This window comes from Ostrea edulis, chromosome 10 (genome assembly GCF_947568905.1).
Source record: "Ostrea edulis chromosome 10, xbOstEdul1.1, whole genome shotgun sequence".
Classification (NCBI taxonomy): domain Eukaryota; kingdom Metazoa; phylum Mollusca; class Bivalvia; order Ostreida; family Ostreidae; genus Ostrea; species Ostrea edulis.
Window position 1 is genome coordinate 2871423 of NC_079173.1, and position 118989 is coordinate 2990411.

Genomic DNA, 118989 nt, shown 5'->3' on the forward strand with positions numbered 1-118989 from the left:
ATGGCACGAGCTTTGCTTACATAAGAATTGTGACCTCTGTATCTCCTATGTAAAATGTGCATCGACAACTAACATTCAATTTTTTGCTGACCATTAGAAATACATTAGTTAAGCATTCTAAACACTAAAAATTGAAAAATAAAATTTGAGAAATGTTTCAGCTCCAATCGTGTCCATTCTTCTTTAAGTTTGGCAACTAAGTTGCTGGCAGTAATGATTGAGTGAATAGTATTAGAGTTATTTCTCTTTGAATACATGTCTGCGCACAACATAGCACTTATAACTTTGCTGATTTATCTAATTTAATCATTAAACCTTAACATCAATAGCTTTAATTACTGCATAGAATTACAAATGAGACTTTCGGCCTAAATCAATATAGGAATTATGTGTGACGTCATTTGGCCTCTATCTGGGGAAAGTCTTTCATTTCAACGCGAAGTCAATTGATCAGTTAGGCTTATTCTTTTCAAAGAAGCATTGATTCTGATATTAAATGTACAATTATTTAACATCGAGTGCGTAAACAGAGATTCCGAGGGGTTTTTGTAAGTGCATTGATTGATTGATTGTTTTTCAGCCACATTCAACAATTTTTCAGTTATCTGGTGGCGCCGTTTTTATTGGTGGAAAAGAGAACCCAGATACAATGTACCTGGGACGAGACCACCGACCTTCCGAAAGTAACCTAGGAAACTTTCTCATTTACTGGCGCGAGCGGAATTATACGCTTGGCATTACTTTTGTTTTCCTAACCTACGTCTATAAGGACTTGACTCTCCTATACGACAGGCAACATTTGTTACATCGGAGACACATGTGAACGTTGGGAGAGGTAATGCGGAGATAGAACCAGTAAAGTTTGCAAGATATCATAAGCATAAAATCAGATGGGGGTGGGGGTGGGGGTGAATGAATCACAAGAAGTTCTCTCTTACTGAATAGAAATTCTGTCAATAATTTTATATGATTTTTTCTATTAGATATACGTTATAGAAATTCCGCCAGTAATTCAAGGTGACTGGCTGTTTTTGTCATTATGTTCTTTCATTACCCTCTATGAAGAAATTGACGTTTAAATGTCGAAATCTCGAGGACGTTGGACATCATGTTGTCATGGATGTTGTTAGATATTCATACGCGTTTGTGTTTTGAATAACTATGTCACGTGGTTAGAACTATTTTCCATAAGATATCTGTATATTACATGCGTAGACATGAGATAAAATGCTTTACTTCCTTTCTTATGGGCTTTCCTGCCTAAACGGAACAGGCTGCTAACCGGAACAGTCTGCTAAACTGAACAGTCTTCTAACCTGAACAGTCTGCTAAACGGAACAGTCTGCTAAACGGAACTGGAAAGCCACACGAATAGTGTGTAATGCTTGGGTTTTTTTTCATTGTATACTTCTTTTGTTTTCTTTTTCTTTCCCCAAAACTTGATCAGGCGACACCAATAAAATTGCTTGTTCTTCGGACAAATGACCCTAAAACATTGGGGCGAGCGAGCGATTTACTATTCATAATGTTATATTTATATTACAAATCGCATTTTCCTCTATGAACCAACCAATTTCAGCGCGCGACACAATCCGTTCATATTGACTATGAACGGATTATGAACTAGCTTAAAGCACGCGACTGAGGGAGCGTAATGATTTGGAAAAGAAAATAGAAAATCTGTTACAAAGATCTCGCAAGTCACATCTTTGGATTAAGATTGTAAACTTACGTGGATTATCATCCCAATCTTGCAGTCTCCTACCTCCAAAATACAGTGCACCTTGCAATTTTGATAAAAGGCAGAGTGAGACGAAATGTGACGTCATGTCTATGTGTTGACGTACGTCACAATAACTACTGTGACAGAGGCTATAGGAGTTTGTTTTATGCAACAAAATAGAAGCAATGTAAACAAACGGTGTTTTAGTAAATGAATATAAATATAAGAAATGAACATCACTTTTGAGCTGTTCATAGTCAATATGAACGGATGTGGATTTGAGGCAAATTCTCTGTGAATCGCTAACGCGATTCACAGAATTTACCTCAAATCCAAATCCGTTCATACTGACCATGAACAGCTCAAAAGTGATGTTCATTTCTTAATTATCTATATTACAAATCGCATTTTCCTCTATGAACCAACCAATTTCAGCACGCGACACAATCTGTTCATATTAACTATGAACGGATTATGAACTAGTTTAAAGCACGCGACTGAGAGAACGTAATGATTAGAAAAAATACAACATGTGTTACAAAGATCTCGCAAAGTTAAGATTGTGAACTTGCGTGGATTATCATCCCAATCTTGTGGTCTCCTAGATCCAAAATACAGTGCAATGTTGATAAAAGGCAGGTTAAGACGAAGTGTGACGTCATGTCTATGTTTTGACGTACGTCACAATACGACTGTGACATAGGTGGATCTTAGGAGTTCGTTTTATGCAACAAAATATTTCTCGACTTATACAAGAAATATAAACAAATGGTGATTTAGTAAATGAATATAAATATACAAAATGAAACAGCACTTTTGAGTGATTCACAGAATTTGCCTCAATTCATCATAACTACAACGCTTATATGAGGACATAACTGTCATTGCGATTTGTAAAGATATCAAATACAAAAACAAAAACAATATAAATATTAGCAGATAAAGAAATTCAGTATTTGTAACAAGTGACGATTGGTAATTCATTATTTTTAGTATACAAGTATGTACGAGGAAGAACTGTATCTGTTTAATGCAAGGTGAAGATAACGAACAGTGATCAATCTCATAACTCCTATAAAGGTGAAGATAACGAACGGTGATCAATCTCATAACTCCTATAAAGGTGAAGATAACGAACAGTGATCAATCTCATAACTCCTATAAAGGTGAAGATAACGAACAGTGATCAATCTCATAACTCCTATAAAGGTGAAGATAACGAACAGTGATCAATCTCATAACTCCTATAAAGGTGAAGATAACGAACAGTGATCAATCTCATAACTCCTATAAAGATGAAGATAACGAACAGTGATCAATCTCATAACTCCAACCAGCAATACAAAATAGATAGTTGGGCACACACAGACCCCTGGACACACCAGAGGTGGGATCAGGTGCCTAGGAGGAGTAAATATATATCAATATAATTGGTGAAGCTTCTTGGCTTCGAATGAATCGTTGGTAAAGAACAACACACACACATGTGATTTTGACTGCGGATAACTCCGTTTACCTGATCAGGATATGGGGCTCACGGCGGGTGTGACCGGTCAACAGGGGATGCTTACTCCTCCTAGGGATCCCACCTCTGGTGTGTCCAGGGGTCCGTGTTTGCCCAACTATCTAATTTGTATTGCTTTTAGGAGTTATGAGATTGATCACTGTTCGTTATCTTCACCTTGCATGTAGGAAGGTAGACACTCAACAGGACCACACATAAATGTTTAACGCGCGTTGGTTCTCAAATGACACAAGAGACGGGTGTGGTGATTGGTTGATTGATTGTATCTTGTTAACGTCCCTCTCGAAAAAATTTCACTCATATGAAGATGAAAGGTGAAGATAGCGAACAGTGATCAATCTCATACCTCCTATAAGAAATACAAAAAAGATGTCACTATTGCTGGTGAATGGCTGCAAAATTTAGGTCTATGCTCGGCGCTTATGGCATTTCTGAAGGGAGAGATCTTAATCGTACCACACCTGCCAGAAGAGAGGCTGACCGAAAGGAATATATGAGAGAAGTTCCGAACGACATACTTCGTGAAGACGTCAGTCAGATAGCTACAGAACTGTAGTTCTCTCAGAAAAATATTGAGACGGAACAGAGAGCTACATATACATCCACAGGGGGATACCAGGCTTCAACAACTCCGATCCGAAAAACTGATGAAACATGGCTTCAATAGAATGAAACCTAGGAAATTCGACAATCTAGTGTTTCAAAAGGACGTGGAACAGTACCATTAAAAAAAGGCAAAAATTTCAAAATCTGTCGTTAAGTACATATCATGTATAGCTTGTTTAGAGCCTTTTAATCACTGTTGACACTATGAACAAAAATTCGACTTTGAAACTTCCACAAAGAATAATGAAGGTTAATATAAGAAAACATCCATCAATACAATGTAGGGGAGGTTGGTATAAGGAAACATTCATCAATACAATGTAGGGGAGGTTGGTATAAGGAAACATTCATCAATACAATGTAGGGGAGGTTGGTATAAGGAAACATTCATCAATACAATGTAGGGGAGGTTGGTATAAGGAAACATCCATCAATACAAGGTAGGGGAGGTTGGTATAAGGAAATGTTTGTTGTCCTAATGAAGGAAAGATAAACACAAGGAAATGGTTGCCATGTCAATGGAGTGAATATAATCACAAAGATATAAATATGGCGAGCGAAGCTCGCTCAAATTATTATGCAATTGAGTCACGTGATTTTCTTTTCATCAGTTGAGAAATGCAAACTCCCCGTCGAGGCCTCATTACGTCACCTACGAATAGACCTTTCCTATGTGACGCAATACAATATACAGATTTGTATATTGTGAGTCCGCAATTATCACACAGGCAAATAACACTAAAGAAGTAGTTCGTAGTTAAAAGTTTGAAGATATTGACATTAAGAGCATTAATATAAAAGTATGGATTTTATTTTAAACATAAAATGATCAAAAGATAATTAAAAAGTAGGGAGACTATGTTCAAATTATTGCGTACAGTAATGAACTTAATGTTTACGTTCTTGTTTTGAAAGTTGTTTACGTTTGATGTTATGTTTTTCGACATTCTTCAGTGTCATCACACAGTATACGCGGCCTAACAAATCGCTATCCCATAATACCTAACTGAAAGCGTTTGTTTTGTAAGTAAACGAACTCTGGTGGAAGTTTGCTGAAATGATATGGACTACCCATAATGCTTTCGAAAAAATACCGCCATCACTGCGGTATACTTCATTGACAGTCCGGTAGAAAAAACAAATATTGTGCAAAATACCACATCCGATTTTTAATTCCAGACAAGCCTTCCCATACCTTCATAAGTTTTGTTGTGGATAATTGCTTGATTTGAAAGAAAAACAATCGCAGCTAATGATGACGTCACAATGCACTGTTTACATCAACCGCGTTAAACTTACCGCGTTAAATGAATTCCTCAACTTGCGTTGTAAGCATCCTCACCAGTCAAGGATTTGTTATTACGTACCCTCTGTATATGTGTCTTTGTAGGGGGGTACGCAATCACAAAACCTTGACTTGTGAGGGTGTGTTGTAAGATGTGATACGTCTTCGCTCGTATCATGTGCGGTCACACCGTAAACATATTATTACTATCAATTGAAGATGAACCAAAGCAATGGTTATCGTCATGGTACAGAGGAACGGTTATCGTCATAATACAGAGGAACAGTTATCAACATAATACAGAGGAATGGTTATAATCATAATACCGAGTAATGGTTATCATCCTAATACAGAGTAATGGTTATCATTATAATATAGAGTAATGGTTATCATTATAATACAGAGTAATGGTTATCATCATAATACAGTGGAACGGTTATCATTATAATACAGAGTAATGGTTATCATTATAATACAGAGTAATGGTTATCATCATAATACAGAGTAATGGTTATCATCATAATACAGAGTAATGGTTATCATTATAATACAGAGTAATGGTTATCATTATAATACAGAGTAATGGTTATCATTATAATACAGAGTAATGGTTATCATTATAATACAGAGTAATGGTTATCATTATAATACAGAGTAATGGTTATCATCATAATACAGAGTAATGGTTATCATTATAATACAGAGTAATGGTTATCATTATAATACAGTGTAATGGTTATCATTATAATACAGAGTAATGGTTATCATCATAATACAGAGTAATGGTTATCATTATAATACAGAGGAACGGTTATCATCATAATACAAAAGGATGGTTATCACCACAGAGGAGGGATTTTTTTTATTTGATGCCCCCTTATATTGAACTGCCACCAGTAACACAATCGCTGGTTACATGATATAATATTTATTAAAATCCCTAAGTGTTTGAATGTGTTATGTATGAACATTGTTAATTTGTTTAATGAATATCTTGTTGATGATTAATGATCATTGTATAGTCAGTTTTTAAATTGAGGTAAGCTACTGGCAAACAAGTTGATGGTACAGGGATTTCAACAGTCTCAATTGAAGTCAGCATTTCACAAATTCTGTGGTCGTTATAACGATCTAGTTCGTCAATACAATCTCGCATTGGGTCAAATGCTGTCTGACGTGTTTCATACCGATTGTTTAACCGTTCTTGGCACACTGATTTTGACTGCGGATAACTCTGTTTACCTGATCAGGATAGAGGGCTTACAGCGGGTGTGACCGGTCAACAGGGGATGCTTACTCCTTCTAGGCAACTGACCCCACCTCTGGTGTGTCCAAGGGTCCGTGTTTGCCCAACTATCTATTTTGTATTGTTTGTAGGAGTTATGAGATTCATCAATGTTCGTTATCTTCACCTTGCATAGAGAACAGTGCGTTAACATGATCAGTCATCTAGTGTAGATTGACTTTATAGAGAACAGTGCGTTAACATGATCACTCATCTAGTGTACATTGAGTTTATAGAGAACTGTGCGTTAACATGATCACTCATCTAGTGTACATTGAGTTTATAGAGAACAGTGCGTTAACATGATCACTCATCTAGTGTAGATTGAGTTTATAGAGAACAGTGCGTTAACATGATCACTCATCTAGTGTACATTGAGTTTATAGAGAACAGTGCGTTAACATGATCACTCATTTAGTGTACATTGAGTTTATAGAGAACTGTGCGTTAACATGATCACTCATCTAGTGTACATTGAGTTTATAGAGAACTGTGCGTTAACATGATCACTCATCTAGTGTAGATTGACTTTATAGAGAACTGTGCGTTAACATGATCACTCATCTAGTGTAGATTGACTTTATAGAGAACAGTGCGTTAACATGATCAGTCATTTAGTGTAGATTGACTTTATAGAGAACAGTGCGTTAACATGATCACTCATCTAGTGTAGAATGACTTTATAGAGAACAGTGCGTTAAAATGATCACTCATGTAGTCTGGATCTTTATAGAGAACAATGCGTTAACATGATCACTCATCTAGTGTAGATTGACTTTATAGAGAACAGTGCGTTAACATGATCACTCATGTAGTGTAGATTGACTTTATAGAGAAGAGTGCGTTAACATGATCACTCATCTAGTATAGATTGAGTTTATAGAGAACAGTGCGTTATCATGATCACTCATCTAGTGTAGAATGACTTTATAGAGAACAGTGCGTTAACATGATCAGTCATTTAGTGTAGATTGACTTTATAGAGAAGAGTGCGTTAACATGATCACTCATCTAGTGTAGATTGAGTTTATAGAGAACAGTGCGTTAACATGATCACTCATCTAATGTAGAATGACTTTATAGAGAACAGTGCGTTAACATGATCACTCATCTAGTGTAGAATGACTTGATAGAGAACAGTGCGTTATCATGATCACTCATCTAGTGTAGAATGAGTTTATAGAGAACAGTGCGTTAACATGATCACTCATCTAGTGTAGATTGACTTCATTCATAGCTTTCCTAGCCTACCAATACAACCACATGTCTCTACAGAAACCCCTTAGTTACATGATTAAAAATCTATACATAATCAATTATTGTTCTCTCGAAGAAAATACATTGAAAAATCCTTCTAAACTACATATTTCAATATTCCATGTCGATATTCAGACATTCACGAACAAGTCATATTTGATCAAAATACGTCGCTAATGGTTAGAGAAGTACTTTAAATTGGGCTCCAATTGTCATTCTAGTTTTCATTCACCACCTATTTCAAGAGAAGAAATTTCTCGCTTTCTCTTCTTGGTAGTCTGGATATCGGACTGGTATCTGTCTGCATGCCCGTCCATCTATTTACCTATCTATTTAACTCCTTAAATTTATTTAGTATTAGTCCATTACCATCTGCTTGTTCTGCGTATGATCAGTTTTTAAATCGAGACAGGCTTCTGACAAACAAGTCGATGTTACAGGAGTTTCAACAGTCTCGTTTTAAGTCAGCATTTCGCAAAATCTATGGTTGTTATAATGATCCAATTTGCCAATACAACCAATCATTGCGTCAAATGTTGTGTGACGTTGTCTGATTGTTAGGTCATTCTTGGCACACTGATTTTGACTACGTATTACTCCGTTTACCTCATCAAGACATAGGGCTCACGACCGGTGTGACTGGTCGACATCATATGCTACTCCTCCTAGGCATCTGATCCCACCTCTGGTGTGTCCAGGGGTCCATGTTTGCCCAGCTCTCTATTTTGTATTGCTTATAGGGGTTAATGAGATTGATTATCATGAGGAATGGTCTTGCATAGTGTTGAAAAGTCATAGGTTTTAATGTTATTGATTTGGGAAAAATTCTACGATTTCAAGTTTACTAAACGTTCTTTAGAATTTTTATAATCCACATTGATTAACACCACTTCTGGCATATGTAGTCGCACAGTAAGTTTGAAGTTTCTCCTTCACAGCTGTTAATATTTTCGTGAGGAGCAAAGATAGGGGCTTTTCAACTAAATTTCAACTATTCTGGCCCAGTGATTCTTGAGAAGAAGACCCCACCCTAGTTCTGTCTTACCTTGATTAAATCCTCTTTAAAGGGAGCGTGACAAGTGATTTGAACAAACCTGAATTTCCTTTACCCAAGGCTGATTTGTGCCAAGTGTGTTTGAAATTGGCCCTGTGGTTCTTGGAAGATTTTTTAAGAGATGTCATATTTATTTTAATAATTAATTATCTCCATTTTATAAAAAAATGGCGTGACACTTTATTTACACAAAGTTGAATCCCCTGTACCCAAGCATGTTTTGTGGCAAGTTTGGATGAAATTAGCCCTGTTGTTCTGGAGAAGAAGTCGAAAACGTTAAAAGGACGGACGAACACCGGAAAAAAGTGATCATAAAACCATAGCTAAGGTGAGCTAAGACAACTATGCTCATTTTGCCCGAAAATTTGCATGCAAATTCAGTATTGGGCAATAATGCAAACTTATCATTGAAAACCCAACTTTTAAAAGGTCCATTTAATATTCTAAGAAAAATAACTTCTAATATGTTCTTTTGAGCTCTTCAATTCTATATAATGAATTATTCCGTGTATTAAGTGCAAAAAGGTCGTTATTCGATATCTATACCGTTCGAAAATATTAGTACGACATAGTTAATTGATGAAATGATTGATTTCTGTTGCTTATGTTGTATTAACACCACAGACAAATCGAGTTTATATGAATAATTCGTTAGTAAAATGTGCAAAAATGTTAAGTTTAGCATACTGTAACTCAAAAACAAGCATTTTTATCCAAATTCATTTCTTTTTGCTTTCATAATTCTCTACAAATGTAGAAATAAAACAATGAACATTAACAATGCTACAAAATTCAGATACACGCCTCTTTAATAGTGTTCTAAGAATGAGACACAAATCACGACAACACCTGTATGTGTAGAGTAAATGCCGGTAATTTCGGACTGTTTGTTTCAATATCTAAAAAACTTATTTTTGTACGTCATAGTATATCATAAAACATTTCTAAAGGTTTAATAAGTTTTATTTACTTGCAAATACATTTTTTTTCTATCACTGCGATAGGTATTCAAACCAAGGCTCGAAGCTTTTGAAGGAAAAGACCGAGGTGTCCCTTACGTGAAATAACTATTTATAGGTATTAGAATGTGTCCTTTTCGGGACTTCTCTGTATTCTTCGTAAACAAATGAACGAAATAAAGAAAGTAATGCACCTGATAGAGGGACATCTACATATTTAATCGATGCTTAGAAATAGTTCGTCCGAATTTCCCGGACGTCCGAAATTACCGACATTTACCCTTTACATATGTCTGTGAATTCACAACCACACGTGCTGTAACAGCATTCACTTCCGGAAAGAAAGTTCACTTCATGTCCAAAGAAACTCACAGTCTCCTGTGGAGAATTACCGTGACAGAGGAGCGAGAGTTAAATGGCGGTGTTTAAAACGTCGAGTGTACAAAGACTTATAATGATCTTCTCTATATACAGGCATTGTATGATTCCCCAGAAATAACCCATTCGTATTAATGAAAGTGGTTGTACTGAAATGGCAAGAGTTTTTAGGTAGATGATTTAAACTGATTATTTACAAAATATTTACATACTTCACATGCAATATACCGACTGTACAGTCACAATGTCACCTAGTATATTAAAACAGGAAATGTTTTCAAATGTAGAATAACAAAATGAATAAAATGCAGACTGGGAAACACTATATATGGCTAACATTTAATCCTACTCTCACGTTAGTAGATTTTTATACACTTAATTCTAATCTCACTCTCACGTTCCCGTACACGGAGGTCCGTATGTGCCGTTCCAATAGAGAACACTTTGTCGGTAGAGACGTCTCAATTGATCATAAATATCCTGGAATGGGTGTATATAGTGAGGAGATAATTACTGTTTTTAGAATTTTAGATTTTAGAATATGGACCACGTGCCGAGATCAAGTAACGCGACTGCATTGATTTCCAACAATAGCATCCACATGACCAAAAAAATGACGATTACAAAATTTAAAGCTGTATGGTCCGAATTACAATATTTTTTTTTTCCATGTCGTAAAAACGATATTAAATCATCGCACGTATGTAGTTATGAGACTGTACGACATATCATAAATTATTTCACCTGTTTTAACCCAAATAATTTGATTTTAAATCGATGTTTACAAACACTCTGCCATTTCAAGTGACAGTTACATAACCAGTTCAAACTTTCAGATCATCGCTGGTTTTATCTGTGTAAAGCTGTGTATTTTGCTATAACAGTGCCGTAACATAAGTTTAATAGAAATAAAAATATCAAATACCTCTTCGTAATTTGTTGTTTTACGCTCTTTCAGCCTTAAAACTAGACAGTTGCGTATGAGTTAATACCTCATGTTGGGATTCCCCTGACGCGCGTGGGTCTATTTATAGACGTCTATTATGGGATGATTTATATATGTAGCCACTATATTTACTTTCTAAATAATATTCTCACTGTTTTCTTTTACATGCAGATGTTTTCAAGCATGTAATGAAGGGAAAGTTAATAACTTTATAAAGTAATTAATCTGCTTTAAAGTAATTATGTACAAAAATTATAGTATTACATGAACATCAGGTCTTACACCTTTAAAGACTGTCCATGCTACCACACCGTGCTTTATAATAAGTATAATAATAAGGTGTATAAAGTGTGTCGTTTTGAGAAAGAATGAACACACTGAAATATTCCTGATGATCTTCTCTTTAACTTAGAACTGGACTTTACAATCGCCATTTCGAGTCCTCTCTTGTTTTCTCTGAATTTCAGTAATGTTCACTTTGAAATGTTCAGAGATGTAAATTGAAACCATTTCATCCCTAAACAGGTTCTTCTTCTGGAAGTTAAATAAAAAAAGCTTGATGATTTGTTTGCTATATATCCTTGAAAATTATCTCAAAATTTTTGGTTAGTCATGAAAAGGTGAAGATACCGAACAGTGATCAATTTCATAAATCTTATGAAAAATACAAAATAGAGAGTTGGCAAACACGGACCCTTGAACACACCAGAGGCAGGAGCAGGTGCTTAGGAGGAGTAAGCACCCCCTTTTCCCCAGTCTGTTCTTCTCTAATTCATTTTATTTGTTAATTAGTTCATCTCTTCGGGTTGAACAGGTCGTGATAGATCTGTGATAAAGCTTTCGCTTCGAAACCGGAAGTTCGTAATTAGTTGGAGCCCTACTCGTGTCCTGGCCGCGTCAAACCTAAGACCTTAACACAGGTAGTGATTACTTGCTCTCTGCACGCTCGGCATTCACGGAACGTTAGATGTGTGTCGTGGCAGGTGTTGGTAGGTTATTTGAAGAACCCTCACTGCTACGACGGTCAGCGCTAAATTGAAGGTACAACTGGTGACGTCTCAATACAAGTGAAAAATTATCAACGAGACGTACAACAATTAACCAACCAGAAATAAAAGGAGATGGAAATTTAATAATCAGAAAAATATTCCTGAAGAACAGTCGAATTTTACAAAATTATGTTCAGATAAAGTGTCAAGATGTTTGATACTTATCGTAATGTTGCAATTTTTAAAACTTTAGGGTCGTGTTGTTATACTTAAAACTTTAGGGTCGTGTTGTTATACTTAAAACTTTAGTGTCGTATTGTTATATTTAAAATTTTAGGGTCGTATTGTTATATTTAAAACTTTAGGGGCGTGCTGTTATACTTAAAACTTTAGGGTCGTGTTGTTATATTTAAAACTTTAGGGGCATGTTGTATACTTAAAACTTTAGAGTCGTGCTGTTATACTTAAAACTTTAGGGTCGTATTTGTATACTAAAAACATTACTTTGTTTAAAGTGTTTGTGGGGTGTTGTTATACTTGCATAAAGTGTTTACAATGCTCTAATGAATTAAAAAGAGAGAAAACAAATTTTCCTCTTCATTTCCTGTTCCTATTAAATCCGACTTTACTAACAATAAAGCACATTCCATCTATTTCCTCGTTGTTCGATATACTCCAATATTTACAATAACTAACCCATTTGTAATAAGAATGGTAGAGAAAGGAAAATGGACAAGAAAGAGAGACAACATGTTTAGACTGGTGTTGGTGGTGTTTTCTCTTGTCTTCACGGGTGGACGGATGTGAGGCAATAGGTAGGACATATATATTATAAAAACCGATCTTTTGTTTTAGTAAATATACGTGTACAATAGGTAGGACATATATATTATAAAAACCGATCTTTTGTTTTAGTAAATATACGTGTACAATAGGTAGGACATATATATTATAAAAACCGATCTTTTGTTTTAGTAAATATACGTGTACAATAGGTAGGACATATATATTATAAAAACCGATCTTTTGTTTTAGTAAATATACGTGTACAATAGGTAGGACATATATATTATAAAAACCGATCTTTTGTTTTAGTAAATATACGTGTACAATAGGTAGGACATATATATTATAAAAACCGATCTTTTGTTTTAGTAAATATACGTGTACAATAGGTAGGACATATATATTATAAAAACCGATCTTTTGTTTTAGTAAATATACGTGTACAATAGGTAGGACATATATATTATAAAAACCGATCTTTTGTTTTAGTAAATATACGTGTACAATAGGTAGGACATATATATTATAAAAACCGATCTTTTGTTTTAGTAAATATACGTGTACAATAGGTAGGACATATATATTATAAAAACCGATCTTTTGTTTTAGTAAATATACGTGTACAATAGGTAGGACATATATATTATAAAAACCGATCTTTTGTTTTAGTAAATATACGTGTACAATAGGTAGGACATATATATTATAAAAACCGATCTTTTGTTTTAGTAAATATACGTGTACAATAGGTAGGACATATATATTATAAAAACCGATCTTTTGTTTTAGTAAATATACGTGTACAATAGGTAGGACATATATATTATAAAAACCGATCTTTTGTTTTAGTAAATATACGTGTACAATAGGTAGGACATATATATTATAAAAACCGATCTTTTGTTTTAGTAAATATACGTGTACAATAGGTAGGACATATATATTATAAAAACCGATCTTTTGTTTTAGTAAATATACGTGTACAATAGGTAGGACATATATATTATAAAAACCGATCTTTTGTTTTAGTAAATATACGTGTACAATAGGTAGGAGATATATATTACAGAAACCAATCTTTTGTTTCAGTAAATATACCTGTACAATAGGTAGGACATACATATTATAGAAACCAAGCTTTTATTTTAGCAAATATACCTGTACTTCAAATGGATGCATCATCTCAATACCTATTTCCTCTAAGTATTGGTAAAGATACTAAAAAACAAAACTCGCACACACACACCTTGCATGATCCCATGAAGGTACTCAAAAACAACACACCTGACTTGTATGACCCGATAAATTTATTTTTTTTTTAAAACCAACAACATATCTTAATCTGTATGATCCGATACAGATACTAAAAAATAACACATCTAACTTGTATGATCCGCTGTAGACAATTATATTTTTATATTTACATTTCCATTCGTTTTGCCTTCGACGCAATGTAGTACTAGTCAAATTGTGCTGCACTTGTAAACAAAACATTGGGGTGCACTTCTTTACATGTAAGATTCGCTTACAAAAGTCTACATACACCTTTTCAACATCGTTACTTGGGTTAAAACTCCACATTTCACTACCATAATTCAAAACACTTGAAACATAAGTATCAAATACATGAAGATTAGTTACAATATTACGTGACAGATTATCACAAATTCGGTAAATACATGTTCTACCCTGATCAGCGATAATACACCGAGATTCTATAAATTTACCATTAAAATTTAAAGTAAGACCAAGATAATTAAAGGTGTCAACAACTTCTATTTCGACAGAAATGAAAGTGGAATGTAAATAGAAGGAATATTTTTCATTTTTGAAATACATGAGGGTATGAAGTGCGACGCTGCACATCAGCATGTTTCGTGAATATACATGAGGGTATGAACTGCGACGCTTCACGGTTGGATATTTTTCACGCAGCGCTAAATCTATACGCTTCATTAAAGGACACATTTCATGTTTTCAAAGTACACAACATTACATGCATTTTGTCTTCTTTATGCTTATAGTAATTAATTCTAATAGTTCGTTTGCCGAAATTTTGCGATAATTAACCACATTTAAGCCCCGATTTCAAAAAGTCAAGTTAATTAGGTAGGTAGTCACGTGGAACAGTGACGTCACATGAGCCCTTCGGATTGTGAAAGTACTGCGAGATATTATTAAAAACTCAACTTTTAGGGGCCTAATTTATTTACCATGGGCAACATTTAAATCGATGTTGACAAATTGTCCGAGTTTTATATGTGTTCGCCACCAGTGCACACATATAACGATGTAAATATCCAAATATAGCGAGTAAAGCGTGTATGAAATCAGCAATATTGTGAGTAAATAATGTTTATATGGGTCGCTGTCTACAAACTGTTTGGGGATGTTATTCCTTTACACATCTGTAATTGGCGCTGTTTTTCTAAAATAAACAGTGCAATCATTATTTATTTTTGGATTAGACAAATTATAATACGTTAAATTGTTGACAAGTAGGCCCTATGCCAAGCTATTGTCACGCGTGCATTTCGGAAAGAAAGAAAAAGACAACACATACAAATCAATAAAAATATTCAAATTTAAAGTGGTAATCACATTATTTTATTTTGATAAAGCAATCTTATTACTATTTTTGAATTGTGATCTGCACGTCTTTAGGAAGTACGAAGTGGGAGCACGGCGTTATATCCTACTGACGCACTCAAGATGCTACGAGTTCAATAAGGAAATAATTTTATAATTCAATTTAAAGTTAGGAAATACAATATTCTACTATTTGTATAATTAAAAGTTCAATTATTTTGTATCTTTAATTTTTTGTTTTTGTTGTAAATCTACCAGTTGGTAGAAGTTACATTGTATCGACGATATATGTTGTTACAAGGTGAAGGTCAGTTGATCTGAGCGTGTATTGAATTTGAAGAGCAAATCAGAATGTATGCTATAGGCCTACCAGTGCTTATAGCTTCGATATATCCATTTTCTCGCAGTTTATCAGGGTCTCTGTCCAAGCGGTGTTTGAAAAGGTGACTGGGTGTGTTTTTTACGGTAAAGTTCTTGCTCTAACAAAAAAAAAAATTATCCACGTCTTTTTTCTCGTACCTTCCTTCGAAAAATTGAAAAATACTCAGTCTAAATCCTTTCTACCGACAACTAGTACACCCGAGCACGGCACAAAACATCTTAATGCATTATTATTTACAAGCCGTTAACGTGATAATTGGTTTTTATGTCGATTAAATCTAATCTGTTTATGAAATGGCTAATAGATGTTTTCAAACCCGAGGGCGCATATGACGTCACACATAATGGCGCGTAAACTAGCGAAAGAAAATATGCATATCGCAAGATTTGAATTTCATCGCTTTCAAACTCGAAAACTACGCAAAATATTTCATTTAAAACACATTTAAAGTAGTTTTAGGCATAAAAAGAGTTAATTTTGCTGAAAAAAAATGAAAAAGTTTAGAAACATGCGTTGTGTCCTTTAAGTATGCCACCGAGAGACGCCACGGTTCATTTACCCTCGTGTATCGCTATAAATGAAATGCATTACATAAGTATATTTAATATGAATTTATCAATATGCAGCAGATTATTAAGATTTCTAATGTATTAGTCATTTTGTAGATGCTGTACAGGATTTCATTTTAATTCAACCGGGCACTGTGTAGGTAAGTCATTCGGGGGAAATGACAACTTGGTATAAATTGATTGACTGTATATTGTTTAATGTCCCTCTAAAGAAGTTTTCACTCATATGGAGACGTCACCACTGCCAGTGAAGGGTTGCAAAATTTAGGCCTATGCTCGGCGCTTATGACCTTTGAGCAGGGAGATATCTTTATCGTGCCACACCTTCTGTGACACGGGACATTGGTCGCATCTGAAGGCCCGCTCAATGTAGTCGCCTCTTACGACAAGCAAGGGGTACTGAGGACCTATTCTGACCAGGACCCCCACGGAAATAAAACTTGGTCCAGATTACACCATCCCTATAAACTGCGTAGTTGATTATTTGATTATAATCCATTACGATGATTTACTATCAAATTCATTCCTTAAAATTTCATCACTTGACAAATACGATTTCAGTTTATTTTTTGGATGAATGTTTGGATAAATTGATGATATCACACGGTAGCCAGTTCTATTATAAATTACAAAATAAGTTGCTCCGCCAATAAAATTGTGTGTTACATACAAAATGAAATTGTAATAAAGTAGACTAAATTTTGCAGGAATGTTTTCCTTTATACAAATATAAGTAAAGGTAAGATAAAGTCTATTCCATATGTAAAGCAAATCAAATATTTTCATCGGTGATCAATTTTGCAAACGAAGTATAATTGTATATTTTCTCTGTCTGTCCCCTATAAAAAGTACAAGAGATTTCGTGGACAAAGTGGGGATTATAAGCAGTAAACATCTCCTGTTGATTGGTTACACCCACCGCGAGCCTTATGCATCTTGATCAGGCAAATGGAGCAATCTGTAGTCAAAATCTGTATAAAGAACGGCATAACAATTGGTATAAAACACGTCAAATGCCATTAGAAATATTAAAATTATAACGAGCACAGAGGTTACGAGATGCTGACTTTAATGGAGATTGTTGAAGTCCCTGTACATGTAGCATCAACTTATATGGGGTTGAAGTTTCGTTAACATCTATGTTCAGTAAAACATTTGAATATGAAATAGATGTGAAAGACTCTGTCCTATTTCCACTTCGTGTTCATACATGTCACATGATCTAAAACGTGTATGCATAAACAGGAGCACCATGTCTTGTTTTTCTGCTAGAGAATACCAGACGTATATCAGTTCTGTATCCTGTTGTTAGAAGGGATCCGCTTATTTGAAGTATGCGTGTTCTGCACATGTGTATATACCTATTTCTGTAAATATCCACATCTATATCTAAATATCCACATCTATATCCAAATATCCACATCTATATCCAAATATCCACATCTATATCTAAATATCCACATCTATATCCAAATATCCACATCTATATCCAAATATCCACATCTATATCCAAATACACACATTTATATATAAATATCCACATCTATATCTAAATATCCACATCATCTATATCTAAATATCCACATCTATATCTAAATATCCACATCTATATCCAAATATCCACATCTATATCCAAATATCCACATCTATATCGAAATATCCACATCTATATCCAAATATCTACATTTATATCCAAATATCCACGTCTATATCTAAATATCCACATCTATATCCAAATATCCACATCTATATTCAAATATCCACATCTATATCCAAATATCCACATCATCTATATCTAAATATCCACATCTATATCTAAATATCCACATCTATATCCAAATATCCACATCTATATCCAAAGTAAAATCATCTCATGTATCTCCAGCATATCTACAATGAATCCTCAGGTGAAAAAAAAACTATCACAAACTTTTGTAAATAAAAAAAAAAACACCCAGTAAAACCTGTAATCTTGCAGTGTGTCCTCACGGGTCTTTTGGAAAGAATTGTATTGGTTCCTGTCCTCCTGGTTTCTATAGAGAACTGTGTAGCTTCAAATGCCAGTGCAACATGGACAACTGCAACTCAACGTTTGGCTGCATGTCAACTTCGAATTCTTCAAACACATCTGAAAGTGAGTTTTGGCTGAGATTCACAGTAATTTATAACGGGAACTTGAATTGTGGGAACTATCTAAAATAGTCTTCGCATTCTAAGACAAATTTCTATTTCTTATTTCAGACTTGAATTATCTGAACCCCATAACTTTAACGGTCGCCATTCCAACAACCCTGGGACTTCTGTGTTTGTTTTGTCTCATCTTTACGCTACTGTAAGTACAGATTATAATCACTACGTTTAACGTAAAATGATTAAAAAAACCATCATGGTGGTTCCGTGCTAACATATTTGCTTTACATTGGTCAGTAGGGTGATCGACCAAACGCGACTGAATTGAACTTATGAAATCATAAGCTAATCTTCATTCCCATCAAGGGCCTCCGTGGCCGAGTGGTTAGAGCATCGCGCTCAAAATCACACGGCCTCTCACCTCTGTCGGCGCGGGTTCGAATCTCGCTGTTAAGTGAGAAAGTTTCCCAGTTACTTTCGGGAGGTCGGTGGTCTCTTCCCAGGTACATTGTATCTATGTACATTGTATCTGGGTTTCTCTTCCACCTATAAAAAAAATTGAAACTCGTTGACCATTCGGAAGAGACGTTAGAAATCAAGGGTAGGGTAGACATTTACACATGAAAGAAATTCTGACTGCTGGATTTGTAGGGCATGCTGTAATTAATTGGACCCTTATTTGATTAAAAACAAACGTAAAAAAGTGAAGATCAATTCCGTACCCCTATAAGAAATAATGCCGTGGCGATCCGGGTTGGAGAAGGTCCTCTGTACCCCTTGCTTGTCGTAAAAGGCGACTAAATGGGGCGGTCCTTCGGATGAGACTGCATAATACGAGGCCCCGTGTCACAGCAGGTGTGGCACGATAAATATTCTTCCCTGCTCAAACGCCGTTAGCGCCGAGCATAGGCCTAAAGTTTGCAGCCCTTCACCGGCAATGGGGACGTCTCCATATGAGTGAAAAATTCTTGAGAGGGACGTTAAACAACAAACCAACCATCCTATAAGAAATACAAAATAGAAAGTTGGGCAAAAACGGACCCCTGGATATACCATTAGTGAGATCAGTGGCCCTATTGACACAATATCTTACGACTAAGATAAAAAATTACGAACACTGTAATTTTCTTATTTCTTGTAGATTTTCTTAAACGATATGTAAAGTACATCCATGATTTATAAAACTTTATAATCATCAGTATGTATTCCATATCTATAAGCTTGTGGTCGGTATTTGATTATTAGACAGAATTATTTTTGTAGCTTAGTCGTAAGATATTTTGTGAATAAGGGCCCATTAGGTGCCTAGGAGGAGTAAGCATCTTCTGTTGACCGGTTATACCCGCTGTAAGCTTAATATCTTGATCAGGTAAACAGAGTAATCCGTAGTTCCAATCAGTAAGAACGGCCTTTCAGTTCGTATGAAACACGTACGTTTTATTCATTGCAACCTGTTGGCATTGAGAAGACTTGAAAATAATCCCAAATTGATCTCACATTTATACGTCACATTTATATGTACACCATTCATGATCTTTACCAGCATCGGAGCGAAGACCTAAATTTGGATAGATTTGAATAATCTTTACAAAATGAATAATCTGAGATAATCTGGCTTGCAATTGAGGAAAAAAGAGAAAATGTGAAACGTCCACAACGATGACGATAGCAGACTACAGATAATTAAATGTAGCTAACATAACATAGACCGTGTAGCAATTACTGTTGATGAGGGTCAGTTTCATATTTTTTTATGAAAAATAACATTTTAATGTAATTCTAATTTTTTATGATACTGATTTCCAGCTAACAACTACGACGCTATTGAATATATGTGTATTCAGATATTTCTTTGTACAAATGTAGCACACTGTTTGGTTCAAACAGACGATGTATGTGTGTTTCCAGTATTGCAATATAGATCTCTGTGTGTTGCCAGTAGTGTAATATAGGTTTGTGTGTGTTTCTGGCAGTGTAATATAGCTTTATGTGCGTTTCCGGCAGTATAATATAGATTTATGTGCGTTTCCGGTAGTGAAATATAGGTTTATGTGTGTTTGTGGCAGTGTAATATAGCTTTATGTGCGTTTCCGGTAGTGCAATATAGATTTATGTGTGTTTCCGGTAGTGTAATATAGATTTATGTGTGTTTCCGGTAGTACAATATAGATTTATGTGTGTTTCCGGTAATGTAATATAGATTTATGTGTGTTTCCGGCAGTGTAATATAGATTTATGTTTTCTTTTCCGGCAGTGTAATATAGATTTATGTGTGTTTCCGGTAATGTAATATAGATTTATGTGTGTTTCCGGCAGTGTAATATAGATGTATGTGTGTTTCTGGGAGTGTAATATAGATTGATGTGTTTTTCTGGTAGTGTAATATAGATTTATGTGCGTTTCCGGTAGTGAAATATAGGTTTATGTGTGTTTCTGGCAGTGGAATATAACTTTTTGTGCGATTCCGGTAGTACAATATAGATTTATGTGTGTTTCCGGTAATGTAATATAGATTTATGTGTGTTTCCGGCAGTGTAATATAGATGTATGTGTGTTTCTGGCAGTGTAATATAGATTGATGTGTTTTTCAGGTAGTGTAATATAGATTTATGTGCGTTTCCGGTAGTGGAATATAGGTTTATGTGTGTTTCTGGCAGTGGAATATAACTTTTTGTGCGATTCCGGTAGTGCAATATACATTTATGTGCGTTTCCGGTAGTGTAATATAGATTTATGTGCGTTTCCGGTAGTGTAATATAGGTTTAAGTTTGTTTTCGGTAATGTAATATAGATTTATATGTGTTTCCGGCAGTGTAATATAGATTTATGTGTGTTTCCGTTAGTGTAATATAGATGTATGTGTGTTTCCGGCAGTGTAATATAGATTTATGTGTTTTTTCGGTAGTGTAATATAGATGTATGCGTGTTTCTGGCAGTGTAATATAGATTTATGTGCGTTTTCGGTAGTGTAATATAGATGTATGTGTGTTTCTGGCAGTGTAATATAACTTTTTGTGCGATTCCGGTAGTACAATATAGATTTATGTGTGTTTCCGGTAATGTAATATAGATTTATGTGTGTTTCCGGCAGTGTAATATATATTTATGTGTGTTTCCGGCAGTGTAATATAGATGTATGTGTGTTTCTGGCAGTGTAATATAGATTGATGTGTTTTTCTGGTAGTGTAATATAGATTTATGTGCGTTTCCGGTAGTGAAATATAGGTTTATGTGCGTTTCTGGCAGTGGAATATAACTTTTTGTGCGATTCCGGTAGTGCAATATACATTTATGTGCGTTTCTGGTAGTGTAATATAGATTTATGTGCGTTTCCGGTAGTGTAATATAGATTTATGTGTGTTTCCGGCAGTGTAATATAGATTTATGTGTGTTTCCGGCAGTGTAATATAGATGTATGTGTGTTTCTGGCAGTGTAATATAGATTGATGTGTTTTTCTGGTAGTGTAATATAGATTTATGTGCGTTTCCGGTAGTGAAATATAGGTTTATGTGTGTTTCTGGCAGTGGAATATAACTTTTTGTGCGATTCCGGTAGTGCAATATACATTTATGTGCGTTTCTGGTAGTGTAATATAGATTTATGTGCGTTTTTGGTAGTGTAATATAGGTTTAAGTTTGTTTTCGGTAATGTAATATAGATTTATATGTGTTTCCGGCAGTATAATATAGATTTATGTGTGTTTCCGTTAGTGTAATATAGATGTATGTGTGTTTCCGGCAGTGTAATATAGATTTATGTGCGTTTTCGGTAGTGTAATATAGATGTATGTGTGTTTCTGGCAGTGTAATATAGATTGGTGTGTTTTTCAGGTAGTGTAATATAGATTGGTGTGTTTTTCAGGTAGTGTAATATAGATTTATGTGCGTTTCCGGTAGTAAAATATAGGTTTATGTGTGTTTCTGGCAGTGGAATATAACTTTTTGTGCGATTCCGGTAGTGCAATATACATTTATGTGCGTTTCCGGTAGTGTAATATAGATTTATGTGCGTTTCCGGTAGTGTAATATAGATTTATGTGTGTTTCCGGCAGTGTAATATAAATTTATGTGTGTTTCCGGCAGTGTAATATAGATGTGTGTGTGTTTCTGGCAGTGTAATATAGATTGATGTGTTTTTCTGGTAGTGTAATATAGATTTATGTGCGTTTCCGGTAGTGAAATATAGGTTTATGTGTGTTTCTGGCAGTGGAATATAACTTTTTGTGCGATTCCGGTAGTGCAATATACATTTATGTGCGTTTCCGGTAGTGTAATATAGATTTATGTGCGTTTCCGGTAGTGTAATATAGGTTGAAGTTTGTTTTCGGTAATGTAATATAGATTTATATGTGTTTCCGGCAGTGTAATATAGATTTATATGTGTTTCCGTTAGTGTAATATATATGTATGTGTGTTTCCGGCAGTGTAATATAGATTTATGTGCGTTTTCGGTAGTGTAATATAGATGTATATGTGTTTCTGGCAGTGTAATATAGATTGATGTGTTTTTCTGGTAGTGTAATATAGATTTATGTGCGTTTCCGGTAGTGAAATATAGGTTTATGTGTGTTTCTGGCAGTGGAATATAACTTTTTGTGCGATTCCGGTAGTGCAATATAGATTTATGTGCGATTCCGGTAATGCAATATACATTTATGTGCGTTTCCGGTAGTATAATATAGATGTATGTGTGTTTCTGGTAGTGTAATATAGATGTATGTGTGTTTCCGGTAGTGCAATATAGATTTATGTGTTTTTCTGGTAATGTGATATAGATTTATATGTGTTTCCGGCAGTGTAATATAGATTTATGTGTGTTTCCGTTAGTGTAATATAGATGTATGTGTGTTTCCGGCAGTGTAATATAGATTTATGTGCGTTTTCGGTAGTGTAATATAGATGTATACGTGTTTCTGGCAGTGTAATATAGATTGATGTGCGTTTCCGGTAATGTAATATAGGTTTGTGTGTGTTTCTGGCAGTGTACTATAGCTTTATGTTTTCTTTTCCGGCAGTGTAATATAGATTTATGTGTGTTTCCGGCAGTGTAATATAGATGTGTGTGTGTTTCTGGCAGGGTAATATAGATTTATGTGCGTTTTCGGTAGTGTAAAATAGATTTATGTGCGTTTCCGGTAGTGTAATATAGGTTTGTGTGTGTTTCTGGCAGTGTAATATAGATTTATGTGCGTTTCCAGTAGTGCAATATACATTTATGTGCGTTTCCGGTAGTGAAATGTAGGTTTATGTGTGTTTCTGGCAGTGTAATATAACTTTTTGTGCGTTTCCGTTAGTGCAATATAGATTTATGTGCGTTTCCGGTAGTGTAATATAGGTTTATTTCTGTTTTCGGTAGTATAATATAGATGTATGTGTGTTTCTGTTAGTGTAATATAGATGTATGTGTGTTTCCGGTAGTGTAATATAGATTTATGTGTGTTTCCGGTAGTGCAATATAGATTTATGTGTGTTTCCGGTAGTGTAATATAGATGTATGTGTGTTACCGGTAGTGTAATATAGATGGATCTGTGTGTCCGGTAGTGTAATATAGATGTATGTGTGTTTCTGGTAGTGTAATATTCAAGATGAAGATAACGAACAGTGATCAATCTCATAACTCCTACAAGCAATACAAAATAGAGAGTTGGGCAAACATGGACCCCTGGATATAAGTTTATGTGTGTTTCCGGTAGTGTAATGAAAGGTGAAAATAACGAATAGTGATCAATCTCATAACTCCGATAAGCAATGCAAAATAGATAGTTCGGCAAACACGGACCCCTGGACGCACCAGAGGTGGGATCAGGTGACTAGGAGGAGTAATCTAAACCTAATATATGTTTATATGTGTTTCTAGTAGTTTGATATAGATTTTTGTGTGTTTCAGGTAGTGTAATATATATTTATATGTGTCTCCGATAGTGTAATATAGGTTTGTGTGTGTTTCCAATAGTGTAATAAAGATTTATATGTGTCTCCAATAGTGTAATAAAGATGAGAAAGAACACACAAGAGATCCCAGACGCCAGTGCGCAGACATACGTGCTTGACGTCACAATGCCACATCAAGCTAACTCTTGTTACGATAACCTTGAACCTATAGAGGACCTCCCGCCTCCTCCCTACAACAAGGACTACACAGATGATTCCTTGGCAATTAACTTCTACGACACGTGTTAGTGTTGTGTATGATGCAGTGGACTATGTATTGATATTATGTATACATATAGACATGTAATATATATACTGTATATATATATTATTTCTATAATTTTGAAAAAATAATTCTATTTTCACCCAGACTCGATCTTGGTACAAATTCTGTACACCCTAGTCTATAAACACGCTTACCACGAAACAAACTCTGTACACCCTAGTCTGTAGTCACGCTTACAATGAAACAAACTCTGTACACCATAGTATGTAGTCACGCTTAACACGAAACAAACTCTGTACACCCTAGTCTGTAGACACGCTTACAATGAAACAAACTGTACACCCTAGTCTGTAGACACACTTAACACGAAACAAACTCTGTACACCCTAGTCTGTAGACACGCTTACCATGAAACAAACTCTGTACACCCTAGTCTGTAGACACGCTTATAATGAAACAAACTCTGTACACCATAGTCTGTAAACACGCTTATAATGAAACAAACTCTGTACACCATAGTCTGTAGTCACGCTTACAACGAAACCATTTTTCTCAATTCAGTACATCAGTCTATTATTCATATTTGTCGTGTTTCGTAATGTGTGCGATATTTGGATATTTGTTTATGTAATATATGTCTCCTGATAAAGACACAGGTTGCGTCGAAAATTTGAGGGTTAAATAACCAACAGTGTCGTGGCCTTTACAGTTAAAACCCTGGTTTTTTACATGATCCAGCGTAGGATTGATTACTTCAGTTCAGTCTTGACGCTCGATAAGAACAGACTTTTCTATTGCCACATATTACACTCGATAATTTTTATATATAGACGTTTTGTAGTTTAGTTATGTTAGTTTCCTTTTCTAGTTTAGTTTTCTTTTCTATGGTGGAAGGGGACTGTTCTTTTGGTTCTGAAACATGTGAGTAGGGGGTATATATCAAAGTCAGATTATGACAGACTAATGAAAAATCATATTTCCTTTTTATTTCAATACTTGTATTTCATATTGGTGTTGTTAATAAATTATGACCCTAAATTAAATGTAATCTATACATACTGGTGCTGGTGTACAAAACATGCTCTGAGCAGAAGCCCCTTTTCTGCTTTGATTTTCTCTCATTTGGGCTAATCTACACCACCCCCACACCATCACAGTACCAAGCGTGGGGATTTAGACACTATACATAATCAAGAACCCTGTCTGCCCTTCTTAAAAATCTACCTTTCATATGGGGCCATCCGCCTTCCCTTTCAGCTACAGACTTTTTGCTGGACCATGCATGTTTTCACCGGAATTTCTTCAGCAACTGACCACGTGTCTTAGTTTCGTATTTGCAGCCATCTGTATGCTAGGAATCATGGTGACACCTACATGTTGTATATCAACATTTTTATTAAGCACTCAGCTACATTTGACATGTAACCTAATATTATTGTATACATTTTTACACATGTAATATCACTTTAAATATGGGGTATTTCCATTTTTTGAAAACGTCGACCGGGTTTATAGTGCGAAACTATAAATGTTCCATTGTCCAGAGGAAGTGAGAGATCGTCCCGATAATTAGACAATTCACTGTTGTTCGTGTCGTTGGTCATTTTTAGTGCTATTTATACATATATGAAGAGGATATCACAATGAGGATAGAGTGCTATTCTAAATGGGAGGCGAATGGATTGTATTTGCCGTAGTGGCGCGTCCTTCATAAGATATGTTGTATATATACCGGTATATATATAGTATTACGTAGTGGCACGTCCTTCATAAGATATGTTTTATATATACCTGTATACATATAGTATTACGTAGTGGCGCGTCCTTCATAAGATATGTTTTATATATACCTGTATATATATAGTATTACGTAATGGCGCGTCCTTCATAAGATATGTTTTATATATACCTGTATATATATAGTATTACGTAGTGGCGCGCCCTTCATAAGATATGTTTTCTATATACCTGTATATATATAGTATTACGTAATGGCGCGTCCTTCATAAGATATGTTTTATATATACCTGTATATATATAGTATTACGTAGTGGCGCGTCCTTCATAAGATATGTTTTATATATACCTGTATATATATATTGTATTACGTAGTGGCGCGTCCTTCATAAGATATGTTTTATATATACCTGTATATATATAGTATTACGTAATGGCGCGTCCTTCATAAGATATGTTTTATATATACCTGTATATATATAGTATTACGTAATGGCGCGTCCTTCATAAGATATGTTTTATATATACCTGTATACATATAGTATTACGTAATGGCGCGTACTTCATAAAATATGTTGTATATACCTGTATATATAAAGTATTACGTAGTGGCGCATCCTTCATAAGATATATGAATGAATGAATGAACCACAAATGAACCCATAATTTTATGCCAGTAGAATTTAATTACAGCTCACCTCCACCCAGGACGAAACAGTGACTTTCACCCAGATCACAGCAGTCTCCGTATTTCATATTATATCGAACTTTTCGCCGAAAATTGCAGGTGATGCAGCTGGTAAAAAGAAAACCAAGATGGCGGCGTGCTAGACCTTGTGAATACGTCGTTTGTAGGAGACAATTGTGTTAAGTATATATAATTAAAACGTTGAGTACCTGTGGTAACAATCACTCAAATGACTTTTATTTCATTACCAGCACTGTAACTTGTTTATTTCCTTTACGCGAATATCGAGTCATCAAAAGTTCAAGGAAAGGTTCGAACACTAAGCTTTTTCTAATGATACTTCGTATCTTTTAGCTATTATAATCAATGAAGTATTTATTTCAACCTAACCTGCTTATATTTATACGAGGAATTATAATTTTTGGTGCGAGGATACACAAAGAGGTATCCACTTTTATGATAAATTGCTAAATAGATAAATAAAAAGAGTCTCTCCACAGTGTCTTATATTAATCAGTTGTCAGACTTTTAACAATTATCATGTACATAATTCATATTCAAATTGTTAATATATTTACTCAATGCATGTGTTTTTACCTCAACTCTCGGGTGGGCCCAGCCACCCCCCCCCCCCCTCCTTCTCAACATAAGTGCCCCCAAATATAATATTGGATTGAAACTGTGCATATTCGAATTTATGTTTCTTCTCATCTGCGTACAAATATCGGTTATGCTTTTAAACGTGTACAACTTCAGGTAGAGAGGTAGGTAAGTTGGTAGGTAGGGTACTTTTGAAATAAGACAATAATAGCTCAAAAAGTTCTTTGTACCAACCACATCTTTTACATCAGTAAAGTATTTGAATGTTTCATCCTGCAAAACTAAGTCATTCAAGGTCTTAATGCCTCTGTCAACCCAATTTGTATTAAAATTCCATTATTTAACATCAACAAAGTTTCTTATATCTAAATTCAAATAATCTGTAACAGAAAGAGAGCTTTTTTTAACTCTTGATAGAGCTTTAAACACATCTTTCCAAAACACATTGTCAATATGATTTACAAATTCATTAAGTTTTTCTTTCGATAGGTGAAAAATGAAATCCACATTTCTAAGATTTAAAATACTATGCAACATATGTTGCCACATACCCTCATTATCAGCAAGGTACCTTTTGACCCATTTCAGCTTAATATAAGATATATAAAATGCCAGATGTACCATATTTAGTCCCCCTTCATCATAATTACCAAAATTGTATATCTTTTCAACTTTTCTACCTTGTATCCCCAAATGAGTTTAAAAAATATTTTATTCAACTCTTACAGTACTTGTTTAGGTGGGTCAGGCAATGCTGAAAATAAGTGTATGCGCTTTGTTAGTGCTAAAGTTTTGATAATTGTGATTTTACCTATTGGAGTTAAATCCCGTTTAGTCCACAAAGCTAGCAATTGTTAATGGCATTGGTTTTAGATTGATAATTATATAAAGTCATGTCTTCCAGATGTTTTGTAAATACTATTTCGAGGAGCTTAAAATTGCTATTTCCCCATTTTATTTTCAGATCATTACACAAAGTTTCCGCCGAACCTGATTTGCTCTCCAACCAAATTGCTTGTGATTTTAAAATATTTAAACGTAGTCCGAAATCATTCTAAACATATATCAATAACTCTCATAGATTCTCTACGTGATTTTTCACTGCCATCTAACGTTAAAAAAGAGTCGTCCGCATACTGGCCTAATTTATTTTCTTTTCCAGCCACAGTTACACCCTTAATATTTCGATTTTCTTTAAGTGCTTTTGCCAACAATTCTACTGTAATAATAAAGATATATGGTGCCAATGGATCTCCTTGTCTACAGACTAGTTCAAGACTGAAGAATTTATACAAGTTTCCATTGTTAATTATACAACTGGTACTAGAAGTGTATAGAGTAAGAAATAATTTTACAATAGATTCCCCAAAATTGAAGGACCTGAGTGCCTTTACAATAAAATCCCATTCCAATGAATCTAACTCTTTTTCAAAATCTAATAATAACAACCCTAGCTGATTTTCCTTTTCAGATAGTCAATCAAATCCTACAAAAAAGAGTGCTTTCACCAATAAACCGTCCCTTTATAAAACCCTTCTGAGAGTCACCTATGATACTTGTTAGTACTTTCTTTAAACGACTTGCTATGGCACTATAAAACCAATTTTGTAATCAACATTAATAATGATATTGGTCGCCAATTTTTTTTTATATAGCGTCTATCTTTTTCTTCTTTGGGAATGCAAGTCATTACACCTCTGGATTGAAATTAAAAGACAAATTGCTGATTTTAAAAACAATGCAAAGTACATCATGAATTGTTGAGTCCAAATCAGTGTATTATACAGAAAATGAACTCTAGTTCTTATGTTAAATTTAAAGAAGTTCATTGCCCCGCAACTCAAAAGAGAGAAGTGGGAAGCTTATCTCAGTGAAACTATTTCAGAAAAATGTTGAGAATTTCATTACATGAATGCATCATTATGCACAAAAGAAACAAAATTAATTTATTTTCAACACCGTATTCTTATGTGTTATATACACTGTAACTACAAATTCTTTCCTTTGCAAACTTAAACTTGTAGATAATGACTTGTGTTCATTTTGCAAAAGTGAAAGAGAAACAATCACTCATATTTTTTTTATGACTGGGTGTATGGTACAATGCATTTGTCAAACGTTATAAAAGCACAAAAAGAAGTGTATTACTAGGCAATATTGATGAAAGTTGTTTGGAAAATGTTCTTCTTTTGTTAGCAAAAAAGCACATTTATTACTCCAGATCACGGGACTCAAAACCCAAATTGTCAGATGCAATTAATTTGTTTAAATACTATAGAAATTTAGAAAAATATTGTCAAAATGTGTTTCATAGCAAATCCAAAATTCTTGGTAAATGGGTATTGTATGATAATATAATGGACAAGTAGTTTGTTGAAAATCATAATACATTTATATGAAAAATAAAATAATTACCTTTATCTTTGAATGTGTATATATGTATGTTTATGTGTGTATATATATTTATGTGTGTGTATGTATATATTATACATGTATATATCATATATACAATTCACTGTTATTGTTGATACAGAAGGTGCACAGAGCAATTGCAAGTGTGAATGAGCGAGTGTAGATTACAGTTTGAATGTTTGTATGTATAAATGTGTTGAAAATACAAAAATAATTTTATTTTTAAAAAGTAGGTAGGTAGATAGGTATAGGTAGGTAGGTAGAGAGGTAGATAGGTAAGTAATTCCCTGCCCGATAAACTAAAATTTATTTCATAGTTTTCATAGGAGGGGATGAAAGCGGGGGTGTCCCTCTAGAGCGAGACTTCAAGAGGGTGTTATGGCTCTAGAGTGAGTCTTCCCCCTGGGGGTAAGGTTTATTCTATAGCACGTCTGCTGGGGGAGGCTCACTCTAGAGCCAGACTTCCGCAAGGGGAAGGCTCACTCTAGAGCCAGACTTCCGCGGGGGGAAGTCTCACTATGGGGGGAAGTCTGGCTCTATAACACCGGGCGTTTGACATAGGAACAATCAACATGTGTTGGGGTTGACGCGGGGCTGGGATCGAGAATCGCACCACGGCCTCCCGATTTCGATACAAGCGCCCTAACTAATAGGCTTCCGCAAGTAAACATTTAGTACAGATTTCAACACCAGCAGCACAAAACAAACGGTTTCATATAGTATTTGCATGAAGCCGATCTTTTGACATTTGATCATATCTGATGAATGACGGATGTAGCACATTATCTGTCCTACTCAGCCATGGGAACAATTTGCAAAGATTTCTGACCAGATTGACCATACATGTTTTGCTGCATCATGTACGTGGTAAAACATGCAGAATGGAGGACCCTTTCGGTGTGTTGGGAACGTATACTGGACACATGAGGAAGTGCAGCCTCTTTCAGCAATAATTGGACTGCCTGTCCAAAATGTAACATTGTGTTTCTGTATTATAGGTAATTAGTGGGCCGGTAAAGACACAGGTAAATAGTAGCGCCGGTAAGACACATGTAAATAGTAGCGCCGGTAAGACAGGTAAATAATGGTGCCGGTAAGATACAGGTAAATAGTGGCGCCGGTAAGAGACAGGTACATAGTGACGCCGGTAAGACACAGGTAAAAAATGGCGCCGATAAGACACAGGTAAATAGTGGCGCCGGTAAGACACATGTACATAGTGTCGCCACTAAGACACAGGTAAAAATGGCGCCGATAAGACACAGGTAAATAGTGACGCCGGTAAGACACAGGTACATAGTGTCGCCAGTAAGACACAGGTAAAAATGGCGCCGATAAGACACGGGTAAATAGTGACGCCGGTAAGACACAGGTAAATAGGGCGCCGGTAGGTGCCAGGTAAAATAGGGGCACCGGTAGGGGACGGGTAAATAGGAGCGCGCCGGTAAGATTTGTAATGCTGAGTACTTTCAGAATGTTTGGCACAAACGTTTGTTAGGTCAGAATATTTGCTGGACTGTATATAATACTTAAAATGGTTAAACATTACAATAAACTGTAGTTTCAGCAAACGATACATAAGTGTTTTGAGGGGTTTAAGTCGTTGCTTACATGGCTCCATCGCATTTGCTGTTACATTTAAGTACCTAACGGAAATTCGGTTAATTTCCACTAAACGAAACTCGCGTACCATTTATCCAACCGTGTTCTCGAGGACAGAATGATATAGGTTACTCGAAGAATCGTTTTAACAACACTTATATCGATGACTTTCGTCGGCTCGGATTTTAGGGTGAAGGGATCATTGATGAGGGGGGAGACCCACGCGCCCGTGTGAAAGACCTAAGTACCCTTTCACACATAACTACTGCCGTCATGGAGGATTAAACTCCAGGAACACGAGGAATATGTACTGATCCCAGGTATCAAAGCTTACAGCAACATAGTCCGAAATATCTGACGTTTTCCTGACTTTTTTTATGATTTTGATATTTACCGTGCCAGGAAAACGTAAGAACCGGCACCATTAAATAAATTAGAAATTTCGCCTCTTCTAGCTGGAGGTGGCATTCTCGGACCGATTTTAAATACTTGCGAGCCGAATTCAATATTAAACTCACAACTTATCAATAAAACGATGCTTCTTGTACTTACTAATATCGATTGAAAGAAAATATCACTCCAGAATTCGATAACAGAGGCACATAATTGTAGTCAACCGAATTTTCGCTGTCATTTGAGCGAACAAGTCAAGTGACTCAAAACAAAGCTCGACAGTTTGTTAAAATGTTTTCAAGAGACTGTTATGTGATGAAAGAACTAATAATATCGATATTAGTAAGTACAAGAAGCATTGTTTTATTGATTCATTATGAGTTTAACATTGAATTCGGCTCGCAAGTATTTCGGCAGAGGTGACGTCTCCATCTGAGTGAAATATTCTCGAGAGGGACGTTAAACACTATATAATCAATCAATCAACTTCATGTTCCCTAATCCAATTTATAACTAAAGTTCCCTTCCAAACATTGAAATACTTGAAATCATATTTTAGTTCTAAACACAATATCCTAGTCAACTGATTGAATGAATATGAGTTACCTTACTTATACTGAATTTCAAATCTTCACAGGAAACTCATGCAAAGATACGTTGGCTCTACCGAGCCCCTATCTTTGCTTCTCCCGGAAACATCAATCGATGTGTTGGAGAAACCCCAGATGTATTGTACCACAAAATATGCGAGAAGTGGTGTAAATCAAATGTGGATTCTAAAACAAATTCTGAAGAATAGGACCTTAATATCAGGTAGCCTTGTGGCACAGCGCTACGGCCCTGAGCGCCAAGCATAGGTCTGACATTGTGCTACTTCACCTACAGCTGCTGGAGTCTCAATATCAGTGAACAATTCTCGACAGGACTTAAAACAAACTGAACTGTCCCATGATAACAATATGTGATCGTAAATTCGCCTCCATTTACCTGCGTTTTGTCAGTAAACGTATGTTTCTGTGAGGTTAACTTCATAGACAAGCAATTGGCTATCTACTTAACATGACCTTTAACTTTAAATCGAAGAGAGAAATAGATATACTTTATATTTAACTTTCAAAATTAATCCATAATGAATTATTATTGGGGCTATGAAGTAATGAATTATTATTGGGACTATGAAGTAATGAATTATTATTGGGGCTATGAAGTAATGAATTATTATTGGGGCTATGAAGTAATGAATTATTATTGGGGCTATGAAGTAATGAATTATTATTGGGGCTATGAAGTAATGAATTATGGGGTAATCTAAAAATTATCCCAGGCTACCCAATTCTTTTCATACCACCGAATCCCGTGGGGATCTGTGTTAGAATAGCTCTTTAGTATCGTTTGCTTGTCGTAAGAGGCCTCAGCACTGTCTCTATATGACTGAAAAGTTCTCTCGAGCAGGACGTCAAATGACGCACAACTAACCATCGTATCGCCGTAATGCATACAAACTCATGTATTTCTTAATTCAAATTTAATGCATATGTATTCGCTTTGAAATATAAAATTCTGTATTGATAAAAAAGACGTTGATTATAAAGTGTTTTCCCTGTATAGGAGAACAATGCACTACTTCCTCGGCCTGAAGTACAAAGTTCCGTCAAATGATGAAAATAAGCTTAATTAACAAGAACAAGACGGAAACTTGCTCTTGGACGCGGACATCAGGATATAATGATGTTTATTACAAAGAAATAGAGGATAAGGACATGTCAAATTTCCCGGACATTTTTCTTTTTCGAGAATGGACGGTATGTGAATTTATAGATTTTTAAGATATTTAAAAAGAGGACGGATTCATCTTGAATCGAACACTAACAAAATAGCTAAGCACAGCTGTCATCAGTATGCTGCTCTGACAAACTGTGATATGAATTCATATTTAGTACACTCAAATTAACACATCCTCTTCAAAGTTGTGTAATATTTATTAGGACATTAAAAACCGAAGATGAGTTTGTTTCTTTTTCATCTATATATAGTTATCAATCTCATAACTCCTATAAGCAATACAAAATAAAGAGTTGGGCAAACACGGACCCCCGGACATACCAGGATGAGTAAGCATCCCCTATCGACCGGTCACACTCGCAGTGAGCCCTTTATCTTGATCAGGTAAACGGAGTTATCCGTAGTCAGAATCAGTATGCCAAGAACGACCTAACAATCAGTATGAAAAAATCAGACAGCATTTGACTCAATGATAGGTTGTATTGACAAACTAGATCGTTATAACGATCATAAAATTCGCGAAATGTTGACTTTAAACGAGACTGTTGGAACCCCCGCACCATCAACTTGTTTGCCAGTAGCCTGCTTCGAATTAAAAACTGATCATACACAGAACAGGCTCTTGTGTACCGAATCATTATAGAGATAGTGTGTGTATATTTATCTGAACTCAGCATAGTTACTTTTTATTTCAAGAAATGTTTCTCTGTTGTCTTGTTTCAACATTAGTTTGTTTTTGTTTTTTTTAGGGAGGGGGTCAATAAAATTATCAATATACCTATATGTGGTCTTACATAAACAAATAAGTCAAAAAGAGAGCAAACATTGGCACAAAAATGTTAGGTTGATAACCCTTTACACATGCAGACATTTCAAAGGTTCTGAAAAGGTCCAGATATTGCGCTTATCAACACGCCATGCATTACCGGCATGCTATTTTATCATACTTCCCTGTAAAATACTCGAATCTAATTGGTTAAGAAACAGTTGAAAAAACATAATGTTTCCCTCTGAGAATAGAAAACACACGCTCCAGGGTGATAGTATCTAGCAACGGGTAACATTAGGGACCGGTCAACATTAAGGGGTTGAGTGCATTCCATTTTAAACCCTATGTCCTATCTTCTAAGCATACAAAAAAGTTACTGAACTATAGGCCTTTCCGAAAACGTGAGTTATCTTTCCTTGATCCGGAACGTAGTGCGCTTGCGTAATTTCGTTTCAGACTTCCGGGTAGTATATTCAGAAAGCGTCATTAACAACACTACGGACGACAGTGCAAAATGCCACAGAGATATTGCTGTATTTGCAGCAACCACGCGAACAAATATGTTGACGGTAAAAAAATTACAATGCACAGGTTTCCTTCAAACGATAAAGTAAGGAAAGTGTGGATAAAACGCTGCCATATGATTCGATCAGACTTCAACTTTAAGAATTACGATCAGACGAGGTTGTGTTCGGAACATTTTGTGGGCAAATGTGGACCAACTAAGGAACATCCAATACCAACTTTGTTCCCAACACGGATATTTAAATTATCAGTAAGTATACATTTGCTCAGATGTTTACTTTCCAATATTGGAAAAAGAGATAAGCTAGCCTATGATGGCTTATATTGTTGAAACTAGTAATGTCAGAATGCGAGGAAATTTAAACTAGAGGCCTACAGGCTAGGCCTATAGATAATAATTTACCCTGACACATGTAGATATATTACACCTATCCATGATATGATATTATATAATGTACTATAATTATATTATATTTAATATATTATTATAATATATTTTACCTGGCTGTTATAGAATATGATAGAATAGTATTTATTACCAAATCAGGGCCCAAATGGGCATAAACATGTAACATATATAACTGTTTATACAAGGAAAGACAATACACAGTGAAGAGTAATTCTTGGAGTAATACACTCATTAGTGGTATTTCAAGTTTTATATGTAAGCATTAATTATAGTACCCAGTTGATACATGTGTGTTATCCCTAATGCAATATATAATATGCCTGATACATCAACAAAAGTCGGTGCTAAAGGATATAAAACAGAAATTCACTTCAGCCTCATGTAGAATAAGCAGATACATAATATATAGATTAAATAGTAAATCACATGTGTGAAATATATTAAACTGCAATGGACAGCAAGGGTAGTATAATATTCTTAATTGTGTTAATTAGTCCACTTCTGCCCAATGCAGAGTATATATCAGCATGCACATTAGAACAGCTTATTAACATAATAAAGCAATAAACTCGCAGTAAATGAGTCAATATATATATCCATACATGACTATGAAATTGTTTAACTAATGGTGCATATTGTTAATATTGTAGCGATGTACATCTGAACATAATCACAAAAAATATACCTGATATACTAACAAGAGACAGCAAGAGTTGGTACTAAAGGATATATCAAACAGAAATCCACTTCTGCCTCATGTAGAATTAACAGATACATAATGTATAGAGATAAACTATAAAGTTTGTATGTTGAACTGTAGGTGTAAATCACACTAAACTGCAATGAACAGCAAAAGACAGTGCTAAAAGATAGTATATTATTAGTTATATATGTTAATTTATCTGCCCATTAATGCATAATGAGTAACAACAACATGCAGTCCAACAACATAACATACTATGATGGTGGTTTTACTTTAAAAAAGTCAATATCCAAAAATAAGTGACTATATGAAATTCTTTAACTATACATCTGACTTATGAATTCAAATAATTTGCATAACACATCAATTATGAATATATCCTCACAGTTCATCAACCATAGAAATTAGTCATAGACATATTGTTAAAAAGATGACATTTCAGTGATATTGTGGACAAGAGATTAATTCTTGATAGATTATGTCATCCGGACAACATAAATGCATTTCATCTTCTACCTCTTTTAATTTAAAATTGGGACGCAGTCTCTCCTCTCTTGATATTCCATAATGTCTACCCCTCTCAATCATCATAATGTCTAACTCTCTCAATCATCAGATTGTGTGAAGCAATTCGAAATTTTGTCAAGAACTGTCTTTTCTCAAATTTTCTTAAGATTAATAAGTATAAGGTTGATCTAGCCCAAAATTTTGTTTCATTGTGCAGTAAGAGTCCAACTTCCCAGAGGTATTTTATCAATTGTTCCCTTCTTTGATACCACTTTTCATGAAAATATGAATTAAGAATGTGTTTACAGTGATATTTAAAGGATGGTGCAGTTGATTTCACATAGGATTTTAACTGAGGAAGTATAGTTGTTTGAAATTATCAATGGAACCAAACCATTATGATTTATTTTTGTTGAAGTTGAATATTGAGGCAGAGTCTGCAGCTTTTAATAGAGGAAATGTGTCATCTAGGTTCTCTAACCAGTAATTCAAAATATGCTGAACAATGTTGAAACTCATAGGGTGTCTGCCTAATTCAGAAAGAACAGCAAATTTTGTACTTTTGTTATTCACACCTAATAAAAATCTACAAAGTTTGTAATGTAGTTTCTCACAAAGTGATTTTGAATATAATTCGTCCAAAGCAATTGTATGGAGCGCCAAATTAACATAAAATCAAATAATTGAAGATGTCTTCAATTATTTGAAGATATCATCAATTCAATTATTGCACTCTTTAAAGTAGTTCCACCCTCCTGTGACATCATAGATTTTTCAAAATCAATTATTTTTTTTAGATTTATGCTTGATATTACCATAGATTTTGTTGGAGTCTTTTTCAATGGTAATAGTAAAACATCTTGCTAAACATAAAAAATTCAAAAGTCTAAGTTATATATAAATAACCAATAATATGTTTCAAAATAATGAATCCAAGGGCAATAACTCTGTTTTTATTGAATCCTTTATCAAGTTCATTATGTGATAGATTTTGCTTATTTTTTATAGATTTTTGAATAGATTTGTAAAGTACCAGTTTCATGAAACTATTATGAATACTATTATATCATTTTAACCAGTTTTTGTGAAATTTTAATGATGCTGTTGAAAGAAATATTGCAATTTTCTGACATTGATATATGATTTTGTATATGCATGTCTGGCATTTTAAAAAGTGTGATGACATATATATCTTATTTGATAATTTATTAGTTTTCACTCAAATGAATTGAAATAAATACACATTTAAAACTTTTATCAGATGATAATGCGAGTATGGAGTTACCTTAATTGAATTAATGCGTGCATTAAATCAATTATTGCTCTCATCAATTGAATTAATGTGCACTTCAATTCAATTATTGCTCTCATCGATTAAATTAATGAGCGCATCAATTCAGCTGAATAATTAATGCTATCATCAATTCATGCAAATATATATATATATATGGAAAGTCTTCAGATAAGGGCCAAGGTGACTCAGGTGAGCGATGTGGCCCATGGACTTCTTGTATAAATATTCATATTGACTGTATGTAAGGTTTAGTTTTCACAAATGAATGAAATACATGTAATGAACTTAGAACTTAGTGTTCTTAAATCTTTTGTAGAGAATGGATGCTTCAGAGTCAACATCAGATGCTTCTGATCAGAACAAGGAAGAATCCATGGATACTAGTACTGAGATGGAATCCGTGCAGACGGCTGACACCAGCTTGCATACAACTGGAGCCTCTGAATATGCGTCTCTAGATATGCATGACTATTTCGGTAGTGAATTCACCACTGTTACCAGTGATTTTGTACATGTTAACAAATGTACACAAACTGTTTTCGCAGTGTCTCAAGATCAAAGCGTACAGACCAACAAAATGAGTACAGAATTGAAAAATAATTTCTGCCAGACAGATTCAAACAAGTGTGATTTTTTATGTCAAGCTTCAAAACCCGATATAGTGTTTGAGGATATACAGGAATCAGATGAGAAGATTATGTTTTACACAGGAATTCCAAACAAAGGTACATTTAATTTACTGTTCAATGAGATTGTTGTCCCATATCACAGAACTCAAACAGATACCGTTAAGAACTGTGGGGGGAGACCAAGATGTCTGCGAATAATAGACGAGTTCCTCCTCGTGCTTATGAGACTTCGACTTGGACTTCTCATAGAAGATTTGAGTGACAGATTTCACATCTCCAGATCAACATGTGCAACAATCATTAACACTTGGATTGACTTTTTATCCGTGAATCTTTCTTTTCTCATATCTTGGCCTGACAAAGAAACAAATGATAGAACAATGCCAGTCGATTTTCAAATGAAATACCCAAACTGTCGTGCCATTATTGACTGTACAGAATTTTTTACAGAAACTCCACAATCTCTTTCAAACAAGTCCCTCATGTTTTCACACTACAAATCACACTCGACATGGAAAGCACTTCTAGCAATTAATCCCCGAGGAGTTATTACATTTGTCTCAGATTTGTGGGGTGGCAGCATTAGTGATAAACAATTATTTAAGAAATGTGGAATTTTAGATTATCTAGAGGCTGGAGATCAAATTATGGTTGACAAAGGCTTTTTAATTTCTGATTTAACAACCCCTAAAGGTGTTGAAATTATCATACCACCATTCAAACGCAATGGAAGATTTAGTAGACGAGAAGTGGAGGAAACACGTCGAATTGCAAATTTGAGAATTCACGTAGAAAGAGCCAATGAGCGTGTGAAAAACTTTCGAATTTTACAAGGAACAATGCCTATTACCTTGTCTAAAGTTGCTAGTAAAACTTTCAAAATTTGTGTTGCTCTCTCAAATCTGCAACCTCCTCTGGTTCTCAGATGATTGAAATACATTATTCTGAGATTCATGTACGACTTTTCAAACAATTTTTAGGTAATATTGTGTATCATTTTCAACCAGCAGTACATTATAAGTTTTCTTTGACTACATGAATGAATGTCATTTTGAGAAATATATATGTATGTGGATGTTAGGAAACTACTAGTATACAAATATTTCCAATGAATTGGATTGTGTTCTACTATATCATCATGTATCACAGAAAGGATGAATCCAATACATGTATATAATTTAAATTGTTCAAATGTGATAAATCTGCTTTTATCAAACAAACATTGTTTTGTTGTATTTATTTCATTTGCAACAACAAGTGGGGATCAAATAATTATGTAAAATAATGAAATTGAAAATATGTTTGTGCTTCTTTTTAATTTGCATTCAGTCAGTCTTTATTAAACAGACATTTTGATCTTCGAACTCGAGATGAGAACAGCTCTGGAATTACTGCATATTTGTAGAATTTCTCCAATTTGATAACTACTTCATTCCAGAATAGATCATGATAATAAATTCTTTCAACTGAGTGGTCAATTAAAGTCCAAACAACAAAATCACACCATTTTCTACCAGATATAGCTAACTGGCCCTGAATTTGGTAGTAATAATTGTGATTTCTTTTTAGAGTTACTTTACCATCCAACAATTCACAGAAGAAATCTTTCTGTGATGCAGCTTCTGATGGTGATAGAGTTCTATATTTGTAGGGGCATTTTATTTCAAGAGTTCCACAAGATTCTTTGCAATGTGGACAATGGAGAAGTCCATCTGGGCTGGTACCAAGATAAGGGTAACTTGGATTAGTAAGGAGACCACATTCTTCTACATGCAGTGAAGGATGGTGTTTTTTGGCGCGATATAAATACATGCGTCTTGCTGCAGCCTCGTGAGTATTTCCCCAGTGGGTGGCATCTGATTTGAAAGAATTGTAATTCATGATGGATTTCACTACATTTTCTGAACCAGTTGTTTCCCTCATTTTGCAAATTTGTCCAAAGTTGGAACTTGTTACCCTACCAATTCGTGCTTCAATCCAGTGCTTGCTTTTTCTTTGCCCTTTTGTTAACTGTTGGATAGTTTTTACATCATTTTCTGAAATTGACATTTGTTGAAAATACTCCTCAAATTTTTCCTGACAGAGATGGGAATCTAGTTTCACAGAATCACGATATTGAAAAGGAACATTTTGTAGGTTGGGTAATGACGAGCTATGCATGTCTTCCTGAATAGGGATTGTTTGCAGAAATGCCGCATTTGGATTGCATCGACGCAATTTTTCAGCAAATTGTATCTTATCAATGTCAAGTAGTTTAGAACCTGATCTACTTGTGTCTTTTTTTGCAGATTTGTGGTGCCCAAAGTCTTTGTTCTTTTTGAAGTCATATTTGTTAAAAGACAAATCTTCTGCTTTTTTGGGACTCAGTTTCCTTTTACGTGGTTGAACCCATTTACACTCTGCTGACGTTGCTGAATTAAGTCCATCAACTTTCTTCTCCGTAATATCTACGAGTGCATATAACGTAGCAGATATATGGTTGCATGCCTCACCTTCCCTAAAATTATCATAATGGCAGGTTGATATGCAGTTATAACAAATATTCTGAGAGTATTGCACAGCGATACATAGTCCCCTACCGGTTGCAAAAATTATTGGACCGCAACAATATTCGAAGTTCATTATGTAGATAATGGTAAAGGGGGAAATTATGAAACCAGGATAGGAAAGTTGGAAAAATATCAAAATTAATATGTAACTTGTTATGGAAAAGCAATGTACCAAATATCAAATGAATATCTGCAAGAACAGCGAAAAAGTGCGGAAACTGATTTACTGGACTGACTGGCAGACAGACGGAGTGCAAACCTAAAGCCCCCCCCCCAATAAAAAGACAAACCTCTTTAACGCATACTTCAAATGGGGGAGGGGGTGTCGTTTTAATTTTATGGGTTCAATTCCTCAGTTAAACCTTTTATTTTACCACTCAGTACTACTCCAGAAAAATTTAAGGGGGGGGGGGGGGTCACCGGCTTTTTGCTTGCTTACCATTTTCGTTTTTCATGTAGAAATTTCCCATTATTGAAATGTTATAGCCACAAGTTTAAAAGATGGGTATTGATAATAATTGTTATTCAAAATAATTTTATTTTAAATCAAGCAATTTATATGATTTTTAGCGTTTAAATACAGGGTATGTAATCTACGTATCCACGAATTTCAGGGGGGGGGGGGGGGTTACTGCCTCCGTGAAACAAAATCAATTTAGCATGAACATATACTTCGAGTTTTCCACTTAAAAACTGTCATGTTTATTTCATTTTTTTCCTCTCTCTCTTATTACAAATCTCAAAAAATCGAAACAATTTCACTTTTTCATTTATATAATTTTCAATTTCATCTTTACGTTAATTTTCTATAGGAAATTAGAATCTTTTGCGTGGTTAGGTCGTCGTCTATCAAATGTAAAAATATTTTCTTTTTTTCAAACGACCGCGTTAATTCGAATCCCTCACGGACATAAGGTTTTTTCAATCTAGATTTTTTTTCTTATTTGAAACACACTTCTAGAGTATTCAAAAATGTTTCATGTCAAATTTCTGCTTATTACGATGTGCCGAGTTTGTAATAAACTTTTAACCTGGACATTGTTTAGTTTGTTTAGTTGGACTTCGTGTCCAATATGTGAATGAGACTCACAACAAACACGCCAAATACCTGTATTTTATTAGTCAAGGCTGCTAACGAGAACTTATGTTTTATGAATTAACAATGGGGAATCCTACAGGTATACGTATATAAGAGTTTAAATCTAGATGAAGGTCAGTTCCGCATGTACGTCACAACACTTGCCGCTTCTGTGCAACACCCTCTTTTCTCAGGAGCTTTATTCTGGATAATTTAGACCCTTTTTCTAGCACAGCTAGACTTATAAAATGTCAGAGGTTGCTTGTTAAATATTAAAATAGTAAACGTTCAGCGATAAGAGTTCTGACACTTTAAATATAAATCAGACGATATACATACCCGGCTGCACATGTACAATTTGCGGAGTGGACACGTCCAGTTACTTTGGACAGAGTTACCCAAACATTGTAATCGGGTTTGTTTTTGACAGAGTCCGTTGGTAATGATGGAACAACTTTAGCCCTGATAAAACAATGAGAGCATTCCTCATTTACAGCATGATATTGGAGATCATACACGTGCCGATCCTCGTAAAAAACCCGAGCTTTGAGCTGACGAGTTGCCATCATTTTTTGGGAATCGGTTGTTCTGTTTTGACTTAATACTAAATAATTGTACAAGTCGTTGTTGGAGATATTAGGAAATAAGTGAACGTCCGACTTCCAGTTCGATTTTAAAGATTCTGGATCAGGTAAAATTTCACTGAGGGGAGTCATTAACTTTTCAAAACGCCGAATACCATCACTTATAGCATCTGACACACTTGTTTCTGAGACAGTTTTTTTGTTCAGAAAAATCACACCCTTGACTCGTTCAAGGAGTTCTTGTTTGTTTCCACTGACCATTTCCTTACGTTCCCGAAGAAAAGATTTTAACTGTTTGATAGACCATTTTTCAATTTCAGCATCCATATTCGATATGTAACTCGAATTTCGCGCAGTATGATCGTGTTACTACCCGGAAGTTGTCATAAGCACACTAAATGTTAGAGTACAAAGAGAGATAACTCACGTTTTCGGATAGGCCTATATCAGATGTATAATTAAAAAAAATGTGTGTATCCTATCTAATAAATAAATATATATGTATGATTAAACACCATTTTTACTTCATTTAGAAAATCTCTGGAGTTCTTTGAAATGATCACTTAAAATTTGTCTCTCCAGTTATATCAGCTGAGGGATTAAAGCTCCTAAGAAACTATTGTTTACTTTATGTTTGTTCGGTAATTTCTCTAGTGAAGTTACAAATCTCATTATTTTCATCTTATTTTTTTTCTTCTTTTTGTTAAATTATTGTTTAAAGTGCTACATTTTGCATATTCTTTAATTACTGTTTTTCTGAATTGTTGTCTCATATACTTACAAGTATTTTTCACATCTCGGTATTCTCTATGAAAGGTGAAGATAACGAACAGTGATCAATCTCATAACTCCAATAAACAATACGAAATAGAGAGTTGGGCAAACACGGACCCCTGGATATACCAGAGGTAGGATCAGGTGCCTAGGATGAGTAAGCATCCCCTGTCGACCGGTCACACCCTCCGTGAGCCTTATCCGTAGTCAAAATCAGTGTGACAAAACGGCCTAACACTCGGTATGAAACAATTCAGACAACATTTGACCCAATTATAGGTTGTAATGGCAAACTATCAAATTATTAAAGATATGTTTACACTTTAGTTGTAATCTTGTTACTTTTAATTACATGTTGTAATGTAAAAGAAATCAAAGGTCCAGTATTTTATTGCAAATTGTCTCTAGTATATTCAACTTGGACATGAAATAAAGCATGGACACAATTCAGTATTCTTGTTTAAAAGATAGCTGAATTAAGAGTTTGAAATACTTTATAATATTTTTTGTTCATTGATTTATTTTCTGTCCTATCAGTGTTGAAAATGAAAAAGTTGGAGTCCTATTAGTTTGTAAGTCGAAATTAATGTGTGTCCTATTGCATTTTGCACCGGTCCCAACCCCCTTATAAATATTGACCGATCCCTTACTTGACAACGGGTGATATACCAATTATGACATGCGTCAAATGTATGCGCGCACGGCTCATCGTAGATTGTTGAACGACGTCGTTTGGGTAAATATGAGCAAACTATATGTATCCCTTGACGTGAACTGTGATTTGTTAAATATCACTGAATTTACCATTCCCAACTTCTTTACTTTGATTTCTTTCACTATGTTGGCTATATTTTTTTTTCATCTGTTGACAACATAGATTAATAACTTAAGAGTAAAAATCAGAAAGCTTCAAGCATTTCATGGAAAGTCAAAAATCTTATTGCTAAAAATGTTACTAGTTTTATATATATACATGTAATTTGATTACTAAAAATGTTACTAGCTTTATATATCAATCTGATTACTATCAATGATACTAGTTTTATATAACAATTTGATTACTATCAATGTTACTAGCTTTATATATCAATCTGATTACTATCAATGTTACTAGTTTTATATATAACAATCTGATTACTATCAATGTTACTAGTTTTATATATAACAATCTGATGACTATCAATGTTACTAGTTTTATATAACAATCTGATGACTATCAATGTTACTAGTTTTATATATACAATCTGATTACTATCAATGTTACTAGTTTTATATAACAATCTGATTACTAAAAATGTTACTAGCTTTATATAACAATCTGATTACTATCAATGTTACTAGTTTTATATAACAATCTGATTACTATCAATGTTACTAGTTTTATATATAACAATTTGATTACTATCAATGTTGCTAGTTTTATATATGTACAACCCGATTACACAAACAAACACGCACGCAAGTAAACACTCCCTGTCACAAACAAAAAAACACACTCTCACAAACACACATACTCTCAAACAAACGCACAAACAAAATAAATTAAAAAAAATACTCACAAACACAAACAAACAAACATGCACTCGCGCGCTACACATACATCATTTTAGCGAGAATTAATGCAAGCGGATGTAAAGTAAAACTTATACGGTACCAATTTTGATGCACCAGATGCGCATTTCGACAAATAATGTCTCTTCAGTGATGCTCAACCGAAATTTTTGAAATCCGAAATAACTATGAAGTTTTAGAGCTAAATATAGCTAAAAACAGCGTGCCAAAAAAGTGGAGCCAAATTCGTCCAAGGATAAGAGCTATGCACGAGGGAGATAATCCTTAATTTTGAAATAAATTTCTAAATTTTATAACAGAAATTCAATATACATCCGTATTTTCAAGCTAGTAACGAAGTACTAAGCTACTGGGCTGTAGAGACCGGGTTTTATTGTGATTGACAAATGACAAATGCAATCTATTCAAAGACGCAACCATGTGCTTCTACAATTCCTCCAGGATTAGGGCCAGTAAACGGTAGTGAACATTACAATATAACGTACAACGACGGCTGAAAATTCTATTTCGATTCACAAATAACGAGCAGTTAGTCTTTCTATTTGTAGACACCAGAAACGTGGGAGACAGAACGATACACTGAAGAGATCTTCTCCTCAAAGAATGAATGTACGGATCACTTTCAATTATGTAATTAATGTTTCCTACTTAATTAGCTAGGCCAGTTCTGAGATAATTACTTCTTGGGGACTGAAAATTACATTTCTTTCATTTGAATCATGACTATTCAGTCGTTAATTCCCGATAAACGTCTCAATATATGTGGGGAAAAATCTCAACGGGACGAAAAGCAAACAAAGAAACCACAACCTATCCAGAAAAATCACATGAAAAAACACGTGACGTGCCGTGCCTTCCTCAACATCCACCTGACATGGCTGTACCGTGCGCCTTCTTCACATCTAACTTAAACAAAGTTGTCTCTCTAAATGTTTCAGCCGTATGGCTGTGTTTTTCTCAATGTTCAGTTGCATGGTTGTGACCAGAGGCACCTGAAGTATGGACACTACCCCCACCCCCCTTCTGAATATTTTTGCAGCGATGATATCTCCAAAATATGTGATTTCCCTTCTATTCCATAACAATTTCGATTTATGTAATCACTTCATGTTTTTGTAAGCTGCTATTAAATTCTGACATCTGTAATTTGTGATCAGTACAAAATAAGGACTAGGTGATAATTTAAGAGAGAGATGCTATTAAGGACGTACTCTACATCGTCACAATGGCTGACTTCCTTTTAAAACGTAGGAAAATATAGATATATATTCATTTAAAAAGATCGTCGGTTAGCTCAGTAACCCATTAAGTTAGCACGTCGACTGATCGTGGGTTCGAGTCCAGCAGGGGTTTTATTTATTTTTTTTCCCCGATTTCTTTTTACTAAAACTGCATTTTTTGACTAAATGAAGTATTTGAAAGTTTTCAATTCCAAATCCTCAATTTACATGTCTTCCACTTTTCATCCATATCAAATTTCTCTGCTGTAGCAAACATCCTTAAATTCTAACATTTGTGATTTGTGATCAGTATAAAATGAGGTCTAGGTGATAATTAAAGAGAGAGATGCTATTAAATTCTAACATTTGTGATTTGTGATCAGTATAAAATGAGGTCTAGGTGATAATTAAAGAGAGAGATGATATTAAATTCTAACATTTGTGATTTGTGTACCCTATTTTTTCAGTACAAAATAAGGTCTAGATGATAATTAAAGAGCCAGATGATATTAGATTCCAACATTTTACATTAACATTTAACATTTACCTCCAGTGAGTCTCTATGGTAACTGTTCTTAAACATCAGGTAAGATAATCCAATTCAACGGTTTTCAAAGTTCCTTCACATTTTATACATATGCAAATAGCATCTTTCTTTCTATATAGGTCCAAAACACTCTTTTTAAAGTATGTAATTAAAAATATAATCAACCATGTAATGGATTAGTTTGTATGGGCTTTTTTATATAATTCTAGAAAAAAGGTTACGTCCCAATAAAAAAAATTGCACCCATATCGAGACGTCATCAATTGTAGTGAAGTGCCACAAAATTAGACCTACATGTGTGCATAGTGCTAAAGGTCAGTGAGGGTTCTTTAACGTGCCAACGCCTGCCACGACACTGTGCCAACGCCTGCCACGACACGGTGCCAACGCCTGTCATGACACGGTGCCAACGCCTGCCACGACACGGTGCCAACGCCTGCCACGACACGGTGCCAACGCCTGCCACGACACGGTGTCAACGCCAGCCACGACACGGTGCCAACGCCTGCCAAGACACGGTGCCAACGCCTGCCACGACACGGTGCCAACGCCTGCCACGACACGGTGCCAACGCCTGCCACGACACGGTGCCAACGCCTGCCACGACACGGTGCCAACGCCTGTCATGACACGGTGCCAACGCCTGTCAGGACACGGTGCCAACGCCTGCCACGACACGGTGCCAACGCCTGTCATGACACGGTGCCAACGCCTGTCAGGACACGGTGCCAACGCCTGCCACGACACGGTGCCAACGCCTGTCACGACACGGTGCCAACGCCTGCCACGACACGGTGCCAACGCCTGCCACGACACGGTGCTAACGCCTGCCATGACACGGGACTTTACTAATGATATAAAGTGGTGACGTACTTCACTAATGATATAAAGTGGTGGGGTACTTCACTAATGATATAAAGTGGTGGGGTACTTCATTATAATGATGTAAAGTTGTGAGGTGCTCCACTAATGATGTAAAGTGGTGAGGTACTTCACTAATGATATAAAGTGGTGATGTGCTTCACGAATGATATAAAATGGTGTCGTACTTCACTAATGATATAAAGTGATGGGCTACTTCACTAATGATATAAAGTGGTGAGGTACTTCACTAATGATATAAAGTGGTGGGGTAGCTCAATAATGATATAAAGTGGTGACGTACTTCGCTAATGACATAAAGTGATGGGGTAGTTCACTAATGATATAAAATGGTGACGTACTTCACTAATGATATAAAGTGGTGAGGTACTTCACTAATGATATAAAGTGGTGTGGTACTTCACTAATGATATAAAGTGGTGGGGTACTTTACTAATGATATAAAGTGGTGAAATACTTCACTAATGATATAAATTGGTGAGGTACTTCACTAATGATATAAAGTGGTGACGTACTTCACTAATGATATAAAGTGGTGACGTACTTCACTAATTAGAATAGGTCCTCAGTACCCCCTTGCTTGTCGTAAGAGGCGACTAAATGGGGTGGTCCTTAGGACGAGACCGCAAAAACCGAGGCCCCGTGTCACAGCAGGTGTGGCATGATAAAGATCCCTCACTGCTCAATGGCCATAAGCGCCGAGCATAGGCCTATATTTTGCAGCCTTTCACCGGCAGTGGTGACGTCTCCATATGAGTGAAATATTCTCGAGAGGGACGTTAAACAACATTTAATCAATCAATCACTAATGATATAATTATATCATCCTAACCACCAACACAGCTATATATCGTATCATTAATGGTGACATGTGACTTTCACTTCCGGTGCCGGGCGTTTGGCGAAGTGTCGATATTAGTCAGTACCTGTGTTACACAAAGAGCCGAATTTATGTCATCGTAAATATGTGTGTGTTTGGTTTTTTTCAAATTCTTAGTATTTGGACATAGATGGTTATTTTCACGCAGCTTTTCTTCTCAAAAAAGAAAACTATCGAGTGTGGGATTTGACAAGCTTTACATTTACAACATAGAGTTGCCTTTCCGCTGTACGCGTACATACAGTTGATCGGAGAAAAAGGTTCTTTCAAAGCTGATCTCAATGTAAAATGTTCACAAAAGCAGCGCGTGTTCACTTAAATGAAGACACTGCATCACAAATATAACAGACAAATCATGTGAAATGTTAATCTCTTCTATCTAATCCATCTTCAGAGGTTTTTTATTTTGAGTTTTATGAGGACTACGGTATAAGGCTGTTTTCATAACAGCACTGTCATCACGTCATTTGATTACCGCTGAGCCATGCAATCTGTAGAGTGCGTGTTCGAGTCCCATGGGGTACCGCGCATGTTCTAAACGATATTGCAAATATCTTTCAGTTTTTGGCTGATTTTATTAATGTACATTCATTGATAATTGTTCTCCTAGAATGATGACATGAGTAAATAAATACTCTCCTCAAATATTGCACTACGGGAACTTGCACCACGAATACAACGCCACCCTAACTACCAAAATACTGATGCCATTGGGAAAATGGAAGTTTAAAGCTGTATTCATGATGCTAGTCTAAGATAAGAACAATAAAATATAGAAAGTGACAACTGATTGGATGATTTGAATAATTCTGCATTAAAGTAAACCATTCACAAATAAGGATTGCACTTGGGTAAAATTGTGAATAACTTTGGCATGATTTCACCAAAGTTGCCACGGTAACGGGATCAAACACTGCATTAAAATTGAAAATCGCACGAGAAAGTCTACATAGCAATGATATCTCCATGACAACGTCACTTACACTATCTATTTCTAATTTTGTTTTATTGAAAGGGGCATGGACTCGATTTTGGTACCAAAAGATTTTAGATGATTAATGATATGATGGTATTTGAGTCGTGTAAAACATAGTAATTAAAAAACCTGACACAAAATTGTAGTTAAGATATGTACCTGTTTCTGTTTACATGTCACGTGACCCAACAACAAAGGTGACGGTTTGGACGGGGAAAAACTATTTTAAAAATCTTTTACAACGAAAATGATGTTCTGTTCTTTATTCTTTCCAATACCTTAAGCTGATTTATCATAATGTTGACTATACATTTAGGAAATATTGTGTTCTCGCCTCTGCACGTGGCTTCCTGGTTATGACAAGGGTGTTGACAAACACGATATATTGGGAGTCGCATTTCATGTAATACAAAGTATATCTTGTGTAAACAAATATTTTTTTCACATTTTATGAAAGATCTTTACATCTGTATAACAAAATACATTGTCAATTTCAATCGATCAAAAATCGTGTCCATGCCCTTTAGCATGGTGCATGTTTGATTGATTGATTGAATATTAATTTATTTAACGTCCCTCTCGAGAATATTTAACTCATATGGAGACGTCACCACCGCTGGTGAAGGGCTGCAAAATCTAGGCCTATGCTCGGCGCTTGTGGCCATTGAGCAGTGAGGGATCTTTATCGTGTCACACCTGCTGTGACACGGGACCTCGGTTTTTGCGGTCTCATCCGAAGGACCGCCCCATTTAGTCGCCTCCTAGGACAAGCAAGGGGGTACTGAGGACCTATTCTAACCCGGATCCCCACGGGATGCATGTTTAGATAAATGTTTTATTGTTTGATATATTTGTCAATAAATCATTGGGTTTGCTAATCAGTTTTGTTTACGTATACACAGGTAAATCATAAGTACCTGCACAGGTAGGTGTATATGACCAGCAGTAATTGAAATCCACATACATAAGATTGTAAATAGACTTACCTATGCATTTCACTGCAAAAAGATACATATTATTGTCTAACGAGTTGCATGCTGATTGGGAACACAAATTATCACATATGTGATACTATATCTTATTAAGGCGAGCAGACTACAGGGACCTACATGTATTTCTAGATTTAAAAAGAGGGTTCAAATTTCCCTCCTAGAAAGATCTGTATTTATGGAGTTCAACATCGGTAAATAACACGACTGTCCATAAGCGAAGAGGTCAATATTCATGGGGAACGTTCAACATATACATATACCTAGCTACAGGTACCTAAATTACAGGTGATCTAGATCTATACTTAACGAAGGTCAAACAAGAACTAAAGGTCACAAAAGAAAACTATGTCTCAATTCACAGTGAATATTAAGAAACAAAATGACTACAGACCATCAGTTTTAAATGAGGAATCTATTTTTCATGTTAGAGGAAATAGAATAATTCACTAAAAAGGTATCAGTTTTAAACGACTGTCATCAGTTATCGTCTGTTCGTTTCCTTTCTTACAGGGTCATTTTTCCAGTGGGGTACTTCCTTATAACTCTGTCATTATATCATAGATTAAACATCTCCATGACTTCTACATAAATACATTACATAATTCTGTCATTATATCATAGATTAAACATCTCCATGACTTTTACATAAATACATAACATAACTCTGTCATTATATCACACAATGACTTCTATATTACATAACTCTGTCATTATATCACACACTGTACGTCTCAATGACTTCTATATTACATTACTCTGTCAGTATATCATACAGTGTACATCTCAATGACTTCTATATTACATAACTCTGTCATTATATCACACACTGTACATCTCAATGACTTCTACATTACATAACTCTGTCATTATATCATAGATTAAACATCTCAATGACTTCTATATTACATAACTCTGTCATTATATCATACATTGTACATCTCAATGACTTCTATATTACATAACTCTGTCATTATATCATACAGTGTACATCTCAATGATTTCTATATTACATAACTCTGTCATTATATCACACATTATGTATCTCAATGACTTCTATATTACATAACTCTGTCATTATATCACACACTGTACGTCTCAATGACTTCTATATTACATTACTCTGTCAGTATATCATACAGTGTACATCTCAATGATTTCTATATTACATAACTCTGTCATTATATCATAGATTAAACATCTCCATGACTTTTACATAAATACATTACATAATTCTGTCATTAAATCATAGATTAAACATCTCCATGACTTATACATAAATACATTACATAACTCTGTCATTATATCATACAGTGTACATCTCAATGACTTCTATGTTACATAACTCTGTCATTATATCACACATTGTGTATCTCAATGACTTCTATATTACACAACTATGTCATTATATCACACAATGATTTCTATATTACATAACTCTGTCATTATATCACACATTGTACATCTCAATGACTTCTATATTACATGACTCTGTCATTATATCATACATTGTACATCTCAATGACTTCTATATTACACAACTATGTCATTATATCACACACTGTACATCTCAATGATTTCTATATTACATAACTCTGTCATTATATCATACAGTGTACGTCTCAATGATTTCTATATTACATAACTCTGTCATTATATTACACATTGTACGTCTCAATGACTTCTATATTACATGACTCTGTCATTATATCACACATTGTACATCTCAATGACTTCTATATTACATAACTCTGTCATTATATCATACATTGTATGTTTGATATTCGTAGGATTGGTTAACTATATATCGTTAACCGATTGGTGACTGTATTATCTGCCATAATACTATCCATCTCATTGCGATCCAGCCTCACCCTCCAACACCTCCCAAATGCACCAACATAGTGAAGTTGAAGTGTGTTGTAGTAACATTCCATATGCTCCGTATGGGACGTATGGGTTGTCCCATGGTTTAAAAATAAATAAATATAAATAAATAAGGACCATCGTGTACCAACACGTCTGATGACTGCGGTACTGTCTTTTGATGGCCGGACACATACATGTGATGGTCGTATGTCATAAATTATAATGAAATAAAGAAGTAACTTATATTTATAAAAACTAAATAAAAAGTAAAAATTAATGAAATAAATTATGATTTTTATTTATATATTAATTTTAATAATGATTTTTATTTAATTTATTCCTTAAGTATATTAAAATTTAAAAAAATATAATAAGTAAATATAAAATTAAATATTTAAAATATTTGTTATTTATTTGGATTCTAATAGAAGGTAATAATTAGTAATCGCACGAGTCTCCGTCCTTCGTCCAATTCAAGATACACCGAAATAAATATACCATAACTATTACATAATTATTAATATTAGTAACAGGTGATAGTAATATGGATGTAGGTATGTATATACATGTGAAATAACTAAAATATATACAGAAAAGAATTAGGGTAGGGTCGCCAAAGAAAATTTTGATAATAGAGTGCCACTAGTTATTACTTTGTTAATCATAAATTATAAAATTATGCCAGACAACAATTTTGAGATCGTCATCAGGCAAGAATTTTGAGGTCGTCGTCAGGTGCTACACCTCAGACCCTGTACCATGTTTCTGTAACTGGATCCAGCTCGTAGCACGACATGGCTCCATAATTCTTATTCGATAGTATGTATTATGTGTATAAAACTGAAGATGTATAATGTAGTAAGTGGTGAGTTAGTACTTATGATAAAATTGTATGACAGATAAAATACCAACCATAAGAAGTGGTATACTTAATTACATAACATATAGATTTGATTAAATAATGAAAATACAGAATAGATGCAAAATCACAAATCGCATACATCCAACAAGCTTACATATATTAAATATAATAGTATGCAGCAGGCCTGCATACATACAAACTGCGACATTGCATCTAAATGTTCGTCATAAAAAGAAGTTTACAAAATACATACGTATAATAACATACCTGGATTTTATGTATATTTGCATATATATATACATATAATATACCGGGATTTGATGTATAGCTGCATCTATATTTTAACTACATGTTTATATAAACTAAAACGATAAAAACGCAAAGTTTATATTCCTAATATTAATATGCTACGATACTTATATATGTAATTGTTTACATACTAATAAACATATAGTTATACACGATAGAAAACCCGAATTATATGCTTAGATGTTTATATAAGTATAACACATGTAGTTGTTTCTATATTAGTAAACATATAAAAATTTTAACATTAGAATAATGATGCTTAGTGGTTTTCATACTTATAAACATACGAAACTGTTTACATATTTGTAAACATGCACGATAAAACCTTAGTTATACATATAAGTAAAACTTTTTACTCACCAACCGGAAGGAAACTTACGAATGATATTGGAAGCTATAAATCATGCAAATTAAAGATGGCGAATGAATAGATTAGTTATGTGGCAGCCGCTGTGAAGACGCTCATACAACGTAATTTGTGACGTAATTTGTGACATTGTGACGTTTCATCCGCTGTTGAAACCGCTCATACAACGTAATTTGAGATATTGTGACGTTTCACCCGCTGAAACCACGGTACGATGGCCTATTATATATATGTGCAAAGCAGGAGGTTGCGTTAATGAATGCATTGAATACCGAACAAACATAAATTATCAATGGAATTACATGTATAAGGACATGTAAAAAATTAAAATCTTAATAGTAAAGCAATTAGACATAATGATATTTAGATTGGAAACAAAACATTTTTATTATTTAATTAAATAATAATTTTAAGATGTAAATTATATGTATAAATTACAGTAACCCAACTCGTTTAAAAGTAATGTCAATAGTCTAGAGTAACTGTCGCTATTCGATGGATCACCTTGGAAGTAATGCTTTGTTTGTTTGATATTCGTAGGATTGGTTAACTATATATCGTTAACCGATTGGTGACTGTATTATCTGCCATAATACTATCCATCTCATTGCGATCCAGCCTCACCCTCCAACACCTCCCAAATGCACCAACATAGTGAAGTTGAAGTGTGTTGTAGTAACATTCCATATGCTCCGTATGGGACGTATGGGTTGTCCCATGGTTTAAAAATAAATAAATATAAATAAATAAGGACCATCGTGTACCAACACGTCTGATGACTGCGGTACTGTCTTTTGATGGCCGGACACATACATGTGATGGTCGTATGTCATAAATTATAATGAAATAAAGAAGTAACTTATATTTATAAAAACTAAATAAAAAGTAAAAATTAATGAAATAAATTATGATTTTTATTTATATATTAATTTTAATAATGATTTTTATTTAATTTATTCCTTAAGTATATTAAAATTTAAAAAAATATAATAAGTAAATATAAAATTAAATATTTAAAATATTTGTTATTTATTTGGATTCTAATAGAAGGTAATAATTAGTAATCGCACGAGTCTCCGTCCTTCGTCCAATTCAAGATACACCGAAATAAATATACCATAACTATTACATAATTATTAATATTAGTAACAGGTGATAGTAATATGGATGTAGGTATGTATATACATGTGAAATAACTAAAATATATACAGAAAAGAATTAGGGTAGGGTCGCCAAAGAAAATTTTGATAATAGAGTGCCACTAGTTATTACTTTGTTAATCATAAATTATAAAATTATGCCAGACAACAATTTTGAGATCGTCATCAGGCAAGAATTTTGAGGTCGTCGTCAGGTGCTACACCTCAGACCCTGTACCATGTTTCTGTAACTGGATCCAGCTCGTAGCACGACATGGCTCCATAATTCTTATTCGATAGTATGTATTATGTGTATAAAACTGAAGATGTATAATGTAGTAAGTGGTGAGTTAGTACTTATGATAAAATTGTATGACAGATAAAATACCAACCATAAGAAGTGGTATACTTAATTACATAACATATAGATTTGATTAAATAATGAAAATACAGAATAGATGCAAAATCACAAATCGCATACATCCAACAAGCTTACATATATTAAATATAATAGTATGCAGCAGGCCTGCATACATACAAACTGCGACATTGCATCTAAATGTTCGTCATAAAAAGAAGTTTACAAAATACATACGTATAATAACATACCTGGATTTTATGTATATTTGCATATATATATACATATAATATACCGGGATTTGATGTATAGCTGCATCTATATTTTAACTACATGTTTATATAAACTAAAACGATAAAAACGCAAAGTTTATATTCCTAATATTAATATGCTACGATACTTATATATGTAATTGTTTACATACTAATAAACATATAGTTATACACGATAGAAAACCCGAATTATATGCTTAGATGTTTATATAAGTATAACACATGTAGTTGTTTCTATATTAGTAAACATATAAAAATTTTAACATTAGAATAATGATGCTTAGTGGTTTTCATACTTATAAACATACGAAACTGTTTACATATTTGTAAACATGCACGATAAAACCTTAGTTATACATATAAGTAAAACTTTTTACTCACCAACCGGAAGGAAACTTACGAATGATATTGGAAGCTATAAATCATGCAAATTAAAGATGGCGAATGAATAGATTAGTTATGTGGCAGCCGCTGTGAAGACGCTCATACAACGTAATTTGTGACGTAATTTGTGACATTGTGACGTTTCATCCGCTGTTGAAACCGCTCATACAACGTAATTTGAGATATTGTGACGTTTCACCCGCTGAAACCACGGTACGATGGCCTATTATATATATGTGCAAAGCAGGAGGTTGCGTTAATGAATGCATTGAATACCGAACAAACATAAATTATCAATGGAATTACATGTATAAGGACATGTAAAAAATTAAAATCTTAATAGTAAAGCAATTAGACATAATGATATTTAGATTGGAAACAAAACATTTTTATTATTTAATTAAATAATAATTTTAAGATGTAAATTATATGTATAAATTACAGTAACCCAACTCGTTTAAAAGTAATGTCAATAGTCTAGAGTAACTGTCGCTATTCGATGGATCACCTTGGAAGTAATGCTTTGTTTGTTTGATATTCGTAGGATTGGTTAACTATATATCGTTAACCGATTGGTGACTGTATTATCTGCCATAATACTATCCATCTCATTGCGATCCAGCCTCACCCTCCAACACCTCCCAAATGCACCAACATAGTGAAGTTGAAGTGTGTTGTAGTAACATTCCATATGCTCCGTATGGGACGTATGGGTTGTCCCATGGTTTAAAAATAAATAAATATAAATAAATAAGGACCATCGTGTACCAACACGTCTGATGACTGCGGTACTGTCTTTTGATGGCCGGACACATACATGTGATGGTCGTATGTCATAAATTATAATGAAATAAAGAAGTAACTTATATTTATAAAAACTAAATAAAAAGTAAAAATTAATGAAATAAATTATGATTTTTATTTATATATTAATTTTAATAATGATTTTTATTTAATTTATTCCTTAAGTATATTAAAATTTAAAAAAATATAATAAGTAAATATAAAATTAAATATTTAAAATATTTGTTATTTATTTGGATTCTAATAGAAGGTAATAATTAGTAATCGCACGAGTCTCCGTCCTTCGTCCAATTCAAGATACACCGAAATAAATATACCATAACTATTACATAATTATTAATATTAGTAACAGGTGATAGTAATATGGATGTAGGTATGTATATACATGTGAAATAACTAAAATATATACAGAAAAGAATTAGGGTAGGGTCGCCAAAGAAAATTTTGATAATAGAGTGCCACTAGTTATTACTTTGTTAATCATAAATTATAAAATTATGCCAGACAACAATTTTGAGATCGTCATCAGGCAAGAATTTTGAGGTCGTCGTCAGGTGCTACACCTCAGACCCTGTACCATGTTTCTGTAACTGGATCCAGCTCGTAGCACGACATGGCTCCATAATTCTTATTCGATAGTATGTATTATGTGTATAAAACTGAAGATGTACAATGACTTCTATATTACATAACTCTGTCATTATATCACACATTGTACATCTCAATGACTTCTATATTACATTACTCTGTCATTATATCATACAGTGTACATCTCAATGACTTCTATATTACATTACTCTGTCATTATATCATACAGTGTACGTCTCAATGATTTCTATATTACACAACTCTGTCATTATATTATACATTGTACATCTCAATGACTTCTATATTACATAACTCTGTCATTATATCATACATTGTACATCTCAATGACTTCTATATTACATAACTCTGTCATTATATCATACATTGTACATCTCAATGACTTCTATATTACATTACTCTGTCATTATATCACACATTGTACATCTCAATGATTTCTATATTACATAACTCTGTCATTATATCATACATTGTACATCTCAATGACTTCTATATTACATAACTCTGTCATTATATCACTCAGTGTACATCTCAATGATTTCTATATTACATAACTCTGTCATTATATCACACAATGACTTCTATATTACATAACTATGTCATTATATCATACATTGTACATCTCAATGACTTCTATATTACATAACTCTGTCATTATATCACACAATGATTTCTATATTACATAACTCTGTCATTATATCATACATTGTACATCTCAATGACTTCTATATTACATAACTCTGTCATTATATCATACAGTGTACATCTCAATGATTTCTATATTACATAACTCTGTCATTATATCATACATTGTACATCTCAATGACTTCTATATTACACAACTCTGTCATTATATCATACATTGTACGTCTCAATGACTTCTATATTACATAACTCTGTCATTATATCCCACATTGTACATCTCAATGTCTTCTATATTACATGACTCTGTCATTATATCATACATTGTACATCTCAATGACTTCTATATTACATGACTCTGTCATTATATCATACAGTGTACATCTCAATGATTTCTATATTACATTACTCTGTCATTATATCATACAGTGTACATCTCAATGACTTCTATATTACATTATTCTGTCATTATATCATACAGTGTACATCTCAATGACTTCTATATTACATGACTCTGTCATTATATCCCACATTGTACATCTCAATGTCTTCTATATTACATGACTCTGTCATTATATCATACATTGTACATCTCAATGATTTCTATATTACATTACTCTGTCATTATATCACACATTATGTATCTCAATGATTTCTATATTACATGACTCTGTCATTATATCATACAGTGTACATCTCAATGACTTCTATATTACATAACTCTGTCATTATATCATACATTGTACATCTCAATGACTTCTATATTACACAACTCTGTCATTATATCATACATTGTACATCTCAATGACTTCTATATTACATGACTCTGTCATTATATCATACATTGTACATCTCAATGACTTCTATATTACATGACTCTGTCATTATATCATACATTGTACATCTCAATGATTTCTATATTACATAACTCTGTCATTATATCCCACATTGTACATCTCAATGTCTTCTATATTACATGACTCTGTCATTATATCATACATTGTACATCTCAATGATTTCTATATTACATTACTCTGTCATTATATCACACATTGTACATCTCAATGATTTCTATATTACATAACTCTGTCATTATATCATACATTGTGTATATCAATGACTTCTACATGATTATAATTAACATTGTCTGTTTGTCAGGATTTGAGACTACCTCGCGGGATTAAGATCTTCAATGCACATGTTCCTGAAGACTTAGACCTTTTAATGCTTCATCGGTATATCATTTCAAAATTCTATTTATATTTAATCATTGTAAAAGCACATCAGCCTTGACCTAGGATGTGGTCTTAAATCATTCTCTTCACATTTATTATCAAAGGTACTTAATTCACATTTCGCATTCATTAAGGAGTTTTAATTGAGGATATTCTTAGATCATCACATCGATTTGATGATTGTAGAAGCTATGCTCTGTTGCTTCCGAGCGTTAGAAGTACTTTAATGACACAGAACAAAATATTATATTGTTTTTCGGCAACGTACAAAACAATCTTGCTTGGTGGGAAATTAACCCCCTTAATCATAACATCTAGACGAATTACTTCAAAGCGTACAACAGATGTTGTCAAACTTCTAACAAGATTAATAGCAGGGGAGAAAAGGATGGCTTGGCACCTTGTGTGTGTTCCAAACTTTTATCTGGCACTTAATGACTGTTTTCTTTTAGAATATGAAGGAGGGAAATATGGAAAATATGAAATAGTTGTCATTAGCGGGACGTGGATAGCGATAGTTTAACATGCTGCGGAACATCAAATTCACAAAGTATATCAGTCTGTGTTTTAAAGAATTACTACCAGTGATCGGTGAAACTCCGCGTTTTCGAACTGACACTCCCAATGATTGTATAGAGATAATATAGTTATGATTACATATACATGTAATGTCTCTCGTCGTTTTCAGTGAATTTCAATCCCTCGCGCGATCGGTCGCGGTAATTCAGTGGTAGAGCGTTCCCTTCGTAACCGGGAGGTCGTGATTTCGAACCCCGTTCGTGCCATGACCGCGTTAAACCTAAGACGTTAACACGGGTAGTGATTGTACCTTCACCAAGCGCTCGGCATTTAGAAGTGAGAATCACGGGTCTTTCGGATATGACCTTTACAAAAAGGAGGTCCCTTGTCACAACAGGCGTTGACAAGATAATTAAGCCTCACTGCTACGCCCTGAGCGCTAACCATAGATCTAAATTTGTGGTACTCCGCCTACAGCTAGTGACGTCCCAACACGAGTGAAACATTCTCGACGGGACGTAAATTCAACAAACAACACCACGTTCTACTCAGTAAATCTTAAAAACAAAATGTCATCCTTAGTTCGCCATATAGTACATATAAGTGATTTAGGGGTCATCCATAATTGTCAACCATTTTCCAAAGTGTGCAAAAAGCACATTTTTTGAGACCCCCCCCCCCCTTCAAAAAGTGTACATCAACCATTTTCAAATTCCCAACAAGAAGATCGACAATCAAGTTTATGAGCAATTTAGTTCAAACATTGAGTTCGTTAATATTGATACCCCTATTTCTTGTTATATATGAATGATATAATGTTTTATAAATGTGCAAATCTTGTGTATATAATAGAGTTATGTTTTTATAGAAAAAAATAAAGATGTGTTGTCTTTTTTATAGGCATTACAATTTTGTATTTTAAATGTGCATTTATAAACTTATTAAGACAAACTATCAGTATTAACAGTGGAGTATTAAAAATGCTTTTTTTCTTGTTAAACAGGGAATGAAATTAAAAAAAACAAAACATGTATAGAAGGATTCTAGATAATAGAAACTTGAATTTATATATTTTTTTTCAATTAGGTTTTCATACATGTGTTTGATATGCAAATTCATTAGGTAAATCATTTACTGCATCAAAATGCAATCACTTTCTGTAATTTTATTAGTTTACCTTTAATACTCAATATTTTATTCATAACCAACATATATATTACAACCATGAATTATATAAAAATACAACAATACGGAAACAAGCAAATATTGCTACATGCATATTTATCCATCCCCTGTACATGATGTAATTTATTTTTAACAAGTATAAACTACCTGGTTATGTTGACTCGAGTGACTGCATGATAATTTTTTTTAAATCGTTTCATATTTGTATTTTTTTCAAACTGAGGTTTCAGATTCAGTTTTCAAACAAACTATGAGTTTGCTTTAAATGCTTTCAGGTATTGGTTCTAGTATTTTGTTCATAATTGAAAATTTAGAAGGGACTATAGCACGTTTACGGTGTTACATAGCAACTTTTTTCCCTGTTGTGCAAGGTACTGGAATAAATAGTAATAAAGCATTGTCCAGAACATTGATGTTTTATTCAGTTTATAAGTCTGACCTGTCTAAAATTACCAAGAGAAAAAAGAACGTACGGTAAAATTGTCGATTTTTTACCCCCTCTCCCCGAGCGTGCTTTTTGCACACTTTGAAATGGTTGACAATTATGGATGACTCCTTAACCAACTTCTTTTGAGAAGTAACGATGAACATGAAATCGCAGGCACCATTTAACCTCCACCAATGGCGTCATCCTCCCAAATTTGCTGGGGGTTCGTCTATGCAGCAACTGTTAAAAAATAAATCGAAATTTGCCAAACATATTTTTCACGTTTCTCTTAAATGGCACAATGGTTAAAATGACCAGAGAGTGGGTCAAAGTGGGTCAGGACATTTCAAGGTTTTTAAAAACAAAGGTCATTTCAAGGTCTTTAAAAACAAAGGTCATTTCAAGGTCTCTAAAATTCAAGGTCTCTAAAAACAAAGATCATTTCAAGGTCATTGATAAAAAACATAACCATATTTGTACAGGCGACTTTGTTATCAAGAAACAATTAATTTGACAGGGTACCGAACTACGAACAAGAAACAGTTAATTTGACAGGGCACCGAACTACGGACAAGAAACAGTTAATTTGACAGGGCACCGAACTACGAACAAGAAACAGTTAATTTGACAGGACACCGAACTACGAACAAGAAACAGTTAATTTGACAGGGCACCGATTTACGAACAAGAAACAGTTAATTTGACAGGGCACCGAACTACGAACAAGAAACAGTTAATTTGACAGGACATCAAACTGCGAACAAGTTGAACATACATGTAACGAATAAAAGGCAACTGAAGTACTTGCGCAAACCACGATTTCGTCATAGAGAAAAATTACAAGCTCCTACTTGACACAGAATTGTATACTACTGGTCACTTTGGTGGATTTAGAGGGGCGACCGTCACCCCCACCCCCACCCCCCCCCCCGCCCCCTTTTTCGCCACAAATCAACAAAATAATGGGAGTAGAACTCCCCCCCCAAAAAAAATTTTCATTTGCCCCTCCCGCTGTTCGGAAATCTTGGATCCGCCTCCGCGGTCAATTATCGAATGCATGCGTTGTACGATGGTCTCTAGGCACTATCATCTTGAACTACTTTTTAGTCAGTGATTATAGATAGCCCCCACGGTATCATTACATTGCAAGCGTTACTCGCCGTTTTCAGCTTAATATAATCATTGCCCCAGAGGGGTCACAAAACGTCGGTTTAATTAGAACTCGCCAGGGCGACTGTAAAGAGTATAGAAGAATTTTGTTATTGATTTTTCATTCCATACAAATCTGCATCCTGATCTCTCGATATAGGAAAATAAACAATATCAACTTAATAAGCATTTCCTCACAAGGGTGTTTTTACGCACACATATGCACGTACGCTCCGTTGTTTTGTCATATAATAAAGGGATCACAAAACGGGAGACTCAAAACTGTTACACGTGCGGTACACATCCGGCACAATATTTTGTTTTACTATGCAGGAAACGGAACGCACATGTACCCACGCCACGTATCGGAATTTAATTAGCATGAACCCACGTACCCCGGTACTACGGACAAACCTTACACGACAGACATTTTTTTTTAATTGAACCACACATGCGCACACACATACGCACATGCGCGCGACAGAAGAGTTCTGTTCTCACATCCATACCCACACATATACCAAATTGATAAAAAAGTGTTTTTGTAACCACTTACACCAACATATAGCAGAAATGTGTAGCCACTCACATCCCATGGGCGGATCCATTTATTTCAGAGATGAAAAAATACAGCATTTAAAATGAGCATCTGAGCACCATGGACCAATGATCATCAAACCAGAATAAGAGGGGTGAGGGATTGCCATAACTACATGATTTCCACTGTAAGTTAATCTGGTTTTTCAATTATGTCCAGGACACAAAAGATGCCGGACGTGAATTCTGAACTGTTCCCCGTGTGCTGTTGTTTCTGGCAAGAAGGGTTCCATAGAAGATTGAAATAATTCGGTTTCCCTGTCTGTTAAATGTCGTTACAGCCGACACTGATCTATATGTAAATGTATACAATGTATATATTTTTTTATTTTTTGGATTATTTCTTTCTGCTCGCTCCGGTGATTCACGAGGGCTGTTCGAAAAAATCACAAACACTGTAAATTACGAGAAAAGTTCACAAACGTTGTAAATTACGAGAAAAGTTCACAAACACTGTAAATTATGAGAAAATTTCACCAACACTGTAAATTACGAGAAAAGTTCACCAACACTGGGAATAACTGCATGCTTGGGATTACGGGTATTATTTATATTTTTACAATTCGTGATAAAACCATGCATTTCTGTTGCAAAAATAATTTTAGAAAAGTTACAATGGATCTTACACTGCAGGTTGCGAGTTCTAGGAAGAACATATCCGTTTCTCGCAATAAACATCTTTCCAAGAATGTTCAATCTTTTTTTTAAAAAGACAAACCTTTCAATTTCACCAATGTACAGATACCGATCTATAACGGTAAACTGTTACCGATCCATAGCGACAGACTGTTACCGATCTATAGCGACAAACTGTTACCGATCTATAGCGACAAACTGTTACCTAGTGATAAACTGTTACCTAGCAACAAACTGCTACCTAGCGACAAACTGTTACCTAGCGACAAACTGTTACCGATCTATAGTGACAAACTGTTACCTAGCGACAAACTGTTACCTAGCGACAAACTGTTACCGATTTATAGCGACAAACTGTTACCTAGCGACAAACTGTTACCTAGCGACAAACTGTTACCGATCTATAGTGACAAACTGTTACCTAGTGATAAACTGTTACCTAGCGACAAACTGTTACCGATTTATAGCGACAAACTGTTACCTAGCGACAAACTGTTACCTAGCGACAAACTGTTACCGATCTATAGTGACAAACTGTTACCTAGCGACAAACTGTTACCTAGCGACAAACTGTTACCGATCTATAGTGACAAACTGTTACCTAGCGACAAACTGTTACCGATCTATAGCGACAAACTATTACCAATCTATGCTGAAAAATGAGCGTCCACACAAGATAAATACGACACTTAGTAACATCGACTATCACCGAGAGTCACTGCTCAGGCAGACCGGGTATGTACTTACCGATCTATGAAAGGTTTATTAATGCATATAAAATCTTGTTCTATTCTCTATTGATTAAAATTGCAATAAATGTGTGATGAAAAGTGCATGTTTAGTCTTCCTCCTTTTCGAGTAAGTGGTACTTATTCGCATGTTACATGTTTAGGTAGCAGGGGACAGTCTCGCACTACAGGCCCCGGTTAACTTTTTCAAAAAATGGAAATACCCCATATTTGAAGTGATATTACATGTGTAAAAATGTATACAATAATTTTAGGATGCATGTCAAATGCAGCGGAGTGCTTAATGAAAATGTTGATATACAACATGTACATGTAGGTGTCACCGTGATTCCTAGCATACAAATACGAAATTAAGACACGTGGTCAGTTGCTGAAGAAATTCCGGTGAAAACATGCAGGGTCCAGCAAAAGGTCTGTAGCTGTGAAGGGAAGGTGGATGGCCACATATGAGAAGTAGATTTTTGAGAAGGGCAGATAGGGTTCTTGATTGTGCACAGTGTCTAAATCCCCATGTTTGGTACTGTGATGGTGTGGGGGTGGTGCGGATTAGCCCAAATGAGAGAAAATCACCGCAAAAATGGGGAACCTGCTCAGAGCATGTTTTGTGCACCAGCACCAGTATTTATAGATTACATGTAATTTAGGGTCATAATTTATTAACTACACTGATATGAAATACAAGTATTGACATAAAAGGGAAATATGATTTTTCATTAGTCTGTCATAATCTGACTTTGATGTATACCCCCTATCCACACGTTTCAGAACCAAAGAAACTGTCTCCTGCCACCTTAGTATTCCTCGTTTTAGAGTAAGTGGTACGTGTACTTATTCGCATGTTGTCGGCACGATGTATACATTGATACCCTACAGAAACATCGGCTTGATTGACGTACCCTCGGTCCTTTCATGTACTAATATACTACACGAGTAGCACAAACCCCGTGGACCTGAATGTACTAATACATCACACCAGTAGCACAAACCCCGTGGATCTGAAATTAATTCTGAATCAGTTGCTTCCATGGTTGTTGGAAAACCTAAACAGACTCTAATAAAAAGGTCTGTCCACAGCTTAATGCCAAACATGAGATACTGACAAAATATTACTGATTATGAAATTATAATTTCAAACCTAACACATTTAAGTCATTTTCATATAACATGATACCCGTACTACTAAGAACTTAAGCATCCCAGACGTTGATGCTCTAGAACTCAAAAAAAAAAAAAAACACAACTGAAGACGGATGCTGTTGCGGCAGGAACACATCTCTCTTACCTTCTTCAAGAGCAGATTCAGTTGACCGTGACAACACTGGGAAATGTCCAGCTAGAGCCAATGCCTCCATATCAGGCACTATCATGTTAACACATGGAGAAACCTTCACGTCAACTATTCACACCGTGATTGCTGCAGAGATGCCAACTCCAGTAATGATTCAATTATAATTTATAGCGATACATACAAAACAGCACTGAAACAATAGAATATTTACCACATCGTAAATAAATGAAAGGCAAATAGCAACACCTCAGAAAGACACCCCTACCCCCACCCACCCCACACATAGCAACACCTCAGAAAGACATCCCCTTCCCCACACATACACCACATCACACCCTTTTTAACATAGAGTGTGATGCTTTGGCTAGGATAAAAAAAATTCTGTCAAAAGTTTTAGCACAAAGTATTTGTACAAGGTAAATTTCAGCACATCTATTTGTACAAGGTAAATTTCAGCACATCTATTTGTACAAGGTAAATTTCAGCACATATATTTGTACAAGGTAAATTTCAGCATATATATTTGAAATTTCGTTGAATACTCCTTAACTTCAGTATCAATGCTCGTTATATTATCTGGCTTTGAAAGTGAAGGTCATTGCAATACAATATCTGATGTGAATCCACTTCCGGAACGAAAATTCCCCAGTACACACAGGATCCGTGTTATTTTTCAGCATCTTGAATCTTGCGCATATACCCTGCAGAAGGCGTTGTCATGTACACAAGTTCATGACATACTTATAACAGATGAAATTATTCAACACACGTTTCACAAGAAAAAACAAATACTGTGTGGGTTTTTTTATTATTATTTTTTTATTTTCTACGTTTATAGGTGAATAATTAGAAGCTTAAAGTATCAATTCCTTCTTCACAGTTGTGCTGTCATTCTATGTGAAATTGAGTCGGTGAAACAGTGTGATATTAAACTGTAACAAATGAATTATGTCCACTTTCTCAGCTTTAACATGATCGACATCAGTAATTAGGTCGATCGATATAGCCGGTCAACGTGCCTATCAACGTGACTAATCGTAGACTAGCGGTCTGTGACTAATCGTAGACTAGCAGTCCGTGACTACTCGTAGCCTAGCGGTCCGTGACTAATCATAGACTAGCGGTCTGTGACTAATCGTAGACTAGCAGTCCGTGACTAATCGTAGCCTAGCGGTCTGTGACTAATCATAGACTAGCAGTCCGTGACTAATCGTAGACTAGCACTCTGTGACTAATCATAGACTAGCGATCCGTGACTAATCATAGACTAGCGGTCCGTGACTAATCCTAACCTAGCGGTCCGTGACTAATCATAGACTAGCGGTCTGTGACTTATCATAGACAAGCGGTCCGTGACTAATTATAGACTAGCGGTCCGTGACTTTAATTATATCCTAGCAGTCCGTGACTAATCATAGACTAGCGGTCCGTGACTAATTATAACCTAGCAGTCCTTGACTAATCATAAACTAGCGGTCCATGACTAATCATAGACTAGCGGTCCGTAACTTATCATAGACTAGCAGTCCGTGACTAATCGTAGACTAGCGGTCCGTGACTAATCATAAACTAGCGGTCTGTGACTAATCATAGACTAGCGGTCCGTGACTAATCGTAGACTAGCACTCTGTGACTAATCATAGACTAGCGATCCGTGACTAATCGTAGACTAGCGGTCCGTGACTAATCATAGACTAGCGGTCCGTGACCAATCATAGACTAGCGGTCCGTGACTAATCATAGACTAGCGGTCCGTAACTTATCATAGACTAGCAGTCCGTGACTAATCGTAGACTAGCGGTCCGTGACTAATGATAAACTAGCGGTCTGTGACTAATCATAGACTAGCGGTCCGTGACTAATCGTAGACTAGCACTCTGTGACTAATCATAGACTAGCGGTCCGTGACCAATCATAGACTAGCGGTCCGTGACTAATCATAGACTAGCGGTCCGTGACTAATCGTAGACTACATGTAGCAGTCCGTGACTAATCATAGACTAGCGGTCCGTGAGAAAACAATCTTATTACTAACATTCCTATGTACAACTTTACTGATATTTTTATGTACAACTTTACTGATATTTCTGAGTACAATTTTGATCCTCTGTGGTAACCCTGACGTACCCCCCCCCTGTGGTAGCCCTGACGTATCCCCCTGTGGTTGCCCTGACGTACCCCCCTGTGGTAGCCCTGACGTACCCCCCCCCCATGTTGTAGCCCTAACGTTTCCCCCTGTGGTAGCCCTGACGTACCCCCTCTGGTAGCCCTGATGTACCCCCCTGTGGTAGCCTTGATGAACCCCCTCTGTGGTAGCCCTGAGTATCCCCCTGTGGTAGCCCTGACGTTCCCCCCTGTGGTAGCCCTGACGTATCCTCCTGTGGTAGCCCTGACGTTTCCCCCTGTGGTAGCCCTGACGTACCCCCCTGTGGTAGCCCTGACGTACCCCCCCCATGTTGTAGCCCTAACGTTTCCCCCTGTGGTAGCCCTGACGTGCCCCCTCTGGTAGCCCTGATGTACCCCCCTGTGGTAGCCTTGATGAACCCCCTCTGTGGTAGCCCTGAGTATCCCCCTGTGGTAGCCCTGACGTTCCCCCCTGTGGTAGCCCTGACGTATCCTCCTGTGGTAGCCCTGACGTTTCCCCCTGTGGTAGCCCTGACGTATCCCCCTGTGGTAGCCCTAACGTTTCCCCCAGTTGTAGCCCTGACGTACCCCTCCCCCCTGTGGTAGCCCTGATGTACCCCCTCTGTGGTAGCCCTGACGTTTCCCCCTGTTGTAGCCCTGACGTACCCCCTCTGTGGTAGCCCTGACGTTTCCCCCTGTGGTAGCCCTGACGTACCCCGGGTGCGGCGAATTGTTCAAATGTGAATGTGTTCTTTCCTGATAATGCTTGTATATATAAATGATTAATCATGACCCTGTTGTCCTGAGAAATAGATTTTGAAAGGTTGGTTTGTTTGAGTTTTTTTTTTTTTTTTTTTTTTTTTGCATAAACTACTGGATCCGAATGGAATGTTCCCATATAAAAGCTAGTTCCATTATGGTTATCCGGCCCTACCCTCTGTGTCCCGGCCCTACACTCGATGTCCCGGCACTACACTCGGTGTCCCGGCCCTACACTCGGTGGCTGTGATATAAACTTATATTTGGATATTGATATGATAGTCATGGCTCTGCTCTTATGCTGAAAAAAATTGTTATATATTTTCCCCATAAATCCCAATGTAAAACCGAGGTCCCGTGTCACAGCAGGTGTGGCACGATAACGACCCCTCCCTGCTGAAAGGCCATAAGCGCCGAATATAGGACTAAAGTTTGCAGCCCTTCACCGGCAATGGTGTACCTTAAAACCAATCAACCGATGACAAATTTTGATCAGAGACGCTCACTTGCTTAGGTGATCTCCTTGTGTTTTATTTACGTCCTATCGATAATTTTGAATCTATTCAGAGACGTCACCAGCTGTTATTGAAACGCAACAAATTTTGACTATACATGGCGCTCTGGGCTAGAGCATGCGCAGTGGGGTCATTTATCATGACGACGCCTACTGTTACTATGAGCCTACATGGCGCTCTGGACTAGAACAGTGAGGGTTATTTATCGTGACAACGCCTGCTGTTACTAAGGACCTTAGATTTTAGGGTCTGATCGGAAAGACCTGCGACTTTCCCCTCAACATCTAAATTCAATGCCTTTGGCGGCGGAGACTCCACTAGGTACATATACATGTACGTGCGTCTCAGGCATGACGCGCCCAGGGTACACACGTGCGCACGGCCTTCCGGTCATAAAGAGAATGATTTAATCAGGGAAGCACCGAGCTATAAGGAAGAACTGACATTGATGTCAATTAATTATTTTTCTCTTGAAAAGCTGCACCCTCCGTTACATTGGTTAAAACAGGAAGTAAATATTGATGAAGACCTCTGACAGACTAACATCTCATTTTTCCATTGACTGACTCTGCAACAAAATCAAATGAAAGATCATGAAGAAGTTTGAATAAATCAATATATTAGTGACAAAAAAGGAGATAATATCGCATTGAAATTAATGTGAATGATTCACAAACAGACTCAATTTCCGATTAAAAAAAGATTGTTATTGATAAGATACATTTAGACTGTAAGACGTGGCTATTGATTTTTATAGCACGCTGTGACCACGGCATGACGCTGTAACACTACATCTACTTAGTATCTCTCTATTAGTGTACATGTGTAGTACATGTGTAGTATTGTTAAAATACACGTACATGCACGCGTGACTCCCTTTAAACCTGCCCCGTTTAAATAAAAACATATTCCAGAATATCTGTTTGATTTTTCGTAGAAAGTGGCACTGCCTATCAGTAAGAGGGACTCGGGTCCTTATTCCGATCCATGTACATTTTAAATTACAGCATTAGGGTATTTTTCTGTGTAACGGAGACAGACTTATAATGTTAAAACAATCCATAAAAAAAATCACGATAAGCGACGGGAGCAGTGCATTTGTTGATCTGAAGATTAGATTGATATGAATAGAAGTAGTCGAATAATCAATCTCTGTATAGAAATAGCAAAACATTCCCACCAGTGTTAAGAATGTAACTTAATTGTGCATCAACAATAACATGTAGAAAACTCTATATTTCATACCCAGTAGCGGATCTAAAAGGGGCGCAGCCAGCGCGCGCCCCCCGTCATTTTTTTCAAATTTAAGGTCAATCGTACGTGGTATCTTGTTTAGAAAAATGTATTAAACGAAGCAAAGAAGCAATAATTTCTTCCACTCCCGGGGAAATAAATGACAAAATCGTTTGATTTCTTGAATTACTTTATTGGGAAAACTTATTTTTTTCCAAAAACCCTTAAAATTTGCGTCATTTTATTAATTTCACTTTATAAAAAATAATAGAAAATAGTAGAATGACTACATAGGAGACATATTTCAAGCCCTATAAAATATGTAAAATCCAGACCCCCTGCCTCATAAAGTGGCGCCCCCCGTAACCGCAATTCCTGAATCCGCCCCTGATATTTAATCTACTACCGTGGGGTCCGGGTTAGAATAGATCCTCAGTACCCCTTGCTTGTCGTAAGAGGCGACTAAATGGGGCAATCCTTCGGATGAGACCTCAGAAACTGAGGCCACGTGTCACAGCAGGTGTGGCACGATAAAGATTCCTCCCTGCTCAATATCGTAAGCGCCGAGCATCGGCGTAAATTTTGCAGCCCTTCACCGGCAATGGTGATGTCTCCATATGATTGAAATATTCTCATGTGGGACGTTAAACAATATTTACAAATTACAATGTACAATCAATGAGTCATAATTGATTTCTTTATAAACGAGATATATGTCGTAAATTGAAATCACAATAAATGCAAAAGTACATACATGTATTTAAGGTTTTGTGTCTTATTTATTGCAAAAAGACTACAAGCCTTAGCTTATATAAATCTAAACAAACACTGATAGATAGAAATGAACCATCGACGAAGTGTTAACCGTGAAAATATTTTGGTTCTTTGTGGGCCTATAGCCGGAGCATATGATTTATTTTTCAAATGGTTATTGAGGGTGGAGTTCGCAACTGATTTTGATAGCTGAAAATATGCTGAGTCTACACGTGTAACTGAATGTTTAGCCTTTTAAGGAGGTACTCTACATCTTCATAATGGCTGACTTCCATTTAAGGAGGTACTCTACATCTTCATAATGGCTGACTTCCATTTAAAACATAGATGAAAAATCAACATCAGCAATATTAGTCTATTCTTTTTGGATTTAAATACCCCGCTGAGTAGCTCAGTAGGTTAGCACATCGACTGCTGAACTGTAGATCACAGGTCCGAGTCCAGTAGGAGTTTTAAAATTATAGCAGATTACCTTCTAATAAAACTGCATATCTTGACAAAATAAAATAATAAATTAGGAAATTTTCAAAATATATTGTTATACATATCCTCCATTTTTCATCTACGTCAAATTCTTCAGGTGCAACATTCCTCTTTATGATTCACTTTCAAGTCACTCCGACAGAAAGGACAGAAACTGTGAATTCTATACGTCGTCAGGTACATGAGTACATATGTACCAGAAAATGTGATAACTTGCAGTTTTTTTTAAATTTTATTATAAGTTTTAAATTACATAAAACTTTCCATAGCATGTAACATTGTCACTGGCCCTGATTAAATCCGACACAGTAAACTTTCAGCAACTGCCCGATCGCGACATGCATGTAAACCGACTCATTGTGGCATAACCTCATCCGGTCTAATGTGAGATATTTTATGCTTTGAGAGGCGGATCAAGCAACCCCCCCCCCCCCATGTGAAAATGTATTTTAAAATGAAACAAAATCTTCAAATACTTGACTTGATTTCTCACATGATACATGCACCGCTGTTTTACGCCATGATTTCAATATACGTATCATGCATATGCAGATTTTTACCACAGTGTTTTTGTGTACAAGTAGAGATTGACCATGCCTTGTTTAACATCGAGGGAAAAAACATCGCTCAAACAAAGGCATCTTATGGTGTCTGGATTTTCATTTTCATGGCGGACCTACAACTCAACAGTGTTGTGATGCGAATAAAAAAGCAGTGTTGTCATAGAGGGGTGTGTCCGTCGCAAGATAGGAAATACAATATTTCTAAGTATTTCTTTCAGTGCGCCCTGTCAATCAAGTAGAAGTGAATTATTTCTCCTCATAGAAGAGTGGTATACATCTGCGTCATGCTTAAACTGGTAAACAAAATGGTTACACGCTGATTTTGACTGCGGGTTACTCCGTTTACCCGATCAATAGATAGGGCTCACGGTGGGTGTGACCGGTCGACAGGGAATTCCTCTCAGACACCTGCTCCCACCTGTGTGATATCTGTGTGCCCTGGTACCTGGCCTCTGGTGTGCCCTGGGACCTGGCCTCTGGTGTGCCCTGGGACCTGGCCTTTGGTGTGCCCGGGGGTCTGGTCTCTGGTGTGCCCGGGGGGTCTGGTTTTGGTGTGTTCGGGGGTCTGGTCTCTGGTGTGTCCGGGAGCCTGTCCTCTGGTGTGCCCGGGGGTCTGTGTTTATCCTTCTCCTTAATTTCACATTCTTTATGAGATTTAAGAGATTGAACACTGATCTTCAGTTTTTTATATGAAATCTTTGACAATAAGTATGTATAACAACATTCCACTGCCTCCTCGTGATTCTCTGGGAGCCAATCTGTGTTTTACAACTAACCAATTATAACTGAAGGCGTTTCTAGAGCCTTTATATCGGATAACCGCTCACTGGCTCATCAATCTGTGAGAGCCAAGCCGACAGACAAGAAGCAATCACTGCAAGGTAAGACTTCCACTTTTGTCATTTCTGCATTATTTAATTTAAAAACTATGATGATTCTCCTTAATCCGCTTAATCAATAAATCATAAAATGTATTCCAATTATTACACAAATATTGTGGACGGATGTTGCGAGAGCTCGCTGATAGTTTGAAATTGTTTACCATAGTAACAGGGGTTTTATTTGAAACAGAAAATGTGGAGTTTATCTTCTGTGTTGCAGTAAGTGCTCGCCAATGCAGGGCGCGGAATCTTAATGAAAAACTTTCCTAAGATCACCTGGCATAACTATGAATAAAAATACAGAAATTTTATTTTGTCTACACACATGTGAGGTGTATATTTGAATTTTGAATTTTGTCACAGACACACGTGTGGGTACAGACACAGCCCATCCCCATTAATCTCCGGTGGACCGAACTTTAATTTTTGTAAGACACATTAACGAAGTATTTCATACGAAAAATCCGTATAATTAAAATCGCGTCAAGAGATATCTCGTCAATATACTAGAGATGTGTTTATGAATCCGCATCAGATAAGGAGGTACGCTACACCAGGGAAATTTGATGTAGATGAAAAGTTGAGGATATGTACAACAATATTTTGAATTTGAAAATTTTCAAATTTACTTTATTTTGTCAAAAAATACAGTTTTATTAGAAGGTAATCTGGAAAAAAAAATAAAACCCCTGCAGAACTCGAACCTGCGACCGACAGTTCAGCAGTCGGTATTCTAACCTACTGAGCTACTCGCCTAGGTATTTAAATGGAAAAGGAAAAGTCCAATATTGCTGATATCGATTTTTTCATCCATGTTTTTAAAGGAAGTCAGCCATTATGACGATGTAAAGTACTACCTTAAAGATGTTTCGTGTTAGAGATGTGTTTATAAATCAGTATTATATGGGGATGTTTCGTGTGTTACACAAACATAACACGCCTCGGCGATGTTTATCTGTTACTAAAGACTCCGGCGTCCAACAGCCCTGGGAGGGTAGGGGGTCCAGCGCCTACAGTACCCGTGGTTAGAGTCCGGCGCCTACAGTACCCGTGGCTAGGGAGTCCGGCGCCTACAGTACCCTTGATTAGGGAGTCCGGCGCCTACAGTATCTGTGGTTAGAGTCCGGCGTCTATAGTACTCGTGGCTAGGGAGTCCGACGCCTACAGTACCTATGGTTAGGGAGCCCGGTGCCTGCAGTACCCGTGGTTAGAGATTCCGGCGCCTACAGTATCCGTGGCTAGGGAGTCCGGCGCCTGCAGTATCCGTGATTAGGGAGTCCGGTACCTACAGTATCCGTGGTTAGGGAGTCCGGCGCCTACAGTACCCGTGGCTAAAGAGTCCGACGCCTACGGTACCCGAGGTTATAGGTCCGACGCTTACATTACCCGTGAGTAGGAAGTCTGGTGCCAACAGTACCTGCGGTTAGGGGGTCCGGTGCCCACAATTTTTAGGGGATCTGGTGCCCACAGTACCCGTGGTATATCTGTACAATGTTAGCTCTCGACGACACAGTAGTTTAAGTAGAGGAATTTATTATACCTTGATGTCCATGTGACTCCAATCAGTCAACAGATCTACCAGTCTTAAATCAATATAAAGAGGAACTTTAAGTTACTTTAACAAACGTTCAGAAATGACATTGAATTGTAAATGTGTTAATGAATAGGCAGTCGTTGTGTTTTATATCTGTGACAACCAACTGTCATAGTTCGCCAGGTAAAGCTACTTCATATGACCCAATTTACCAATGGCACGCGCCTCTAAACCAAGAACTTTGTTACGCGTAACGTCTCAGTAAAATACAATATGCGATTGTGATTGTGCCTCACGTGTTGTGTTTGGCTTCATAGAGACACGAGGAACTGTTTTCTTTAAAACAATTAATCCCGTGTTCTCCTCAAACGTCAAGAGTCAATGTTAATCAGAGGTATCCTTTCTTTACCTCGTATTGGTACTTGTCATGATGCACGTGCCTTCTGAATACGGACTTCGAGATCAGCATTCATATCCACAAACATTACAGACAAACGGATAGATTACAGACAAACGGATAGACCGGTGTTCATATCCACAAACATTACAGACAAACGGATAGATTACAGACAAACGGATAGACCGGTGTTCATATCCACAAACATTACAGACAAACGGATAGACCGGTGTTCATATCCACAAACATTACAGACAAACGGATAGACAGGTGTTCATATCCGGAAACATTACAGACAAACGGATAGATTACTGACAAACAGATAGATTACAGACAAACGGATAGACCGGTGTTCATATCCACAAACATTACAGACAAACGGATAGACCGGTGTTCATATCCACAAACATTACAGACAAACGGATAGACCGGTGTTCATATCCACAAACATTACAGACAAACGGATAGACCGGTGTTCATATCCGGAAACATTACAGACAAACGGATAGATTACTGACAAACAGATAGATTACAGACAAACGGATAGACCGGTGTTCATATCCACAAACATTACAGACAAACGGATAGACCGGTGTTCATATCCGGAAACATTACAGACAAACGGATAGATTACTGACAAACAGATAGATTACAGACAAACAGATAGACCGGTGTTCATATCGGAAACATTACAGACAGACGTTGAAATATGGGCTTGTGACTTGATCCCTAAGTATATATTTACCACCGTAAATTTCAACATTTATGCAACAGATACGAATTAGCAAGATTGGTTATTGTGATATTGAACAAGGACACATGACATTTGAAAAGCAAAGACTGCTATATGAAAGCATCCACGATATTTCGATATCTGACAAGCGAGGAACGGTTGACACCAATCTGACAAAATTAGATCATGTGACCTCGATGTTTTACCATAGTTGACCCGGTGACCTGTTGACTTCAAATGAATAGGGGTCATTCTCTGCTGTGTAGAACCCATAGCGTAAGCTCAGATTGTATTTTCATCATATTTCTAAAAAAAAGTTGTCAATATTATCCTCGGTACGTTTTCGTTTAAATGGTAATAAAATACTAATATTAGTTCCCCAAACACCAATCTGTACACAATCCTCTGTTTAAAGTCAATGTGTGATAAATTGAAGATACCAGATGATTTCTCGCCACAATCCTATGTCTAGTCGTACTAGGCAGGGCACCCATTGTCATATCTTCAACCAGAAAACTTTTTAATGGGGAAAATATTACCGAGTGTTTCCAAAACATAAACTCTTGATCATTAAGTTTTACAGATAAAAATAAACGCCTCTTGTCTCACAGTTTTGGGTGATACAGATAAAGAAAAATAAACGCCTCTTGTCTCACAGTTTTGGGTGATACAGATAAAGAAAAATAAAACACGTCTTGACTTACAGTGTGTTCACGATGTGCTCACTATAATCGCAATGTACATTCTGAATAATTCCGATTAAGATTACACACTGAAGTGAGTGAAAGTATTCACTCTCACGTGACATGACGTCACTCCGTCGAAGTGGTTACAAGACACACTTTTGTCGATTTCAGGATCTTCTAATTTTCATTTAATTCTCGGGTCGTCACTCTATAATACTTAGTGAAACATTCCGGGCTCTGGTAGCTGACTGCTAGGAACACTTTGATCGTGGTGAAGTTTCGTATAATTAAGCACGCTGGGAAGGCATTCCGACAACCCTAGACATCCCGGTAAAGTTGTAAGGTACTCATGTTAATTCTTATCACTGAGGATATCACCAAAACCACCACTTTAATTACTATAGCTTTCGTTGATACGGGTTTCATTTTACAGTTTGTTGAATATATTCCCTGGTCGGTTGTTTCGTACAATACACATGCCGAATACGCATGTTCCGAGTACCCCAAGAGTTATTTCCCTTTGTCGAACTCTTCGGTAATTTATGACGTAAAATATGATGAGAGTGGGTACATTTGCTAATTACTATCGTTGCATTATTTCTTAAAAGATGATATCCAGAGTTTCTGAGACCATCCTATCTCAGGGGAAAGGCAACTTTAGTGAGTTTATGAGTATTGGATAACAAAATGGCTCAAACAAATACTGTTAATTGCCATCTTTCTTTGATAAAAGCGTCACTCATGTAGAAGAGGAAACGAATAATGAGTTAGTAGCCAATTTGATGATCTTATTCAAACAGATTATGCTTGATATGGCCAGTGATTGATATAAACAAAAGTTACACTTTTATTACATTAATCGTACGTAATCGTTATGTACAATGCCAGTCTACGATATAATGTATACATTGTGTACCCACCATACGTCATAAAATGCGAAAGAGTTCGACATAGGGAAATAATTTTTGTGTAACTCAGAACTTGCGTATTGGAAACTCACATGCCGACCAAATAATGTTTTAGAAATAACAACAGATAGCATGTGATGGGAATGGGAAATAAAGTTTAGTCGGGTGGGGTGTACACGAGTATGAGAAGCTGGGCCTGGGCGGTGAAAGCTAAAGAAACTGGATCCCCATATAAATCCCTATTCACTGATAGATAAAGGTTGATGTATCTCAGACTTTGGGTTGAATCAAATAAAATCAATACAACAGCGTCGATACAAGATAAGAAAACCACGAAACCAAATTGATGCACATATCGTACTTCTTAGGATACATGCATATTGTACTTCTTATAGGATACATACATATTGTACTTCTTATAGGATACATACATATTGTACTTCTTATAGGATACATACATATTGTACTTCTTATGATCCCTTTGTGATGTACGTATCTTTTTTGTGTGATGTACGTAGCCTTTGCGTTTGATGTACGTAGCTGTTACGTGTGATGTATATGATGTACGTAGTCTTTATGTGTGATATACGTAGCGTTACGTGTGATGTACGTATCTTTTTGTGTGATGTGCGTAACCTTTACTTGTGATATACGTAACCTTTACGTGTGATGTACGTAGCTGTTACGTGTGATGTACGTATCCTTTACGTGTGATGTACGTATCCTTTACGTGTGATGTACGTATTCTTTACGTGTGATGTACGTATCCTTTACGTGATGTACGTATCCTTTACGTGTGATGTACGTAGCCGTTACGTGTGATGTACATAGCCTTTACGGGTGATATACGTAGCTTTTATGTGTAATGTGCATATCTACTGCACGACTCGAACAAGGCACACATTGTTAGTACGGGTATCTGTTCGTATATAATATGTTTTACAGCGTGACCGTGTTTGAGGGCGAAGCAAACAAATTTTGGCATTGGTATCTATATCCAAAACAGAACAAAGACAACCCGAAGTTAGCACGAGGACGGGAACTGTATCAAAGCATCCTAATTTTGGATATTTGATCCGCCTACATATTGAACGCGGGAAATATAACGCAATTGATGTAAACAGTACATTGTGACGTCATATTCAGCGTCGTTATTTAGGAAATTTACAAACAAAGCGTTTGAACCACAACAACAAACATGGCGTTAATCGTGAAGTGATTATATATGATTAAGATAATAAGATTTACATGCTTTTACGAATTTTATGTAACATCTCAGAACGACGTGAACTAGGGTAGACGAGATTCAAAATGGAGAAATACATTTCCACGCGATAGTATTCGAATCGACGCCATTAGTACCAAAATTTTCAAGTTCCATAGGTATGGTATAGTTTTTCATTTTTTCCTATATTTTCCTTTTAAACATGTATATACGTGTTACCTATAGGGAGAGCTCCGCTCTTACGGCCCTTCGGGATAAGATAATAAGATTTACATGCTTTTACGAATTTTATGTAACATCTCAGAACGACGTGAACTAGGGTAGACGAGATTCGGGCCGTGAGAGGGCTTCGCCCTCTATGATGGGTTTGATCATCATAACAATTAATACATTTTACAGATTCTGACTCATTTGAAATCCATTAATGCGATGGTGTGCTAAGATGACCTTTTCTTAACACCTAAAAGTTTTACCTACAGAATTTCTTAGACAAAATCCATTGTCATGTAAAATTTCAATTGTTAAAGTTAGAAAACAAAACACCCATTTTCGGTTTAGACAGGCACGTGGTATTTTAATGAAAGAAACGAACAATTTTAGGACACTTGCATCACGTGAATATTTAAGAACACTTGAGTCACTCACGTGACCTATTGCTATTTTTTCCCGTGCGTCGTCGTATGTAGCCATACATCGTAAACATCTGAACATGTTCCGAATTCTCAGGAAGGACCTGGACAGTATCATTGGTTTTCGGAGTATACAGTCATGAATTTCATATAACCATTGCCCTCATGGGACCTTTGGGGTGGGGCAACAATCACATAAAATAGTGATGCAAAAATCTGCTTTACTATTGATCATAAAAATGGGGTGAGGAAAAAACGTCTGTCACTTTCATGAAAGTCATAGTCCTAGGTCAAGGTTCAGTCCAACAAACGTGGCTATCTTTGGACAATATATAGTGAAAAAAAGATAAAATGATTGGTTTATTTTTAAATTCAACTTAACTCCTAAACATCTAACACAGACGAAGGTCGTCCAAGAAGTTTGTGAACAGTAGCGTTTTTATCGGTTTGACTGGGTTTAGATTTATATACTATTTACCAAAATATTTGTTAGGAAATTCGAAATTAAAATGAGTTGGTTTTGAATGTTTTCACATAAGGTATTCAATGCACAACGAAAGGATAAAGAACAATTTTGAATGATTTAAATCGACATAAATGTTTATTGTAAAATAATGATGAAAGTGAATAGGATCAGAAACTGATAATTTTGCACTTGATACTTCTTGGAGAGTTATATGCCCTTGGTAAAAATAAGAAATATCAAATTTTCTAAAATTATATACGGTAAATGATTCATTTTATTTCATATTTTCATAAAGAGAAAGTGTATATAATTTTTCATCTAGAGATTTGCATGAAAATATAATTTCTTTTAAAAATAGCTTAATAACACATAATCTTCCCATAGACTTCAATGTAAAATTATAGGCGAAATAAATCATTCAGTAATTAAAATTCTGGAAATACCTATGATGGATAATTTTATTTGATGAACCCTTCCAATTGAGGCCATGATTACAAAAAAGCTCACCACCTATTTACTAGATATGAAATATGATCATTATAGATTGAATACCTTAAATTAGATTTTTAAATGTGCCATGAAAGATTATCGATGGCACGTGCGGCCCAGGAGAAAACAGTTACAAACTTTGTAATTGAGTATTTGCAATCATTTTTTTTTTAAAAACTAGATATAATTTAATTGTGATGAAATAAAAACGCATATATTAGAGGGCGAAGCCCTCTCACGGCCCGAAGGGCCGTGAGAGCGGAGCTCTCCCTATAGGTAACACGTATATACATGTTTAAAAGGAAAATATAGGAAAATAATGAAAAATTAAACCATACCTATGGAACTTGAAAAATTTGGTACCAATGGCGTCGATTCGAATATTAGCGCGTGGACATGTATTCCTCCATTTTGAATCTCGTCTACCCTAGTTCACGTCGTTCTGAGATGTTATACATAAAATCCGTAAAAGCATGTAAATCTTATTTTCTTAATCATATATAATCACTCCACGATTAACGCCATGTTTTTTGTTGTGGTTCGAACGCTTTGTTTGTAAATTTGCTAAATAACGACGCTGAATATGACGTCACAATGTACTGTTTACATCAATTGCGTTATATTTCCCGCGTTCAATATATAGGTGGATCAAATGTCCAAAAATTAGGATGCTTTGATATAGCTCCGTCCGCGTGCTAACTTCGGGTTGTTTTTGTTCTGTTTTGGATATAGACTAATGTCAAAACTTTTTTGCTTCGCCCTCAAACACGGTCACGCCGTAAAACATATTATTGGAAATAGACATTAACGGCAAACTGACTACTCAACTTTATGACAAACGGGATGATTTCAGCTTCTCCAACGCCAACTTCCCATATTTATGTAGCAATATTCCATTATCACTTGCATATGGTGTTTATATCTCTCAATTGATTCGATACGCAAGAGCTTGTTCTGCGTATGATTGAAATGAAAGGGAATAATCGAAATACCCCAGAGTAGTTTATTTACAAGTGACATAAGCAGTTTCTGCAATAGTGTGTTTACGAGATGTAAAGTGTAAAACAACTACTGTGTAATGAACATACGAATTCCCGTATTTATGATGTTGTAATGAGAGACAGGCGCCTTATAGTGGGTTAGTAAATCTTCGGTTTTCAGTATCATCACTGAGGCTCTGTGACGAAGTATCTGTGCTGATAACAGTATTATGCTTTGCTCTGATTGGAGTATATACTGTATATCAGGGTCTATATTATACTGTTATTCCACACAAGTACATGTCGTCATTATAAAGAGAAAATAGCATGTGTCCACGGACGTTTTGGACGGTCCCTGTATAATAGATTTATAGACCCCTCTATCAAGACTTAAATGTATGACCTCTTGACCTTATCTCAGATCCCCTGGTGGACGGGGCTACATGTATGCTCCATTATGTAGATCACATAATAAAAATGCATTAATCTGTTTATTTTTTAATGTTCTCCCTTACTTTTGAACATTTGGCACATAACATTTTATATTGTTATAAGGGGCTTGAATATGAATTATTATAACGAGCTTAAATTCTTGATTCTATATGAATAATTCATTACGTGAAATTACACGCGCAGGTTTTAAATGTTCATTTACACTTGACCATCGAGTAAAACCAGGATGTAAAGTTATTTTGGATGTGACTCATTATGTTTGTCTGTCTGTCAGATACCCTGTCATTCTTCATCGTATCGAAGCCATAATTTTCTAAGGGAAAGACATTTTAGGATCATATGAATAACTAAGGTTAATCAAAAGACGATGCACCACGTCACAGAACCAAGGTTAAGGTCACCATTAAAAATGGAAAAGATGTCTATAAACTAGGAGATGCAGTGTTAACAGGGGATGCTTACTCCCCCTGGTCACCTGATCTCACGTCTGGTGTTTCTAGTGTCCGTGTTTGCCACACTGTCAACTTTGTTTATAACAATGCTCTCATTAGGCGATTTCAAATGACACAAAATTTGTCCATGGCCAGAAAATGTGGTGTAAATGTAAACTACTAGATCCTTAAATGGCTAACGTTTAAAAGGGCATGGACACGGTTGAGCTGAAAATTTCATTTTCTCGATTTTCATTGTTTACAATGCTTAACTAAAGTATTTTCAATGGTCAGCCGAAATTTGAATATCAGTTTTTGAGTTACAAGTGAGATACAACACTTACAATTCTTTGTTATGTAAACAAGGCTCGTGTCATGTTTTTGTTTACATATGGATTATTTGATAGAAAATAGTATGTTTAAAACAAAATGATCTGTGCCAAACACTAGAATTAACTTGTAAATTGAAAAATCTGCTTTAAAGGAACATTTACTAGACTATTTAACCTATGTAAACAAAAACATGGCACGCGCCTTGTTTACATAACAAAGAATTGTGAGCTCTATATCTCCCATATACCTCGACAACTGACATTCAAATTTTTGCTGACCATATCATTAGAACTTTCTAAACATTGAAAATGGAAAAAAATAAAATTTGAAAATTTTAAGCTCAAATCGTGTCCATGCTCCCTTAACGTCATATGTAATAAAAGTAAGTGAGCAGTGTTTGTTTATCAGGCAGTAACTTCGTAAAATAAAGACATTAGAAAGTAAGTGAGCAGTGTTTGTTTATCAGGCAGTTACTCCGTAAAATAAAGGCATTAGGAAGTTAAGTGAGCAGTGTTTGTTTATCAGGAAGTTACTCCGTAAAATAAAGGCATTAGGAAGTTAAGTGAGCAGTGTTTGTTTATCAGGCAGTTACTCCGTAAAATAAAGACATTAGGAAGTTAAGTGGTTGATTCTGACCAGGAAATATGTCTTATCCCTAAACTGTTTACGGAACCCTCCGATTTCGATCACAGGAAATCAAAAACGCGCCTCAATATCACCGACTTTTGAGTTCTTTGTTGCGATACTGAGATGATCAGGAAAGCCCCTTGAGCAGCATCTTGTACAAGTATTTCAGAGAGCAGAATTAATACACAACGATTTTCCGCCTATTTTATAAAGATACAATCTGAAGCTAAATACACGTAGTCGTTAATCTACTGATTAGTGGCGCCAATCATAAATACAAGTTATCATTATATCTCCACTGTGCCATTGAAAGAAGTCAGGAATTTCAGGGATCGTTGACTTGCAATCTATTTTCGTAAACCTGGGGTCTGTTCCAGAGTCATTGTATCCCCAAGTACATCTGCATGGTATCATCCACAGCCTCGAATGAAAATAAAATAAGGATGGGGTCGGTGTCAACTCTCTCTCTCTCTCTCTCTCTCTCTCTCTCTCTCTCTCCGTCTCTCTCCGTCTCTCTCTCTCTCTCTCTCTCTCTCTCTCTCCACACAAACACACCTTTCATATGTTAATGCCATCGACTAGATCTTAAATCCATAGGCTGCTTTATTCATTATATGATAAACGTGCAATACTAGAATTCATCTTAATTCGATACCGACCCACAAACTGACGCAGACATCCATAATTAATTGGTGGAACCAGTAAAATGAATTTATAATGATATATTTATCATGTCATAAAGATATGTGATAATATTTCTCCAAAAAAACAAAACCAAAACAAACAGTTTGTTGACAAGGTAAATTCGTCATTTTGTTTATGTACTTTGCAGATCTTCCCGTACTGTTTACAGTTAATTATCTTTTTGACGTAGGCCGTCTATTTTTGTGAATGAGAATTAAATTGAATCGTGTTACCATCAGACCATGATGACGTAGATTAACATTTTCATGAATGAATTGAAATATATAAATATTAATGGCGTACCTTTCATAAATGAAGATTTGTTGTAACCTACAGTGATGGAAATCCGGTTTTCGAATTATGAGGTAGACTTTTACATTATTTGAATACGGTCTGGCTGGTTGTGAATTGTCTAACGTCCAGTTCGAGAATTTTTCATTCATATGGAGACGTCACCAATGCCCAAGAAGGGCTACAAAATTTAGGCTTATGGTCGGCGCTTACTGCCTTTGAGCTAGGAGGGGCCTTTATCGTGCCACATCTGCTGTGACTTGGGCCTAGGTTTTTGTGGTCTCATCGACCGCCCCATCTAATCACCTCTTACGACAAGCAAGGGGTTACTGAGGACCTATTCTGATATTGCCTTTGAGCAGGGATCTTTATCGTGCCAAACGTGCTGTGACACGTGACCTCGGTTTTTTGCGGTTTCATCCGAAGGACCGCCCTATTATTCACCCCTTACGACAAGCAAGGGGTACTGAGGATCTACTCTAAGCAGGATTCCCGCGGAAAATGGTCCATTTCTAAATAAGCAAAATTCATGCACAACGTAGAGGGTCAATATAAACTTAGCTTTATACAGAAAACGATGCTATTATCGCAGCTAAGCGAAAGGCTTTAGCCCAGAATCATGGCTTAGGTTTCCAGAGGATATTATGTCCTTTTAATCAGATTTTGATATAATAATTAATAATGATTTTTTTCCTCATTATCTCGTCTTTATAAGAATTGTTGGATGTCACATTTAATAGAAACGAAGAACATCTTCAGTATCAACATGCTTCAGGAAGAATAAAATTTCTTAAGATTGAATGTCTTTGGTTTAAGGTCGTGTCTATTTGGGACAAACGGTAGGAACGAAACAGCAACCTTGTATAAACATTTGGTGGACCTAAAGTCATATTACAAATTAATAACATTTGCATAAGGACTTAGTCAATATGATAAAGATTCAATCTTTTGAACTAGCGATTATATTTCTGTAAGACCGTGGAGACTATGAGTATCGTTTTGAAAACGTAAGTGAAAGTTCCCGTTGTTAGTAAGCTTCGTAATAATCAAAACAGTATACCATTCTGCATCTTATATAATCACAACTTTGTGAATGTAGCGTCCATGTGCACCCTCATCCTCGGAAAGCTTACTCTTTAGAACTAGACCCCCACCCCACCCCACCAAGGAAATAATAGCATTTTACAATAAACCGCTTCCATCCAATTTTTTAAATCTTATTTGGGCTTCGACAAGAAGCTCATTTAACAAAAGATATTGTTATTTGCTGCGGGAAATATGCATATCAGTCCCTGTACAGTGTATATGCATTATCAAATTGCAAATGGACTACGATTTTATTGCTCCGTTTACCTGAGGAAGATATAGAACTCATGACGGGTGTGACAGATCGACAGAGGATGCTTATTCCTGCTAAACACCTGGCCTCCACCTTTGGTGTGTCTAGAGGTTCATGTATGCCCTTCTTTCAATGTGGTGTTCATTATAGGATATTTATGAGATTGATCATTGTTCGTTATCGTCATTATAGGATATTTATGAGATTTATCATTGTTGGTTATCGTCATTATAGGATATTTATGAGATTGATCATTGTTCGTTATCGTCATTATAGGATATTTATGAGATTTATCATTGTTCGTTATCGTCATTATAGGATATTTATGAGATTGATCATTGTTCGTTATCGTCATTATAGGATATTTATGAGATTGATCATTGTTCGTTATCGTCATTATAGGATATTTATGAGATTTATCATTGTTCGTTATCGTCATTATAGGATATTTATGAGATTGATCATTGTTCGTTATCGTCATTATAGGATATTTATGAGATTGATCATTGTTCGTTATCGTCATTATAGGATATTTATGAGATTGATCATTGTTCGTTATCGTCATTATAGGATATTTATGAGATTTATCATTGTTCGTTATCGTCATTATAGGATATTTATGAGATTTATCATTGTTCGTTATCGTCATTATAGGATATTTATGAGATTGATCATTGTTGGTTATCGTCATTATAGGATATTTATGAGATTGATCATTGTTGGTTATCGTCATTATAGGATATTTATGAGATTGATCATTGTTCGTTATCGTCATTATAGGATATTTATGAGATTGATCATTGTTCGTTATCGTCATTATAGGATATTTATGAGATTTATCATTGTTCGTTATCGTCATTATAGGATATTTATGAGATTGATCATTGTTGGTTATCGTCATTATAGGATATTTATGAGATTGATCATTGTTCGTTATCGTCATTATAGGATATTTATGAGATTGATCATTGTTCGTTATCGTCATTATAGGATATTTATGAGATTTATCATTGTTCGTTATCGTCATTATAGGATATTTATGAGATTTATCATTGTTCGTTATCGTCATTATAGGATATTTATGAGATTGATCATTGTTCGTTATCGTCATTATAGGATATTTATGAGATTGATCATTGTTGGTTATCGTCATTATAGGATATTTATGAGATTGATCATTGTTCGTTATCGTCATTATAGGATATTTATGAGATTGATCATTGTTCGTTATCGTCATTATAGGATATTTATGAGATTGATCATTGTTCGTTATCGTCATTATAGGATATTTATGAGATTGATCATTGTTCGTTATCGTCATTATAGGATATTTATGAGATTGATCATTGTTCGTTATCGTCATTATAGGATATTTATGAGATTGATCATTGTTCGTTATCGTCATTATAGGATATTTATGAGATTGATCATTGTTCGTTATCGTCATTATAGGATATTTATGAGATTGATCATTGTTCGTTATCGTCATTATAGGATATTTATGAGATTGATCATTGTTCGTTATCGTCATTATAGGATATTTATGAGATTGATCATTGTTCGTTATCGTCATTATAGGATATTTATGAGATTGATCATTGTTCGTTATCGTCATTATAGGATATTTATGAGATTGATCATTGTTCGTTATCGTCATTATAGGATATTTATGAGATTGATCATTGTTCGTTATCGTCATTATAGGATATTTATGAGATTGATCATTGTTCGTTATCGTCATTATAGGATATTTATGAGATTGATCATTGTTCGTTATCGTCATTATAGGATATTTATGAGATTGATCATTGTTGGTTATCGTCATTATAGGATATTTATGAGATTGATCATTGTTGGTTATCGTCATTATAGGATATTTATGAGATTGATCATTGTTCGTTATCGTCATTATAGGATATTTATGAGATTGATCATTGTTCGTTATCGTCATTATAGGATATTTATGAGATTGATCATTGTTCGTTATCGTCATTATAGGATATTTATGAGATTGATCATTGTTCGTTATCGTCATTATAGGATATTTATGAGATTGATCATTGTTCGTTATCGTCATTATAGGATATTTATGAGATTGATCATTGTTCGTTATCGTCATTATAGGATATTTATGAGATTGATCATTGTTGGTTATCGTCATTATAGGATATTTATGAGATTGATCATTGTTGGTTATCGTCATTATAGGATATTTATGAGATTGATCATTGTTCGTTATCGTCATTATAGGATATTTATGAGATTGATCATTGTTCGTTATCGTCATTATAGGATATTTATGAGATTGATCATTGTTCGTTATCGTCATTATAGGATATTTATGAGATTGATCATTGTTCGTTATCGTCATTATAGGATATTTATGAGATTGATCATTGTTCGTTATCGTCATTATAGGATATTTATGAGATTGATCATTGTTCGTTATCGTCATTATAGGATATTTATGAGATTGATCATTGTTCGTTATCGTCATTATAGGATATTTATGAGATTGATCATTGTTCGTTATCGTCATTATAGGATATTTATGAGATTGATCATTGTTCGTTATCGTCATTATAGGATATTTATGAGATTGATCATTGTTCGTTATCGTCATTATAGGATATTTATGAGATTGATCATTGTTCGTTATCGTCATTATAGGATATTTATGAGATTGATCATTGTTGGTTATCGTCATTATAGGATATTTATGAGATTGATCATTGTTCGTTATCGTCATTATAGGATATTTATGAGATTGATCATTGTTCGTTATCGTCATTATAGGATATTTATGAGATTGATCATTGTTCGTTATCGTCATTATAGGATATTTATGAGATTTATCATTGTTCGTTATCGTCATTATAGGATATTTATGAGATTTATCATTGTTCGTTATCGTCATTATAGGATATTTATGAGATTTATCATTGTTGGTTATCGTCATTATAGGATATTTATGAGATTGATCATTGTTGGTTATCGTCATTATAGGATATTTATGAGATTGATCATTGTTGGTTATCGTCATTATAGGATATTTATGAGATTGATCATTGTTCGTTATCGTCATTATAGGATATTTATGAGATTTATCATTGTTCGTTATCGTCATTATAGGATATTTATGAGATTTATCATTGTTCGTTATCGTCATTATAGGATATTTATGAGATTTATCATTGTTCGTTATCGTCATTATAGGATATTTATGAGATTTATCATTGTTCGTTATCGTCATTATAGGATATTTATGAGATTGATCATTGTTCGTTATCGTCATTATAGGATATTTATGAGATTTATCATTGTTCGTTATCGTCATTATAGGATATTTATGAGATTTATCATTGTTGGTTATCGTCATTATAGGATATTTATGAGATTGATCATTGTTGGTTATCGTCATTATAGGATATTTATGAGATTGATCATTGTTCGTTATCGTCATTATAGGATATTTATGAGATTTATCATTGTTCGTTATCGTCATTATAGGATATTTATGAGATTTATCATTGTTCGTTATCGTCATTATAGGATATTTATGAGATTTATCATTGTTCGTTATCGTCATTATAGGATATTTATGAGATTGATCATTGTTCGTTATCGTCATTATAGGATATTTATGAGATTGATCATTGTTCGTTATCGTCATTATAGGATATTTATGAGATTGATCATTGTTCGTTATCGTCATTATAGGATATTTATGAGATTGATCATTGTTCGTTATCGTCATTATAGGATATTTATGAGATTGATCATTGTTCGTTATCGTCATTATAGGATATTTATGAGATTGATCATTGTTCGTTATCGTCATTATAGGATATTTATGAGATTGATCATTGTTCGTTATCGTCATTATAGGATATTTATGAGATTGATCATTGTTCGTTATCGTCATTATAGGATATTTATGAGATTGATCATTGTTCGTTATCGTCATTATAGGATATTTATGAGATTGATCATTGTTCGTTATCGTCATTATAGGATATTTATGAGATTGATCATTGTTCGTTATCGTCATTATAGGATATTTATGAGATTGATCATTGTTGGTTATCGTCATTATAGGATATTTATGAGATTGATCATTGTTCGTTATCGTCATTATAGGATATTTATGAGATTGATCATTGTTCGTTATCGTCATTATAGGATATTTATGAGATTGATCATTGTTCGTTATCGTCATTATAGGATATTTATGAGATTGATCATTGTTCGTTATCGTCATTATAGGATATTTATGAGATTGATCATTGTTCGTTATCGTCATTATAGGATATTTATGAGATTGATCATTGTTCGTTATCGTCATTATAGGATATTTATGAGATTGATCATTGTTCGTTATCGTCATTATAGGATATTTATGAGATTGATCATTGTTCGTTATCGTCATTATAGGATATTTATGAGATTGATCATTGTTCGTTATCGTCATTATAGGATATTTATGAGATTGATCATTGTTCGTTATCGTCATTATAGGATATTTATGAGATTGATCATTGTTCGTTATCGTCATTATAGGATATTTATGAGATTGATCATTGTTCGTTATCGTCATTATAGGATATTTATGAGATTGATCATTGTTGGTTATCGTCATTATAGGATATTTATGAGATTGATCATTGTTCGTTATCGTCATTATAGGATATTTATGAGATTGATCATTGTTCGTTATCGTCATTATAGGATATTTATGAGATTGATCATTGTTCGTTATCGTCATTATAGGATATTTATGAGATTTATCATTGTTCGTTATCGTCATTATAGGATATTTATGAGATTTATCATTGTTCGTTATCGTCATTATAGGATATTTATGAGATTTATCATTGTTGGTTATCGTCATTATAGGATATTTATGAGATTGATCATTGTTGGTTATCGTCATTATAGGATATTTATGAGATTGATCATTGTTCGTTATCGTCATTATAGGATATTTATGAGATTGATCATTGTTCGTTATCGTCATTATAGGATATTTATGAGATTGATCATTGTTCGCTATCGTCATTATAGGATATTTATGAGATTTATCATTGTTCGTTATCGTCATTATAGGATATTTATGAGATTGATCATTGTTCGTTATCGTCATTATAGGATATTTATGAGATTGATCATTGTTCGTTATCGTCATTATAGGATATTTATGAGATTGATCATTGTTCGTTATCGTCATTATAGGATATTTATGAGATTTATCATTGTTGGTTATCGTCATTATAGGATATTTATGAGATTGATCATTGTTCGTTATCGTCATTATAGGATATTTATGAGATTTATCATTGTTCGTTATCGTCATTATAGGATATTTATGAGATTGATCATTGTTCGTTATCGTCATTATAGGATATTTATGAGATTTATCATTGTTCGTTATCGTCATTATAGGATATTTATGAGATTTATCATTGTTCGTTATCGTCATTATAGGATATTTATGAGATTTATCATTGTTCGTTATCGTCATTATAGGATATTTATGAGATTGATCATTGTTCGTTATCGTCATTATAGGATATTTATGAGATTTATCATTGTTGGTTATCGTCATTATAGGATATTTATGAGATTTATCATTGTTCGTTATCGTCATTATAGGATATTTATGAGATTTATCATTGTTCGTTATCGTCATTATAGGATATTTATGAGATTTATCATTGTTGGTTATCGTCATTATAGGATATTTATGAGATTTATCATTGTTGGTTATCGTCATTATAGGATATTTATGAGATTTATCATTGTTCGTTATCGTCATTATAGGATATTTATGAGATTTATCATTGTTCGTTATCGTCATTATAGGATATTTATGAGATTTATCATTGTTGGTTATCGTCATTATAGGATATTTATGAGATTTATCATTGTTCGTTATCGTCATTATAGGATATTTATGAGATTTATCATTGTTCGTTATCGTCATTATAGGATATTTATGAGATTTATCATTGTTCGTTATCGTCATTATAGGATATTTATGAGATTGATCATTGTTCGTTATCGTCATTATAGGATATTTATGAGATTTATCATTGTTCGTTATCGTCATTATAGGATATTTATGAGATTTATCATTGTTCGTTATCGTCATCTGTTTTATTTTTCAGATGACTAATGATTCCACACCAGACCCTCTGAGCCTACACCAGTATGAGGACAACCACGACATACATCTAAACTGGACTCTGTTCATGTACGACATTGAAACAGCACATGATGCTCACTCCACGGCGGTCGCTGTGTATGCCGTGGTGCTGTCTTTTGTATCCATTGTTCTGAATTCCGTCCTGTGTGTTGTGATATTCTTCACCAAGGAATTGCGATGTCGACCTCTGTACGCATGCGTGTTAAACTTTTGTATCATCAACTTATTAATGGGTGTCATCGTGAACCCCCTTGTGACGTACCATGAACTGAGTCCTGTGTGGGCGCTGGGAACGTTTGTTTGTGACACGTGGATTATAATGGATGTTCTCCTGCCCTTCACGTCTTTAATGACCCTGTTGTTACTCTCCATCGACCGCCTCATGTTTGTTCGCATGAACACCTTGTACAAATCTGCCAAATTCAGATTCCAAAGGGAAGTGTATGTAATATTACCATGGTTACTTGGTGTCGTCATTGTGTTGCCGATTTGGATTGGTGGATTTCAGAAGTCGCCCTTCCACGTGACAGGCATGTGTGTGTTTGGCTTGGTAGACGAAGCGTCTATATCGTCCCCCATCTTGGTGTATTTTCTACCAGCCCTGATTATAGTGTTGGTAATGGTGTGCACACATTTGTTTTCGTTTCGCGACAGTTCGCCCGAATACAGCCAGACCAGCACTCGATCCGCTGGAGCCGGTGTTCAGACTGGCTACTACGCATACGAATCTCATTTCTCCGTGGTGACGTTGTATTTCGTGAACGTGACGTTTTTGATTATGTGGGCGCCCTTCCACATAATGAGCCTACTGCTGGCTGTCTGTGTAGACTGCATGCCGCCCTACTCACTCATTCTGGGTTTTACCTACATGGGGGCCACTGCAAGTTCACTTATCTCGCTTCTCTGGTTAACGGACTACCATATTAGATATTCGTTAAAACATATACGTGAACGGTTCAGAAAGCAGACTTCTCCCCCATCCACCACTGTTACACTCACTCTGCTAGAAGCCTGATTCCATGGGAACTTTCTAGAAGCCTCATTCCATGGGGACCTTCTAGAAGCCTCATTCCATGGGAACCTTCTAGAAGCCTCATTCCATGGAGACCTTCTTATTCCAATTCAGTTGAGCCGATAGAACACAAGATTTGACATCATCAGCATTGAACATTCGTTTTTTACGTAACAACAGGAAGCTCTCAGACCGGGTGATTCTGGGAATTGTTTCATAGATATTGAGCGAGGAACGTGCTACTTAACAGAATACGGGGTATTACGACAATATTGTAGCGCCCTCTATGTATTATTCTGTAATACGTATTGTAAGTTAATATTTCTTAGGTCAATATCAATATTTTTTATCTCTTATTTCTTTAAGTCAATATCAATGTTACAGCAGTACTTACAAAATTATGGCGTTATTTAATACCTGTAGATCTCTGTGGCGTTATTTGATACCGGTAGATCTCTGCAGATTATGGCGTTATTTAATACCGGTAGATCACTGTGGCGTTATTTGATACCGGTAAATCTCTACAGATCGGTTATTTGATACCGGTAGATCTCCACAATATCTCCACTAATTATGTATCCACATCACAATCACGAGTCTGTGTGAAAATAGAAGAATTCCACATATCAAGCACATTCAAGCTGAACAGAGCCCTGAGCAGATCACTCATCCGGCGTCTGTTTGCCTAATGAAAACTTTTGAACCAATTTCACGCAAATTTAGCACATACACTGAATGACCTCAGTAAAAAATTAGATCAATCCAAGGTATATTTTGTATTGTGTTTTGAAAACGTCTATCGATATGACCCAGAGTCTACTTGTACAGATGGAAAGACAGACATTATCTATATGAAAGGTGAAGATAAAGAACATTGATCAATTTCACAACTCCTATAAAGCAACACAAAATGAAGAGTTGGGCAAACACGGACCCCTGGATATACCAGAGATGGGATCAGGTGCCAAGGAGAAGTAAGCATCCCTTGTCGACCGGTCACATCTGCCATGAGTCCTATATCATGATCAAGCAAACGGAGTAATCCGTAGTCAAAATATATATAGCGTACTAACGTTTCGTTTTGCTGGGGGCGTTGGGAGTTGGGGTTATACATATGATATCTGTGATTAATTGTGTTTAGATTTTACAGTATTTGCTATCTGTCAATGCTTTACACATTAAGATGTGGCTGTATTCATCATGTACTGGTGTATCATACGAAATTCCTCGTAATACGTCAACAATATTGTGTTCTTTTCAAGTGGTGAAAATAATTCTACAACGAAAAACGCCTTTGTGATAGTTAATGTCTAAAGAGAGGACATGTGCACGTGACTATCTGTGAGTACAAATGTACTGTGTGCTCAACGATTCCGGTCCGTCAGTAACAAGGTGACTGCCAAATAACGATATTTACACGTCTAATGAGTTGTTTTACCTTCGATACCTTTACCAATTGATATGGTAGCCATTTCCTCATGAATGTGAACGATATGCGTATGAATCTTAATAAATATAGTACGACTGTTTTAAAGGCTCAGAATATTCCGACAGAAATGAAAGTATGAAATGTGACTATAAAAAAAATTAATTTCATTTTTGAAATACATGAGGGTATAAGTAAGAGCGCTTCACGCCAGTATAAATTAAGTAAGAGCGCTTCACGCCAGTATAAATTAAGTAAGAGCGCTTCACGCCGGTATAATTTTCACTACGCGGATATAGTTCGGATCATTAAGTGTACTGGCATAGATAGCCGCAGTTCATACCCTCGGGTATTTTCGACAACGAAATTCATTTCTTAAATAATAGCTGTGTTTGAATGCATATATGTAGTCGAGTTTGTTAATGAAATATACATGTATGGTTTGTTTTTTTGTGAATTTGTGTTGTTTTGGAAATAAATTGTGCGGATTTAATTTTGTTTAATCCAGAGTTGAAACTGAAATTACTCCGTGCAATATTACTACTTATTATATACTTTCAATTTCATCTCTTCTTTTTTCTTTAAAAGTTTGAGGGCATATATCACACGATATATGCCCGGAAACTTTCCGGTCCGCAAACATTACGTCACAATCAAATTTCTACGCCGTTAATTTTCAAAAATTTCGTGTTTTTCATCTTTTACTCAGTTAAACCGATAAAGTTATTGCTAAAAATAAAATTATTGTTAGTTTCTAAATGAAATTGAAAGTATATAATAAAAAGGTTATAGATTTTGTATGGGAAATATGACGACCTCGTTTTTTGTCGTGAACGGACCTCGCAAGCTCGGTCCGTCTACGCGCCAAAAAACTCGGTCGTCATATTTTCCCATACAAAGTCTATAACCTATAATTACAAAGTAAGCCGACTGTTTACGTACTCCGGTACTTGATTCTTACACCGTGTCACACCAAGATCAAAATCGTTAGCTTTTTTTTTTTTTTTTTTTTTTTTAAAAACTCTTCAAAAGAAGCTGAATCGGGAAAACGATTGTTAAGAAAATAAAACTGCGTGTGTTTTCGTGGCAGGTAGTGTAGCTGCTATTTTATCGGTGTTTATTTTTAGCTGCCTTCTCACTTACAGGAAAGATCAGAGCACCTGTTATTACTGATGTTACTACACGCAGGTTACCGAGGTTTATAACTATCGCACTCTTCTAAGATATGGTTGAAAATCAGCGGGCGAGTGCTTGAATCATTATGGAATTCTGGGGGTTTTTTTAATAAAAAAAATTCTATTCTAATTTTCATTTTGGGGAGTGGGCGGGTGGCACTTGTGTGTTAATTAAATATCTAACGGATACTTTCTGTAAATAAGAAAATAATATTCAGCGATAGACGAAAGAAATTTCAATTAGTACTGCTTTGATACGTTGAGGTAAATAATTATTACGATATATAAAGAAGGAAAACCAGCAGTTTAAAGCTATCATCTCATATTTAAAGATATAGGATACCCCCCCCCCCCCCCCCCCCCAAAGTATAGAGGTTTATCAAAACAATTTGTAAATGTTTTAATATTGCTAAAAACCGATACTTTACCACAGAATTGTCCCATTTATTATGTTGTTTTTTTTTTAATTGGTTTGTTTGTATGCTTTTTTTTTTTTGGCATTAATCTTTACTTGAAAATCAAATTGGAAACCTTACCCTAACAATTAAATCCTGCAGATGGGTCTTTTTACTTCTGCATTTCATGTGTTTTAATGAGCAAGTTACATTCGTGTTTAATCAGATAACAGAAAAATCCACTTCATTTTGAGCACTGAAACGGGAAAACGTTTTAAAACTTGTGAAATGTTTTAAGAGATGAGAAAATCATGCGAAATTAATGTGATGGAACCAAGGATGTCAGATCAACAACATATTTTGAGTGTAATAAAGTACATCAATATCAAATAATTTGGCATATTTTTTACTGGAGGGGGGGGGGGGGGGGTATAGTCATTGGATAGGGATTTGCAGTCATGTCACTAAAAGTAGCACTTGTTCTGACATAAAGGTAAAATTATGTATATTTTACTCTTTCTATTTAAAAATTTTGACAGGTTATTGAAAATGGATTTTTAAAAATTGGCATAATTTGTAAAACAACTGGATATACACATTCATATTGTTTAGTGGAACTCCAATATTTTACTTCCGTCTAAGTGCACGAAGGTCACAAATTTGACACGATTCCAGATTTTGGTAAATTGCAGAAAATGATCACGTTTGTATCAACTAGTAGTCAACAAGTAACGCTTTGATTTATTCAAAATTACTTTTATCTGATAGCGAAAAACTATATGTATGATATATCAAAAATCTGTCTTTGGACTCTCGATTATAATGAATATATTAATATTTCAAGTTGAGCATTTTTTTCCTTCTTTTAGAGTTTCCATTCTGGTAGCCACCTAAACGTTTGCCATGCTTGGTCCCTGTTATCTTATTAAGTCTTATACAACTTCATGATTTCACATCATGTGACCAGAAGTGTGTATCAATCATTTGTTGTTGCTATGGGTCCTGGTTGCCTTGGTGACAGATTGCAAAATTTGAAAAAAAAGAAGTTGTTTTTAATATGCATCAGATGAATAGTTGTATTTTAACAAAATTGATATACATGTGTATGTGTACTTTTAAAATGCAATTTATAAAAACAAATTTCACGCCAGTTTATATTATGCTTTAGAGACTTAGATATACCAAAAGGAATTGGATCACATTTCTTCACAGATTTGGGCTTACTATGGATACGATAAGGATAAGTTTATTTCTAAAATCTGAATGGATATTGAAAACATTCTGAAATAATCAAACTCAGTCGCAAATACGAAGGCAGACAGCAATACAACTTGTTACCAGTTGTATGAAAGTCACAATATTGGTGTTCTAAAACAAATACCATGGTTGCCATAGTAACATTTAGACCAAATGTTCAGAATATAAATATACCCCAAATCTTGATCCTATCCTCGGGACAGTTAAAACTTCATATGCAGTTATCAGGTACAATATATTAAGTAAAAAGTACTTTGTGGTCAGAAATTTTTAGATGTAATCAAACTTTAACAAATGAAGTATCCAGAAAAAAATTGAGCAGCAACCCTTAAACAATTAAACAACATACTTAATATGTCAGAAGACAACATAGCTCGTCAGGAAGCATGACTCTACTCAACCTTTTGTTGAAAAGGTTAAAGTTTTGTTGAAAAATAGGTCAAAGTCCAAGGTTACTAGCTCAAGTGTTGTTAACATATCAACGGACTGGTCATGGGGCATTGTAATACACGGACTGGTCATGTTAATATGCAATAAGAAATCCCTGTTCCCTTGGTTTTAAAGATATGACCAAGGCTCGTGTTTTTAAAAAGTAGGTCAAAGTCCAAGGTCAACAGTTCTGGTAACAAAAGAAATATCTTCTAATGACTGAGGCATCTATATTTGAAAGATTAAAGCCTTATCACTCTTGGTTCAATAGATATAACCAAGGTTAAAGTTTTTGAACAGTACGTCAAAGTTCAAGGCAAAGTTCTGTAGGTCAAATGTCTTCTACCAAAACAAAGGTCTCTTCATGAGGCATCTATATGTAAAATATCAAAACCACATCTCTATTGGTTCAAAAGATATAGCCCAGGTTAAAGTTTTTAAAAAGTAGGTCAGTCACTAAATCAAAAGTCTTGGTACCACAACAAAGGTCTCTTCATATGTGAAATATCAAAACCCTATCTCCTTGGTTTAAAAGATACACATGTATAACCCAGGTTAAAGTGTTTTCCTTAAAGTGACGCCGACGCTGACACCGGAGTCACGACAATACATGTAGCTCTCCGGACAGTCGTCCCAGTGAGCTTAAAAGAATATGCATGTTCTTTTCTTGTCCTTCTTTTTTTTTAAATTCTTACATGGAACGTATTATTCTACATTCTAAATCCATGTAAATGGATTCGAAGCAGCCATATTCAAGACCGGAAATTGATAACGGTAAACATTAGGTTGAGGGAGAGGGTTGGTAATGGAAAAACACACTTAGATAGTGAATGATCTCGTTAAAATCATCATAATCAATAATGTTGACAATATCTAAATACAAAAATATTCTTTGCATTAACACCCTACTCCTAACACCGTTACACGTACATGAAATACATTTATAGCTTATACTGACATCCCGTGGGGATCCGGGTTAGAATAGGTCCTCAGTACCCCTTACTTGTCGTAAGAGGCGACTACATGGGGCGGTCCTTCGGATGAGTCCGCAAAAACCGAGGTCCCGTGTCACAGTAGGCGTGGCACGATAAAGATCCCCCCTGCTAAAAGGCCATAAGCGCCGAGCAAGGCCTAAATTTTGCAGCCCTCCATCGGCAGCGGTGACGTCTCCATATGAGTGAAATATTCTCGAGTGGGACGTTAAACAAAATTCAATCAATCAATCAATATACTAACTGACAGTAATCACATAAATTGCACCGAAGATGGAAGTCAGATAATAATAGTAACGTCCAAACGCTTGCAATAGTTGAAAATATAATTTGTAATGAAATGTATTGTTTATACCTGATCCGACTGTCCTCTCTGTAAACAAAATTCCTGACAGGTACAGTGTAGATGGAGAGGTCCCGAATAGTAGATGACACTCATCACCACTGACCAGGGCGGGTGGGTGGCAAATTTTTTAGCCAAGAAAAAAAATCCACCCCCCCCCCCAATAAAAACTCAACCCAAAGCTCAAAATACTTGATAATAATAATGAAGGGGGGGGGGGGTCCAAGGATGTAATTCATCACTTCAAACTTCCATTTAAATTGTTTATTGATTGCCATAAAAAAGTAGAGGGTGGGGGGTGTGTGATTTAGCCAAAGAGACTTGATCGAAATAATCTTCGGTTTCCATGTCAGATAAAATATTTTTCCAAATTTTCCCCCGTCGATTTTTCACGATGAACAAATACTGACAATGACAATCCAAACTCAAGCTACATCAATGAATTTAAGAATATATATATATATATCATGCGCGTATATATAGCTGCTATGTCAGCCCGTAATCCCAGGCTTGCACATTATTCAGTGACCACAAAAAAAGTTATAGAATAAAAAATAGCATCCGTGCAGAAAGATGAGAGAGAGAGAGAGAGAGAGAGAGAGAGAGAGAGAGAGAGAGAGAGAGAGAGAGAATTTCTAATTAATCAATTATTTTAAAGGCACGACATACACAGTGCCTTAATGTAAATTGAAGATAAACTTACAGATGCTGAGAGATGGTTATTTATGATGCAAACTAAATTGATGGTCATCGCCAGCGTTTGTGTAAATACTTGTATGTTAATATCTAGTGACTTTTTAAAATTCCATTCAAGCATACATTCTCCGTTAACCTTTAAGTTATCCTATATATTATGAAATAATGAAGATATAGGACTCACGGCGGGTGTGACCGGCCGGCAGGGGATGCTTATCCGCCTCTGGTGTGTCCAGGCTAGGAGGTTATAAAAGTTGGCTCGGGCTCCAACTCTAGCTCGAATTCAAAATCGTACTCCTAGGAGTACGTGGTCAGAGCCCATATTTACTAAAGTTCGTAGACGTAAACGTAGCGTAAATCTAGACGTAGCGTACGTTTGGGACGGTATTCACTAACAGTCGTAGACGTAGATTTACGTCAGAAATAAGCGTAACTCTACGTGTGCTATACTAGTACACGTAAGCTGATTGTAACTTTAAGAATAAACAAAGCAAATGGCGACTTGTCATTTTTATCGATAATTTCTTGCGTAAAGACCTTACAAACCCTCTAGATGCATATAAGCTGGTTAGTAATACACAAATTAATTGTATTTATTCAGATTATCGTTTTCTTTGAGATCATCTGCAATTGTGTGACAATTCTCAATATTTTGAGCCCGATCTAATTTACCTTGTGCTGGATCTCAGTCTGATTTAAAATCAAACCTCTCACTTCGCTCGAAATAGAAATAATTGGGAAGCGTTTTATTTTAGTCACGCAGGTTATTTAAAAAAAAGAATATTTACCATTTATCTTATTATATACATGTAGGGTAGGTCTAGCATCTTTCAGGGAAATACAATTTTTTTAATTTTCCAAACATGGTGGAATTAACGGGTCATGGGTTCCTGTCATATATTTTTGAATCATTCCTCTGCTCGTCCTTTTACACAATCATGGCAGTGGAAGATGAACATTTCTCGGTTTCGCAAAAGATTTTTCAGGCCATTGCAGCAATGTACCCATAGACCTAGAAAAATAATAGTATTACATTGATTTAAATAAACAACTGTCATTACACTGCAATCAAATTTCATAAGGCTTGAAAAATACATGCAACATAATTGTTAGTTTGTAACTGTAAAATTGTGATAATACTGATTTTATTTACAGTATATTCATCTACCGTACACCATATCTGGGAAGATATCATTAAGTATCACCTACAATTTCTAATGTTAATGATTTATAACCCAAGAGCCCATATTAAGAAAAAGATTTCAAATGACCCCAAGGTCAACTTTAGTATTTTTTCATTAACCATTCCCCTTGTAATGAAATTGGCTTCTTTCCAAACCAGAAAAAAAACAACTTTTTAACCAAGAATGGTAAGTTTCAGTTAAGGTTATTCACGTTTATAAATAAAAAATAATTTTTTGTGACATTTCAGGTACAATTCACTTGCATTCTATTTTCTTTCTGCAAAATTCTCAGGTTTAATTAGTCTAGAGTTAACATATTTTGATAGTTCCTGGTTGTGGCTAGTACAAATGTAAATTCAGCTGATATGTACTGCAGTAAGGTATATGAATGGGATTTTACTGTAGCAAAGAAGGTGAGAAAAATCTTTAGCACAATTGAGTATTGAACCTGGTACCTTTGCACTGAGCTACTCAGGCTGACATATAATGGTTAACGCTATTTGGTACCGCTTGCAGGGCGGCGACCACGAGTTACCTGCCCCTATACAATGAGTTAATTGCCCCTGTATTTCAGTTAAGTTGTACTTAAAATAGGCTAACTCTTGCGCAAAAAAAGATAGAAAATATCAAATATGGGAAAGCGGGACGATAGACCAAACATATCTACGAAGAGACCGTTGGTGCCGGAAATATCTCTGTCTTTAGTAGTGTCCGCGAGGTATATTAATTTATAAAACATGAGATATTAGTACCATATTGCCCGGGAATCAAAAGATTTTTGCAAGATCGGTAAGTATATTCAATATAGGCTAAACAAGCACAAGGCCAGGGCACGTGGTAAGTCATTCCGCAGCGCAGGAATGACCAAAACTAGCCTACTACGGTACCATTTACAGAAATTACCAAAAAAATGACAAAAATTACAGTTTTGAAGCTAGGGTCTTTGTAAATAACTTCTTTGGTGTTTTAGAATATTTACAGATTGTTGATCATGGTCAATTTTGGGGAAATATTTTCCGCAGAGCTCTAGTTGTCTATCTACCGGCCTCCTGTCACTTTTAAGTTTAGGAGCTTTTATTCATGGAAAGAAAGTATGTGACAACCTGATGATGGCTGATACTATTTAAAGCCTTTTTATACGCCCGTCTTAAGATGGGACGTATTATGGTATGGCGTTCATGTCCGTCCGTCTGTTAGCTTTTTCGTGTCCGACCCGTAACTTAAATACTACAAGGCCTAGAATCATCAAACTTTGTCTGTAGATACATCTTGGGTAGAAGGTGTGTCGCACATTAAAACCAGGTCACTGTGACTTTTCATTAAGAAGATATCTGTCTGTCCATCCGTCTGTTAGCTTTTTCGTGTCCGACCCGTAACTTAAATACTACAAGGCCTAGAATCATCAAACTTTGTAGATACATCTTGGGTAGAAGGTGTGTCACACATTAAAACCAGGTCACTGTGACTTTTCATTAAGAAGATATCCGTCTGTCCGTCCGTCTGTTAGCTTTTTCATGTCCGACCCGTAACTTAAATACTACAAGGCCTAGAATCATCAAACTTTGTCTGTAGATACATCTTGGGTAGAAGGTGTGTCGCACATTAAAACCAGGTCACTGTGACTTTTCATTAGGAAGATATGGCCATATATGGCAAAAACTTGTCCGACTCATAACTTGAAAACTATTAGACCTAGAATCACCAAAATTGGTCAACTAATGCATCTTAGGTAGAAGGTGTGTCGCATCCTACTTTAAGGTCACTGTGACATTTAATTAAGGTGATATAAAAAAAAATGTTTTAATGGGTACAATCTATACTGTTAACAATATGTGACGGGCATATCATGTGCCATGGCGGTGCACTTTATTCTAGAAATGGCATCAGAAAAACACCCTATGTAACCTTTTCTGCTTGTACTCATTTATTTTTATTGGAAAACTTATTACTTGTTATCAGCTACTCTAAAACAATATTGACTTGTGCTATAATAAATTTGTAAACTTTACAAGTCTTTTCATTTCAAACAAGGTGTTGAACAAGTTGTTGAACATCATCTGGGATTCACAACCAAACAGGTACAACATGGAAACAGTGTGTTCCATGATTTCTGTAGTGTAACAAGTCCAGCTGATCCCAAGTACACTGTACTATTGACAACGATTGTTTTTGATAAGCACAATAGAAGTTCTACTTTGGGAGAAGCTATAATTATTTTAGTCCTAGCATACACTGCTTCCTGTTAGAGTTAGGGTGCTGTATAACTTGGTACCTCTTTGAGATAAAATGCTTTATCATCAAATCATAAAGCATCTTCCCTCTAACAGATACCAGATTATAAAGCACCCTCCCTCTAACAGGTACCAGATTCTATAAAGTACCTTCCCTCTAACAGGTACCAACTTACAAAGCACACTTCCTCCAACATGTACCAGATTATAAAATATCCTCCATTTATAATCTGGTACCTGTTAGAGGGAGGTTGCCTTATAAGATGGTACCTGTTAGAGGGAGAGTGCTTTATAAGTTGGTACCTGTTACAGGGAGGTTGCTTTATAATCTGGTACCTGTTAGAGGGATAGTGCTTTATTAGTTGGTATCTGTTAGAGGGAGAGTGCTTTATTATTTGGTACCTGTTAGAGGGAGAGTGCTTTATAATCTGGTACCTGTTAGAGGGAGGTTGCCTTATAAGTTGGTACCTGTTAGAGGGAGAGTGCTTTATTAGTTGGTACCTGTTAGAGGGAGAGTGCTTTACAATCTGGTACCTGTTAGAGGGAGAGTGCTTTATAAGTTGGTACCTGTTACAGGGAGGTTGCCTTATAAGTTGGTACCTGTTAGAAGGAGAGTGCTTTATTAGTTGGTACCTGTTAGAGGGAGAGTGTCTTATAAGTTGGTACCTGTTAGAGAGAGAGAGTGCTTTATAATCTGGTACCTGTTAGAGGGAGAGTGCTTTATTAGTTGGTACCTGTTAGAGGGAGAATGCTTTATAATCTGGTACCTGTTAGAGGGAGAGTGCTTTATTAGTTGGTACCTGTTAGAGGGAGAGTGCTTTATAATCCGGTACCTGTTAGAGGGAGAGTGCTTTATAAGTTGGTACCTGTTAGAGAGAGAGTGCTTTATAATCTGGTACCTGTTAGAGGGAGAGTGCTTTATTAGTTGGTACCTGTTAGAGGGAGAGTGCTTTATAATCTGGTACCTGTTAGAGGAAGAGTGCTTTATTAGTTGGTACCTGTTACAGGGAGGTTGCCTTATAAGTTGGTACCTGTTAGAGGGAGAGTGCTTTATTAGTTGGTACCTGTTAGAGGGAGAGTGCTTTATTATTTGGTACCTGTTAGAGGGAGAGTGCTTTATTATTTGGTACCTGTTAGAGGGAGAGTGCTTTATAATCTGGTACCTGTTAGAGGGAGGTTGCCTTATAAGTTGGTACCTGTTAGAGGGAGAGTGCTTTATTAGTTGGTACCTGTTAGAGGGAGAGTGCTTTATAATCTGGTACCTGTTAGAGGGAGAGTGCTTTATAAGTTGGTACCTGTTACAGGGAGGTTGCCTTATAAGTTGGTACCTGTTAGAAGGAGAGTGCTTTATTAGTTGGTACCTGTTAGAGGGAGAGTGTCTTATAAGTTGGTACCTGTTAGAGAGAGAGTGCTTTATAATCTGGTACCTGTTAGAGGGAGAGTGCTTTATTAGTTGGTACCTGTTAGAGGGAGAGTGCTTTATAATCTGGTACCTGTTAGAGGGAGAGTGCTTTATAAGTTGGTACCTGTTACAGGGAGGTTGCCTTATAAGTTGGTACCTGTTAGAGAGAGAGTGCTTTATAATCTGGTACCTGTTAGAGGGAGAGTGCTTTATTAGTTGGTACCTGTTAGAGGGAGAGTGCTTTATAATCTGGTACCTGTTAGAGGGAGAGTGCTTTATAAGTTGGTACCTGTTACAGGGAGGTTGCCTTATAAGTTGGTACCTGTTAGAGGGAGAGTGCTTTATTAGTTGGTACCTGTTAGAGGGAGAGTGCTTTATTAGTTGGTACCTGTTAGAGGGAGAGTGCTTTATAATCTGGTACCTGTTAGAGGGAGAGTGCTTTATAAGTTGGTACCTGTTACAGGGAGGTTGCCTTATAAGTTGGTACCTGTTAGAGGGAGAGTGCTTTATTAGTTGGTACCTGTTAGAGGGAGAGTGCTTTATTAGTTGGTACCTGTTAGAGGGAGAGTGCTTTATAATCTGGTACCTGTTAGAGGGAGAGTGCTTTATAAGTTGGTACCTGTTACAGGGAGGTTGCCTTATAAGTTGGTACCTGTTAGAGGGAGAGTGCTTTATTAGTTGGTACCTGTTAGAGGGAGAGTGCTTTATTATTTGGTACCTGTTAGAGGGAGAGTGCTTTATAATCTGGTACCTGTTAGAGGGAGGTTGCCTTATAAGTTGGTACCTGTTAGAGGGAGAGTGCTTTATTAGTTGGTACCTGTTAGAGGGAGAGTGCTTTATAATCTGGTACCTGATAGAGGGAGAGTGCTTAAAAAGTTGGTACCTGTTACAGGGAGGTTGCCTTATAAGTTGGTACCTGTTAGAGGGAGAGTGCTTTATTAGTTGGTACCTGTTAGAGGGAGAGTGTCTTATACGTTGGTACCTGTTAGAGGGAGAGTGCTTTATTAGTTGGTACCTGTTAGAGGGAGGTTGCTTTATAATCTGGTACCTGTTAGAGGGAGAGTGCTTTATAATCTGGTACCTGTTAAGAGGGAGAGTGCTTTATAATCTGATACCTGTTACAGGGAGGTTGCCTTATAAGTTGGTATCAGTTTTCAAACAACAAATATGTAAAAGTCTTGATATCCTCTATGGAAAATAACATTTCAAGTTGATTTAAAGTGTACACATTGTTAATTGTAATTAAGCGTATTTCATATCAATGTGCTGTCACAACATTCCGTGAAATTATGAATACTACGACGTTCTAATGGTGTATCAAGATTTTAAAATATTCTGCCCGAAATTTGTACATCAATGATTTAGAAATATCAGTCTAATACTTTGGGGAGGGTGTGATGCTAATACATCCATCATAACACACGGTACCTAATATGCATTAAAAAATATATATATGTTTATGCATAGAATTACCATTTTTCTCAATTCACTGCAACAGTGTATCATTCTTGTTAACAATGTAGATTATTAATATTTGTCAGGGTTTTTTGATACTTGCTTATGTAATATATGTCTCTTGATTTAGACGCGGGTTGTGTCGAAAATCTGAGTTTTAAATAATCAACAGTGTTGTGCTTCTCATTTTTAGAACCGATTGATTTGAATATGATTGAAAGTATTCATGTTTCCTACGTAATTGATAATAAATATACATGTGTTTGCCAACCACAATGGAGCTCCAACATGACCTATTTTACCTAATATTGGTCTATCAAGAAATAAGTATAAAAGAATTGACACACGACGATTATTCGTACGAATCATTGTGAATTATAAATTGGCACGAGGGATAACTCGTACCTACTTAAGATGAGATAACTCGTGGTCGTCACCCTGTAAGCGGTAAAAGAATTGACACACGACGATTATTCGTACGAATCATTGTGAATTATAAATTGGCACGAGGGATATTTCTTTAGTAAAAAAAAAAAAAAAACCCAAAAAACAGAAACCTAACAAGAGGTTCACAGGCCTTATCAGTCACCTGAATACTAGTGGAAAAGTATCATTACTTCCATGGACTATGAAATCTAGAAAAAATTTCCTGTTCTAAATAGCTAAGCTAATTATATTCTAATGTTCAGCAACAGCATAAAACAGCATATGTTCTTAAAACTTCACGTCCCTCAAAGTGCATACACTGATGAAAGGCTTTAAATAGGTGTATTCACATGAAAACATCAAAATATATGACTAATTTGGACTCATCTTAAAGTCATAACCCTGGGTTGTGAAATTCACCATTTTTTGTACATCCTTTTCTGCATTTATAGTTTATACAGTATCAGCAAACTTACACATAAATACTATATACTAAGTTTGGCCCCACCCTGGGGTCAAAACCCTTACTCTGGGGGAAATCAAATTTACAATTTTAGTAAAAGACTACCTGCTCTATCCATTTAGTTTCAATTTAGTATTAATATCATTAAAGAAGATGTAATTTAAGTGTTTTATACACATAAACACTATATAACAAGATTTGCCCCGCCCTGGGGTCAAAACCCCTACCCCGGGGATCATGAAATTTACAATTTTGGTAGAGGCCTGCCTGCTCTACATCACTATGCATTTAGTTTTTCTTATATATGTGTGTTTCTTGATAAGAAGATTTTTGAAAATTGGTCCCCCTTGTCCCAATGATGCTTCATACCAAATTTGAAAAGAATTGGACTGGTAGTTATTAAGAAGTTAAAAATGTTCAATTGTTAACGCACGACGAATGAAAACGAATTGCAATAGGTTACTGAGTAAACTCAGGTGACCTAATAAAAGTACATTTGATAACCGCTTTTAGTGTAAAGAAATATATAAAGAAGAATTATTGGCTTACAAGATAATAATTATTTAATCACCAAAATTACATATATTCATTTGCTTGCTTTGAGATTAAAAGATGTTTCAAATAACTGAATACATGTGTTATTACTGATCAGAAATATATAATATAGAGCAATTGTTATTGAGTGTTGATTTAAAATTTTGGTGACAAAATTACAGCTATTATTTTGGAAATCATGCAAGAATTTTTAATATCGAGGAGATAAAAAATAATTTCAAAGAAACATAGTGTATGTCCTTAGATTGGTTAAATTTCTATTTGCCAAAAAGGTGAAGATATATGTTTAGACAGACAGGTACAAAACATGCAAAATGGACAAACTTTGATCATAAAAACTCATAAATTTATGTTCTTAAATCTTTGCCTAAGGATTTAATCATCAATGCATTACAAAAATCATTACATCATGTACCATGTACCATAATTTGTTTTGGATTTTTTAAAACTTTGTAAGTACAGAAATGATTAAATGTGGACAAACAGTGGATATACTTACATTATATATATGTACTGTACATCTTGAATCCCAATCCTAACCCTGAGGCATCATGGAAAATCTTTCAGGAGAGGACATGAAGAGAAATGCATCTAAATCAAGGAATGATGCTGTCTGTTGGCAATTTATTTCTTGACCACCTTTATGACCCTTTGAAAAATAACACAGGTCAGCTAACTTGGATATCTAGTGCATGTTACATGTATATCACACCTAATGTCTCCAATTAATATATAGTCAATGTTATTCTACATTAAATAAATTAACACTGACTTCACACAGATGTACAACTGTATTTGAATGCGAGTTTGTTTCACAATATTTTCTGAAAGTTTTGTACATGGTTGTGCACAAGCAATAATTGAAATGATGCTAAAAGAGACTGTAACTGTTCTCATCTGGTACCGAGTCCATTCACCCTATCTACCTGTTCGCCCAGAGTATATATTGTTAAAGCAATAATAATTTTCATATTTTATAACCATGCAATAGAGGGGCACGTACAAATCACACATTTTAGAATTAGTGCCTGTATATATAATGTATATTTTAGATTCATTTTTCACCAATATTCTTGTTTTCTTTTTGCGAAATGATGTGAAAGCATGTGCGTACTTGTGTACTTGTGTAGCTATGATACTGCTTTGATGTTGTCCCAGTCATGAAATTAAAAAAAAATGGGATAAATAATTTTGAATTTCAATTGTGGTATTGTCAAAAGTTTGAAGTTACCATGTACACAAGCGAGCTTGTGTCTTAATGTGTACCCTAATAGTGGGCACATATAAAATTGTAAATAACAAACACATATGTATATGTGCTCACTATTTAGAAATTAAGATCCAGGCATTATAGCAGCTACATAGGTTGAGAACAAAATGAATAAGGGACTGTGATTTTGCGATGTGTGTCATGTACTGAATTCCCTTGAAGTCAATTTAAAATTATTTAGGGGCCTAGTGACGAGTAGTCAGTGGTAAAACATTTAAGGTTATTACTACACAAACAACTTCACTTACTTGTCAGTCCATGCCGACTTCTTTTTGAACATCTACAGCATCGCAGATCCATGCACAAGTCAAATGCGTTAAATTATGAACCTTCCATTTGGATTTGTAAACAACACTGAATAACGGTACAATTGATCGACATGCCGTTGGCAGGCATACGTATACGTTGAAATTCGTTGCTTTCTCACAAAGTTCTGTGTTATTTTTCGTCATAATGCGGCGGTAGCGCAGGGAATTCAAAGTAAATGAGCAAATTCACACTTTTTACGCTTCGAAGTGAATATAGCCACTGCGCACGCGTAAATGCAATCGTACATCGTAAGTTACGTTTGCGGCTACGAACGGTTTTGTGAATACCATTTTATGAGTACGTAACTCTAATCTTAAGTCAGACGTAAATCCTACGTTTACGTTTACGTCTACGAACTTTAGTAAATATGGGTCCAGATTCTAAGGTTATAAAACATTTCGAGTATATACTCCTAGGAGTACTTACTCCAGTTTTCGAGCTCGTACTCAAATTTTTTTTAATTGCACAAGCGGCCTTTTTTAGACTTCTTCCGTAATGGCGGCGCCCATGTGTTTATGTTGACGGCAGTTCACAGCAATATTCCAATCCTAAGAGTTATTTAGTGCCAGTACTTTGCTAAAACGTTCTAATTGATATTTTTAAAAAAGAAATATTCATTGAATTAGATGTAATTTCTGTAAATATAAAGGGATATATATATATATATATATATATATATATATATCCAAAATTGAAATAGAGTCTCAGTAATCGGATACTAATATTTAAAAAAAAATATGAAAAGAAAACACAGAAATCCTCCGTGAAGCTTTAGCGCTTTCATTACATCTTCAGAAGCTTTACAAAAATGTATGTACATAGCAGTATCATAGTAACAGTGATTATGACGTCAAAGTAAGCGGAACGTTGAATATCGATATTGTGACGTCATGGATAATGTACAACAATGATCTGGAAAAAGTACGGGAAAATCATAGGCATTTATAAAAGACTATTAAGTTTTGGCTTTAGAATACCAATGAAAACCTGGAAACGTGTGGTAAAAACGATTTAACATTTCCCCATTTTATAAACTCAGATGTGCCAGTGCTATTCAGAGACGGGAAAAAGAAAAACTTAACTGGATTTGTCTGTATTCAGGTGTACTGATGTGCTGCTTATGTACACGTACACGGGCACGGAGAGTGTTGCCAGTTTCACCAATGTAATATTCCTTGCATCCAGGACATGTGATGGCGTATATGACATCCTTTGTATCGCATGACATGTTAGCATTAACTTTGAATTCTCGTCCGTTAAAATTATAACTGGTCCCTTCTGTAATGTAGTCACATGTACCGCATCGAGGGTCCGTACACTTTGACACTGTATAAGTACGGTCATCTAATTGGGAGGAACAAAGTATTCTCTTAAGATTTTTGGGCTGGCGTTTACTGCTAATAAAACGACAGTTCCTGTATATGCCTTTTGTTTGTTCATCTTCCCTAAGTAGCTTGTTTAATTCATAAACAATTGAATTGATGTTTTGATTTCTCGGATTATAAGTATGTACAAATGGTATTATTTCTCCCTCATTAGCACATCGTGTGTTTGAAAGTAGCTGTATCCTATCGCACTCCTTAGCCTTCATTATTCCATCGTCTACAAGTTGTTCTGGGTATTTTTGGTTTAATAAATGCAATTTTAATTCCTCCAAGCGGATATCCCTCGTATCGATATTGCTGACAATGGTACAAATCCTTCTTGCGAGATTATATGGTATAGCTGTTTTAGTATGGTGGGGATGGCACGATCCGAAATGCAGGTATTGGTGGGTATCTGTGGGCTTATAATAAATATCCGTATATATTTAAGCTGGTATTTTCTTTTAATATAATATATGATCGAGATGGAAACACAAATTTTCAGTACCTAGTTGTGATTATTTAGTGCTTTATATATATATATATATATATATATATATATATATATATATATATATATATATATTCACCAATCAAGGGCATACATACAAATTTTTACACATGTGTACCATATACACATGTTAAGGGTTTCTACATTGACATAGGTATTGAATTCTCATCAACAATACTGATTGGAAATGTACAGTACAATATGTGTTTTATATGGGAAGCAATCTAATTAAAATTAGATCTTTAATCCGCTCATGCAATAAAATTAGATCTTTGATCCGCTCATGCAATCTAATTAAAATTAGATTTTTGATCCGTCCTGTATACTTCATTGACAATCCCGTAATTAAATTAATTAGATTGTTTAGAAAGTACCATAAGCGTTTTTAAATTCCAGACAAGATTTCTCATATCTTCAAACGTTATGTGTTTGCTTGGTTTGAAAAAAAGAAAAAATTGCTGCTATTATGACGTCACGATGTAACTCAATCTCTCACTAGAGGACGTATTACGTTGTGCTACAACACTATTAGTGGAGCGTAGCGGGAACGATAACTCTGGGTAGAGATTGGATGCAATTGTTTACATCCACCGTATGATATTTCCCGCGTTAAATAAAGAGGCGGATAAAATGTCTATAAGTCGCTGCAAGATGTTAATTGGCTTCGTTCGTCTCAGGGTGGGTGTAAATGTAGTCCGGGACATATGTCCCGCGATGTCCGATATCATGCCAAGAAAACCGTAGCAGTCTGAATATCGTGTAAACTCCCTGGCTTCAATAAAACCCCATTACTGGCTAATTAACTTCAAGCTGTATAGCGACCGCGGTGGCCATCGCCATAGAATAAATTTACCGTTATGTTTTCGACGACTTTCTGTCTTATCTGGGTCACTCTGTTTGAAACTAAACACAACATTCTCAATCTGCGTTAGGTCTAGGGACTTGCGTATTTTATTTGACTAATGTTATACATTTTAAATTTTTTAGTCCTACTCTCCCTTTTACCATTTATTTACATATCACATGGAAACAAAATCTCTACGAATTAGCCTTAAAAAAACAACCCATCTTTAAGTAAAATGCTAAATTCCATCAATGATAATTTAGCGATAGAAAAATGCAATATAAAAGTGTTTGTACATTGTGATAGGGGAGGAAATAACTTAGTTTTTGTTTGTTCATGGATTCAGTGACATCGATTTCGAGAATAGAAATAATGCTATTTAACGAAAATACAAAACTCCTTCATTGGACTTGGCATATTTGTTTATTTCTTTAAATCATCATAAACATGATTATACACCAATGATATCATTTTAATGAATCATTTCAACCAGAGATGTAAATAATGGTATTTATGTCTCTGTTTTAACATTTTTCAACCACAAACATTTCAGTCCTACCCACCCAGTTCCAATGATCTCTTTCCGTAATTAAGCAAGAATTGGTGGGAAATTACAAACGGCGCGGCATGTATTGTTCATAGTTAAAAATGAATTTTAGTGTGGATTATATTCTCAATAATCTTAAACCGAAACGTACACCACCAGTGTTACAAGCACACCGTGAATTGTCTGTTGAGGCGCAAGATGTCCCAGACGTTTCCACTGCTGGTAACCCTGCAAGCTTACTAGATCCGCGCCCACTTCGAATTCGGCAAACTCAGGTAAAACCCGATTCTTATTCCTCATTGTATATTATCCTTATCAATGTATATCACATAAATATTCTCGAGATCTGTTGTCTTTAATTAATAGAACCTTATATAACTAAAAATGTTATATCCGAGGTGGCGGATCAAATATTCACAAGATGATTTTGAGTACTTCGACTACTACTGAAAATTCTACTTGTGCTCTCTAGTCTATAATTTGAAGTGTGCATTGTGCATGTATCAACAAAATCTGTAACTTTCTCGAATAATATGCAAATAATAAATTTTTTGTCAAATCAGAGACCTATTATATTAATATATTAATTTTATGTTTCTGTCAAATGCTAAACATGCAATGTTTTATTTCAAAATAGGAGCAAAATAATACCAATGCACCGGTAATTGAAGTTCAACATCAGGGACGAAAACCAAGACCTGTCAAAGCTTTTGAAGATTTGAAATGTACGGCGAGAAGAATAAGGAGGAGAAAATATGAAGAGGTATTTAGAAATGCTTCCAAGTTATCCCCCAGTTAACTTTTGTACTTTTAGATCCTTCAGCTCTACTGTATAATTGTTTACTTATAATCATTCTAGAATGAATCTTAAGCCGGCGTTACTTTATTTTTTGTAAATATATCATACTAAGTATAATTAAGTTTATGATCTCTTATTATTTAGTTTGATTCATTCTAGTATAATGAAAGTATATAGAAAAGTTAGTAATATTTATATACGTGTTATAAAATACATATATAGATTAATAAAAAATTTCCTCTTGTTTTTTCGGCTCATACTTAAAGTTGATAGTCTCTTCCCATTCTCCAAACCTTTTAGGTTTTTTCTTAATTCTTTTTGTCATTGTATCCTCTATCTGAACAATCCTTGAAAGTGTGCATTTAGGCAGCAGAATTTTGAGATAGCTCAGCGACAAGAATTTGAGGTAATAAAACCATGGTAACACTGACCCCCTGCTGCACGGACAGAGTAGCCATCACTTATCTAAACTGCGGGTCACTAATTTCTAACGGTTCTCCTACACTGTCGATTTTGGTTGGGGATTTCTCGGCATGTTGATGTTTGCCGATTTATCGTTATACGTTAATTTTTCTTCAATTATCTTACTGAATATGTTTTAAGGTGGGTCCTTAGTCCTGGATTTTTGGGGTTTAGGTAGCATTTTTTTTTTTTTGGAATAAATAAATTAACATTCAGAGTAATGAAAAAAGGCAAAACAGTTAAAGATTTCCATATTAATTTTCATTACATACACCACTAAAGTCATGTACCCCGATGTAGATTTTTATGAAATTCATTGGAAACAGTTATTTGTTGTTATTTTAATATAAAAACAAAAAAATATTTGTTGAATTGCATTTATTTATCGGGAAACGTGTCAATAACTAAAACACATGTCATTTTCAATATGTTCATCAAGTTTTAGAATAATATGTGCAAAATTATTGAATTAAAATTTTATATAATTTCATGCAAAGACACAGATAATAATTCCTTATCACCTTGGTAAAATGTTTGTCAAAAATAAAGGAAATCTATCGCATTATGGACTTGATAAATAATTTAATGAAAACAGAGTTATTGTCCTTAGATTCAATATTTTGAAACATATCATTGACTATTCAAATATAACTAAGACTTTTGAAATATTTTATGGCTAACAAGATTTTTTACAATGACTATTGAAAAAGATTCCAACAAAATTTATGTTCCTGTTATTGAATCATTGACTTTGCAAAATCATATGACGTCACAGGAGTGTGGAACTACGTTAAGACGACCACAAAGAGTGAATTTGCTGTGTGGAAATTGCCTAATTATTTAATAAATGGCTTTTATTTTTTCTTCAGGGTGTATAGGTAGTCCCGAAGATTTTACGAAGAAAACGCATTTCTGGTTTTTGTTTTTGCCTTGTTAATAATTGAAATAAAACTTTTTCTGTGTTTTATGTTGCTTTTGCTTTTGTTTATATATTGTTTGATATCATGATTAAAAGATTTACGAAATATTCAGCATGTTATACGAATGCTCGTCCTTCTTTTTATGGGACATCGCTTCGGTGGTTGACTCGACACGAAGAGTGTAAAATTAAAACCGGAATAAGGTGACTGTTTCAACCCGTATTATGAATAGCTATACAAGTGAAGTGGAGAAAGATTAAGAAATTAATTCCAAATATATCATCTGGCAAGCACGTCCTTGTAGTAGATAGAGAGATTGCGTTTCAAAATGTGATTGCTGAACTCCTCCCCAACATGAATTTATGTTTGTGTTGGAACCACATAAAGCGTGACCTTATATACAAATTGAAGAAATGTGGAGCCAAGTCCAACGACTTAACAGTAAACTCAAGCCACTTGGGCAACTTTTGCAGGCCACGAACGAGGAGGAGTTCGATACAATGTTTGCAGAATTTTGTGATATGTGACGTCTTCCAGTATGTGATTATATGGGTGAGATCCAGTCCACGTTGAAGACAAAAGCTTGCAGATGGATTCTGGAGGCATACGAAATATATAACCCCTTCTCCGGAATCACCAACGATATCTGCGAGAGTCTAAATGCCACAATAAAGCGGCTCATGCAGTGGAAAGAAGCCCCTATCGACGCCATGCTTCTCTCAATGTACTATCTACAAGGCTTTTTCAAGTTCGAGGTTCTCCGGGGCAAGTGTGGTCTTGGCGAATTCAAATTAAAGTCAATACACTCAAACTGCCACATTGACAGAGATTGATCCAGTTTCCAACTGAAATCATCACCCCGAATGAAATCATTGAGAGGGTAAAAGGAAACATGAAAAAAACATCTCTTGACCTCAACGAACCCGGGAAACACATCCAACAAAATATCCAGGAACACACAGAAGTGGTGGACAGCAGCAACACACAGGGATCGCCCGCTATATCCGCCATGCGGGATAACAAGGTTCACCTCAGCACTGCAGCCCAAAGCTTCGTCGTTGAAGGTACACGTGGCAATAAGTATGCTGTTACCCTCCACCTAAAGGAGAGCTGTCAGTGCGAAGCACTGGGGATCTGTTGGCATAGCATCGCCGCTAACCATAGGTATTGATGACAGCAGCGAGAAAAGGGTGTACAACCTTACCCAACTGCGTCGTAATCAAAGAGAAAAGCCAAACAAGAAAGCTGGGAAAAAGCAACCAAGACCATGCGACGAAGAAACAATTATCAATGCCGCTCGGGATTCCACCATTAAAAGCCGCCTGGATTTCATCGATTTGACAGATATCCCAGTCTGCAGTACCCCCCCCCCCCCCCCCCCCGAATATGCAATGAAGCGGCCAAGGTCAGATCAATGCGATACAAAACCAGCGAAAAAATTGAGATTTGAACCGATGTCAGAACTTCCAGAGGAATCCATCAAAATTGAATCAATGGAAGCCGACGCAGACTTGGCACAACCAATAACAGACGAACCAGATACAGCAACGGAATGGGTTCAGTTTTCTGGTGGAAAACTAACAACATCTCACATGAATACGATCTTAGATAACCAGAAAATGGATTGTGATATCATGAACTATTGCCAAAAGTTGTTGTCATCATCCTTTCCTAAAATACAAGGTTTTCAAGACTCTCGCTTGGTGCCAGTCCGAAGTGAAGGTGAGATTTAGGACGGGAAACGGAATAACCGGACAAATTCACCATACCGGGAAAGATCATTGGGTAACATCTGTGTGTCCAGATCCAAGAACAGTGATTGTCTATGATAGTTCATTAAGTAAGATTGAATCCCTTTCAGAGAGTATGCAGATCCAGCTCAGTCAACTATATTGGCCAAATGAAAAGGATAAGCAATTCACTGTTAAACTTCCGCGAGTTCAACAACTGTATTGATTGTGGTGTGTTTGCCAGAGTCTTCTTGACAGAGTTCTGCCATCTCGGCAAAGAAATTCAAACAAACACTACTTTCGACATCTCTAAAATGAGATATCATCTCGTAAACTGCATTGAACAAGGGAATCTGACACCATTTCCCAAGAGAAGAAGTATCAAATCCACCTAGGCGACTCAGTCTCCACAAAGACATCAAATTTACCATCAACAAAAACTGCGCCGGAGATTGCAATCTACCTGGCATCTTTGACAATATGACATCATGCGACATCTGTGAAAAGTGGTACCACAATCGTTGTGTGAATTTTCATGGCGATTATTCACAAAGCTTCTCATGGTGTTGCGGATGCGTTCCTTGATACTTTGACAATATGTTGTTCTTAGTGCTTACAGCATTAGCAGTAGACCTACAGTAGTATTTATTTTTAGTGTGTATAATAGTGCTAAAGAAATTTTTAGTTAAAACAGGCAGAACATAAATAATTTCATTATAAAATACAATTTTTTCCCCACCTTTAATGATAAAAATTTCCGTGCCTTTTCAAATTTTAAGATGTTTTAAATTACAAAATTAACATTTCACTGGTTTGTTTATAAACATAAGAAAATTCTTTAATTACATTGTCGAAATTAAAAATCTTTATATCTCATTCTGAAAATAAAGTATCAGAAAGAAGTAAATATATGATTCGGTGCAGATTTAGCAAAGTATTAAATAAATAATATATTTTTTTTCATTTTAAAAATAAAGTATCAGAAAAAAAGTAAATAGGGTAAATTGGGGCAACTGGGACATCAGGGTAACTGGGACACTGTAATATTTTTCATTGGTAGTTAAAAAATCCTTTATAGCCCTAGTATGAAATTCTTCTGTTGAAAACATTACCTCAGTGTCGTCTGCTAAAAAGTGAAATTTGGCAGCTGAAGACGAAATAAACAGAACAATTATCGGGTCTTTGATCCGAAAGGTAAGCACATTTTGTGTATGTTACGCAATAAGAAGGGGGGTTGTCGATGTAGATATTATAACTGTTATCATACAAATTATTTAACAATTTGATTTGTTAAAATTATATGGATAAACGTTCTAATCACTTTCCAATACCTCGATTTGTAAAACGTAACAAACACTCGCGAAAAATGTTGAGTACCATGCAATTTATCAATGACCCATTGCATTTCAGAATAAGAAATTCCTTCGGGATAAAGACACCATTTATTTTCATGACGGCTTTTACAAAACACAACCATGCACCTTATAAAATACTTAGAAGCGGAAAATTTATATGTTAATATTGATATAAATATTTTTTTGCCAAGTATTTATATCTTATCACATTAAAATTGACTAGAGTATTTACGAAAATTGAATTAATATACGACATCGTACCGGATGTTGTGGTCTGAGATATTGTGACGTCACAAATTGATAATTTTGATAAACACATTGTGCAATTAAATAATTGCGAATGGGGTTATTCTCAACCATTTCTGTTAAAACCACTGCTGTTTCCAAATCTTCGTTATTCATTTAACGTGTTGGTAGTAATGCCAGTACAATAATTACAATAATAATTATTTAAATGTATATTATTCTCCACATGATTATTTCCTTTTTGAATTGGGGTAAGTGGGACAGGTGTTCAAGTTGTATTTTAGAAAATCAGATTTTATGCATTTCAAATAAAATTATATCCTTAGATTTGGTGAATTGTGCAGGGTTTTGGATAGTTCATAATGTTTAAAGGATAAATAATAAATTTATAATTCTCTATTTTAAAACACAGCAAATTTGATTCAATTAATAATCTTAGATTTCAAACATAATAAAGGTCGTTATAATTTGCTTATGATTACATGTATATGGTATGTGCATGTTTGAACAAGTGTTTTGAGTAGGTGTAATGGCAAGACGAAAGAAAATCCAAAACCCCAAACAAGTAAAGTGGTCTTAATCGTCTATGAAAAAAAGCATTAAACATTAGGCCTACATGTGATAAACTAAGCTTTCGCAAAGCTGCAGAATTACTGTCTGCAATACTAAAATCTACGCATGAAATGAGTGCGAAATGAGAACAAGATACTGATGCCCCAGCCTCCCGACCAACCGTGTACTTCACATCGGATCAAGAGAATCAGCTTGTTGGTCATATTCTAGAAATGGCTAACTGTGGATTTGGGTTGACAATTGATAGGAATATAATTGAACTTATGCTCAATATTTAATAGATAATCGAATCTGAAGCACTTTGCCGGTTTTACCTGTGTTTAATGTCAAGATTGATCGGGAAAGGAGGGGGGGGGGGGGTTGAAGGATCGAGGGAAGGAGGGAGGAAAACGGGCTGGGGAGAGAATTTTAAAAGGGGCTGAACGACAAGATGGGATGAGGAGAGATTAGGAAAACGGGTTGGAGAGAGAGGAGGAACCCCTTGTTTGTCCTTGTCCCCACTTAATCTTCTAACTTTAGGTATCAACATTGTTGTCCCAGTTACCCCATTACAGAAGGGCAACTGGGACACTCAGCAGTTATACGATTTGTCTCCCTTCTTTTTGGAGTAATGCTTCTGAAAGAATTTCATACCTGAGAAATGAAATTTAACATATCTATCTTTTATTGCATGACATTAAACTTTTATAAATACATCTCTATTAGTATGGAATATCAAAAATAATCTAAAGTGTCCCACTTGCCCCAATTTCCCCTA

At 35.4% G+C, this 118989-nt stretch overlaps 4 protein-coding genes across 7 annotated transcripts; 3 read left to right on the top strand and 1 right to left on the bottom strand.

The window, feature by feature from the left end:
* The first annotated feature begins 12718 nt into the window (after positions 1–12718).
* Positions 12719–24644, top strand: LOC125666324 (scavenger receptor class F member 1-like). The gene is made up of 5 exons (XM_048899502.2): positions 12719–12810; positions 16430–16473; positions 18312–18467; positions 18575–18665; positions 24449–24644. Exons 1-5 carry the CDS (start codon positions 12719–12721, stop codon positions 24642–24644), a joined length of 579 nt encoding a protein of 192 aa, XP_048755459.1.
* Positions 24645–35002: 10358 nt separating this feature from the next.
* LOC125667344 (uncharacterized) lies at positions 35003–39891 on the top strand. Its single transcript, XM_048900839.2, has 2 exons — positions 35003–35379; positions 38359–39891. Exons 1-2 carry the CDS (start codon positions 35119–35121, stop codon positions 39598–39600), a joined length of 1503 nt encoding a protein of 500 aa, XP_048756796.2. The 5' UTR covers positions 35003–35118; the 3' UTR covers positions 39601–39891.
* Positions 39885–42487, bottom strand: LOC130050864 (uncharacterized). Its single transcript, XM_056151648.1, has one exon. It carries the CDS (start codon positions 41291–41293, stop codon positions 40001–40003), a length of 1293 nt encoding a protein of 430 aa, XP_056007623.1. The 5' UTR covers positions 41294–42487; the 3' UTR covers positions 39885–40000.
* A 30916-nt stretch (positions 42488–73403) lies between these two features.
* On the top strand, positions 73404–94792 carry LOC125666544 (beta-2 adrenergic receptor-like). 4 transcript variants are annotated; one of them, XM_048899691.2, is made up of 2 exons: positions 73404–73451; positions 91824–94792. In XM_048899691.2, exon 2 carries the CDS (start codon positions 91824–91826, stop codon positions 92874–92876), a length of 1053 nt encoding a protein of 350 aa, XP_048755648.2. In that variant the 5' UTR covers positions 73404–73451; the 3' UTR covers positions 92877–94792. The 4 variants fall into 4 exon arrangements, with proteins under 4 accessions (XP_048755648.2, XP_048755646.2, XP_048755647.2 ...); XM_048899689.2 differs by lacking the exon at positions 73404–73451 and adding an exon at positions 84340–85766; XM_048899690.2 differs by lacking the exon at positions 73404–73451 and adding an exon at positions 84342–85754.
* The last annotated feature ends 24197 nt before the right edge of the window (positions 94793–118989 follow it).

Excerpts from the sequence above, each read along its gene's own strand:
- LOC125666324 (XM_048899502.2), top strand. The coding sequence starts at position 12,719 with ATGGTAGAGAAAGGAAAATGGACAAGAAAGAGAGACAACATGTTTAGA. Across the intron at positions 12,811-16,429 it reads GTCTTCACGGGTGGACGGAT|ATGCTGTACAGGATTTCATT; the intron begins GTGAGGCAATAG and ends GTCATTTTGTAG. Across the intron at positions 18,666-24,448 it reads TGTCTCATCTTTACGCTACT|TGTAATAAAGATGAGAAAGA; the intron begins GTAAGTACAGAT and ends TGTCTCCAATAG.
- LOC125667344 (XM_048900839.2), top strand. The coding sequence starts at position 35,119 with ATGCCACAGAGATATTGCTGTATTTGCAGCAACCACGCGAACAAATAT. Across the intron at positions 35,380-38,358 it reads CACGGATATTTAAATTATCA|AGAATGGATGCTTCAGAGTC; the intron begins GTAAGTATACAT and ends AATCTTTTGTAG.
- LOC130050864 (XM_056151648.1), bottom strand. The coding sequence starts at position 41,293 with ATGAACTTCGAATATTGTTGCGGTCCAATAATTTTTGCAACCGGTAGG.
- LOC125666544 (XM_056151649.1), top strand. The coding sequence starts at position 84,365 with ATGGAAATCCGGTTTTCGAATTATGAG. Across the intron at positions 84,392-91,823 it reads TCCGGTTTTCGAATTATGAG|ATGACTAATGATTCCACACC; the intron begins GTAGACTTTTAC and ends TTTATTTTTCAG.